This window comes from Panthera onca, chromosome C1 (genome assembly GCF_046562875.1).
Source record: "Panthera onca isolate mPanOnc1 chromosome C1, mPanOnc1 haplotype 2, whole genome shotgun sequence".
Classification (NCBI taxonomy): Eukaryota; Metazoa; Chordata; class Mammalia; order Carnivora; family Felidae; genus Panthera; species Panthera onca.
Genome location: NC_138346.1, coordinates 101,621,424 through 101,765,602, shown reverse-complemented (window position 1 = coordinate 101,765,602; position 144,179 = coordinate 101,621,424). Strand labels below are relative to the sequence as shown.

General features: G+C 42.9%; 1 protein-coding gene across 3 annotated transcripts; it reads right to left on the bottom strand.

Annotated features, from left to right (window-relative positions):
* Positions 1 to 71,741: 71,741 nt before the first annotated feature.
* INSIG2 (insulin induced gene 2) lies at positions 71,742 to 128,078 on the bottom strand. 3 transcript variants are annotated; one of them, XM_060625752.3, is made up of 6 exons: positions 127,974 to 128,078; positions 121,436 to 121,824; positions 114,454 to 114,578; positions 110,811 to 110,977; positions 110,546 to 110,645; positions 71,742 to 74,285 (listed from the first exon to the last, which is right to left on the bottom strand). In XM_060625752.3, exons 2-6 carry the CDS (start codon positions 121,677 to 121,679, stop codon positions 74,259 to 74,261), a joined length of 663 nt encoding a protein of 220 aa, XP_060481735.1. In that variant the 5' UTR covers positions 121,680 to 121,824; positions 127,974 to 128,078; the 3' UTR covers positions 71,742 to 74,258. The 3 variants fall into 3 exon arrangements, with proteins under 3 accessions (XP_060481735.1, XP_060481734.1, XP_060481733.1); XM_060625751.3 differs by lacking the exon at positions 71,742 to 74,285 and adding an exon at positions 89,738 to 107,156; XM_060625750.3 differs by lacking the exon at positions 71,742 to 74,285 and adding an exon at positions 108,948 to 109,567.
* Between the last annotated feature and the right edge of the window lie 16,101 nt (positions 128,079 to 144,179).

Sequence of the window (144,179 nt, the reverse complement as noted above, 5' to 3'; positions counted from 1 at the left end):
GTGAATGAATGAAGACCCAGATACTTTACCATCAAGAAAGCTAAGGCTGAAGAAGTGAAGTGACTCAGCCAAGGACACTCAGCTAGTCATGGACCAGCCAAGGGAGAGCATCCCAGGAATCCTGACTCCTTGTCCAGTGCTCTCCTCTCTCTTTGCTGTATCTCTCAGCACCAAGAGCAGGACTGTGCAGAAATCTACTCTTTTGGTTCACAGGAAGTGGCTGCTTTCTCTTGTTCTCCCTTGCTCCATTTAGGCCTAGAACCCCTTCTCCAGGTTCTATAAACCCAGGGCCTCTTGTGGGCCTCGCTGAAGACAGGTCCCCTAGGAGCAGGTCCCATCACAGCCTTCTAACGCATACAATCAAGACGAAGAAGCCCATATCACACACAGGATCAGCCACTGGAATCATTCTGCAAAGCAAATATCCTGTTAAAATTCAGTGCCAGGCGGCATGGCCCTGACCAAAGCACAAAGGTGCTCCATAAATGTGCCCAAATCCCTGTGCTGGTGATGTTGGCGGTAGGTGGGGAAGCCGTTCTGGCAAGGCGGCCGGTCGACCGAGAATCATCACCCGGAAAGGATGCCTGGCTTGGGGCGGAGGTTGGAAACTGGAAGCTTGCACGCCAGAACATTTTCGAAGAGTCTTTATCACTTAGAGATACCTACTGACGTCTTGCAGATGGAATATGATGTCTGGGATTCGCTTCCAAATAATTCAAGGCGGGATGGGAAGTGGGTGGGGACACACATGACTCAACACAGGCATGTGTGAACTGCAGCCTCCAGGTGATGGGCACATGCAGGTTCATCATACAATTTTCTTTTTGTGTGTATGTGTTTGGAATGTTCCAGAATAAAAGGCTGAACATTTTTTCACTTAATAATTGTACAAGAGTTAACACAACGGGGCCAAAACTGCTATCCTTATAAAGGTCCGCTTGCAAGGTCAGCCCTGGGCTGGCAGCTGGGAACTTGGCTGGTGAGTAGTTCCTTCCGTGGAGAGCAGTCATTCCCTCAGAGCAGCTCACCGTGCCTAGCCTGTGAAGCAAGATCATGTAGGTTGGACACGTGCTTTCCCCCTTGGGAGCTTGCAATTTTAGTATGTGTTTGGCAGATTGACCCGCACCCGATAAAAAGCAGGGGTACTGAGTCTCTAATCGGCCTCCCCCCAAAGAAGAATCACATTTGCGTCACTGCCCTTTGTTGCTGGGGGAAGACTGGGCTCCAGGTGGCCCCTTGTGGGGGTGGGGACAAAGCAGAAGGAGCCGGGGCCTGGATTCCCTTGGGCTATGCTCTTCCTTTCATGATGCATCTGTATCCCCTGTGAGTCCTTCTAACGGATCTCCAAAAGTGGGGGTGGATGTGGGGACCGCCAGCACAGTGACTATCACTTCGAAAATAAGGAGACTTTACATAAAAATCTAGATTCTCAATCTCTCTTAAAAAATACAAAATCTGACAACCCTAGATCTTTCCCTGTAGTTGAGCAAGGCCCCTCCAGTTCAGCAGATGCACCCAGAATGCTTCAGTTGTTTCTATGTTCTGTGTGGCCTCTGCAAGCTTTTGAGTTTTATACTCTTGAGCAAGGGGAGGGGGGTTGACAGGTGCCTCAGAAACGCGAGTTCCCGAGTATTCATTAGGAGGAATTGACTCATTGTCCAGCACAGGTCCTTTGGGGCCCTTCAAGTCTAACAGATTCAGCAAACATTTACAAAGAAAGACTTCAGAGTTCACTAGGCTTGTGCCAATAATATTAACCATAATAATAATTACCATTTACTTGCTCTGTTCCAGGCTTTACCTACATCATTCTTACTGGTGACGACACCTGCGAGGTAGATCTTAAGATTGCCATTTCTTTTGTTTTTAAGTTTATTTATTTATTTTGAGAGAGAGAGAGAGAGAGGCAGAGAGTACAAGTGGGGAGGGGCAGAGAGAGGGAGAGAGAGAGAATCCCAAGCAGGCTCTACACTGTCAGCGTGATGCCTGACACGGGGCTTGAACTCACAAACCCCAAGATTATGACCTGAGCTGAAATCAAGATTCAGATGCTTAACCAACTGAGCCACCCAGGTGCCCCAACATTGCCACTTTTACAGTCATTTGTTCTGTGACCATTGTCTATACCACGTGCAGGCAAAGTCCTAGGCAACAGTTACAGCAGGGGTGAATAAGATAAAGCCTGCTTCCATGGACTTACATTTTTATCAACAAAGACAGACATATTAATCAACAAATTAATAAATATTTTACGTGTCAGGCAATAATAAGTACTGTGAAGTAAGATTAAGCCAGTGGAAGGGCAAAAGGGAAATGGACTTGAGAACAAATGGCCAGGAAGGAACTCTCTGATGACATAACATCTGACCAAAGACCTGAATGAAATAAGAGAGGGAGGCTTGCAAAGGCAGGATTGGAAAGAGCGTGTGCAAAGGTCCTGAGGCAGAAGTGAGTGGCTTGTCTGAGCTGTTACAGCTGGGTGAGCAAGAGATCAAAGGGGTTGGCAAAAGCCAGATTATGAGAGCCCTGTAGTCCATAATGAAGCTTCTGGATATTATTTGGAGTGAGATAGGAAAATATCAGTGTTTTGACCAGGATGTGAACATAGGTGGAAACTGAGGGTCAGGGACAGTAAATAATGTTGCTGGAAAGTAGCAGAGTTGGAATTAAATCTCACATCTATCTGACTCCAAATAGAGTCCAGAGCTCACACCATTGCAAGGGCCTAACATGGAAAGGTTTCTTTCTCAGAAAGTTCTCTGAGACCTAAAAATTCAACAAAACTCTTGGTTTCCCTTTGCTCTGGGACCCACACTCATAATACCATCATACCTGGGAACTTCCCAGGCTGAGAAAGGGACATCTATTACATTCAGCTTTTTGGCCAAGATCAAGTGTAGGTGGTTATTTCTTCATTATTAAAAATTAGTAACCCAGGAGCCCACTTATGACAAATTGTGGGTAAATGCAATTTTTGTCAATCAGATCACTTGAAAATCACTGATATGCTTGCTATTTAAAAGAATCTGCAAGAATGCCTTAGTTAAAAAAGAGAGAGAGAGAGTCATCTTGTAATACAAATTATGACTTCCTAATGTCTTTCTTCCCCCAGATTTAAAATTTCTGTCCGTGGAGTTTTCTTAAAGCGGTGGATGCCTGAATTATGAGTGTCAACATCACGGTACCATGCCACCATTATTAAAATACGTAACATTAGCTACAGCATAAGGTTTACATATGATTAAACTCCCTCTCCTCCTGCCGGAGAAGCATCCACACCAAAGTGGAACCGACCCATCAAATCCAGTGAATTGACAACAATCTCTCTTAATCTGAATCGTCTTCTCAATATCACATTGAAACAGTCCCCCAGGGACACCGGGACACTGGATTCTTTCGGCCTTCCATCCGAATTGTATTTGGCCAAACACAACCAGCCTTTAATTCACCGGAGGACTCCCACCAGAAGTGACTGTAGGTGTGTTTTGTCTCCCTGTGCTGATGATCAAAGAGGAAACCAACTTTTGTGCCAGCAACTCTTGATTATTCAGGGGTGGATGATCCAATTTGTGGATTAGCTGGGCCTCTTGGCCTTTTCTGATTTCACTGATCATTAGCCCATGGCCCCCTCAGGCCAGGAAGATAAAAGGAGTGCCAGGCAAAGCGGTCTGGTGGCTTCTTGGCGATCCTGTAAAAGGGGGCAGGGCAGAAAGGCAGTCATATGCAATCGGGAAAATGAGGTTTAGGGATTATCCGGATTTCAATGAGCTGGTTTCTCCATAGCTCCCTGGCCCCCCACCTGGGTCCCTAACACTGGGTAATGGCCAGTTTGCCTTGGATGGAGTGGGGCATAGAAACAGAGCCCTGCAGATTCTGAATGTGATATTTCAAGTGCCCAGGGGGCTGGAGTATGAAGCTTCCCTTTACGAGGTGGGAGATCCTCAGAGCATCAGGCTCCTCACCATTTCTGGGGTGAGGGTGTCATGAAAGGTATGGGGGGGGGGTGGGAGGGGGGAGTCTTTTATCCAGAATATCTCTACACCAAGACCAGCAATGTTTTTAACCCTAGAGAAGGAAGATTCCATCCTCTTACAGAGCACTTTCTAAGATTCCAAAAGCTTCTAAGGAGAAGAAAGAGTGCGAGAGAGAGAAGGAGAAGGAGGAAGGGAGAAGAGGAGGAGGAGGAGGAAGAAGGAAAGAGGGAAGGAGGGAGGAAGGGAAGGAGGAAGGAAACCGCAGTCCAGCCTGAAAGGGTGTTGGTTCCAAAAGACAGTCCTCGAATAGGGCTTCTCAATGACCGGATCAGACTGATGAACAAGCACTATGGGGATCGTAAATCTAGCCCCTCAGCAAAGTCAGGCCATCAGGAAAGAGGGCCAGAGGGATTTGGCAGACGCGGAGGCAGGTCTCCAAAAGTGGCCGATCTGCCACTTACCGGCCTCGTCTCAGGGTCAGGTACCCTTGAAACCTTTATTTCCTCATGGGAACGGCCTGGGTGATAAGTACAGATTCCCTCACGCCACTGAGAAAAAGAGCAGAGACCCCCTAAGTACAGGTAGGGGGTGCACGGAAAGCCCTGGAAAGATGAACAGAGTTCCAGAAGGGGTGGATGAGCGTCAGCCCCTGCAGAGATGCCCACATCGACATCACCCGCATTCTGTTCCTCGCACCTGAGTGTCTGGCTGGCCCTGCCACCCCTTGGTGTTTCGGCTGTTCGTGGTGGTAAGGCATCCAGGACACCACTGGGCTCATTTATGGACTGTCCTAGACCCACAGTCTAGTGACAAGAAGTCTGGTCGGGGCATTTTGAGAGCCAAGTCCCAGACAACACTGGCTCGTTCTGTAATGTTGGCAAGTTGTACGTCTTCTCTTAATCTGTGCTGCTGCTCTTTAAACGAGAACAAGAATTCCTCCTCTGCCCATGGGGAGGCGGACAGTGTGAGTTGCAGAGTCCAAAGTACCATAAATGAAAGGATGACGCAAGGGGGCTGATCTAAGAAATTAGGTCTTCCTAATTTTCAACGTGTTTCGCAAACATTGGTATTCTGAGGCTCTGTGTCTAGGCCTGAGCCAGACAAAGGAAATCCAGGGAGTCAGGTGCCCGGGGAGAAACCCTAGGACCCCTCCTTGCCCTCAAGGATCAGGAAGTACAGGCAGGCCTCACCGGATACTCACTAACCCAGTGCCAAAAGTGAGCCGGGAAGTCTTCGTGTGGAAGAGTTTTGACTTCCCAGATACTCAAAAGAATTTGGGGGATCTCCTGGTCACCTGGACCACTCTGTAAGGACCACTGCTCTGGAGTGGTGTGGCTCAAACTTCAATGTGCCTACAAACCACCCGGGAGTCATGTTAAAATGCAGGCTCTGATCACAAAATCTGAGGTGGGGACCAAGATTCTGCCAAGTCCCCAGGTGACGCTGATGTGGCTGGCACTTGGACCCCAATCTGAGGAGCAAGGTCATAAAAATCAGAGGAAGAAAAGTTCCCTCTGACTAAAATGACCATAAATGGGGTCTTGGAAATGGGGCAATATAATTCCAAATGGTGGAAATGGGCGGGAAGACCATTCTAAGTGGAAGCGATGACAGAAGCAAAGATATAGGTACAGGGAAATGCAAGTCTGGCCAAAGCAAAGAGTCCATAAAACCCTCAGGCTGCCCACCACGCCAACCCCAAGGTTACAGCATGGTGTGCTGCCTCTGGGTCGGGCAAAGAAGCCACTGGTGTTGAGAGCTCAGCGCGAGGGGTGTTAGACGTATCCCCATCCATCAGCGTCATAACAAGTATCTATGGAGCACCAGGGAAAGACAAAGAACACCAGTAGAAGTTGCCAGTGTTGCTTTTCCAGCATCGCCCCCAAATGAATGTTCCCTTGAGAACCATCATTTTCGCACTCTCGCTCTAAGTAGTTTAGATGGGGCTGACCCAGGAGGAGCACGAGATCCTGGTCTGGCCGATCAAAGTGCAGCCTCCCTCCGGCCTCCTTGATCGGTTCAAGAGCGGGCACGGGACCCAGGCAGGCCAGTGAGGACTCCCCCTGGTGTTCTGCTAGTTTTACAGAGACGCGAGGTGGGGATACCACCTAGACAGAGATCCCCAAGGAGCCCCAACTCCTTGAGTCTGCCCATGCCCAGGCTTCAGACACACCAGTGAAGAAGTCTCCTAGATGACCCCAGCCCCCGAAACCACCTGACTACAATTGTCTAAGGAACTCCAAGCAGGAACTGCCTGGCTAAGCCCAGTCAACCCTCGTATTCATAAGCAGAATAAATGAGTGTTGCCTTAAGCCACTGATTTGGGTGGTTTATTATGCAGCGATAGATAGCCAGAACTGGGTCTTCTTGGCTTACCAATTAATTCCAGCACTAAAGACACCAGGAAATGAATCAAAACCCAGGACGAGGAAGCCGTTGGCGAAATAACAAATTCTCCAACTGTCTTCACTTTGAATCAACATGTTATTTGCGGGTTTTGTCAACAGGCTCTCACTGTACAGCCGCCTCAGGTAACTGTCATTTTCCTGAGTATCTGCCATGGGGCCAGTCACCCTGTCAGCCATTTCAAATGCCACATCTGAGTCTAAACAGAGACATACCATTACCCTATTTACAGACAAGAACACTGAGGTGTAGAGACATTAAACCCAGCCTAGAAAGGATGGAGCCAAGACCTGAACCCAGGCTTCACATCCCAAGCCCATATTCCCCAAATCTCAGTGCCCACTGACTTCTTCTCTCTCCTGTAGTACTTTAAAAACTCCCTATAGAATTTGTTCTCCGCTGTGAGGCGAGACTATAAAGCCATGAGACCGCTTTTCTGTTCAGCATATCACAGCTGGTCTCATCACATCTCCAGACGCTGAACTTTCCAATTTTCAGAGGTCTGTGTCCCCCACCCTGACCCATGCACAAGGTGTCAAGAACGAGAAGTCGTGGGGCACAGAGAGGAAGGGGAGAACTTTGTGGTGAGGGGCCCCGCTTAAAATTCTGGTTCTGCCGCTTGCTAGCTGTGGGACCCCCATGCAGTGACTGAAACACTCTCTCTCTGGCTCTCTCTGGCTCTCTCTGTCTCTCTCTCGATCAACATCCCCATCCCTAAAAGAGACGTAAAGAGTGTCACTGCACAGGCTTGCCATGAGAATCACACCTAATTACCCAGGCGACACTGGGAGCCGAGTGAGAGTTCTACAAATTTTGGTCATTTCCATTATGATACGGAACACCGCCCACGTACCGACATTTTACTGGCTCTGTTGGTTTTATCATTTCAGATTGTAAAATCCTTACGGAATGAGACATTTCTAATATTTCTTCAGGGTCCCCATGGCCGTGGTAGAGGATTAGACATGTATCGGGTGCTTGATAAACATTTGTCAACAGCTTGCCTGGGTTTAAATCTTGGCCCTTCTATTTTGCACGGCAAGGCCACGCGAGACCACACCGGCCAACAGTGTCCTTTGATGATGTGGATGATAAAAGCATACGAGGAATATTGTGTAGGAGAAGGAGAGAGTCGGCGACCATTGTATAACTTGCCCAAGCCTTAGAAAGCTCAAAGCTGGAGCTGACGGGCCCGGATTCAAATCCTAACTCAGCCATCCATAAGCAGGAGGCTTTCAGTGAGATCCCAACTCCTGTTAGCCTTGGCTTTCTCATCTGTAAAGTGGGGCTAACAATACCTCCGAGGTATTGTGGTGAGTAAATGAGACATTAAACGTAAGGCACAGGTTGGCCCACGTAGGCACTCCGTGACAGGAAATGATCACCATTAGCTGTACATTCGGGGATAAAATCCCTGGCTTGCTCACTTCCCGCGGCAGTTTTGTGGACCGAGGGAGAATGGATGGTATGCCGCTTTCAAAATATTTATAAAGTTCCGTGCAAATGAAGTTATTCAAATCCAGAACAAAGTCTAAACCATCTACCCAGAATATAACCATAAGGAAGAAACGGCTGGGAAAATTCAGAGAAAGAGTAGCCTCAATGACCCACTGGCCTGGAGCTGGAAAGGACCTGTAAGATCATTTGACTCACCTCGTTTTTCTGGCGGGGCAATCAGGCCCAGAGAGTATCGCTGTGCGGATGGGATCACACAGCGTTGCTGGCGTAAGCAGGAAGGGAAGTCTGGACCCGGAGGCCCCATCCAGTGCCTTTTCGCTATTTTCCATCCTTCTGGCCCGCATTGGCTGTCTGATGATTCAGGGATCTGCCCCCTGGAACATTCTCAAGCAAACATTGGATGTAACTGAAAAATAAGTAAATAAATGCCAGACCAATTTTAACACCTGAACATTTCCTCATGCATGGGACTTGGAGAAGAAAATGCCTCTGGGATATCTATCCCTAACTTCCTTTCTCAATAGTGGCATAAAAATTGAAATGAGTGCTAAGGAAGAATAATGTGCCTTAGAGAAAATATGCTTTTTACAGGCTGCTTCTCAGTCCACCCCACAAAGGCGCTGAGCTCTGAGATGCTGGCTTTAAGTCTGGCTGAGGCTCAGCCATGAAGCCAAGTGTCTGGCTTTGACAAAGAAAGCTCTTCAACGCTGGTAAAAGCTTATCAGTGTCAGTATCTAAAGTTCTCTGTTTTCACGGAGCTCTCGATGTTCTCAACACTCTGCATGTAATGCTGGATTTAAATGTTATTTTAATTCCTTGCACATAACGAGGCTGCCTTTTTTCCCTGGTCACCCAGGCTTGAAGACTCAGTCACCTCTGACCTGCCTCTCTGCTCTGAGCCCTATGTCCATTCCAGTTCTTGCACGATCATTTTTTCTTTCCATCCCTACGTCACTGTCTTGCAGCGGCCCTCCCGCAGCCTCCCCACTGGGATCTCAGAATCCATGCCTTCTTCCGAACCCCAAATCCTGCCTGGGCATCTGCCCTGGATTCACCCTCCACAAACGCCCCCTCGCTCCATCACTTGAGGGGTCCCCTTGTCCATAGGCTAAAGTTCAAAAGTCTTAGCCCGGCAGTACTCTGTCTTCTCTCTTCCCTGCCTTATCGCCCCCATCCCCTGAAAAACTAATTTGCTTGTTCCCTTGTGACTGTGAATGCATTTCCTTGCATTTTCAATGTCCCCTCCTACCTCTCCCTATCAGAAGCTCAGACAGCTGCCATATCCTGGAGACTCCAATGCCACCTCTCCCGTGAAGTCTCTGCTGGTCACCCCAGCCAGACCTTCCGGGTTCTCTTGTCAGACCTCCCTCCCGTAACCTCAGACCAAGCCACCACGTTGCTGTATGCCCTTGCTTGTCACAGAGCCCCTCCCGGAAAACATGTTCTCTTAGGACAGGGACCAGCTTTCATTCTCCACCCCTCCATCACATAAAGCATTTTGTCTTCCACGTTCTAGATGCTCACTAATTATCTTCTGATCAAACGCAAGGGGGGACAAGCAATATAAATGCTCACCTCTCTCTCTCTCTCTTTCTGTCTCTCTTTCTCTCTCTCTCTCGTTTTAACAGTGCCTTCCAAGACACCCAGCAGAATCCAGGAGGCTGAGGACTGAATTCGACAATTCTGATTACTCTCTGGATATTAATTTGAAAGTTCACTGGTTGCCTCTGTGCCTCAGTTTCCCCACCTATGACCACAACACCAAAATGCTCCCTAACTTACATCACCAAGTTACTTATTTTCACCTAAAAGGTGGCAACGGCATGCTTGTGTTGTGTTGTGCTGTGTTGTGTTGTGTTTTATTTCCAAGCAGGCTAAGTACACAGACACCTGGAAGATTCTGTTTGGAAGAAAAAGACCCTGGGCCCAACGCTTGGAGCTCACTGCCAGCCCAGGAGAGAGAGACAGGTTCTCTCGCCAACCAGAAAGGAAACAGCTGTGGTGACAGATGTTGGTGGTGCTGATTATTCTAGGGCTGTTTGCATTCAGATTTCCCAGGCAGTCTTGGTTTTTTGAAGTCAGTCTCATTTGATGGGTTTCCCCAGGTCTTGGGGGTGAAAGCAAACCGCCCCCTTATCCCGTGAATTTCATTTGTTTCCTGTCTCTACTGCACAAGCACACACAGGACATCCACTCATCTCACACACACACACACACACACACACACACACACACACACAAAATCCCCATGTCCACGTGACTTCAGGACTTCACTTCGCATTTTGAACATAACTGGCAGGGGTGGGGGGGTGGCGAAACCTTTTCATTCTTCCTTGGGTTGCTTTGTGGGTTTTGTTTTGTTTTGTTTCATTTTTCTGTAGGTATGGGCGTCAGAGAGTTACGGGGTGGGGGGGAGGGGAGGCGGTGTCTGGCTAAGCCACATCCAAGGCCAATTTCTCCAAAAGATGTGCAAACTTCTGATCCCACCAGGGACTTCAACTGAATACCAAAAAGGGGTGTCTTTGTTCCCTCTAAACGGAGTATTTACTTTGAGCTGGTAAAATGAATTAATGAAAGGAAATGACACCTTCAGCTTCTGGGGGAGGGGTAGTAAGTGAAATCAGGAGGGAGAGGAGATTTCCCTCTCTCCCCTCAAATAAAGAGAAGATGGGCAGATAAGGAGGGAGGGTGGGGAGGGAGGGTGGATCCCATAGGGTTTTCTAAAATAGACTCTGCTAGAAAACAGGCTACTCTTTGCTGGGATTAAAAATTGCCTCATAATACTGTAAGGCCCATGTATATGCAAGCAGTTGGGAGTTATTACGGGCCTAAAATAGGAAACCATTCGCTTGATCTTTTGCTTCAATCCTATTAGGGGCCCCCTGGAGCTCGAGAGAGATACCAGCCTGTCATGTCCCTGTTGCTGTGACGACCCTGTCTTTATAGAACAAGAAAGAGAAATGGTAGTGATTGGCAGACCTTGCTTGCCCCCGTATGTAACACAAAGGGCTACAAAACGAAGAGGAAGTGAGGCCCTTCTCCGAGGTCTGACGCTTCTTAACCCTACACCACCTTCCACCTGGCCCTAGTCGCCCCCACCGCGGCCTCCTCCAAAGGGAAGAGAGTACCACTAGCGGTTAAGTACTGATGCCCAAAGATCGCTATTTACATTTTTAACTGTGATTAATGCCATTTAAACAACAACAACAACAACAACAACAACCCTAAGAGCATGTGTAATATCAGCTTCTGGAGAAAGAAATTTGCAGGGGTCTGAAGGCAAGGAAAGGAGCCCATGAGGCGTTCCCAGCCCGCGGGCTGGGCCGGCGACATTGTCAGGCGGGCACTGTTTGCCCGACGTTGGGGGGGCCGGGGAGCTGGGGGCGGCCAGGGACTGATAAATCCCACCATATGGTGCCAGACTTCAACTCGCCGGCCATAAATAACGGCCTCTCCTTTCGGGTTGTCTCTGCCGGGCTCCTCCGACTCCCGCTCAAGTGGCGCAAAAGTGCAAACTGCAGTTTGCGCGCATTTTCTCGGGCCGTCTGCGCGGGAACCGGGAGCCGCGGCCGCGAGGGGGGTGGGGAGGAGGGGGGACGGACGCCGGGCCGGGTGGCCCTGAGACCCGCGCCGACAAAGGCCGCGCTCACGCGGGCCCCGGGGCCGCAGAAGGAAAAGCAAGGGATCCCAGAAGCGGAGGCGGCCAGGCTGTGCCCTGCCCCCGAGTCGAGGCCGTGACCCGGCGGCCCGACGCGGCCACGAGCGCGGCTTCTGGGGCGAGCTGGCGCCTCGCCGAGGGCCGCCCGAGGGTCTGCAGCTCGGCCCGGGGCGGCGGGGACGCTCAGGCCGTTCCCAGCCGGGCCGCAGCCTCTCGAAGAAAGCGAAAGCCGGCGCGGCCGCCGAGGCCCCATTGCCCAGATATGTACACGTTGCCCTGATATTTACACGATCAGGAGTTCGCCGTGGTTTCCGGGGTCAGAGGGACCAGCTCGGTGCCGGGGACTTTTTTTTCCTGACTCTTTGGGCCTGGGGGCTGGAGGGGGGTGGGGGAAAGGAGAGAAAAAGAAGAAAAAAAAAAAAAGGAAAAGAAAGGAAAGAAAAGTTTCTTTCGGAGGAAACAGTGAAATAGGAAATGAAGATCTGCTCTGTAGTTTGGCTGAAAGGAAACGCTGTCTAATCCCGACATGTATCGCATTTAAAATAAAACTCTTTTATCTCCATGCGTGCCGAGCCCCCCAAACACTGTTCGGACTCCTAGAGGGGGAAAGACGTCATAAAATGAGAATTTGTTTCATTGTGGGTCTCTCTGCCAACACGAGGCTTTTCAGGGAACGCCAAACAAAGCGGGTGCCAGGAGGGGGACTTTCCAGGTGAGCCCGGGAAGGGACAGCAACTCCCCTCCTGTCCCTGCAAACGCCCGCCGGAGAGTAAGTTGTTCTGGAAAACCCACCCGTCCTCCTCGAAAACCCCCGCTTTCCCTTCCAAGACCCTGTCCCTCTCCCAAATAAATCACAAGCGACTCTTCCTACGCCAAGAGCCCTTGGCTTCACATTAAGTCCCAAAGATTTTAAGATGTTGAGATCTGGGGACGTGTGACTCGCCAGTCGCCCAGGGTTCAGTGTTGTTGGTCCTTAGCCCGTGATAAAGGAAAATATTTTAACTGCAACCTACAAGCTTGTTTTTTTATTCCTTTTTTTTTCTTTCTACTTTTTTTTTTTTTCTTCTTCTTCTTCCAAGAAACAGATCAAGAAAAACTAATTACAAGGCACGGCACCGAAGTTAAATGAAAACGTAATCCGGCAATGCGGAGAGCAAATTAATTTTTTAAAAGATAGATTTTAGTTAGGAGAAAAAAATACATTGTTCTCTCTGGTAACATTTGTTAAAACTGTGCTCGATTCGGGCTGAAAAATCAGTACTAACCCAGAACTCGGAGGTCACTCTCCCGGTGCGTTGTCTTTAGAAATTCTAATTTGAAAATGTTCAAGCCTTCTTTTGGGTCTTTGTTTTGATTTCTAAATAGAAAGGTTTGGGGGTTTTGTTTTGTTTGTTTTGTTTTGTTTTTATTCAAAAATACCACCTCTCTGTTTAGACTGAGTGGTGGTGGAAACTGGGAGGATTCAGAAAAGGATTTTTTGAAAGTGCCTCAATTGATATTTTATTGCGATAATAAATATTAAAAAAAAAAAAAACTTTCTCCCTTTCAGGTGGATGTCACATTCTAAAAAAGCTCTCGACTATTGGAAAAGTGGGCAGGAAGGCATACCTCTGAGAAGTTGCTCCAAGCTAGGGCTTGTCTCTCGCTTCCCTCACACCAAATAAAGAGGGTTTTGTTATTTTCGCTGTTAATGGTGGCGTTTGTTTCCTTTTTTTGTTTGTCTGTTCTACAAACACTCTTGTTGGGTCTTCTGCATCCTGTATTATCTTCCTAAGGAAGGTTTCCCATTTCAAAAATGCACACGCTGCCACACAAAAGGAAAATCACAATGCTTCATCCTAAAGATAGTTTTTAAATGTCCAAACATTCAAATACAATAATAAATATTTTTCAATGGAATGCAGTGTATGTCTGATTAACTGCTTCTTTGCTGTTCCTTAGTATCCCCAACAAGGCCATTTCCTTAGCGTGGTGTTTGTCTGAAGCCATTACAAACCCCACCTTGTTAATTTTCTTACATTGAGATTTTAAAAATTTTCTTCCTCAAATCTTCATCCCATCCTTGTTTTGTTTTGTTCGTTAGTTTGACCTACTACATCAACTGACTCCGGCAGGAAATAAGTTGACAGATGTTATATGACATGAGGAGAGTTGTGTTGTTGTTTTTTTTTTTTTTTTAAGATGAAATCTTCAGTCTGTTAATTTATTTTTTTTAATGGAAAGGTTTTTGTTTGTTTGCCTTTTTGTTTTTTGGTTTTTGGTTTTTTTCTGTTTTACTGTACTTGAGCAAAACAGGACTCAAGAAAAGAAAGCCACGTCCTCTTTTACTGTATCGGCAGTGAATTTGCACCACCTTCTGGTAGGTTCGAGAATGACGAAAATACCGATGCTTCCATAAAAGAATTCTTTTTTTCACTCTGCTTCTATGAACATTGTCTTATTTGTATCTAAACCCAGAGCACCAGTGAGCTTCTCTGAGAACTCACAGAAGATTTCCTCCAGCCTGATTTGATGAAAATCCTTTGAACCAGGAATCTCCCCCTTTTTTAAAATCACATCGCTGAAAGAGCTTAGAAAGTCCCCAACTGGTTCTTGTGTGTTAATTTACTGAAATGCCTGGCAGGAAAGTAAGAAATGGCTCTAGACTAGTCCTGTTCTATTTTGGCTTTCCTCTGTAGAGTGCTTGAAAACAAATCAGAGGCTCTAACTGTAGCAGCAGAGAAACAAACGCTTCTCTTTCTTGGGTTCATAAGACCCTCATTACCCACAATTAATCATAATGACATGCTGTATTCAGGCTTCTTGCTGGGGTCTGGCGAGGAGCACACAGATGTGGCTTTCTGTAGATTTCACTCCCTTCTGCAATATGGATTTCAGGATACAGAGCTCATTAGTACACATTACCAGTTCCCTGGGTCTGCTGTTTCTCTCAAAAGTGCTGGTCAGCACTAGGGTGCCGAGGGTTTTCGTGGCCTTCAGATACAGAGCATTTTTCACGGCCTTCCTGCCTGGTGATAAAGACCACAGGGTCCAAAGGTTGATCTTTTTTCCTCAAAGCCAAGCTAGAGTTTTACAAATAGAATATCCAATACCAGGCATATGTGTAAATGTGTGGGTTATATCTATCTTCTTATGTGAAGGTCTCTTATTCAAAGGAGAAAACTAACTTGATGATGTGCTTTCAAGAGTATGTGCAAAATTAAGACCATGTTCCGGTAAAGAAGGGGCCAAACATTTTGCCTGCATACCCCAGCTCATAGAGAGAAAGATGTGCAATTGGGTGAAATTATTGGCATCATTTGCTGAGTTATTCATCTTATGTTAACCAACAAGCATTTACCGAGCCCCTGATATGTGCCAGGTCTGTGAAGCTGAAACTGATAGGCTGGCTGGCATGGGCTATTTGGGCAGAAGGTAAGACTGTCTTCACCTGGGTTAGGAGGTCCTCTCCAGGAGAACTGCGTTCAGGGCGTCTACCCAGACAAGGCTGTTGGGTAGTTTTATAATGTTAAGACAACTCCATCAAGGAAGACCAATAAAAATTATATTCTCATCAGCATAATCTAAGCTCTTTATTACAAACTTGAGATTGTGAAGAGAGTATATGGAGAAAGCTATCAACTTCTCTAGGAGTATTCCAAAATAAGATCGCTGTGGGGAAAACATACCAGCAAAAAATAAATCACCTTGACCACAAATGAATTTCATGTTGCTAAAAATTTACATGCAAGGATCAAACTGGGAAAAGAAAATGAGCAAAAGACAAATAGGCATCTTAACAGAGGAAACACGTAAGTTAATAAATAAAAGAACAAACCAGGGATGCGCAAAAGCAAAGACATAATAAGACACCATTTTATCTCTAATGCCCATACTGACATATTTTACGGATACCAGAACATTATTCACTTGGGGGGGGGGGAAGTCTAGCAATACCAAGTGTTGGAGAGGATGTGTCCCACGAGATCTCTTAAACTGTGCATCTGGAAGGAAAAGATAGAAAACAACTTGGCACATATGATATAACTCAGCAATTCTACCTCCAGGTATATACCCGACAGAAACCTTTTCGCCGGTACGCCAGGAAAAAATGTGTAAGTGTGCTCAGAACAGTTGTAGGCATACTAGTGACCTCAATGTTCACAAATGGCAGAGTGTGTGTGTAAAACCCAGTGGTATGTGGACACAAATGAATATATGCATCAAAGTAAAACGAGACACGGGTATGTTGCTTAATCTGAGCATTAAAAAAAAAAAAAAAAAAAAGGATAAACATTTCCGAATGGTTTCTCAAGTAGAGAACAGAAGGAGGAGAGGGTGGAGGCAGAACACATAGATAAGTGTAAATTACTTCGAGATCCTAGTTATTGGGTAGTGGGTTCATGGGTGCTTATTCTATTCTAAAGTCAAAGCAATAAATGCATGTAAGAGGATTGTGCACGCAGCAATGATGACACTGTGTCATGACCTGAGATTCGACAAAAAAATAAATAGCGTGTAAAAAAAAATTAAGGCTTTTGTGCAATTTTCTTATGACAAATATTCTTATGGACGTATCATCGATAGCCAAGACCCTAAGGATATTATTGGTAAATATGACTATCTCAAGCTTTTCAAACTTTTTGTATCGAGAACATGCTTTAAAGAATTAAAAGCCAAACAAGTTAATAAAAACATTTTCACCACAGATAAGTTAATGACCTTACTATATAAAAATCCCTTCAAAGCAACAAAGAGAGAGCCGAAGGATGGGAAGCAACCACATTCCTCCTCCCGGCGTGTATAAATCACTGCATCGTTTCTGAATTCCAATCATAGCGTGATCATAATGGCAGCGACCCAAAATGCTGAGCCTTTAGTATTGTGCCAAGCACTCTTCCAAGGACTTTCCGTGTATTTAATCCTCACAATCGCCCCAGAAGGTAGAGACTATCCACATTATCCACATTTCTCAAATGAAAAACTTTTGAAATGTGTATCAACGCGTGTGTATTATACCACATTAGCAACTGCCTATGCCCAAATTGCTCAGAAGGTGATTGGCATCATTTAAAATTTTTCTTTCTGTTCCGTTCCCATCTTGAATGCACGTAGAACTCCAATGCCTCCAAATATTGAATCTTTCTGTACTTGGGATGCAAAGAGGTCCAGAAAGTGTGAAAGAATACATAGCCCTTGACCAGCAATTTCATTTGCAGGGATATATTATAAGAAATGAGTAAGGATATGTGCCAAATTTTAGCTGCAAGGGCATTTATACCAGTGCTTTCTGAAATAAGAAAATTATAATAACCTCCCTGTAAGACATGAAGAAATTGGCTGAATACATTGCAGTACATTCATAGGATGCCATAGTCTGCAGTCTTTTTTTTTAACATATCAAATTGTGTTTTTAATTAAACTTTTTATTTTGAGAGCATTGTAGATTCACAAGCAGTTGTAAGAAATAATGCAGAGACAGCTCATATACCCTTTACCCAGTTTCCCTCCACGGTAACATCTTGCAAAACTATAGAACAACATGGCAAGATACAGAACGTGTCCAACATTTCCACAAAAACGTTCCATGTTGCCTTTTATGGCCACACCTACCACCCTCCCACTGCCTTCCCCTCCTTAATCTTTGGCAGCCACTGATCTCTTTCTACATTTCTTTAATTATGTCACTTCAAGAATGTTATGTGAATGTGATTATACAGCAGACAATCGTTGGGGATTGGCCTCTTTCACTCAGCTTAATTCTCTGGAGATGCATCTAGATTGTTGCATGAATCGCTAGTTTATTCCTTTTGATTGCTGACTAGTATTCCATGGTACAGATGTATCAGAGTTTGTTTAATCATTCACCCCTAAAGAACAGGTGGCTTATAACCAGTTTGGGGCTACTAAAAATAAAGCTGCTCTAATCATCCCTCTACAGGATTTTGTGTGACTATTATAGGCCTTCGTTTCTCTGGATAAATGCCCAGGAGTGAATTATTGGGTTGTACGGTAGTTTTGTGTTTAGCTTTTCAAGAACTGCCAAACTGTTTTCCAGAGTGGCTGTACCATTTTACATTCTCATCAACAATATATGAAAGATTCATTTTTCTCTGCATCGTCGCCAGAACTTGACGTTGTCATTAATTTTTATTTTAGCCATTCTGATAAAAGTGTAGTGATATGCCATTGTAGTTTTAATTTATATTCCTTAATGGCTAATTTATACATATATATGGGAGAGGAACTGAGAAGAAATTAGAGTTCCCATATATCCCCTACCCCCATACATGCACAGCCTCCCTGGCTATCCACGTCCCACACCAGAGTGTTACATTTGTCACAATCTATGAACCTACATTGTCACATCATCGCCCAAAGCCCATAGTTTAAATTACATAGCTTACACCCAAAATCCAGTTTCCTCTTAGTATTTCACATTCTATGGGTTTTGAAAAATATATATTGACATGTATCCGCCATTGTATTATCATACAGAATAGTTTTAGTGCCCTAAATAGTGCTCTGCTATATCTCTGCCTCTCCCCACTAAGCCCTAATCTTTTTTACTGTCTCCAGAATTTTGCCTTTTCCAGAAAGTCAGATAGTTGGAATCATAAAGTATATAGTCTTTTCAGATTGGCTTTGTTCACCCAGCAACATGTACTTAAGTTTCCTTCATGTCTTTTCGTGACTTAACTTGCTCTTTTTTTTTTTTTTTTAACATGTATTTATTTTTTGAGAGACAGAGAGAGACAGAGCATGAGCGGGGAAGGGGCAGAGAGAGAGAAAGTCACAGATTCCAAAGCAGGCTCCAGGCTCTGCGCTGTCAGCACAAAGCCCAGTGGGGGGGCTCAAACTCATGAACTGCGAGATCATGACCTGAGCCCAAGCCGACGGATGCTTAACCGACTGAGCCACTCAGGCGCCCCTTTACTAGCTCTTTTTCTTAAGTGCTGAATAATATTTTATTGTCTGGATACATGCAGTTTATTTATTCATTCACCTACAGAGAGATATCTTGTTTGCTTCCAAATTGGGGCAATTATAAATAAATCTGCTATACACATGTGGGCAGGGTTTTGTGTGTGTGTGTGTGTGTGTGTGTGTGTGTGTGTGTGTGTGTGTGGAATAAGTTTTCAACTCTTTTGGGTAAATACCAATGAGCTTGATTTCTGGGTCATATGGTAAGAGTTCTTTTTCGTCTTGTAAGAAACTGTCTTACAAAGTGGCCGTACTATTTGGCGTTCCTACCAACAGTGAATGAGACTTCTCCCTCTTCACTAACATTTGATGTTGTTACTGTTCTGGATTTTGGTCCTTCCAGTAAGTGTGTAGAGGTATCTCATTGGTGTCTTAATTTGCATTTCCCAGATGACATAGGATGTTGAGGATCTTTTTTTAATGCTGACATCTGATATTTTCTTTGATGAGATACCTATTCAGGTCCTTTTGTCCTGTTTCTAATTGGATTGCTTAGGTTGTTTTTTGTTTGTTTGTTTGTTTGTTTGTTTTACTGTTGAGTTTTAAGAGTCCTTTATATCCTACATACTCTTTCTTAGATATGTGGTTTGCAAATATTTTCTCTCACTCTCTAGGATGTCTTTTCATCCTCCTAACTGGATATTTCACAGAGGTTTTTAATTTTGATGAAGTACAACTTACCTATTTTCTTCTCTTATGTATCATGCTTTGGAGTCAAGTTTTAGAAAACCTTTACCTAGTCCTAGATCCAGAGATTCTATCGTGCTTTTTAAAATAAAAGTATTACATTTGTATGTTTTACATTTAAATCCATAATCAATTTTCAGTTTATTTTTTGTATGAGGTATGAGACTTAAGTCAAAGATCATTTTGTGTCCACTGTCCCGGCACAATTTGTTGAAATGGCTACTCTTGCTTCATTTAATTGCCTTTGCACCTTTCTCAAGTATCAATTCAGCACATTTGTCTGGGTCTATTTCTGAGTTCTTTATTCTGTTCCATTGATCTGTGCCAATGCCTCTGCCAATACTGCAGTCTTGATTTCTATAGCTCTATAATAAGTCTTGAAATTAGGTAGACTCATTTCTTCCAACTTGGTCTTCCTTTTTAAAATTCTTAGCTATTCTAGTTCCTATGCCTTTCCACTTAAATTTTAGAATAATCTTGACTGTATCTACAAAAAATATTTGCTAAGATTTTATAGAAATTACATCAAACCTGTATATATCAATCTGGGGAGAACTGGCATTTTGACTACGTTGGTTCTTCCAAGCCCTGAACATAGTATGTCTCTCCATTGATTTGGAATGTCTTTAATTTATTTCATTATGATTGTGTAGTTTTGCAGCATACAAGTCATGTTTTGTTAGATTCACACCTAACTATTTTTTGTGTGATTGTAAGTGGTATTTATATTCTCAGATTCAGTTTCCACAAGTTTATTGTTAATATATAGAAGTGTAATTGATTTTTGGTTGTTGATCTTGTGTCCTGTGGCCTTGATGAACTTACTTATTAGTTCTAGGAGTTTTGGGGGTTTTATTTTATATTCTTTGAGATTGTCCATATAGACAATTATGTCATCTGCAAACAAGGACAGTTTTATTTCTTCCTTTCTAATCTATGTGCCTTTATTTCCTTTTCTTCCCTCATTGCCCTGGCTAGAACTTCCAACATTATCTTGAATAAGAGTGGCAAGAGTTGATGTCTTGATCTTACTCATGATCTTAGAGGGCAAGTAGTAGGTCGTTCACAACTAACCATGATGTTAGCTATAGGTTTTGGTTTTGGTTTAGTTTTGTTTAGTTTTGTTTTGTTTTGCTTTAATAAATGCTCCTTATCAAGTTGAGGAGCTTTCTTCTATTTTTATTTTTATAAGAGTTTTGTAATAAACTGGTTGAATTTTGTCTGTTTTGCTGCTCTAATCAATATGATCATGTGATTTTCTCCTTTAGCCTATTAACATGGTGGATTACATTGATTGAATTTTGAAAGTTGAATCAGTCTTGCATCGCTCAAAGACAACTTGACAATGGTGTATAATTTTTTAATGTATTGCTGAATTCTATTTGCCAATATTTTGTCAAGGATTTTGCACCTATATTCATAAGGGATATTGGTCAGTAGTTTTCTTATTTTGTAATGTATATTACTGGTTTTGGTGTTAAGATAATACTAACCCCATAAAATAAATTGGAAGTATGTCTTCTTCTGTTTTCTGGAAGAGAATATGTAAAAATTGGTAGGAATTATTCTTTAAACATTTTGTAAACTCTCTAGTGAAACACTATGGACCTGGAGATTTCTTTTATAAAGTCTTTAAATTATGAATTCAATTTCCATAAATAGTTACAGGGCTATTTAAATTACCTATTTCATATTGGATACATTGTGATAGTTTGTATTTTTTGAGAAAGTCATCTGTTTAACCTAAGTTGTCAAATTTATGCTTTTAGAGTTGTTCATAGTATTCTTCTATTTTCCTTTAGATATCTGCAGGGTCTGCAGTGATATCTCCTGCTTCATTCTTGATATTGATAATTTGTGCCCTCTGTGTTTTTTTTCTTGCTGCATGTTTGTCAATTTTATTGATGTTTTCAGAGAACCAATGTTTTGTTTCGTTTTCTCTAATTTTGTGTTTTCTATTTCCTCGATTTCTGTTATTATCATTTTTATTGCCTTCCTTCTGTTTGTTTTAGATTTCATTTTGCTGGGACTTTTTGGTTTTGTTTTGCTTTTTAGTTGTGCTCTTCTTTAGGTTCTTGAGATGAGACCTTATATATTGATTTGAGGTTTTTCCTCTTTTCTAATGAATGCATTTAGTAGTATACCTCTCAACACTGATTTACCTGCATACTACAAATTTTGATAGACTTTCATTTTAATTCTATTATTTGTAATTTTCATCTCTTTTGAGACTTTTTCCTTGATTTACAGATGATTTGGAATCGTGTTGTTTAGTTTCCAAGTGCCTGGATATTTTTCTGCTATTTTTATGTTATTGATGTCTACTTTAATTCCATTGTGATCAAAGAACACACTTTGTAAGATTTCAACTGTTTTAAGTTTGTGGAGGCTTGTTTTATGGCCCAAAGTATGATTGATTTTGGCACGTGTTCCATGGACAGTTGAAAAGAATGTATACTCTGCTATTGTTGAATGGAGTGCTTTATAAAAAATGCTGATTTGGTCCTGTTGGTTGATGGTGTTGTTGAGTCTTGTATATCCTTGTAATTCTGTGTCTAGTTGTTCTGTCCGTTCTGGAGATAAGGTTGCTGAAGTCTCCACCTCTAAGTGTGGATTTGTCTATTTCTCCTTTCATTTCCACCAGCTTTGGCTTCACATATTTTTCAGCTCTGTTGTTTGTTGTATATTTATTTAGAATGGTTATATCTTCGCGTTAAATTCACCCTTTTATCATCACCTAGCAATTTTTTTTCATTCTGAAGTCCATTTTATCTACTTTGTCTAATATTTATATAACCATTTCTGTTTTCCTTTGATTAATGTTTGCATTATATATCTTCTTCGATCTTTTTACTTTCAACCTGCTTACATCAGTATATATGAAGGGGGATTTGTTTGTTTCTAGACAGAAGATAGGTGGGCCATACTTTCCAATCCACTTTGTCAATTGCTGCCTTTTAATTGGTGTCTTCAGACTATTTACATTAAGTTTATATATTGATATGTTAGTGCTTACATCTACCATTTTATTTTTTTGTTTGTTTTCTGCTTGTACTATTTTTCATTTGTCTGTTTTCTTTTTTCTGCCTTTTTTGTGGATTACGGAAACATTTTCTAGAATCCCATTTTGACTTGCAGTAGGTTTTTAAACGTATTCTTTGTACAGGTTTTGACTGGTTTCTCTAAGTATTACGTTATATATGTAACATATCACAGTCTACTAGTGATGACATTTTACCAACTTAATTGATGTATAGAAACCTCATTTCCATTTAATCTCTCCACCCTCCCCCATTTATAATATAATTGTCTTAAATATTTCTTCTACATATGCTTAGAACCACGTCAGTCATGTTATAAGTTTTGTTTCAACCATCAAACATAATATAGAAAATTCAAGAGACGAAAGTCTAAGGAATTTACTTAGGAATTAGGAATATTAAGGAATATTTTTGTTTACTGTATTCTTTCTTCCTTACTGACACTCCAATGTTCCTTCTTTTATCTTTCCCTTTCTGTGTGGAAACACTTCCTTTAGCCATTTTTTTAGGGTAAGTCAGCTGGCAACAAGTTAACTTAGCCTTTCTTCATCTCACAATGTCTCGACCTTTCCTTCATTCCCGAGAGATATTTTCACTGGGTTCACAGTTCTTTTCCTTCACACCTGAAAAATGTTGTGCCACTTCCTTCTGACCTGTATGGTTTCTGATAAGAAATCAGCTGCCACGATAATTATTTTCCCCTTAGAGGCAAGGTGTCATTTTTTTTCCTGGGTGCTTTCCATACTTTGTCTTTGTTTTTAGTTTTTAACAGTTGATTATAATTTGTCTTGCCATAGATTTTTTTTGCATTTATTCTGTTTGGGATTCGCTAAGATTCTTGAATCTGTTGGTTTGGATTTCTTGCCAAATTTGGGGAGTTTGAGCCGTTGTTTCTTCAAGTACTTTTTCAGCTGCACCCTTTTCCTCCTTTCCTTCCGAGACTTCAATGACATAAATGTTAGGTCTTTTGTTACAGTCTTGGGGTCTCTGAGTCTCTTTTTTTAAGTTTATTTTCTTTCTGTTCTCCAGACTTGGTAATCTCTATTCTTTCTTTAAGCTTACTGATTCTTTCCTCTGTCTGCTCCATTCTGCTTTTGAACTCATTCACTGAGCTTTCTATTTTGGCTACTATACTTTTTATCTCCAAAATGTTCTTTTGGTTCTTATTCATATCTTCTATTTCTTTCTTGACACGTTCCATCTCCTTTCTGAGGTTTTCTATTTTTTTTTCTTTGGTATCCAACATGTTCATAATTGCTCATTGAGGCATTTATATCATGATGGCTTTGAAATATTTGTCAGATAGTTCTAATATCTCTGCCACTTTTGTGCTTATGTCTATTGATGTTATTTTCATTCATTTTGAAATCTTCCTTGTTCTTGGTGTGGCAAGTGACTTTCTGTTGAAAATTGGACATTTTTGTATTATTTCATAAACCTCTAGATCCTATTTAGATCTTCTATTTTATTTAGCTTTCTCTGACATCACTCCAGGAAGAAGAGGAGGGACACTGTCTCATTATTCCCAGTGATGGTAAAAGTTCAGGTTCCCCACCAGGTCTCTGTTTAATACCAATAGGGAGAGAGGACTCTTCCTTACTCCTAGTCAGGGTGAGAGTTCTGGCTCCCCACATAGTCTCCACTAACATTGTGGTCGGGGAAGCCTCATTACCGTTGGGTGATGGGCTAGGTTCTGACCGGCTAAGCCTCCTCTGATATCATACTAGTGGGGAGAGGGAAAAGTGCCTGATTACTGGCAAGTGGGAGCGGAAGTCCAGGCTTCCCATGAGGTCTCCACCAACACTACGGTGTTGGGTTTGGGAAGAACTTGTTACCAACTGGTAGACATGAAAGTCGTGGCTTCCTGCTTAGCCTTCCCTGACACCACTCCGTAGACCTGTTTGGAGTTTTTGTGTGTTGTGGTGCATCATTACAGCCTTGTGAAGGTGTGAATCTAGGCTCCCCACTTGGTGTTTCCAGGAATGAGTGCAGGTGGAACCACAATTTTTTTTTTCTGTAGTGTTTAACTGGAATAGGATGGTTACTGTCTGAAAGTTTTCTATCTTCCTAAACTGCTTCCTGGTCTTTTGGCTAGAGAGTAGTCTTTGGTTGTTGTTGTTGTTGTTGTTGTTGTTGTTGTTGTCTGTCCCCATTGGTGTTTTCAGGTTACTAGCTTCTCCAGCTTCGATTTTCCGATATATGAGGCAGAACAAAAACCCAGGAAGTTCATCACTGAATTCTTCTTTGGGTCCTGATGGTCTTGAATTGATTTCTTTTTCTCTCCATCTCTCAGAATCTTCTTATATATGTTTTATATATAATGTGTAGTGTTTTTAATTGTACTTAAGGATGGAACAAGGAAGAGTTAATCTACTCCACCTTCCCAGAAGTAGAAGCACTCTGCAGTCCTTTTAAATGATGTAAAAATGTAATTACTGGTGGCAATTTCCTCATAATATGTTTTTGAGTCAATTTAAAAGTTGCAAAACACTATAATTATATTTTTACAAGTAGAATATTTGTATAAAAGTCTATAAGAGTTTCTAGAGTGGGTATCAGTGATTAACCTCCACATATAGGAATCATCACCAATTTTTTCTTTTTATTTATCAGTATTTTCTGATTTTTAATGTAAAAATACTTAAATAAAATTTGAAGTATCTCAGAGTATAAATAAGAACTTTAAAAGATTTGACTATATTAGAAATAATAATTATATTAGCTACTATTAATTGTGCAAGAGCTATTATGTGTCAGACGAAACACTGGGTGCTTTACAGGTACCAGTCTGACTTCCATGAGGTAGGCATTACCTGCTCCCATTTAACAGGTGGTAAGACAAGTTCAGAGAAGTCACTTGACTATTCACAAAGCCAGTAAGAGCTAGGATGCTAACTCAGGCTTAACTGGCTTTCTGCTCCCTCCCAACAATCACTGACATATTTGTGATGCTTTACGGTTTACAAAGCACTTTTCCCATGTGTCCACATTTAGTCTTCTCAATAACCCAGAGGCAAAGTTGAAAAGGGCATTGAAACTTTACTTTGAAAGATTTGGTTTTAGTCTGTGCCTTCAACAAGATGTGAGATGTGACAAAATGAGAATTTGAAACAGATGATGTCTCTCCGACTTATTTTGTCCAAGTCTCCTTTGGGGATGTCCTCTGGAATCTTCCCATCCAAAAGTCTACCCACAGGGACTTAGATAACCTGTGGCCACGGAGTTTACTCCAGTGAAACAGTGAGCTCGACAGTTGGATGCTGTAAACATCCTCCAAGGGCCACTGGACAGCATTGCTTCTGGGGCAACGGAGGGGTTTGGGACCCCTCCCTACCTTAGACTTAAAACACATCACTCAAGATTCAGATTTAGGGGCGCCTGGGTGGCGCAGTCGGTTAAGCGTCCGACTTCAGCCAGGTCACGATCTCGGGGTCCGTGAGTTCGAGCCCCGCGTCAGGCTCTGGGCTGATGGCTCGGAGCCTGTTTCCGATTCTATGTCTCCCTCTCTCTCTGCCCCTCCCCCGTTCATGCTCTGTCTCTCTCTGTCCCAAAAATAAATAAAAAATGTTGAAAAAAAAAAAAAAAGATTCAGATTTAGCCATGAGCCCCTTGCCTCTTAATTTTTCCCTACCCCAATTTTCAGGGCGAATAATTCCGCAGCAGCTCTAAAAGGAAAAGATGGAATACGTAGGCACATCTTTGAAAGTAGTCAAGTTGTTCTGAGTTCTCCTACTTCATTTTTTGTTTTTACCCATTAACCTTCATGTCCCTTTCCTCTGTACTGCTTGGACCCAGACAGGCTTTTGACTGTCTAGTGTCCTCCCCCTACTCTCCTCCCCGTCCCAGAGCTCAAGAAAGACTTCTTTCCTTTTTTGAATTTGTCTTCTCATAAGCCATTGGGTCTTCATACTTGTTGTGTTTGGCTTACATGGTGTAGTTAAATAGTTGGATTTTAGTTGGTCAGCTAATTTAATGTAAATTAATTGACCACATCTGAAAATAAAACGATTGCACAGAACCCAGTTTTTTTGACCCTTTTAAGAAGTTGGAAAATAGTACCAACGGCCACATTCTCTCGAGTTTATAACTAGTTTATAACTACTTACAGTTCACCGACCACATTACTTACCAAATGGCATGCTTTTGTGTACTGCCGTAAATTATTCTTCCTCTTTCCCTGCCTCCATATTCCACCATTTCTTTTTCAGATTGATCCCAGGTCTTCAGAGGGAAGCAATCTGATTAAATTCATTGACACTGCAGAAACTTGCTACTGAAGTCTGCATCATAGAACGGCCTCTTGGGCATCACCTGGGCGTTGCTGTAAATGCACGATCTCAGGCTCTATCCCGGACTTACTGAATTCGAATCTGCATTTTTAACAAGATCCCTGGATCATTGGTATGCACGTTAAAGTTTAAGATGTGCCGCTATAGGATAATTGTCCCATGAAGTTCTTTCTCTTCCAACTCTCTCGGGCACATATGCATGTTAAAAGAGAAAGGTTTACAAAAGTAATTAATAACATTTTTAATGTGAATACAAACTGAAGATATTTCACGGGTGTCAAAGAAAATATTTTCAGATACATCACCTCTTACCTCTGGGAGATCCTAAATCCTGAAATTAGACCTGGAAACCCTTGAATAATTTCTAGTCCAGCCTTATTTTGTAGGCAAAAACTTGGAAGCTCAGAGAAAGGAACTATCTTGTCCACAATCAATCAAAAGCCAGTGGAAGAGCTAAGAGGAAAAGAGAGAGGAAGCTTCCTCGCAATGCTGCCAGAAGAAAAGGAATGTCGTAGTCTTAGGATTACCGAGGTCTTATTATTTTGTAGGACTTCCAAGCAACTTCTGGTTTTACTTCTGGTCCTGCTGCATCTAGAGCAGTAGTTCTCAATCTGAATGTGTGGAAGAATCACCTGCAAGGCTTGGTAAACGGATTGCTAGACCTTACGTGCGTGACGTGGACACCTCAGGCCTCACGTCAAGTTCCTTCTGCCCCTCCCATAAACACCTCAGCTAACGCTCAGGCCTAACGGTGTGTATCTGAGTGGCACAGTCTACCTTTGGGAGGATGATCTAGAAAAGAAAATCATGCAGGTCATGAGTGAAGTCTCGGGGCCAGTCAAGAGGGAATCTCAGGGTTCCAGCATCCACAGTACGGCCGAGAAGGTGGAAGGCATGGTCTCCACATGGGCACTACCCTTTGACTCCCCAGGATGCTTTACCTCATGGGGAGCAACACAGCCAGAAGGTCAGAGAAAAGTCTTTAAACTTTGCCACTGAAAATGTAGCCTGACCCAGTAACCTCAGCATCGTTCTGGAACTTACTAGAAATGCAGAATCTCAGTCCTCACCCAAGACCTTCTGAATCAGAATCAGCACTTTAACAAGATTCCCTGGGACTTTTGTGTGCACCTGACGTCTAAGCCCGCACTGGTCTAGACCCAGGACCAGAGTAGAGCCTTTTCCTCTAAGTCTGAGGCAGTATTAGTCCTGGAGGATGAGAATGATGTTTTAACTTGTCTTTGGGTCCTGTGTAGAATCCACCATCCAGTTAGCAAGAGATTAATATTTGCTCAATTTGACTGAGGTAATGGCAAAGCAATACAAGTTATTTCTAATTTTATTTATTTCAATTTAGTCTCCCAAATGATCATTTCACAAGAAACAAAGTCATTCCAGAACTACTTATGAATGTAGCACAACAGAAGGAAATGATTTGGTAATTAACATTCCTGGAAGAAAATGAAGTATTTTTGAAGGGGAGAAGGAGGAAGGGAGGGAGGGAGGGAGGGAGGGAGACTGAGAGAGAGAGAAAGAGTCCAGTTTCACTAGACTATCCCAGGCACAGAATCGATTGTTTTGTTAGAGAGTAACTCTCGTCAGGAAAGTTCTCAAGCGGGTGGCCTGCAGACCTACCGCCAGCCACACAGCCTCACATTAAAATCGGTATTTTCCAGGTTATTTTGAAAACTGGAATGATCTAGAAATACTGAACCCATAGTCACAAATGTCCACATTGGCTGAGGCTGGGTAGCGCTGCCTCTCAGCACGCGCTGTGCCCCACGACACAGCACTTTTCTGCTGCCCTTCACCGCCTCCTCACTGAGGTTCATTTGCCATGCTCCTGCCCTTGTGGATATCTATCTCGCATTCTCTGCTACAGAAACGCCCCCAAGTTTGGCTACCATAAAAGACACAACACAAAAACCTCAGAACAGAAACTTTGCAACCAAAGCATGCACTCAACAAATATTTGTTGAGGGCTCGATAACAGGTCCTCCGATTGGAGAAACAGATGTAACCCAGATGTGGAGCTTCCAAATTAGCAGGAAAGAACAGGTAAGTGCACCATCACCAGAAATGTTCAAAGGGAGCAGGGACGCATGAGATGCGCAGAGAAGTCATCACACCCTGGAGGGCATGAGGGCACGGGTGATTCGTCTTGCTGCATGCGGAGAGGTAGTTCAAACGTTTTCAGTCCTCCTCATCCGTGGGATGCCCAGACACCTGTTCATCTGTCTTGTCAAGTGATGGGTCAGGAATAAGAATCACGAAGGCAAATAAATACAGTTCCCCACATCAGAACGTTGTAATGGACTTCCCTCTTACATCACTCTCCTTGGAAAGTGATAGAAAACCCAATCATTAAGTTCTACTCTACACAGAGGTCGTTAGGGTGAAATTGTGGAATGCATTATCCTAAAAGGGTCATACAGAAAATACACACACATACACACATATACACGTCTACATACACGTGTGTGCATTCATGTAGATTATGTATGTTTGTGTGTGTATGCATAGAGTCCTCTCTCTCTCTCTCTCTCTCTCTCTCTGTCTTTCTTTCTCTCTCTCGCTCCCTGTGTGAAGAGATTGGCTAAGCCATGTTTGTTTCTTAAAGCCATGTTTGTTCTTAAAGGTAGATCAGAATATTTTAGTATGTTCAGAGACACCTGCCCCCTCACAGATATCCGGGGACACAGTGGCCTGGATGTCCCATGGGACTGACCAATCCGTCACATCTTCCCTGATGCTTTTTCCTGAGTTAGCTCTTATATTTCCTTTCGGACATGAGTTCAGTTTAGAAGGAAAAGGTTGAATCTCCTAATCCCTCACCATGCAGAACTGAAGGGATTGTACCCTCTGAACAGAAGGGCTGTAACCTTCTTTGGAATTATTGAACTGCATGATTACCACCAGGAGAAAAAAAAATGTATGGAGTACTTGGGATATGAGTAATTTGAATGGAAAGTAAGACATGAATAATTAATGGGATTAAGAGAGAGTAGTGCCTACATTTATTTTAAGGTGTCCCTGGCAGCTCATGGGGGCTTTAAAAATCCTCGACTTCAAGGATGCACCACTTCTGTGGAAAGTAACACCAGCTTTTCATGTATTAGTTCAACTCCAAAAGTCCCTAAATAACCGACCACGTGTCTGACTTTTATGGTGGAAAATACGAGTGCTGGATCTCAGTCTGGCATTTTAGATTCCACTGCAGAGGATACACTGGAAAAAAATATATCAGAACCACAGGCTACTTCAGAGCAGCAGCTGTTGTGAAAGTGACAAAAAACCCAAAATGCTACCCTGGCCTTGCTCCTAACCAGCAGATGACCATGGGCGAGTGGCTTCCTCTCCACCGTCTTCACTTTCCTGTGTCTACAAGAACAAGATTGGGCCAGAAGAAAATGGGGTTCCTCTTAGCTCCAACCTCCCTCCCACTCTGCCCAATCATCCTAGACTGAAGAATGATCCTCAGAGATATCCTGGTTCTAATTCCAGAACCTGGGAATGTGACCTTATGTGGCAAAAAGACTGAAGATATGATTAAGGATGTGGAGACGGGGAGATTATTCTGGAAAATCTGACTGGTCCCTAGCTGTAATCACAAGGGTCCTCATAAGGGGGAAACTAAGGGTAATTAGACACAGAAGAAGAGAAGGCCGTATGACCACAGAGCCGGAGATCGGAGGGGTGCGGTCACAAGCCAAGGAACACCAGCAGCCACCAGAGGCTGGAAGAGGGAAAGAACAACGCTACCCTGGAGTCTCCAGAGGAAACCAGCCCTGCCAACATCTTGATTTTAGCCCCTGAAGACTCAGTGCAGACATCTGCCTCCAGAACTGTGAGAGAATACATTTCTGTTGTTCCAAGCCATTAAGTTTGTGGTGATTCGTTACAGCAGCAACAGGAAAGCCTTGGAGGGGTTCCAAAGATGAGAAACTCCTCCCACCTGGCCTGCTTTCTGCACTACTGTTACCTGCCTGACCCCTGAGGGCATTTGGGCCGGCATCCTCTGGAACTCACCCCCTCAGCAGGACCCTGGTGCTATAATTACCCATGTATTTATCCACTTACTCATTTATTCAGCCAACATTCATTAAGTACCTGTAGGCCAGGGTCTCTGCAAGCACGGAGGATGTAAGAATGGAAAAAACGCATCCCTCTCTTCCTCAGTGGGGTGACAAACAGGGACAACAGTGCTGGGATAGTGGGAAGAGTGACATGGACGTGGAGGGGTAGAGAGGAAGTGCCTTGTCATTGCTGGTCATCAAAGGGGGCTTCCAGGAGGCAGGAGGGCCCTGAGGGCCAGACAAGGAACAGAATGAGAGGTCAGGGCATTTGGTCAAGGCCATGGAAGGGCAACAAATCTGACTTCAGGTCCAGACCCTTCCTCTACCATTACCTCCCATGCCTATCCAAGGACACGACTCAGGTTAGCCTGCTCGCTGGTGTTTTCTCAGAATCCTGCCTTTTGGTGGTTGCAGTTAGTGCTTTTCAAACTGAGGGCCAGGACCCGTTGGTGGGTTGTGAAATCAATTTAATCGATCACAATCAGAGGTTATAAAAGCACAATGCAATTGAACAGAAAATATGGGAGTGTGTTGTACTTTACCAGTGGAGATGCTGTTTTAGAAAAGTTTAGTTTAAGAATATACATACATATATTCTGCCCACATACATCTACACATACACACACACACACACACACACACACCTACAGGATCACGATGCAAAACGCATTTGTTACGGTGGGTCTTAGAGGAAAAGTCGAGAGCCACTGATTTAACTGCTTCAAAATGAGATAAGCTACCTTAGCCCTTTCTGCATTCTGTCATGCAGATGGCACTACCCCGGCAGTCCCAAAAGACACAATAACAAACAAGGCCCAGAACTGAGCATTTCCAGCTTTCAGAAAAGGTGAGATGTGAGCCTACTGGGCAAAATACAGTACAAATACTGAGCAGGTGCCTCGAAAACTTCTGGGTCCAGAAATTGTAGATATCCCCATAGAGCAGATGGTATTTGAGCTGGCTCTTACACTTGGGCTGGTTTTTAACTAAGTGAGCCACTGGAAGAGTATTCAGGAAGAGAATACAGCATAGGTAAAGGCAAAAAGGCAAGACAGTACAGAGTTGCTCCAAGAGGCAGGAAGTAATCAGAAATGATGGAGTACATTGTGAGTAAACTTAGGTAGGGTTCCTTCAGGAGATAACACTCAGAGATAGATTGGAACCTCCAGCAGGCCACTGACCCTCTTTGACCAGCAGTCTCTTCTGTACCCAATGAAGTTAATGATACTTAACCTACTCACCTCTCTGGTGGCAGAGAATATAAAGAGAAGACATGGGAAGATGCACTGAAGAGTTTGGCCCAATTCATCCACTCACTCAATAGACGTTCCGGAAACCCTGCTGGGTGGCCAGGACCGGTCTGGGATATGCTGGTGGGTCAGCAGTGCCCAGCCCTGTGGTGCATGCAGAAACCCAAAGAACAGATCACCCGCTCTGCCTCAGAAAGTCAGAAAGTGTCACAAGGTAGGGCTGAGTTTGAGGGGATGGGTTGGAATTTACAAAGAGGGAGAAAGGAACTCCAGATGGAAGGAATGGCACCTGTCAGGGTTACAGAAAGGGTCTGATGTGTCCAAAGGTTCCATGAGGCTCAGAGGGTGTAGACCGGGTTGTCCTGTACAAAGATGCCCTGCTGAAAGCAATGAGGGAATCTAAAATTCAGTCAGCTCTAGGCTGACCAAGCCACCGGCCATGGCTTTCCCAATTCACACAGAGGTGCCATCTGCTGGCCAAAGTGTGTGCCTGCAGGGCTGGGTCAGCCCAGATGGAACCTACTTTTCTAACTTGCACCAGGGTTCTGTATGTGCTAGAGATGGCTTCCATAGGCGGGGCTCATGCGGAAGGCAGATGAGGTCTGGAAGGCAAAAGATACTCACTTGGGCAACAAAGTGAATGCAGGCAGCTTTATCATCAATTTACAGCCACCACCCCTCCTGTGTGGAGTTTCGTGCTCGTCTTCTTCCAGACATCAGCCACCCCTGCCAGTTAACTTCCTCACTATCCACAAACAACCTCAGACTTTGGCTGGAGGAGAAGGAGGTTCCGGGAGAAGACAGGATGGGGACCAGCTTGGTCCAGGGTTAAGGAATGAGCCCAGGAGCTGAGCCCAGTGTGACAAAGGTCATTTTGCCAGACAAGGAGCAGAGGTGGTCCTTGCCTGTTTGTGTGGGCCCACAATTTATATGTTAAAACCCTAGTCCCCAGGGTGATGCTGTTTGGAGGTGAGGCCTTTAGGAGATAATTAAGTGATAAGAGTGGAGTCCTCATGAATGGGATTAGTGCCGTTATAAGAAGGGACACAAAAGACATGCTCTCTCTCCATCATGTGAGGACATGGCAAGAAGGCAGCCATCTGCAAGGGCGGTCTCGCCAGGGACCCAATCAACCAGCACCTGGATCTTGGACTTTCCAGCCTCCAGAACTGTGAGAAATGAACATCTGTTGTTGAAACTGTCATTCTGTGGTGATCTATTATAGCAACCCAAGCTGACTAAGACAGTAGAAAGAGCTGGAATGGGGCACCTGAGTGGCTCAGTCGGTTAAGCGTCCAGCTTTGGCTCAGGTCACGATCTCGCGGTTCGTGAGTTCGAGCCCCGCGTGGGGCTCTGTGCCGACAGCTCGGAGCCTGGAGCCTGCTTCCGATTCTGTGTCTCCCTGCTCTCTCTGCCCCTCCCCTGCTCATGCTTTGTGTCTCTCTGTCTCTCTCTCTCCCTCTCATTCACACACACACACACACACACCAACATGGACCACTGGTGGTCAGCACCACACAAAATCTGGGGGAATCCTGGCACTGTTGTGGACACAGGAGCTACAAAAACGTGAACACATCCACAGTTGAGAGCAGAGTAAGTAATCCTGGTTCTGGCCCTAAAGAGCTCATCTGGAAGGTTGCTAGCATTCACGGCCAATCACAGTGCAAAGCAGATTACAAATGATACGATGAAAGCGATACATAATGTAACGTAGGAAGGCGGAGAACAGTTGGATTAATTTGTGCCAGATCATACAGAGGCTTGAATGGCACGGTAAGGACTGGGGTCTGAGCAGGGACAGAATGAGATCAATCTGCATTGATTGATCTACCATTTCAGCTACATGGAAGGGTAGGGATTGGAGCTGGAGGGCCAGTTAGGGAGACATCACTACTGGTTCCGAATCCTGAGGCCGTCTTTGTGCTAGCACTTCTGAGTGCTTTACATATATAGCACAGGAATTTCTTTTCTTTTCTTTTTTTAATTTCCATCCAAATGAGTCAGCATCTAGTGCAGCAATGATCTCAGGAGTAGATTCCTTACGCCCCTTCCCCATTTAGCCCACAACCCCTCCTGTAACCCTCAGTTTGTTCTCCCGATTTGTGAGTCTCTTCTGTTGTGGCCCCCTCCCTCTTTTTATATTATTTTTGTTTTCCTTCCCCTTATGTGCATCTGTTCTGTGTCTTCAGGTCCTCATATGAGTGTAACACAGGAATTTCTCCTGCCACAAACTCTTCAGGTGGCAAATTTAGAAAACGGTACGGGCATGGCATGTGCTGGTGACAACCAGGCTGAAGTGAAAAACCACGCTCATGCCGTCCTCCGCACATGCATGCAATGAGCCAAAAGAGGGAAGGACTTGTCATTGAGCCAAGCATGGAGCTAAATGGTTCATAAATTGGGGCAGGGTTTAGTTGGCCCCCAACATTTGTTCTTCCCCTCCTTCCATAAATAATAAGTGTTCAGGGGCGCCTGGGTGGCTCAGTCAGTTAAGCGCCAGACTCTTGATTTCGGCTCAGGTCATGGTCTCAGGGTTCATGAGTTCAAGCCCTGCATCTGGCTCTGTGCTGACAGCGTGGAGCCTGCTTGGGATTCTCTCTCTCCTTCCTTCTGCTCCTCCCTGACTTGCTCTCTCTCTCTCTCTCTCTCAAAAATAAACATTAAAAAATAGTAATAAATGTTTGGTAGATCACAGGGCCACCTGGATAAAGACTACATTTCCCAGCTCCCTTGCAGCTGGACGTGGCCATGTGACTCAGTTCCAGCCAATGGGATATGAGTGGGAGTGTGTGACAGTGATGGCCAGTTCGGGTCCTTTGTCCATTCTTTTTCAGATCTTTCTCCGTCTTCTGCTGGAACGTGGATATGGGTGCAATCACACTGGACCATGAGGATAAGGACAAACTTTGGGAACAGTGGAGGAATGACCAGAGAAAGGAGATCCCGGAGAATTTTACAGAGAGGAGCTCCAGGCCAGGTCAGGCTGCGTGCCTATAGGCTTTGGTGAGAGGGAACTACAGCTGTCTGTTTAAGCACTGCTATTTGTTACTCATAGCAAACCTAAGATTATCACATATACATTGGCTTACTTATTTTTTCCAACAAAGAAATGACTTATAACACAGTTTATGAATGAGGTAACCAAGGCTACAAGAGTACGAGAGTAACTCACCCAATGCCATGCTGCTCATAACATATGAACTCAAGTCTGTCTGGGTCCAAAGTCTTTGTCTTGTCTCCTATATTAATGCTGCCTCCACGCTTGGGAATCCCTAGGACAGTGTGAGCATTGCAAATGTCTACAGTTGTGTCGCTTTGGGCAATTTCCCAATGTGGTTTACACTCCAGGTCAATAAGGCCTCAGGTTGGTTCCCTACAAAGGTCAGGTGCCTTTGCTTTAATCCAGGGTCAAGGCTGGATGGCTACCAGAAGCCAGGAGCCTCACAGATGTATGCTTGTGGTCACAAAGGGAAACCAGGCTCAGAGAGCATGGGCGGATCTGTAAAAGCCATTTCACCACCAGCGAAGTAGACCCAGGCCTTCCCCCTTCCTCCCGATAGCTTAGAAAGAGTACTGCTCCTGGGCCTGAATGCGCACTGACCAGGAACAGCCAGGCATCGTAACCACCCTACTTTGTAAATGTTGCATTACTCAGGGTATTCTCTTCCCAAGGGGCATGCTGACTCAGCAGTCTCCTGCAGGAGGGATGGAAAGGAGCAGAGGCCCTGGCCAGAGGGCATGGCTGGAATGGAGATGGGGCCATAGGGAGAACAATGCAAGGGGTTTCTATATGCAAATCCTATGAAACTAGGGACTCTTTAAAAATAACATATGCAAGGGGCACCTGGGTGGCTCAGTTGGTTAAGCGCCCAACTTCGGCTCAGGTCATCATCTCATGGTTCGTGGGTTCGAGCCCCATGTCGGGCTCTGTGCTGATAGCTCAGAGCTTGGAGCCTGCTTCAGATTCTGTGTCTCCCTCCCTCTCTGTTCCTCCCCCACTCACATTCTGTCTCTCTCTCTCTCAGAATAAATAAACATTTAAAAAAAATTTTTTTTTAAATAACATATGCAACCCAGTGGTCAAATCTGGTGGGTTCCAGGGAAGAAAACTCTCTGAAGTCTTGCATAAAGGGTATCTTAAACACAGCTAACCCTTTGGAGAGTCCAGGCCTCTTAAGACCCCAGGGATTCTTAAGGGTGAAGAAAGGTTGTTTGCTTATTTGCTTGTTGGAGTGGATGTCTTTTGTGTTTGGGGCTGATTAGTTTGCAGATCTTTTTTCTTAGCTCTAGTACCAAATCTAGTCACTGCATTGACTAGTGATCATGACATTTTAGGGTTGTGAGTCACGAATGTAAACATTCTCAAGGTCCAGACCTTGTTTCTGGGGAAATAGGCACGGACTCTGGAGCAACCACTCTTCTCTTCTTGCACCCTTGACAGGCATTGCTAATCAATCATCGCATGCTTTCCCACAGGCTCCCAGTGGAGTCTCAGATCTCTCAGAGCAGTACTGGCTGCCACTGCCAATCAAGTGGAGTCCCATTCTCGGCGAAATACCTTCTCCACCCCTGCTCTTTGAGGACAGAGATTGGTCCTGCTTCCAACACTTAACACAATATCTTGCATGTAGTAGGACCTGGGGACACAGCTGAGGAGGCAAGGAAGAGAGGGAGGGGACAGGAGGAGCCACTGTAAGAGCCAGATGAGAGGGGATTCAGCCGATTGTGACAGGTTGGATGTCATCCTTGACCAGACTCAGAGCCCAAGCCTCCTTGTATTCACCCTGCTGCACTTGGCCTCATAACATAGCCAACTCCAGGCAGTGGTGAGTTCCTTGTGTGCTGTGGTGTTTTATGCCGACACCCTGTGAGCTCAGGAGCCAGAAGACTGGGTTCCTGTCCCAGGACAACTGCTCCCCTGCTGAGAGGTCATGAGCAAGGACTAGCAGCCTCCACCCTCTGGCCTGCTTCCTTTGTGCAGCGCGAGAGCCTTGGGTCAGAGGGCTACTGATCCTTCTCTCTCCAAATCCATAGGGTTCCACTGCTCTTGCCTCCTTCCGTTGGGACTGTAAGGCCCTTCTCCCCCATCACTCATGTTCCTGTCTCAACAGCATCTCACTTGAGAAGTCTTTCCTCAGTGTCCTAGCCCACGGAGGGCACCTTCTGCAGAACCCCTCAACATTGATGGCCCCACCCCACGGATAGGTCTGAGCCATATTTAGGCATCAATCAGGGCGTCTCTGGCTCAGAACCCAGGTGCTTAAGGACGAATTGCTATTATATGCCAAAGCTTGGCCAGACGCTGAGCATTCTGTCCTTGCTGAACATATCACATCCATGCACGTGGCCATTCAATCGCCTTCAGTTTGTGACACATGTTTACACTTTGGTCTGGTTTGCCCCTATATTCCATAATATTCAGCATATGAATGTCTGAATGAATGGCGGTTTTCTGAAAGAGAGGTCACCCCACCCCCCTACCCAGGTCTTGCCAGCCATGCACCGGTCCAGCCTCGTTCACACACCCATGGCTGCTGCAGCCCACCCCCCAAGCACGTTACACACCCATAAGGCTATTAGAACAAGCTACACAAGACCCCTCGTTTTAAATTATCTACTCAAATGATATTTACCTACCACCCTCTCTGAACACAGCCCTGTGTAAGTAATTCATCTTTCACATTCTCTTTTAGTACGTTTCATGACTTCTTAATAAACTCTGGGCAGCTAACTAATTTACATATCTGATGGCACAAAATGCACATTTGCACAGCAGCTTCTAGAGAGAACTTGCCAAAAAATTCTTCAGTTACTCCCTGCTAAGTCATTCCACTTTTCAGTGGAGCCAGAGACTCAGACAGGATGCAAATTCTTCCCCTTCTATCGCCAATGCCACTGGGTCACACTGGTTCAGTCCTGAATTCTTCAAGAGTCTTCCAATGCAGTGTGAATACCAATCACCCCGGGGAACTCTGTTAAAATGCTGATCCTGACTCAGTTAGTCTAGAGATAAAGAATCTGTTTCTGACAAGCTCCCAGGTAGCGCAGATACTGGGGACACAATCCTCTAACCTTCTCCCTGCTTTGACACAACGCTCCCCCTCTCCAAGTGCGCCCTCCATATTCCCAGTACTCTAACACACAAACCTGGTCACATCGTTCCTCACCTTGCAGCTCTTGGGGTCCTATCCACACTTCTTGGCTTGACTCTCTGGTCATGGTGACGTTCTTGGAGCTCAGCCTGTCTCTCTGCCTCCCCTCCCTTCAGTAGCCCCATCATCCTGCTTACTCTGCCCCAGTTTGTGGGGCCTCTCCCCCTCCTTGGTGAAATTCCTTAGTTGGTTACTTAGGTTGCTCTCCATGAAGCTTCCCCTGATACTTCTTTTCTTCCCCTACCACTCAGGCTTGAGGCCTGATGAAAAGCCCTTCCCTCTGCCTCCAGAACACCCTCTGTCTACTTCTACCAGAGCACAGGGGTATTGATCCAGGTTGGTCTCCCCACCAGGCAGAGACTTCTCTGAGGGCAGGAACCAGCCCTATCTTGCTCCTCTCCATATCCTGTGACTCAGCAAATATTTATGGAATAAACAGACGAGGACCTCTTGGAAGTATTCTTTGACCCAATGAACTGAGACGGTTAATAGAATTTCTAGAAGGAACAACAGCTACTTTGTTTTTGAAAACAGAAATCATCGCTACATATATAAAGTAACTCTTTTAAGGCTAGTTACGTGTGCGCTTATATTAATATATTTGACGATGTTGTTTGCTTTCCAAAGTGCAGGTAAAAATCCTACATTTGAGTGGCATAAAGCAATTTCTCTTAAGAGTGGAGACAGCGAATTAAATGCATTTAGTCCATAACCTGGACAGGCGATAATGCTCCTTGAAGTGACTGCAGCACAATTGTTATTCAGTCTTGGAGCCCTTATTTTGTGAAGAATGAAAGATTATAATGAAAATCGCTAGGAATGTTTGAGATGATAGATAGATGATAGATACGTAGATAAGTAGATAGGTAGACAGGTAGATGATACGTAGATAGATAGATAGATAGCTTTCACACATAAAGAATAAAAATACCGACCGCAAATAATAATAGCTATAGTTTATTAGACACTCTATATAGGCATAGGGCTCACTCTTTACATCTATGATTTCATGTAACCCCCACACTAACCCTGAGAGATACTCTCCATTGTCCCTATTGTACCAATGGGAACCTGAAGCTCAGAGGGACTGAGTGATTCATCAACAGGTATGTACTTAGTGTCAGAATCTTCCTTCACTGCTCATAACCTCTCGGGAAAACTGCCTCTGCCAAATGTTTGCGTTGGCCTTACGTGGCTGAAAGACAAGTGTGTCAAATGGTCATATGGCTTGGGGTATAGAGAAAGTGGGACAGAGTCTCCATTCTCGGTGAGCTGCTAGTTTAAAGCCCGACGCAACACCCAAGACACCCACGCTGGTGGCAGAGATGCAAAGCAGATTCATCCCGGACAGAACCCCATTTGGAGGGAGGAGGAAAACCAACCAAAATGAAAACTGAATGATTCGGCATAGAACCCACAACAGCTGCCTGGAGCTAAGTCACACAAGTTTGCATGGAAGCAGGCTACAGTGGTGAACAAGGTGGCTAGAATCACTGGCAGGAAATGTGGTAAGCATCCAGGGAGAGACCAATATGGGCCAGCTCGTGTCCCATGCCTTCATGCGTCATTTCAGTCATTCTTCAAGGCATCCCTGTGATGCCTCTACAGTTGCTGTCATTTTATAGATGCAAAAACTAAGGCTCAGAGAGATTGAGGAGTTGCTGCCTAAGGGGCAGGACAGCCTTTTGAACTCAGGTCACTCTAGTGTTTTCCATGTAGATTTGTGGAAGATGCTCACCTCCCCCCCACCCCCAGTCCCTACAGTGCTGTCATTCCTAACGAATTTTTTTTTAAGTTATCTAAAAACTCACTTGCCAGTAGACTCAGCCTGAGATTGGGGCAAACACCAACTCTCAGCACAAGAGAGACTTAAAATTTCTGGAAGTCATGGGAAAATTAGTAACTTTGAGACCATTGGGACTTATTGAAAGAGAGGAGATTAAGATAAAAAAAATTTCACTTTATTATTGAAACGTGAAGAGATGAAAAGGTGACCTTTTTCTGCCTCCTCTGCTTCAAAAAAAGTGACAAAAGTGTTTCATATTCCTGCAAGCTGTATTAGCAGAAGTGCCTCCAAATGTGTGTTGCCTCCTGGGAGCTCAAAGTTTTCATCTCTTTTTTTGTTCTTTGGCAAGAAGAAAAGAGATGATTTTCCAGTAGAGGAATGGCCATGTGGTTTTGATATGGGTCAGGCTCTGGCCAAACAAAGCTGTAACCTCGCCAGTTAGTTCCTTGAACCATATCCGCCCTCCAACTCAGACATACTCTTTCCCACCTTACTTCTAGATCCTTCCAAGACACCTGGCAGACACTAAAGAGAACCCTCAGATCAGAGACCCCAGAGCTCGGGTCCCATCCCTAGGGAGAAGAGAGTGCAGAGTACTGGAAAGTGTCTTCTACCAACTCTAACTTCTCCAAGCCTTCATTTCCAGGTCTGTGCAATGAGGAGATTTCTGCCCACTCCACAGAGCTTGGTAGGAAGCAAAAAAACATTGCACTAATTGTAACTAGCAATAACTAGCAGTAACTAGGCTCTTGATAGAAGAAGCTATATGTATGAGTGCCATGCTCTACAGTCATATCAAAGCAGAAAGGTCGTTCAATGAGGGCCAACTTCAGGGTCCTTAAGGGTAGGAGGCACTCCTTCCTTCTGCTGCCATGAACGTGGCAGCCATTGGCAAATGACCGCGTGTCTACGTAGGCTGAGACAGCTCTGTCACACTGGGGAGGAGCTACCCATGCCTCACTGCAGCTCTGTGGGAAAGGGAATATATAACATTGGGGCTGGCTAATGGCAGGGACTTCTTTAACAGGAGAAGCGCCTGGGCCACTTCACCTGGCAAGGTGAATCAGACCAAGTGCCCAAGCAGCCTAGGATACCTCCTTGGCTTCTTTTGCAGCATAGCTCACATGCTGTGCAGTGTGAACTGCACACAGCCAAGGACACAAACAAGGTCTGAAATCTAACCCACAGTCCATTCAGCAGGCCACTCCCCTGGCTGGAAGAAGGAAACACTTCTTTTTTTTTTTTCAATTTTTTTTTTTTTAATGTATTTTTGAGACAGAGAGAGACAGAGCATGAGCAGGGGAGGGGCAGAGACAGAGGGAGACACAGAATCCGAAGCAGGCTCCAGGCTCCGAGCTGTCAGCACAGAGCCTGACACGGGGCTCGAACTCACGGACCATGAGATCATGACCTGAGCTGAAGTCAGCCGCTTAACGGACTGAGCCACCCAGGCGCCCCAGGAAGCACTTCTTTTGAATTTGCACAAAGGTAGGTAGGGGCTAGTGGTAGCCACGTGTACCCTCTGGAGTTCCTACCTTGGATCATAAAAGGAGTCATTTCTTCCTTCCTCCCTCCCTCCCTCCCTTCCTTCCTTTCCTTCACCAACCCTTTTCAAGTCTCCTCTCTGTGACAGCTCACGAAGCCACAGTCCCTGCCTCAAGGGGCTGGGGAGTCAGATGGGGGCACAGGCATGGAGGTGAATGACTACCGAACAAGAGAACACTGCTGGGGAAGGTGCTCCTGGAGACAGAGGAGCACTTGCCCAAAGAGGTAAGGAACTGGCCCCAGACCCCACGACTCATTGTCACCGGGCAGGGCCCAAAGGAGAAAACTCCGTGAAAAGGATAAGGCCAAGCAGCCAAATGAAGGGAGGACGTTAGACAGGGGGAGGAAGGGGGGGGGGGTGGAAATACAGGAGGGAGGGAAGAGCCTAAAGGAATAGCAGAAAAGGGTGAGATGGAAATGAAAGAATGAAGAGCAGCCTGTCTGGGATGAAGCTGGTGACCGTGGCGAGGCTGTGTGTGAATGTGTCTGTGTGTATACCAGATGGGTTGCACTCTGTGCAAGACATTGAGAGGTCACTTTACAGACACTATCTCACTAAATCCTCTGGCCGATGTTGTGAGGTGATCCTTACTATTGCATTTTACAGATCGGGAACTGGGAACTCAGGGAGGATGAAACCCAAGAAGCTCCCGCTGATGTATCATGGAGCCCACGCTATCTGCACTGTTCCATAGAAGGGACAGAGCTGTCCTTTACTGCTGGCGACTCAGCCCCTCCAATGCCCAATGTCTTCACCCTGTGGCAGGCTATTGGCTCAAAGCAGTAGCCTGGGGACCACAAGTGCTGCCTTCAACAACACTGTCAGGGTCTCAATTGCCACAAACCGGTGAGGTTAAGGTCACTGAGATAGAGCCAAAGCCGCCATTAGCAGAGTGTCTAGAAAGCATGGGGGGGAGGGGGGGAGGGACTCAAGACAAGTACAAAGGCGTTTTCAGTAAAGCTTGATGAAGCTATGAGAGCTAAAGGAATCCAGGGAACTGGAATGAGGGGGGTGCACTCGCCCCACTGGGGAGAGAGAAGGAGGGAACAGGAGGAAAGACTCGTGGAAGTGTGTGTGCTGTGAGGGAGAAGCTGCCTCTGGATAAAAGGTCCAAAGCAGGTCTGGTGGGCCACATCCCCTCCGGGAGTCCCGCCACCCTCCAGGAGGAAGGCGGACGCACGGCGAGGGAAGTTAGACGAAGCCTTACAAAGACACCGCAGGTGGCCCGCCAGCGCAGAGAGGCCGGAAGGAAAAGTAGCGGGAAACGCGACTTTGGGTGTAAGACCAGAGACTCAGATGGAGAGCTCGGGAGGGCTCGGCCCCGCCGCGAGGAAGGGCGCGAACTTGAAACTGACCGCAGGGCGGGCGTGACAGACTAGGATGGAGGCGGGGCACCGGGCGGAGCGGCGGGTACGCGCATGCGCGCGCGTGCGTGCGTGCGTGCGGGGGTGCGTGCGCGTGCGGAAGTCAAGCCGCTGCCGACGGGCCTGACAAAGGTGGGGACGCCTAGCGGCCCAGCGGCCACCGAGTTGGTGCGCGAGGCGGTGACGCCCCCGGCAAGGGGGAGGGACGCATGGAGCGCCTCGCGGAGCCGCACACCGCGAAAACAAAGCCATCTCTTTGAAACAAAAGTGAAACAGACGCAGCCGGGAATAGCTAGATATTTGCGAGCTGATGTGAACAAAGGGGAAAAGTCATGCCAGGGAAATTGGACTTTCTGCTCGGAGCCCCCAGCGGCCCCGATCTCTGGATACTTTATGGGAACGTCCTTTGCCCCTGCTCCCCTCCGACCCCAAAGGAAAATAAATCCTCGGCCAGATGAGACTTGACGCCGTGAACGGAAGAACGTCTCCAGACCGTCCCAGCTGGCGCAGGCGGGGCCGGGCCAGAGGTGCCGCGTGGGTAATGCTGCGGCCCGCCGGCAGCTCGGCACTGTCACCCCCGGCACGGCCGCCGCCGGCGGGGGTGCAGACAGCGTCGCCCTCCGCAGAGCTGGGACCGGTGCAGCGCCAAAGAAGCCTTTGTTTTGGTCTCTGGCCCCTCCTGCCAAGCAGGGATATAACTCCTTGCAATTTCTGCCTTACAATATTGTTCCATGTACCCCACCCCTGATTCTCAGCAGTGCAGTCTCTCGGCCCCACCCCCACCGCCCACCGTGAGTCACCTCCCCCTCCCTCCTTTAAACCACAGCATCACACAGCAGGGCCCTATTGCAGTTACCCATAAATGCAAAGGCGAGGAGCCACCAATACCTGTTTGAGGAGATGGCATTTTAATTAGCACACTCCAGCTGCCATAAACCCCGGATCCTGCCCCACCTCTCCTCCCCCTCCCCGTGCCCTCTCCCAACCTCCCTGCTCACCCCCCATCTATGTAAAAAAGCCATAAAGCCTTTCTCCAATCGCCTTCTCAGAGTTTATGCAACCCCCAGAACACAGGTTGATTGGAAAGGTCTCTCTCCTGGATAACAACAATTCAATGTGCCTTGACATTTTAATAGCCTGCCGTCCTGGTGAACACAATCGAGCAAGGCAGTGAAGCAAAAATCATTAGGTAAGCAAGATAATCTAAGCGGAATCTGCTGCCTGCACTCTCACATCTGGGGGCAGGTTGCACAGCTGGGGCGGTCCACAAAGCTGGGGCCATCCTGCCTTGCAGCGTCTTTGTATGTGTGCACCGATACATATACACTTGTTCAGTTAGAGACACACACCCTTGCGACAGCTTTGGGGAGATAAACACACTGAGGCAAGTACAGGCTCGTTGAACCCCCAATATGAAATAACCTGAGAGTATACAGATTTACAGTGAATCAAAATACCTCCCACCCCACCTACCTACTACCAAATCAAACTTACTGCTCTCAGTTCAGGCTTGAATATTGGTTGGGATCCCTAACACCAACCATATAAAGGCTTATGTATTTCCATGAATATATATGTATTCATTTATATAATTTTGAATACAATGCCATGACTAAAAATGTAACTTAAACATAAATGTACAATGTAAAACATTTATGCTGACTGTATGCAAGGTACTACTATAAATGCTTCATATCTACTAACTCCTTTAATTCTCAAAACCTAAGTACATTATTGTCCCCACTTTACAGATGAGGTAACTGAGGCACAAAGAGCTGAACTAACTTGTCCAAAGTAATCCTCCTGTAAGTGGTGGAGCCAGGATTTGAATGCAGGTAGTGTGGCTCTTCTATCCAGGCTGTCACCCACTGAGCCATGCTGTCTCATAAAAAGAAGTCACACAAATAGTATCACATGTCTTTATAAGGTCAGTGCATTCCTTCATGAATGTGTATATTTACACACACACACACACACACAACACATATTTATGTGGATACTCAAAAGGTGCAAAGCAGTGTGACTTCTTTTCAGCACAAGCACCTGCATTTGTGCGTTCAGCCATATTCACGAGTTGAATATCTTGTGAGTCCCGAGATCATGTATTAGTACTGAGGATATAATAATTAATTCGACACAAATGTCTCCCTCCAGTAGCTCATAGCCTATGGAGAAGTCAAGTCAGCAAACAGATGTTGACCTTGGGGGTAATAGGATAGAGACTGACACAGAGAGGCAGAGGTGGAGAGGACCCCTCAACGCCCCCACCTGCCTCACACGTCCCCCTCCCAGAATCTTCTTGAGAAGCCATATACCTATTCCCATGAGGCTGTTATACTCAAAACACGTGGACAGCTCCAAATGGGAATCGCCTTCAAGACCATTTTGTAAGTTGCCCAAGAAAATCAGTCTTGTTACTTGATAATTACACATAACACGCACACACCTCTTTCTTAGAAGGAAGTAGGAGTGACATCACAGAACTTGGAGGGCCAACAGATGACAGAAAATTCTCCTGTTGGATTCCAACCCGCCCCATTCGCCCATGCTCCTCCCTCTCTCCCTGCATGGAAGTCCGGCATAGATCCGTTTCCCCGGGTGCTGACTTGGCAAGCTCTTCGCTTTATGAATATGACCCTCAGAGGGGAGAGCCCCTCTCAGCAGCCCCCGAACTATGTTATCACCGTTATTAAAGGAGCTTAAAGAGGAGCAGGGAGGACGAGACACCACTGGAATTGCAGCCTGATTGTGATTGATGTGTTCCTATTAGCGCCTCAGTGTTATCTCTCTGGATGGCAAGAACAGCCAGTGGCTTGTAACACAACAGATTACCTGAGTTCTCAGCCTTAGAAGGATGTTTAAATAAAATATAGTCCCTCTTAGCAAGAGGCTCATTTTCTCCACGAGGCTCCCAGACTATTTCATGTCAGCTCTGATTCGCTGCGACTCTCCTCAGTAAACATGTCTTATCATTAATAATTCTTTACAGGCACAATCTCCAAGAGTCCTCTCCTCTCTCTCTCTCTCTCTCTCTGTCTCTCTCTCTCTCTAGGTGGCTGGACTCAGACACATCACGCTCCAGTTTGGGTTCCAAGGTGCTTCTCTCTGGCTTTTCACCTGCCTTGCCAAAAATGATTGATTACGCCGGGCCGACTGGGTGTCCGGCAATACCGAACAAATGACTTTGGCCCCTAACAGCAGGCCTTGGCCAGATAGAAATCAATATTTCACCATTAAAATCTATCAAAGAAGAGTTAAGGCACCATCTGTCCCTGCCGCCTCTCTATGGTGTGTGAACATTAAATCCGACACTTGTACTACATGGGTAATCAATATATAGTGGTTCACAGATCATTTGTGGTTCCCTTTTAGCAGTGATGGATGTCTGGAATCGTTGTGATTCATTTTGTCAGACCATTAAACAAGATTCTGTCCAGTTCCTTCCTGATTTCATTTAGAGGATCATTCTTCACAGTTCATAAGAGGGAAACGGTTTTACCAATCTGCTTCTATTTCAATAAGTCACTTTATAGAGATTTTGTGTCCTCCAGACTGTAAAAATTCTGGAGAGATAGTACAAACAGACCTCTAAAACTATTCACTGCATGACATATGCATAAAGTGTGAAGAGAGGAATGTAAATATGTTTACCTCTTTATCTGCAAATGTTGGTTTTAACCCCCTCCTGGCTGGAGCGGTGGCCTGCGGGGCGCTCGGGGAACAGAAGGAGGAGGGTGAGGCTGGTGACTGGGGACCAACTCATAGAGGCAGGGGGAAACCCCGTGAACCCTCAGTGGCACGGCTAAAAGAAAATGGGAATGACTTTTCCAGAGGTTGCATTTCAGGCTTTCGTTTCTACAGTCGAGATGATCTCGCCTCTCACCCAAATGATTGACAAATGCCTCCCTGTACTGTGGCCCAGCACACCAACCCGAGAGAAGAAACAATGACTGTGCCCTTGGGGGCAGGGTATGGGTGAACATAAGGACCTGCGTGACAATAACGGCTGCCATTTGTGGAGTATCAACCTGTCCCAAGCACAAAATATGCCCAAGTCTCCCCCTGAGCAGTTTTACAAGATAGGTACTATTCTCCCCACTTTCTAGTGGGAAAACTGAGGCTCAGAGAAGTTAAATGACGTGCCTAAGATCACCCTACCCAGGGAATGGGAGGGTCAGGACCCAGACCCGGACCTGTCTGACACCAAAGAGCCCACGTGGCTGTGGCCAGCTCTTGGCTGTCGGCCATCACTTTGTGGATGATTTTGTTTCAACCCAAGTGAATTTCCTTCAGTCCTTCTGGACTACATACTTGCTCCAACCAATCAGGGTGGTGTTAGGAAATAAAGCTTTTCCATTATTACTTTAAGTAAATCTGCAGCAGGGTCACTAAGTAAAGCACTCCAAAGCCAAACGATTAATTTTATTTTATTTTATTTTATTATTTTTTTTTTTTTTAATTTTTTTTCAACGTTTTTTATTTATTTTTGGGACAGAGAGAGACAGAGCATGAACGGGGGAGGGGCAGAGAGAGAGGGAGACACAGAATCGGAAACAGGCTCCAGGCTCCGAGCCATCAGCCCAGAGCCCGACGCGGGGCTCGAACTCACGGACCGCGAGATCGTGACCTGGCTGAAGTCGGACGCTTAACCGACTGCGCCACCCAGGCGCCCCCAAACGATTAATTTTAAACCATCTTCCTGTTTTAGATGATTGGATAGCTATATCCCTGTGGCTGATGTAAGTACAGATAAGCAGAAGTTGATTTAAATATTCGCATAAACCTGTATATGTATGTATATATACAGCTATATACACATATCTGCACATATATGTTATATATAACTATTATAAATTATATCATCATAAATATATATAATTTGGAAGACTCTAGAGACAATTTAGTTTTTCCTTCTTTCCTTTCCTTTTAAAATAAAGTAACTAAGCCTCAGAAAGAATAAAAACTGGGCCTGGGATGAGAAACTTACTTCGTGATTTCCAAGTTAAAACCCTGTACTGAAAAATTATAAGCGATAGAGTGTTATTCAGTTACAATTTTTTTTTTGGCGAGCTGTTTGTTGAGGGGACAGTTGGGAGAGTACTTTTGTCGCAGCTGAGTGAAGGAGAGAGCCTCTAAGGCATTCTCACTTCCACACCAATTCACTAACCCCGTACACCCTGCTGCAAGGTAAGCGTTCCCTATCAGACCCAAGGCCATCGGGCCAGAGCCACGCTGGACCACAGCATCTGGGGAAATTCCAGGAAAGGCACTTTTAAGAGGCATAGGGCACGGCGGAGAGAGCTTGGATGCAGGCTTCAGAAAGACTAGGAAAGAACCCATCTGTGCTGCTAATTAACTACGTCACCTCAGTAAAGTACTTAGCCTCTCTGAGCATCAGTTTCCTCATCTAAGAGAGGCTAATCGCACGTAGCTCACAGGGCGACTGCAAGGACTCAATGACACAATGTAAACTTTAGCACAAGGCTTAGCCCTTGTTAGTTGGCAATCCCTAACCCTTTCTTCCCTTCCTTGCTTCCTGACACTACACCACACATATTCCATTGCACTTTCTCCTGCAGGAAAACTTAGAACGGCATCCACCATATAAGAGTTTATCCAGTCCTTCTCAATTCTAGAAACACAAAACCTAGGCATTAAAACAAGCATTAAGAGGTCTTTGATACCCAGTGCTGGAACCACTTTCACCACCTGTCTGACAGTTCATTTTCAAGGACCAGCTGCTCAAGATGTTGCAAGGAAGTCTGCCTTATTGCCGGACGGTCTTTTTTTTTTTTTAATATTTTTTTCATTTTTATTTATTTTAGAGTTAGAGAGAGCGTGTGCATGAGGAAGGGAAGGGGCAGAGAGAGAGAATCTTAAGCAGGCTCCACGCTCAGCGCAGAGCCCGACGTGGGGCTTGATCCCACGACTCTGGGATCACGACCTGAGCCGAATCAAGAGTTGGACCCTCAATCGACTGAGCCACCCAGGTGCCCGTGCACAGTCTTTTTTAACAATAAATTTCCTGCTAAACCTGCTTCAGTGTAAATCCCATCCATTAGTGCCAGTAATAATTCCAACCCGTGACCACCTCACGTTCCATATAATAATTTAGTAGAATGAAAAGAAATGTTCCTTTTAATTTGGGTTAAAACTACCTTCTTGAAGCATTTTGATTACTGGACTAAAATCCAAGAGCTTTGTGACTGCCAAACTGGCTTTATTCATGTCTTTTGATGCTAGCTGTGCGTACACCCCAGCTCATACTGAGTGAAATGAAGAATTCTTTATTTTTTTTTCATGTTCTTTTATGAATCCTCTTTGGTCCTTGTCTCTCACTGGGTTTTCTCTGTCTCTGAAGTTCCATTCTTGAGCATGAAGCCCAGAACTGCACAGAACACTTCCGATTCAATGCTATACTTCAGGTTTTTCCATCCATTTCTTCCTTTCTTCTTCGTTCCTCCTGTCTACCTGTCTTTCCATCCATCCATCCTTCCATCACAAATATCCCAGCCAAACCAGGAACAACGGCCCTTAATAAGGTAATGCAATAACCTGAACCCTGACAGCAATGCCAGCCTCAGACTTCGTGGAAGCACATGTTTCCTTCCTACCACCCCGATCCCAGGCATCAGCCTAGGCCCCAGGGGGGCAGGCTGACATCCATGCCATTGTCTCTCAACTGTTCCTCAGGGCGTGTCGCTGTCTCTCAACTCCAGAATCACAGAATTAAATTCAACCCCTCTATACTGAGCATTCATGAGAAAGCCACACTGAGCTCTCATGGTCTGTCCAGGTCACTCAAACCAGAGTAACCATCACATAGGCCGCCAGCTTTGCTCTGCCCTGTGACTCGGCCGTATGATTCCTCACGTCATACTGAGGTTAATCTGGGGGACCCCACTCAGTTCCCACTCCTTGCCAGTGTTTCAGGTCCCAAATGGCCCTATCTTGGATGCCCACCTTTGCTGCTAGGTTCTTTCCGTGTGTGCAGATCTCTGAATCCAGCATCTCTAGCCGAACTTGAGCATAGTATTTCTAATTCCTTCTTTAGCGTGGCCTTCTTAGGAAGCCGGACCTCTGCACTGGTTCCTATTAAAAGTCAGGTCTGTGGGAAAAATTGCACAAATGCATCCTTGACCAGGGGCTGGGGGAGCCATACTCACAGAGGCAAGACCCACACACACCTGCCTGGCACACACCTGCGCCCATCAGACGTGCAGTGGCAGGTGAGGACACAGCCATCCGCACAGTCTGAGGTCTGAAAACCACTAACTCTCCCTCTGTTGGGTGAAGCCATTGCCGAACAGCTTCTGATGGAAAAGGTCACCTGTTCCTAAGGATTTCCAGAAATTCCATTCTCCTACTCTCTGTCCTGAAATGAAACAATATATACAGTCAGAAATTTTTTTCCAGGGCTAGCTTCACCCCATCTTGCTCTAACCGAAGCCCATTCTTTGGGCTTCAGGTTTTTGCATTTTCATGAGCAATCATAGCACTGTGCCAGGCATTGTATTGGTTGCTTTGGGACGTGGTTTCATTCGTTATCACAGCAACTTTCTGCAAGACAGATTTCTTTTTCCCCCATTTTAGGAAGAAGCTGAGGCTGTAAGGGATTTAGTAATTCACATGATATCAGGCTGCTAATAAATGACAGACTGTGATTCAAACTCACGCTGGACTCCCTAGCCAGGGCCATCAAACACCGGGCCATACTTCTGTTTAGAATATTCACCTTATGGCTCTAACGGGATTTACAGAGACTTCTGAAAGCAAAAGCTAGGCCCAATTACAAACTTTTATAGCTGTTAAAGAATCTGCTTAACTCACTCCCAGAATCGCGTCCTGTTACGGACACGTCAGTTATATTTTTCGAACTTCGCTTTCAACTCTTCATCAAAGGTGCCAGCCAGACTCTAAGACCCGGTGCAGAAGGGACACAAGACTTCAATTGCCCCTTTCAACTCTCAGCCACAAGGGGAGAGAAAAACCCGGAGGTCAGTGCATTCCACCCCTTCCCAACCATAAGGCTGTTTGGCCAGCACGTGCCAGGTGACGATCTGGGAGTCAGGTTGGTATCTGTCACCAGCAGTGGGAGGGAAGGTGGATGGCTAGACCAGTCCTGGAAGTCTGCAGCTGGGCAAGCGACTTCTAGCTCACCACAGGGCCTTGATCATAGCTGATCTCACACCATCAGAGGCTGTTTCCAGGAAGGCTAGCCTGACTCTGGGGCCCCCACACTCTGGGGAAAGGGCCGCAGGGAGCCACGGAGGAATTTTAGAACCTGGGGGTCTCAGCAGGTGTGGGGAGCATAGTATCTCCCCGGGGGCACTCACAAATGTGACAGTGAGCTGTAGCAATGCTGAGGGTACTGTAGACAATTAGCGGATAGGGCGGGTTATGCTAAATGTGCTCTAATGTATGAGACAGTCCCATGCAGTGACAAATTGCCCATTCCAAATGCCAGTGGCACTCCACTGACCGAACCCAATGTTCTCATTTTACAGACAGAAAGGATTTGAATGATTTCCCCCAAAGGGACCTCGGGGGGATATTTTGCTGCCCATTGATGGCATTGTATGTTCAGCTCCCCCAGGAACAATGTCATAAGACTTGTTGCTTCTCCTTAAACACATCAGTAGGGCCACAGTCCCCAGAAATGGAAAGGAGAATGAGATTCATTGAATGTGCCAAATCCTGCATCAAGTGCAATGCTTAACACACATTACCTCAATTTTTTTCTGAAAAAAAAAAAAAAAAGAAAAGAAACAACAAACCCTGGGAATCAGGTGATCTAAGGAGGATAGGAAAGGCTCAGAGCAGCTAAGTAAGTTGGCCAAAGTCCCATAGCTCATCCATGATAGAGGCAAGAGTTCAATGCTGTTCTCCTAGCCAGCAAAGTATCTTCGGCAGAGACACCCAAGAACAACAAATGGGGCACCCCAAAGCAGGGGTGCCTCTCTCTCCAGGCACCTCAAATCACATCTCAGGTCTTCTAGAGACTCTGCCAAACCTGAGCAAAATTGAGAGAGACCAAGTTCATCTAGGAGCCTTCTCTCCCCCTCCAGGGGCTCCCCCCACCAAACACCACTAGAGTTAGCCAGAAGCAGCTGGTTATGGGTAACTGCTAGCCAGGAATTTTTGCTTTTTGTAAGAGTACCTGTGCCACGTGAAACACATGAAAATATAAGGAAGCAAGATCCCATTGTAGAAGGGAAGTGGAGAGGGGGTTATTGCTAAGGAGAAGTAAGACATCTTTCTAGAGCTATTACCGTTCCGCAACTTTGCCTTCCATAAACCAGCCTTTGAAAACTGTTGAAGAAATAAAAGGGCTTTGGCCTGGTGCTTCCGACCATCTCTGAGGGTTTCTGTTTTCTTTCCATTTGGCCTTGCACCACTGCAATACAAGAAGGGAAAAGAACAGTGAAGAGAAACACAGAGAAGGGAGGGGAGATGGTGCTTGCGTGCGGGCTCTAAGGCCATCACAGCAACAGGAAAATGGAAAAGAAATGGCACTGTCAAGATAATGGCCCACCCTGACAATTTTTGAAACCCTGGTGCGTTTAGTCAGAAAGTAGCTAGACCGGAATCCCCATTCTATCACTTCCGGGGCATGTGAAAGCAATGCAATTGCCTTAACATGGCAGAAACTCAGGTTCTTCAATTGTATTAAGAAGGTAGTCATTTCCACCTCCTGGTGTTATCCTTAAGGATATACATGGAAATAGGCACTGCGCTTAGTAGGCACTCAGTAAGTGGAAGCAGCTAGGATCGATTCTCTTGAAAAGGAAGCACACGGAGTGGTTCTGGATAGGTGGCACAAAGGAGTTCACCACCTCCAAAGCTCTGACTCTGCTATCGTCAATCTCTTTTTCTCCTCAAGAGTGGGCGGGGGTGGGGGGAGCAAGTAGGGGAGTTTTCAGGGTAACAAGACTAATCAGGATTTCACCATCAAAGCAAATATATCCAATTAACAGCTATTAAAGGAGCATTTTCTGGCACTGTGCACAATGAGGGCCATTCTGTCTAGTGGAAATTAATCTTAATTATTGGTACCTGCATACATACGTGAAAAGGGAAGCAACTCACATTAATCTACATTAAACTTAATAGCAGTCCGTGTATTATCTATTCTGAGTCAAAATTGACTGCTGGCCCCTGCATAGATACCTGCAGTGCTAACTCAAGTAATTACAGTGCAGTGGGTCTCAAAGACACAATTTGTTCCCTATATAATAAATCAGCTGCTAGAAGCTTTTTATAATTAAAAACCAAAAGGAAAAAAATAGAACTGTATAGGCAAATGTCATTTTCTTCTAAGGAAAACGCGTCTTCCTGTTGTCTCGTCTGAAAGGAAGATGAAAACACCCATGCCTGATGGATTCCCAAACAGAGGGATAAATACAGGGTTACGTTTCCAGAACTATGGAAAAGAATGTTTCCAGAACTTCAAAGTTTAAGGTTTCTAAGAGGCCTTACCTTCATTTCCGAGGAGACTGATAAGGCTATCTGAGAGCAATGCCTTATATTAACTTGAATTTTCAATAGTCTGGGGCAGGGTAAAGTCCAGGTTCATTTTATTAGACTCCACTTAGGCGGGACTCCCTTCTGTTCAGCATGAGAAAAAGGGGAAGGATGACCATGTTCTCTTCCTCTCTACTGCCCACACCCTTCACACATGGGCATCATGCATTTTTTTTCAGCAAATCACACTATAGCGGTTGCCCTACCTTTCCTAGACCTTGTTCACTCTTGTTGTCTCTATCTCCAGAAACCACAGGCCCTCCCTCCCCCTGGACTTCTCCAGTTCATGAGGGTTTGTCCTAGTTGTCTGGAATCATGCACCTACTGGTGCTCTGTGGCCTCTGAGACCGTCTTGTCCAACCTCCACCCCAGCCAGGGTTTCCTAAACTGTGGCACGCCCACTACCACTGGAACAGGAAGGATTAAGTGACATGCAGATAACAGTGACCTCATTCGCCAGGTGCTGACGAGCAGGCACCCCATAGTCGCTTTCCACATCTTCCTGTGTTCATCAGGAAGACAGGCCACAGGGGCGCCAGGGTGGCGCGGTCAGTTGAGTTGACGGACTCTTGAGCTTAGCCCGGGGTCATGATCCCAGGGTCGTAGGTCTGAGCCCGGTGTCAGGCTCTGCACTGAGCATGGAACCTGCTTAAGATTTTCTCTCTCTCTCTCTCCCTCTGCCCCTCTCCCCTACTTGCACTGTATCTCTAAAATATAGATAAATAAATAAATAAATAAATGGAAGACAGCCCACACGACCTCTGCAATTGGGACACAAGCTCGCTCAAGCCAGATGCTCCCAGGCTGGCCACCGGCCCCCTCATTATCTAAGCCCCAGCTCATCCCAGTGCGAGACCCTTCTTAAGTCCCTTCTTTCTCCCTGCCCATTCTCACCTTCATTTCTGGGTCACCCTTAAGCCTTCTCTCGCCCCACCCAGCACCTCTCCTGAGTGCCATCCCCAGCTGCTGAGGTTGTGCAAAGAATAGCAAACTGAAAGGTAACCCCTAGAACTGTGGTACTCGGTGGCTCTCATAACTTCTTGGCACCCTGTGGCCACCATCATGCCTCAATCTGGACTCTGCCTTGTGTCTCCTCCAGCCTCCCATTCCCTTCCCACTACTCTGCTCTCAGCCCCCACACTTCTTCTCCAGCCAAAGCCACTTCCTACCCCACAACCTTTCACTGTAGGACATCGAAGTCACTCTCTGATGGCGTGCTTGAACACTTCTCACCCGGCGCCCGGTGCAACCTTTCCAATCAGGTTGAAGCTCTCTGTTGGATCACAAACATCCTCATAGCCATGGTCCGCCCACCTCTAGTCTCCAAGTGTGTGAGTCGTTTTTGCTGCTTTTTCCTGCCACCTCTTCTACCTTTCTGCTCTATCCTTCCTTATGCAACAGTGCCATTTACCACAGTTTTTGAGTCAAAAGTCAGGTGCATGTCTCCTGGACAAATTTAAGAAAATATAAAGAAAGAAAGGCAGCCTCTTGGTGTTTACTACTCAAGTCTTCTTTCTGTGATATAGAGCCACATTCTAAAGTACAAAAAGGCAACATAACGGACATTGCTTTTTTAAATGATTCCCATTCATTTCTTTTCTTTGAATGTGTAATATGTGCTCTGGTCTGTCAGTGTCCTTCTCCAGAGGCAATCAGCATTACCAGTTTATTTTATGTTTTCTAGTTTATGGGTGGTGTGTGTGTGTGTGTGTGTGTGTGTGTATTTTATATATATATATATAAATATATATATTTTTTTAAATTATTATATATATATAATACATATATATTATATATGTATTATGTATTATATATTATAATATATAATATTATATATTATATATATTATATATAATATATATAATAATTTTTAAAATATATAATTTATATATTTTATAAATATATATAATTTAAAATATATATAAAATAATTTATATATAATGTATATAGTGTATATATGTATATAGTATAAAATATGTACATGTTATATGGTTTATATGTATACTTTACATATGTTATGTATAATATACACACACATTTATATTTACATCTTTTGGACAAGCGATGGGATCCATCACACTCTTTTACATCTTGCCACTTTTGCTTAATAAATGTGGGAGGTAATTTATAATATAAATGTAGATCTGCACTAGCTTCCTTTTAAATATATCTCTTTAATTAAAAGTTACTAAATAACACAGTTGGAGTTGAGATACAGCAAAAATCATGAGAGGTCTTTGACCAGTTGAAGTTCAGAATGCACTGGTCTCCCCTGTGTATAATTTCTGTCACCTCCCCTGACCATCTAACCTTACCCATTAAGTGGACCTGCTTGAATACCTCTACTGATGGGGAACTCACTTCCTCAGGAGGTAACCTGAGGTTGTGAGGCTCTTATCCTGAGCCTTCTCTTCAAACTGAAATCTTTCCCATTTCCCAGGTCTCTTAAATCCAATGATCTCACCTTACAGGAATTCATCAGCATTTAAAATCTATTTCATTCATTTGGACGCTTAATAGCAACTACTCAGCAGTGTTTCTTAACCTTATCACAGGAAGCTGCCTTGCCCTTTTAACTTAATTTTAAGTTTCTGAAAGGTAGAGACTGAGGCTTAGGTTCTCTTGCGTCCCCTTCCAGTGCCTGCCAGAGTGCTTCCCACACTGTGGCTTTCCTAACACTCCGCCCCCAGAATTCTTCCAGCCACTGTACTTGTTTGTTATCTGTATTCCCAGTGGATTATGCAAAGCCTGCCTTTGGTTTTCAAATATATATACTGAGTGAATAAATAAATGGACAAACAAATATGAGAAGAAAGTCAACTGTAGCTTTTCCTTGAAAGACAGTGATGACAGATAGGGTGGTATTACATTTCTCAAGGGGATCTTGCAGAATCCAAATGTTGGAGATGTTCTCCTTTGGGACCCCTGGGACACTGACAGAGTCACCACTTGCCATGTTTAAGAGCCCTAGGGCTCCGTTCACAGAGCCCCTAATCATGACCAAAGCCTCAGAAACACAAAGTTGGAAGCTAACTTTCTAGGCCATACAAATTTCAGGAAACCAGGTCCCTTGGAGGGTTCTCCAAGGGCTTTCATCAAAGTTCTTTAGAGCCAGAGGGAACTAACTTTTATCGTGCTCCCATTCTGTGCTGGAAATGGAGTTTGAAGTGACAGACAAGCTTTCTGGCCTGCAAGGATGAAGGATGGAGCCCTGGCACCAGCCTGAAAGAACACTCCTTTCTCGCCCGCCCCTCTGCCTGGAACGTGCATGCAGTTCTAAGTTGGAATTGTCCGCTAACCAAACAAGCATTTCCTGAGAACATACTAGTTACAAAAATACCAGCTCCCCTCTCTCAACACTCAGGGTAGCAACGTACAATGAATTCCCAGGAACAGCTAAACAGGACTGTGAACGAAACACCCCTGTAAGGCAGTCATGCAAGATTACTATAGTGGGAGGGGCATGGGGCTTGAAGGACAAAGCATGTGAACACTGGCTTTGCCACTCTCAACTGTGTGACATTTGGAAGTCTACTTCACCTCTCTCAACCTTATCTCTACAACGGAAATAATAATGCTGTCTGTCCTACAATTGTCCTGAGGACTCAGGGAAACCTGATAAGATTATAAACCTGAAGGTGGGCAGAAACTGTACGTGGACCTTTAGAAGGTGATGGGCTGGAAGAGGGGCCAGAAGAGAGATGCAAAAAAGGAGGGAAAGCATCTGCTACTGTCAGAGGGAGAGGTCACCCTCATGGTGCAGAGGGGGACCCTTGACATGTCCATGATTGCTCGCTCGCCTTATCATTCTTGTCACTCCACACACGTTCACTAAACACCTACAAATGGGGAACAAGTCAGCCATAAGGCCTGCACTCAAGGAGCTTACAGTTTAACAGGGATATGGACACATAAAGAATCAGCTTGAATCCAGTGGGCTCAGGTCTCCAAGATGGCAGTGAGTGGGGGGAGGCATGGGAATGGCTCCTAGTCCAAGCAAGTGTGTTAGAATCAAGAGGCAGCTTTCAGAGACAAGTAGAGTCATCCATGCTGGGGTGGGGTGGGAAAGAGGAGGTGAGGGTGGAAGTGTCTAGAAACTTCCTGTAGGCTGAAGCCTATACTTTCTCAGAGATTATACGGGAAGAAGTGACTAGAAGACAGAGCCTCATAAATCACGGTAATGAATTTGGACCATAGCATACGAACCAACATAGAATTTTAAGCGGGAAAGTGACACACGTGATCAGATTTGCACTTCAGAAAGCAGCATGGGTTGGAGCAGGGCAAGACAGAGATGGGGAAACAGTCCAGGAAAGAGTTGCAGGAAATTAACTAAGGGAGACATTCTAAGAGACCAGGGGAAGCAGAGAGAGGTTTAGAGCATATGACTCACAGCATTCATGAAAGACCGGAGGACAGGTGACAAAAGAAAGATAACAGCAGTGGTCCCCAGGTGTCTGCCTTAGGCAGTTCGGAAAAAGGTGGTGCCAGTGACTGAGAGGAGGTTTTGAGGGGAGATCCCGAAAGTAATTTGGGGTATGTCAAGATTGAAGTTCTTGGGACATATCCAAGTGCAGTTGTCCAAGAGCAGATGAATACTTGGATCCCAAATAAGGAAGTTCTAGATTGGAGACGCAAGTTTGCGAGTATCTGGATGATAAGTGGCTTCTGGGCTGTTGACAAGACTTCCCAGAGAGTAGGAACAATGAGAGGGGAGGAGAGCTGGCAGAGAGCTCCCTAGGAAGTGGGCAGGAGAAAGGACTCAATGCAGGAGACTGACGGTCAGCTGAAGAGGCGGGAGGCAGCCCCACAGAGAGCACAGTGTGACAGAAGCCAGGAAAAGAGAGGGTGTTGTCATGATGAGATAAGACTTTAGAAGTATTTATTGGAGAGGGCAAGTGGAAGTCTTAGTGACTGGGCAAGTTCCAGAGGAATCCAGATAGCCAGTGTTGAGAGGCAGGTGGGAGGTGGGAGGGGAGGAGACAAGAAGTGCAGGCAAAACTTACCAGGAACTAACTATGACAGTTAACATGAAAGACAGGGAAGTACTTGGACAGGGATGAATATAAGGAGGGTGTTGGAAATGATTTTTTTTTAAGGTGGGAGAAGCTCCAGCATGTCTTAATACTCATGAGAAAAAGCCAATGGGAAGAAAAGGTTAAAAAACATATAGAAGAGAAGAAGGAAATGATGATGGAGGAGAGTCTTAAGTAAATGGATGGAGATAGGATCCAGGAGGTATTTCACTGGAACAAAAATGGGAGAAGACGCTATATCAGTTAGAAATATCTTTCAGGCTCAAGTAAAGGTAAATCCTCTAGGGCTGTGACTTGAACTCAAATTTTACAAGTCAGGAGGGAGCTTTTCACTATCATCAGTGAAGCAGCTCAACAGTGCTGGGGCTCAGAACTAACAACCCCGTGATTCGCTTCACCTTTGCCTCATGGTTGCAAGATGGCTGCAGCAACCCTAAGCATCATATCCCTCACATGACTGATTCATAGTCAGGAGGCACAGGTGGGTGAGGGGCAGAGTTTCTCCTCACAAACTCTCCCCTAAAAAAAAGGAAAATATACTCTAGAATCCCTCCGAAGACTCCTTAATACATCATATTACCTAAAATTAGGAGTTAAGAGTCATCCCCAGACCAGGGCTGGACCCACTTCCCCGAGATGAAGGCATCTGCACCCAGGCAAAATTAAGACTCCAATGGCAAAGAAGAAAGGGGTGGCTTTAGTTTGGAAATAGGGTGTCTGCATCAGAGGTACAGGTAAAGTAGCTCTGTAGGTTTGGGAGCTGAGAGTTGAATGAATTCTCATTAAATGTATTTTCTTTGAAGGTCTGTTGTCTGCTGAGAGTGAGAGGAAAGAGCTGGTGAGATGTGAGGTCTGATGGTAGCGAAGAGATCTAATATCGGCACTATGAAGAAGAGAGAGTGAACAAACCAGGGAAACGTCTAAAAGTCCAAGGAGCCCTCAGCAAGGGGGAGACTTGAGGAAGAAATTACAGATCAAAGTAAAGAGAGGAGGGAGAGAAGATCTGCTAAGTGACAGACCTATGCTACCCTTTTGCTCATTGCACCAGGATTTCCCACCCTTGGCACTATTGGCATTCGGGGCCCACGGATTCTTTGTTGTTGGGGGGTTACCTCATGCACTACAGGATGCAGCACCTCTTGGACTCTATCCACTAGAGGCCAGGCAGGCTCACGCGCAAACACACACGCACACCAACTGTGACAACCAAGAACGTCTCCGAACACTGCCGAGTATCCCCTGACGGGCCAGCATGGTCCCGTTGAAGACCACTGGTGTATGCTATTTTATTTGATCCTATAGAGCAAGGATTATGGTCCTGCTCTCAGGGATGAGATTAAATGCCCGAGGACACACGACAAAGACCAGATGGAGCCCAAATTCAAACCAAGTCTGCTGGAGACACGTTCTTCCCTCTGGCCCTGAGCTCCAAAGCCCACAGTGCCCCACCAGCACCAACACCTAGCAGGAACTGAGTGCCTTTGGCCCCGGCCTCAGGACCTTCGCACTAGGTTTCTACATCCCATAGAGTTGCCTTGGGCAGTGATCTGTTTTCTGGAAAGACTTAGAAAGAACTCATAAAAATTAAATCTTTACAAGAGCTCTCTGTATGTTCTTTTCCAGGAAGTCAGTCACCCGGGTGAAAAACGTGGCAACATTTTCCCAAGGACTTGGAGGAGGAAACCACCATCCAGAAAGGAAAATCTTTCGAGTTGGAATGTGCTGGAGGCTGCCTCTTTAAATGAAAAACGTTATATGCCTGGGAAACATTATATCCGCCAAAGAAATAGGAGGGTCTCGCTGTAATAATGATAGCGTCAACTCCATGCTGCTTTTCACCCCTAAGACTCCAGAAAGGGCCTTAAAAATGAAATTTTATACAACCGCATACAAACACACACGCCGTTGGAAAAATTCACACATGTATCACTCTGTCCAAAGGTGGAATGCAGTGGCAGAAGTTTCCCAGCTGCCTGGCACTCACCCTCTAGCACTTTAGGACAGGAAGCCGAGGACACTCGATCCAAGGAGAATTGCAGGGAGAGTCCAGGGAGGTAAAATCCAATCCTGCACATTGGGACGCAGCCAAATACATGGGGTACCCTCCACATCATTGCCTCATCCCTGACTCCAGGAGACCGAATGAAGAAAAATGACGGGCATCTCTCTGCATCGGAGAGGCCATGCTGTTCCCGTGAAGACAGCTGGAACTAGAAAAGATTCCTAACACTTGGGGCATACGTGCTGCACGGACAGCCTGCAGCCCAGCCCGATGAGGTCAAGGTCATGGGTTTGGTCCCCAGTCCAGTTAAATACCTTAATTCTGTTGAATAGCCATTGGCTCTACCCCTGTTGTAGAGATGGCTGTTAGCCCATTACAGGATAAATCCTTTCACCAAGAATCCCTCACTGATGTATGTTGGTGGTAGGGGAGCACAGGGGTTGGGGACGGCCTCTTGTCTAACTAGGTCAGGTAACGTACACCAAGTGAGGTGAAAGGAACTAATATCTGGGGAGCACCTAGCTCAGGGCAGAGCTTTTCCGAAGCCATCTCATTCACCCTTCCTAGGCCGTATTTCCCTGAACTTCACCAATGAAGAAACTTTAAGCAGTGTGTTGGGGTTATGCCCCCAACAAGGCAGATCCGAGCTCAGGTCCGCCAACCCCAAAATGAATGCATCTGGGCTACCATCGTATCAGGACTTAGAATATCGCTAACACCCCAGAGATCTTTTGTGCCTCTTCCAAGTCATGACCCACCCCCTTCTCCAGGTAACAGTGCTTCTTCCTTCTGTTACATCGATTACATTTTGCCTGGTTTCGAACTACATATCAATGGAATCATGTAGTATGTATTCTTTGATATCTTCTTTTGCCCAATAGTTTGTGAGATTCATCCATGTTTTTGTGACAACAGTAGCTCATTCCTCCCCGTTGCTGTATGAGACTCTACTGTGTGGGTATATTATTATTTATTTACCCATTTTACTGTTCATTGGCATTTGGGTTGTTCCACTTAGGGATATTATGGATATAATATATAATAATATGTATAATAGTTGCTACAAACTTTCTTGATGTCTCTTTTGGTGCGCACATGTTTACACACATATACCTAGGAATAAAATTACTAAATCAAAGGATATATATTTGTTCACTTTGAGTAGATGATGCCAAGTTGTTTTCCAAAGTGTTATAATAATTAACATTCCCACCAACAGTATGTGAAGGTTATCTCTGCTCCACATTCTCCAAAATTGGTATTTTAAGTTTCTTTTAAATTTTAACCATTCTGATGGCTGTATAGTTGTATCACATTGTGATTATAATTCCACTGGTAATCAATGAACTTGAGGGCTTTTCCATACATTTATTGGCCATTTGGACCATTCCTTCTTTTATGAAGTAGCATTCCATTTTTATATGTTGATTTGTCGGAGATCTTTATTCTCTGTACAAAAGTTCTTTGCCAGATATAGGTATTGCAAATATCTTGTCTCATCCTGTGGCTTCTCTGTTCAATCTCTTTGGTGTCTCTTAGTTCTTAAGTTTAATGATTTTAATGAAGTCCAATTTAACAATCTTTTTGTTGTGATGTTGTATCTCATTTAAAAAGTATTTGCCACCTCCATGATGGACATTCAGGATAACCAACCAGATAGCTTCTAATTTCAAAAAACACTATTTTTTTCTGTGCTGTGGTGAACATCTTGGAACATAAAGATATGTCCATTTAGATTATTTCCTGTAGAATAAACTACAAGAAATGCAATTAATGAGTCAGTGATTCCCAGCATTCTTAATGTTCTTCTTTTGAGTAATAAAGACAAATAAGTCTTTTTTTTTTTAATCTTTCTTTTTTTTTTAATTTTTTTTTAACGTTTATCTATTTTTGAGACAGAGAGAGACAGAGTATGAACAGGGAAGGGGCAGAGAGAGAGGGAGACACAGAATCCGAAATGGGCTCCAGGCTCTGAGCTGTCAGCACAGAGCCCAATGCGGGGCTTGAACTCACGGACTGTGAGATCATGACCTGAGCCGAAGTCGGATGCTCAACCGACTGAGCCACCCAGGCGCCCCACAAATAAGTCTTAAAAATTTTAAAAAGTATATATTTGCCATGTAGGTGGATAAAGATATTCTCCTATGCTATTTTCTAGAATATTTATTGTTTGCTTTCCATATTTGGATTTGCAGTACACATGAAAAAATTTTTGTGTACGATGTAAGGTAGGAGTTAAATTTTTTTTTTCTCCAGACGGATATCCAGTTAACCTAGAACCAATTATTGACAAGACTCTCCTCTTACTGCATTGAAGTGGTTCTCTTCTCATGAAAGTCAAGCAACCATGTATGTGTAGGTGTGTTTTTGAATTCTTTATTCTGTTCCTCTGGTCTGTTTGTCTATGTAGCTATTCCACCTAACTTACCTACCATAGCTTTATAATAAGTCTTTACATAGTAATTTCTTTAGCTTTGTTCTTCTTCCAGACTGTCTAGCTAATCTTGCTCCCATAACATGGTATACATTTTAGAATCAGCGTATCAATTTTTTTAGAAAGACTTGGGATTTTTGAATGGAATCCCATTTACTCTATAGATCAGTTTTGGGGAAGTGGCCATTTCTACAAAATTAAGTCTTCTGATCCACAAACATTGTGGACCCTTCTATTTATTAGGTCTTCTTTAATTTTTCTTAAAAAAATGTTTTGTAATTTAAAGTAGGGAAGTCTTGCTGTTTCTGTAGACATAGTCTTGAATATTGGGTGATTTTAATCTATCATAAAGTGTACCATTTTTAAAACTTTATTTTTTGTATCATTTGTGAATAGTATGCAGAAACACAATTTTTATATTGACCTTTTATACAATGTCTTTGCTGAATTGAATTCTGAATTCTAACTGTGTATGTATTCATTTGGATATTTTAAAAACATAATCATGATGTGTCTAAATTGTAACAGTGAGCATACTTGTCTCATTTCTAGTATCAAGAAGAAAGTTTTCAAAATTTCAGCATTAAATAGGTACCTTTGTTTTTTGCTCAGTATTTGTAAGTTGTGCTTTTCAAGGACCTTATTCGTTTAAATTTTCAAATTTACTAGCATAATATCTTCATGGTTCTATATCACTTTCTAATGTCTCTAGGATGTGTTGAGATATCTTCTTCATTTCTTCATATTGATACCATTTTCATAGTGGTACTTTATCAGTTCTTTCAGTCCATTTCAAAAAAACAACTTCTAACATTATTGATTTTTTTCCTATAATATGCTCGTTTTGTTTCATTAATTTCTTATCTTATTATTTTTTAATGTTTTTATTTATTTATTTATTTATTTAATTTTATTTTTTTTTTTTTTTACATTTTATTTATTTATTTTTTTTTTGTTTTTTTTTTTTAACATTTTTATTTATTTTTGAGACAGAGAGAGACAGGGCATGAACGGGGGAGGGTCAGAGAGAGGGAGACACAGAATCTGAAACAGGCTCCAGGCTCTGAGCTGTCAGCACAGAGCCCGACGCGGGGCTCGAACTCACGGACCGCGAGATCATGACCTGAGCCAGAGTCGGCCGCTTAACCGACTGAGCCACCCAGGCGCCCCAACATTTTATTTATTTTTGAGACAGGGAGAGACAGTGCATGAACAGGGGAGGGTCAGAGAGAGGGAGACACAGAATCCGAAACAGGCTCCAGGCTCTGAGCTGTCAGCACAGAGCCCGACGCGGGGTTCGAACTCACGGGCCGCAAGATCATGGCCTGAGCCGAAGTCGGCTGCTTAACCGACTGAGCCACCCAGGCACCTCAATGTTTTTATTTATTTTTGAGATAGAGAGAGACAGAGCATGAACAGGGGAGGGGCAGAGAGAGGGGGAGACACAGAATCCGAAGCGGGCTCCAGGCTCTGAGCTGTCAGCACAGAGCCCGATGTGGGTTTTGAACTCACAGAGTGTGAGATCATGACCTGAGCTGAAGTCAGATGCTCAACCGACTGAGCCACCCAGGCACCCCTCTTATCTTATTTTTAATATTGTCTTATCTCTACTTTTTTGGCTATAATTTGCCATTCCTTTTCTAACTTCTTAAAATGAATGTTGAAATAACGAATTTTAATTCTGTCTTATTCTTTAATACATACGTTTTAAGGATAGACATTTCTCTTGAAGCATAGCATTAGCTGTCTCCCACAAGCTTTGATAGAATTTATCTTTATTATCATTCATTTCAAAATACTTGCTAACTTTTTATTTCTTCTTTGGGTGGTGGACTTAATTTACATATAGTTAAACTTCACTATGGTCAGGGAATCCATTCTGTATGTAGTATCAATCCTTTGAAATGTACTGAAACTTGCTTTATGGCTCAGTTGATAGTATATTCTAGTAATTATTTTATAAAAACATGAAAAGAAAATGTATGCTGCAGTTATAGGGTTCAGTGCTCTATAGATGTCAAGTAGGAGGTTTGGTAGTTGTGTTTTTCAAGTTTTCTGTAATTCTACTAATATGTTACCTATTTATCCATTATTAAGAGCACTCTGTTAAAGTCTCTTATTTTGTTAGCAGAATTTCTATTTTTTCTTTAATTCTGTCTCTCTTTTTTTGCTTTATTTTGAGGCTATTTAAAATTTATAATTCTATATCATCCTCATAGGTTGACCCTTTTAACATTTTGAAATGTCCTTATTAATATCTAGAATTGCTGCTTCTCTTAAAGTCTGCTTTGTTTGATATGAATATAGTTACAACAATTATTTTGGTTAATGTTTCCTTGTATATTTTTTCCTTCATTTTACTTTCAATGTTTCTGTGTATTTAAAATGTGTCTTTTATAAGTAACATTTAGTTGAATTTTGCATTTATTTGACAATCTTCATCTTTCAACTTGAGTATTTAGTGTACTTAAATTTAAAATAATTGCTGATATATTTGGTTTTAAAATCTTCCACCTTATTATTTCTTTTCTAGTTGTCCCTTTTCTTCACTCATCCTTTGTTTTTTCCTTTATTGTCTCCTTTTGGACTAACCAAGTATATCTATTATTCCATTCTCTCCTTGTACTAGTATTAGCTTATTAATGATAAATTCTTCTCTGTTTCTTTCAGTGGTTATTCTAAGGCAGTGGTTCTCAAACCTTCACATGCATCAGAAACATCTGGAAGACTTTCAAAAGTGTAGGTTTCTGGGCTTCACTTCAGATTTTCTGCTTCAGCAGGCCTGGGAGGAGCCAAAAAATTACATTTCTAATAAGTTTGCAGGTGATACTGATGTGACCAGTCCAGGATTCACACTTTGAGAAATGTATATACTTGATTTATTATAGTCTGCTATGGACTGATATTTTTACTGTTTCCCAGAAAATGCAACAACCTTAGAATTCTTTCACTCCACTTACTTTAATTTCTACTTTTATGCTATAATTTTCATGCATTTTAACTCTATGTATTTTCAAAACCCAAAGACATGATTTTGTAGTTATTGTTATCCACAGTAAATATTCATCTAACTTATACATTTACCTTTGTACTGCTCTTCATTTGCTCTTGCATTTCTGCACTCTCCATCTGAGATCATTTATCATTTATCTAAAGAACTCCTTTTAGTATTCTATTACTAAATTGGTTTAGTGTGTCAATTGGTTGCAAATTCTTTCAATTTGGGTTGTATAAAAAGTCTTCATCTTGGGGTGCCTGGGTGGCTCAGTTGGTTAAGCAGCCAACTTTGGCTCAGGTCATGATCTCACGGTCCGTGAGTTCGAGCCCCGTGTCGGGCTCTGTGCTGCCAGCTCAGAGCCTGGAGCCTGTTTCAGATTCTGTGTCTCCCTCTCTCTGACCCTCCCCCGTTCATGTTCTTTCTCTCTCTGTATCAAAAATAAATAAACGTTAAAAAAAAAAAAGAAAGAAAGATAATGTTTAAAAAAAAAGAGTCTTCGTCTTATTTTTATTTTTTTAAAGGATATTTTTGCTGGGTATAGAATTTCAGAATGGGGAATGTTTTCTTTCAGCAAGAAAATATGTCATTCCATTGTTGCGTTGTTGTTATTTTGTTTGTTTTGTTTTGTTTTGTTTTGTTTGCTTTCAGCATTTCGGTTGAAAGGTCAACTCTAAGTCATATTGCTATTCCCTTGAGGTTAAGATGTCTTTTTTAAATGACATCTTTCAAGATTTTCTCTTTGTCTTTGATTTTAAGCAGTTTGACTATGATGTTCCTGGGTATGGATTTATTTGTATTTACTCTTTCGACATTCATGGTGCTTATTGAATTTGTAATTGGATGATTTTCGTTCTGGAAAATTCTCAGACTGTCTCATCTGAGATTGCTTCTGCCCCAATTCTCTCTCTTCTCTTTCTGAATTTATACTTACAGATGATTAGATCTTTTCACCATATCCCAGATCTCTCTTATGCCTTTTTGGGGGCGTTTTTCAACCTTTTTCCTCTTTGTGATTCCTTCTGATATTTTTTAACCTACACTTAAGTTTCCTAATAATTTCTCTTGATAATGTCTATTATTCTGTTAGGTCTATCTATTGAGTTATTTATTTTGGTTATTACAGTTTTCAGTTCAAGAAATTACTTTTTCATTCTTATTGACAGATTCCATCTATTTAGTGAAATTTTCTATCTTTTCATCTACTTTTGGCACATATTAATCACAATTAAACTGTGCCAAATAATTTTAATATGTGTGATTCCTATGGGTCGTTTCTATTACCTGTTTCTTTCTTTAGTTTTTCTTCCTGGAATGCCAAGTGATTTTTAATTGAAAGCTAGAGAGTATGCATAATAAATTATAGAGGATTTATATTACATTCTCTTCCTGTGTAGGGGTTTAATTTTCTTCTGGGTGGCAGTTAAAGTAGAAAAGATCACCTTGTCTGAGTAATAACTGAGATAATTCAAGACTTGATTTTTGGTTTTCATAAGGGCTAATTTATTTTAGGTGCACCTTTAATGTCAGCATATAGCCTTTATAGGTCTTAATTGAAAGCCTCAACATTTATTAGGTGCTTTTCTTTGTTGTGTCCTGAACTCCAACAATTGTCCAGCCAACATTGTGAGACTACAGAAAGTTCTGTGTTGCTTTATAATCTCTCTATGCTGCCCCACACAATTTAGAAATATTGGCAAATGCCTTAAGATGAAAGCAAGACAGAATACTGGACTCAACTCGAGATTCTCTTTTTTCCAGGATCTTGGTCTTCCAAGTCCCAGCTGCCTTACTGGTCCTGAACTCCAATTTTTGTCTTGCTGGCCCCGTAAGACTACCAAAAGCTCTGATTCCCTCCTTTCTGCTCAGTCTCTCAACCCCACTCTGCTTATAAACCAACAAACACGTTAAGAATAAAAGCACCAGAAAATATTTAGCCTGACTTTTTTCTAGTATCCTGGCCTCACAAAGCCTGGTGGCTTTGATTATTCTCCAGTGCCTTCAAGGAGTTAGCAACTTTTTTTTATTTTATAGAGTTGTTACAGTTATCTTTTTTGAGAAATATATTCTCGTGCAAGCTATTCAATCATAGTCTGAAGTGGACGTTGATTTGTTATTGTTTTTAAGTCTTCTAGGTGGCTCTAATATGTGGTCATACTTAGGAACCAGTGCCTTAACTTATTATACTCTCCTGCACATGTAATTTCCTTTACCAGGAACATCATTTCACATTCTCTTCCTGGCTATCCTCTAGCAGAAGCCTTTCCTTACCTAAGGACAGATGGGGTTAGTGGCCATTCTATATGAGCCTATAAAACACTATGTCTACTATATTTTATCACTTACCCCACTATGTTCCAGTCTGTGTGCTTTTGCACTTATCTTCTCCAGCAGACTATGAGTTCCTTGTAGATAGGGTTCATCTTATTTTTTTGTAAGTATTTGAATAAATGATTTTGAATATCATAGTGGTCTTTAGTCCTCATTGTTCCCAAACAAGACTCCTCTCTCTCCCTCTCCAATCCCATGGAATAGCTTTTGGAGTCATCCCAATACATCTGGCCTTTTGATCCTCTGAGGCTACTTTAACTCCTCACTTTCCTCGGCTAATCAGTATGAAGCATTTCTAATCCTGCTACAACATTGAAGAATCTCCATGTTTCCCCTTTCATTTTCACATATGCCTGGCCTTATCTTTCTGCTAAATATATAAGTGCAAACTTTTGGGGGATTTATTAGTTCAATCAGTCAATAACTATGTATCGAGCTACTAATATACACACTGGCTGGGGTGGAAGGTATGGCAGATTTCATTATTTAAAGCTCCGTGCAAAAGTAATTACGTTTGGGAAACTTCTTTCTAGGTATGTTATTTTGTGGGATGGTGGTGCTTCTCTGTGCAGAGTTCATGGTCTTTTTGGAAAAGTGAAATGACCCCATCCTTCCCCTGGGAAAGGGATAGAGAATGTTTCCTGCATTACACCAGCTATTTAGCTAACTGATAAAATAGTGGTATCTCATTGGAATTTTTCTAGATATATACTAGGATAATGGTGGCGGGGGAGGGATCCCACTTGTTGACAACCCAGAGAAAAATGTCTTCCCACTAGAGCAGCTGTTGCTAAGTTAATGTGTGTCCTGTCAGTGAGAAAATAAGAGCCTTCTTTAAAATGTCTTTTGTTTATGTGTTGCACGCCTGTTCCAGCACTGATTAGCTTTTTTACAAGTGCATAGCTTGCAAGGTGTGTGTGTGTGTGTGTGTGTGTGTGTGCGCGCGCGCGCGCATACCTATGGGTGCAGAGGGAACGAGAGAGACAATGTCTTTCTCATACTTGTGACTCCAGCTAGACTCCATCGGTGCCCTTACTACATTTTCTCTAATGCTGTTGGAATAGTGCTGCGGACAGTATTAGAATGGGTTGTAGAGAACATCTAGCTTCTTGCTCTTCCTATCTTTTAAGCATCAAGCATCTTTTTGTGATGCCCTAGGCAAGAAAATGTGCATCCTGAGATCAGTCTACGACAGATCTTCAAAGGTCAAACTTGGATTCAATAAAGAAATCCTGGCAGAGAGAGCTCCATGATTTCAAAATGAAAGATCCAAGCAAATAGTTACATTTCTCTTTCCAGAAAGCAAAGAGCATATTTTATTTTCCTTTGTATTTCCCATGGTACCCACTGCAGTGGTTTCCACTCAAAAAAAAAAAAAAATGGGGGAAACAATCCAGATAATGATAGAGAACCAGATCGACTGTCATCTGTCTAAGGTGGAGGAGGTCTGAGCCCTGGCCAGAAATAGGGAAATATATAGTATGAGCTGTCTGCATTCCTTTAGGCCTGAGAGTGATAAGTGAGCAACCCAAACTCTCTTTCAAACTTCACCTATCTTTCTCCTACTTAATTCTTTGTATTTCCAGGGATTTTTTGTAAGTTAACATCAACATTCATATTCAAGACTAATAGTTGTCAACGACTGCAAGTATAAGACACCTGTTTAATGAAAAAAAATTCCCCTTACTCAAACATGTAAAAAAAATGTAACTTTTAAAATGTGCTGATGGAAAAAGTGCGTAATAAAATCAACTATGAATTCAGTACCTTTTTAAAAGATATTTAAATTAGTATAACATCTGTGCACATTTCAGACTCAGCATAAACATTTGTGTGTGTGACATTATACATTAACTACAGTTAATATTTGATATGTATATGAATTTGCAGACAGTCTGAAATAATTCCCACTCTTTGCTCCCTGACTCTCTCCCTCCAACCCTTCTACTTATGCTTCTTTAAGGATCTCATCTCTCTTGCTTTTGCACTTGACTCTTTTACCTTCCTTTGCCTGGCCTGCCTGGCCTGCTTCTTCCCAGTAGCCCTTGTTGAGCCATCCTTTCCTTTGGATCAACTTATTTCCTATACTCTTGGAGGCCTCTCACACTCCATTGACCTCCTGCAAACTTGCCCCACTCCTGGCCATCACATCCCTCACTCATCCTGAGCCAACTAAGCATAAAAGTTTGTTTGACTGTTTACCCGTTCTGGCTTCAATTGGATTTGTTTTACAAGTACCAATTTTTCAAGAATTCATCAGTGAATAGGTGAGACCTCTAGTTGAAACCGTATCTGTCCTTTGTGAAGAAGTCAGGTCTGGGACTTACAGCTTGGAGGAGTCCATAAATATTTGTTAGGAAGAATGACGTTATGAAGCAGGTGCCCCTTGTATTCACAGGTGTCTCCTATTTACAGATTCTAGTTAATTTATGCAAATTAGATGAGAACATTTCATGACCTGTGAGGGGGCTGCCCTGGCCTCACTCTCTAGGTCATTACCAGGCTAAGCCAGAAGAAAGAACAAGACAGTGATGACGGGCTAAATTTGCCATCCTGAAATCTTCATTCCTATAGTTTTTTTTTAATGTTTTATTTATTTTTGAGACAGAGAGAGACAGAGCATGAGCAGGGCAGGGGCAGAGAGAGAAGGAGACACAGAATCGGAAGCAGGCTCCAGGCTCTGAGCTGTCAGCACAGAGCTCGATGCGGGGCTCGAACTCACGGACCGTGAGATCATGACCTGAGCCAAAGTCGGACGCTTAACCGATTAAGCTACCCAGGCGCCCCCTTTTTTTTAAATTTTTTTTAATGTTTTATTTATTTTTGAGACAGAGAGAGACAGAGCATGAGCAGGGGAGGGCCAGAGAGAGAGGGAGTCCTATAGTTTTTAACTTTGCCTCATGGGTCCCACAGAGCAAGCCTGCCCCCCTTTCAGAAATTAGCCCCCATCAATTAAGTGGCAGTTTTTTGTTCCCCCTTTGTCCTCTCTGTATGGGCTGAACGATCCCAGTTCTTCTGATTGTTCCCCTTGCTGGTCTGACTGCGGACCTGGTCACCCCCTTCTAAGCATACTCTTGTTGATCCTCACCCTTCTCAAAGTGTAGGGCTCCGAATGGAATATGCCACTTAAGATGCAAAGAGGCCATACATCTGATCACTATGGCCTCCATCCGCTCCTCAGTCTGGAGACACACCATTGACAACTGTCCTTTGTAGTCACCTGTTAGCTGTATGTCTTCGAAGAGAACTTCTAGCTTCTTCAAGCCCACAGACGTCCAATCAGAAAAGGTGCCCAACTTCATTCGTCCACTGGAAAATGAAAATTCATATCCGCTGTGCAATACACTAGCCCCACCAGAAAGGTTAAAATGACAGAGGCTACACCAGATAATGGGGAACACGTGGAGAAGCCATAATTTGCATATATTACTGGGAAGCATAATTGGTACAACCGCTTTGGAAAACTGATAGCATCAACTGCAGCCGACCCAGTAACTCCATTCTTAGGGACATACTCAAAAGAAATGAATGCACAGGTCCACCAAAAGACATGTTCAAGAATATTCAGAGAAACGCTATTCATATTATCCCTAAATTGGAAACATCCCAAATGCCCGCTAACAATAGGATGAATACAGTGATATATGCACACTATGGAATACTATAGACATATATTTGGAATGAGTGAACTGGAAATGCAAGCCAGGGTATGAACAGATCTCACAAACAGATGTTGGGCAAAAGAAATCAGACACGAAAGAGCATGTAGTATGTGATTTTATTTGTATACAGTCAAAAACAGATAAAACTGATCTCTGGTATTAGAAGTCAGAATAGTGGCTTTTTCTAGGGTAGGAACAGTGGCTAGAAGGGTGCAGGAAGGGGACTTTCAGGGTACTGAAACTGTTCTGCTCTTAATCTGCCTACTGGTTATGTGAGTGTGCTTAATTAAGTTGTTAAAATTGAGTTGTCTACTTATGATTATGCACATTTCTAGAAGTATGTGATACTTCATGAAAATTAAATAAAATACACCATAATAACAACAATAGCAACAAAACTAGGGCAGCTAAACCTTCTTCAAGATCGTCAGCAGTTGAGGAGGTGAAAAAAAGAACAGCTAGTACAAGTCCACTTGATTTTTTACTATGCGAGCATCAGTCCACTCAGCGCTGGGTCCAAACGAACCGTCTCTTTATTACCATGTTCCACTGCTGGTCTGGCCACTTTTGCACCTGCTCTGTGGGTTCAGGACATCTCAAACTCATGGCTGCTTTGCCTTTGAGAGTGGCACGTTAGAAATGGGAGACAGGAATCACTACGACATGTTAAGTATTTACTGTGTGCCAGACAAGAGATTTAGTTAATGTCATTTTATTGTCTCTCTCCAATAACCCTGTAAGAAAGGTGATTAATTTCTGCTTTACAGATTAAGAAAGTGATACATAGAAAGATTAATCCATTTGCCAAAAGGTATAGGAGGACTGACAGCCATGCTCATAATCAGCAGGCTTTCTGTATCTAAATCAGGTTACAACACAATGTTTGGATTGATGTCATGTCAATCTCACTTACGTAGCTTCGTGGACTTCTGAGCCTCGGCTCGCTTTGGTCCATGTATATGCCTGACCCTCAACATGTGTGCTGCCTATCTGGTTACTGATATCCTACCTGTTCCTGACCTCCAACAACAGCAAAACTCCAGACTCCTGGCTGGACAAGCAGGATCCCTGTGTGCTCCCAGACAACTTATTGGACACTCTGATCCAGACATTCATCTGGTGGCCTTTGTGGATTTGGCATAGATAAGGTCCAAGATGCCAAGAAAGAACCAGATAAACAGAGGTCATACCCTTAACAGTCTATGACCTTACAGGAAGCTCCAAGTTTAAAACTGCAAGTCTCTGTGGGGTTTTCATCCTTTATGGCTGAGTCCAGAGAGAAAGTTGACTGAGAGCTGAAGGACACCCCTTGACAAAATATTTTTAAAAAGAAAGGAAAGAAGGAAGGGGGAAGGAAAGAAGGAAAGAAAGAAATCAAGAAAGGAAAGGAAAGGAGGGAAGAAGGAAAGAAAGAAAAAAGTCAAGGGGTGCCTGGGTGGCTCAGTCGGTTAAGCGGCCGACTTCAGCTCAAGTCATGATCTCATGGCTCATGAGTTCGAGTCCCGCAGTGGGCTCTGTGCTGACAGCTTGGAGCCTGGAGCCTGCCTCGAATTCTGTGTCTCCCTCTCTCTCTGCCCCTCCCCAGCTTGCACTCTGTCTCTGTCTATCCCAAAAATGAATAAACGTTAAAAAAATTTTTTTTAAAAAAAAGAAAAAAGTCAAGTTCCTTAAGTGTTCCTGTTTTTGGCTTTTAGCTGCGTGGTATTTCAGGGATTTCTTGTTCTTAAAATCTGTTAGCAATCCCCAAATCTACAAACAGGCTTTAGAAGACGAGGGTAGGGAGAGTAGTGAGAAAGATTGTTTCAGAAGCAATCCCTCTGTGAGGAAAAGCCGAAACCTAAATTGGATACAGCTGAAAATATCTCAATCCTGCAAGATTAGTCTTGACACCAGCCCTGCAGCAGAAGCAGTCTGTGTGTTAAAGGAATTACTCCAAAGGTTTTTCCTCTCTTATTGCCCACTTGTTTTTCTGAAAAGCCGTCTTCTGAAGCCCTGTGTTTTACACTAATGCAAAGCCTTTGGGGTTATTGTCCTAAATGGATTCCAACAAGAGACATTTTGCTGGGGACCACGATCAAACAGGCCCCCTGGAATTTAGGCTGGCTCAAACCAGGGGGAAGCCTCAATACTCCAGGAATAGCCAGCCCCAGCCCAGGACTTCTGGGTGAGCAAGCACACACACACACACACACACACACACACACAAACTAAACAGGCCCAATCAAATCATTTCACCTCTTTGGGCCTTTAATGCTCTAATACCAAATCCCCCACCACTTTCTCTTTGAAGTCACTCCAAATTTCAGGGTTTTACAGGCAGAGATGATGTTTGCTGGGTCCTCATCCAAGCCAATGGAATAATCCACCCATTCTCATTCTCAAGCGTCTCCGTTCTCCCCTATGTGCATGTCTGTTTTTCAAATTTACAACCTGGTGGCAAGCTAAAATGGGCTTGAATGGAAAATGACAGAAGTGGCACTTCAGTGGACCAGGATGTTCGCTCTTACTTCCGAGAAATTCTAGCTCATCCTGGATGCCTTAAAACCAAGGGACCACGGGGCATCAACAAAGGAAGGGACAGTGTCTGGGGACTCAATCAAACTCAAATGCTTCCGCGGGGGTTAGTGCCCCCAAATGTCGGTTGATTTCTTCCATACGGCAAAAAAAAAAAAAAAAAAGGGAATTTAAATTCATAAAATTACCCAGAGCTAATCTGAACTCTCCTATTTGTTCCCGCCACCCGCAATTATCGGACTCCGCCAAGAGGCCTCTTCCTCGGGCCACTCTTCAGGAGAGTCCTATCATCTGTGGGCGTAATGGTCCCTTTTCAAGAGAAGTATTTCGTTTTAATAAAAATGTGTACCACCATATTTAATCAATCAGGCTGATTGACAACGGCAATAGTTGAGCCGTACAGCAGACGCTGCTGCTACCTCATTCTTATTCCAGTTTCATTTCTCAATCAAATCCATGTGTAAAAAACATAATGTGCTGCCAACACAATGTAATAAAACCTCAGCTGAAATGCACACCAGCACGACAGAAACTGATAACTCAAAGTACGGGAAAAGTTAGCTCCAGAAAAATCACTTCTGACACCCGCACATTCAAGTTTCATGGACAAGAGATGCATTGTCTCACTATAGCTAACATGAATGGGCCAGATTCATGGATTTGTCCTGAAACAGAAAATAATAATCTCTAAAGCAACATCTTCAAGAAGCTGGCGGAAGAATTCTTTTTAAACAGCCCAGAAATCATCCTTAAAATTGGCTGAGTTTGTTTGAGATGCGCCATTTGTGTCGTGGAGCAATAAATTAGTACTTGCACAGCATTTTTTTTTTTTATGGTGGTGCGGACTGGTTAAAGATGATGTATCACTGGTTGTCATAGATTGAACCAGCAGTTTGCGAGGTTAATGATTCATAGAGGAATAAAGGTAACCTAATTATAGCAGTACCAGAGACAGAGCCCAATTCCTATACTCAAATTCTGAACTCCAAATTTCAACGGGGGAATTGCATGTACCTCTGCAGCACTTTATTCTTCCAAAAGCCCCAGTTAGGGAGCAGACACTGAGTACCTGGAAAGGGGAATGGGCCCAGAGTCCAGAGACCTGTAAGGGTACTCAGTTGACTAGCGTCCTCCCAAAAATTCATGTCTACCCAGAACCTCAGCATGTGTGTGACCTTATTTGGAAATAGGGTCTTTGCAGATGGAATTAGCTATGACGAGGTCAGACTGGATTAAGGTGGGCTCTACATCCAATGGCTGGTGTCCTTGAAGAAGGCCAGGTAAAGACGAACACGTAGACACCCAAAGGAAAAACAGACGTGTGAAGACGGAGGCAGCAATTACAGTGATTCAGCTGTAAGCCAAGACGTTCCAAGGATTTCCAGCAACCACTAGAGAGTAGGAAGAGGTGAAGAATGCATTCCAGAACACAATAATGCCATTTGAATGATAATGTGGGAGTACTTTCCTCCAAGGAGTTCGCTTATAATTGGTCGCAATATGACCAAATAGTCTAAGTCATACAGGATTTGGCATCACAGAATGGTTATAGTCATAGGTGATATTTAGCAATGAAATGCCCGGAGTAACCAGAAAAAAACACTTTTTTCTCTTTTTTCCTTTTTTGAGTAATGGAGGGAGATTTTCAAGGTGGCGCTCAACGCGGGAGTTGTCCCTGCCCAAAGTTGGGGGAGTCTATAAAATCTTGCTGCAGCACCCCCAGGCACCAGAAGACGGCTCTGGACAGTTGCAGCAGGCAATGGCAGTTACAGAATTCACTCAGCACTGCGCATGACTGATCAGAGCAATCACAGCGAGAATTCTGGATCACGGCTGACTAATGCACTCTTGACCCAGGACTCAAGCGATTGCAGCCAGGTGAGAAGCCTGTACGGCAGCATATCAACCTTTACAGAAGGATGTAACCAGCCCCTCGTGAACTGCCCGCATCCATGTTGAATAAGAAGGAAAATTCAGGACAGGCACACTAGGAGCTACGCAGTGGTCTGTTCACTTCAGGATCCTGCTCTAGTTATAGCTGCATCTAGTTACTGCACACGAGTGCTTGTCTCAGGGTCTTTGTTAGTAAACTGTCCAGGGCTCCTCCACCACATGGGTTTGGTTCCTCTCAACCCCATATTTCCCCTGACTTTACGAAGTCCTAGAAAAGAAGCCTTTTGGATGTAGTGGAAGAAAACCACCTGGCCCACAGTCTTAATGATAACCACAGTCAAGACACCCACAGCTCAGGTAAGGAGAACTTTTATAGAAGAACTCAGCCAAAATGAGACCTCTTGCTGAGTTGGGGAGTAGAAATGTGATCCCCTGGAAGAGAGAACGGATCCATAGTTCATCAGGAAAATCCATAAATCTTCAAGTGATCCATAGTCCCTTTATACACTGACTGATCACCCAGAAAATCATAGATATATTTTGATATTACGTGGACTTATGTTCTCCCACCTCAAAAAGACGTATGCATAACACGCTTTTACTCAGCTGGGCACTGACTAGGGCACTTGGATTTCCTCAGAAATCTGACAGTGTTCATTGTCATCAATCCCTTTCTGGACTAGAACTATGCTCAGTGCGCCAGCTATCAGCTTGCCTCAACTCTTTCCTAGAACCAACAGGAAGCAAATGAGTCAGTGTATGAAGAGCCTTGAGTTCACAAACCAGCAGAATTTTGAAATATATTTTGGTTGCCCAATGCCCAAGGGCTGATACCAGGTGATACCAGGTCTTCCAGCATCCAACTTTTTGGGTCCCACAGACCTGTTATTCAGGGCACAGGCAATCCCTGTGGATATAGGACACATTTTAACACGACTTTGGTTAGCATTCATTTGCCACTCTCAGCCCTCAGGTTCTTGAACCGTGACAACCATCAGCACACACACTTCCCTCACCCACCCACCCATACACACTATGTTTAGAAATGCCTGGAATCATTTTGCTGGCCCCTTTGCCCCCCTAGTGATCAGATTTGCCTTTGCGTATCGTCCTGTGGCCCACATTTCAGGACCTAGACTACTCTAACCATAGCCTTTGATTGTCAAGAGGTAGCTGGTGTGAGAAGACTCTGCCTCCACATCCCACTTGCCTAAACTTTTGGCAACCCTAAAGGGGTGCCCAGATCTCCAGAGGAACAGCCCAAGAAACTCTGTCCCAGCTGAGTTTTAGCAGGAAGAGAGAAGGTCTGATTCAGCAGGCAAATAAAAGCTAGATCCAGAGGCTTAACAAATAGTTCAGGTTAGAACAGGACCAAGGACCATAACCACACTGAAAAGGCCAGAACACCAGGTGACCGGTGACCTCCTGAACAAATACAACCAGGGTGCTTCCTACCTTTCACCTCCCTGCAAGAAGCTGGCGTGTGAGTAGGACACAGGCACGCAGAAGACTCGCTCTGCATCCCCGTTCAGAAGCATGCATGATGGTTGTGCCCTGCCACACAGAGATTGGCTGGGGAGCCCACCATTGGTCTAGCAGAATTTTGTCAAACACAGGTGAAGGGGAGAAGGCTATGGTCACACTGCTGGGCTGGGATGCCGGCACCAAATCAGCTTGTCTATCATCTTGGTCAACAGGCTTGGCTTCCTCATATATGAAAGAGAAGTTGTCCAAGTAAAATTGTGAGGTGGAGGAACTCAGCACGGGTTCTTGACAGACCCAATAATGCACTTCAGCTCTGTCATCTCCTAGCTGAGTGACTTGGAAAAAACAAAATTTCTGAGTTATAGTTTCCTCATCTGTAAAAACGGGGGTCATAACCCAACAGAATGACCCATGCGTGCGAAGTTTCTGGTTTTCATAGTAGGCACTTATTACTGACATCTGTCATTATTATGCACCTCACAGTAATCATTATCCTAAACAGCAGAGAACACAATGCATAGTGGGAGGTTATAAAGCAGTGAGCTTCATTTCATACGCTGGCATGAGCGTCATCCTCTTTATATTGGGCGCCTTGGAAAAGTGTACGCTTGTTCGAAAGCTTCTGCAATTGTTTACAATAAAATAAAGAAAAGAAAAGTAAAGTAAAATAAAATAAAATAAAATAAAATAAAATAAAATAAAATAAAGTAAAATAAACAGGGGCGCCTGGCTGGCTCAGTGGGAAGAGCTTGTGACTCTTGATCGTTGTGAGTTCGAGCCCCACTTTGGTGTAGAGATTACTTAAATAAGTACAACTTAAAAAAAAAGCAAATAAACACAAAGAACCTCCTCTTTGGGAGCTTTTATTCATAATCCATTTATTACCCCATTTGAGATCTGCCTTATCATATGGTTTTGACTACAAAAATAATATATTGTTCATTCTGATCTAAGAAATACATACAAAGTTGTATTGGGCTTTTTTGAAAAAATAAAATACACCTTCAAAGGCCAAAGATTTCCCCCACTGAGGAAACCAAATAAGACTGGAAAGAAGACAGGAAGGAAGGAAGGAAGGAAGGAAGGAAGGAAGGAAGGAAGGAAGGGAGGAAGGGAGGGAGGGAGGGAGGGGAACAGGACCAAAGGGAAGTTCAAACCAGAACCCCCCAAATTTTCATCAGTGAGTATCCTCAGAATAAGTGTATAATTTTCAGGACAACTGTTTTAAACGTCAATACATTTATTTACATTCATTTAAAAAGTCAGTCTGTTTGCATTAATATCTACACCTCTAAAAGAATGTATCAAAACATAGGATGTACAAATGTATAAATCATTCCATTTATTTTTTTACTGAACATACATATTATCCACTTCCTTTTACTGACTTTTAATTAACGGTTAAGTCATTCATTTGTTTGTTCATTCATTCGTTTATTGGTTCAACAGATATTTATTGAAGACCTACTATGTCACCCACAATGCAACACTGCAAAGTAAAAGTTCAGATAAATAACTTCCAGCTGGGAAGATTTCTTCATCAAAAATATCTCCTATTATTTTTTCCATAAAATGACTTTGAAGTTTTAAAGGCATCACAGTCAAAGCCTTTAGGTGACAGACACTCTGTGAGGGCATGCCATGGACTGCCTAATTGATATTTCAGAGGCTTCTACTTTAAGATGGTGAACTGAGGCCAAGAATTTGCCTTCCCTCCTTCCTGAGATCCTTTCGAAATGATAGAAAGGAATTTTTTAATGATAAAATCAATAATAGTGAAGAGAATAGGAGGGGTGCCATCTTTGAAGAAATTTCGACAGATCTCAGGAAGACAGAACGTATTTGGCAGAAGGTCAGTACGTCAACAGATAAACCAAGTGGAGGTGTCTTCAGCCCAGAGTACATGAGGTGAGTGACAATGGGGGAGACAGTGGAGAAAGGACTACATCTTATAGGCAGGACTCCAGGCTTAACCCAAGCCCCCAAAAATCAAGTTTTCCCTCTGAAGAAATTCATTATTTTGTTTAGTGTGAGTATTGACATCCTAAAGTAAGGTTTTCTTGTTCAGGAATACCCTGGAGAGAAGCTTGCCAGTTGATATGACAAGCCCCCCTACGCAGAAACTGACAGCATTTCTTTCTTCATTCTTAAAAATGAGCTGACACCTAAATATGAACAAAAATTTAAAGGAAAAAGATAAACAAACACATCATAAAATGGCATTCCTATTTATTCATTCTTAAAAATTAATGGACAACTAAGGAAGAACAGATACTTGTGTGTGGGGGGGGGGGGGAGAATAGAAAGGCACACCGTAAGAGATAGAATTCAAGAAAACAAAGACTTGAACAGACATTATATCCAGAAGGGAAAACCAGGAAACAAGGATTTTTTTTTCTTTTAATAAAAATGAGAAAACAGTAACTATTTCTGGGAAATTAAATTGCCAAAATAAAAACTAAAATACTTTAATAGAAAGATTAGATGATGTAATTGAGGAAATTTCCCATAACACTGAGCGAAATGACAAGGGAAGGAACTGATAAGAGAATAAGAGGCATGGAAGCTAAATCCAGGAGGTTCAATAGCCCATTAAGAGAAATTCAGAGACAATAAAATAATTCCGAGAGCTAAAGGGAAACACAAATATTGATCAGAATTAATTAGAAGACCAAGCCCTTGGCACACCATGGTGAAATACCAAATCACCGAGGATAGTGTTCCTGAGATTATGGCAGGGGTGGAGGGCAGTGTAAACCAAGAACCATAAGGGAATTTGAATCACAACGGATCAGACTTCTCATTAACATTGAAGATGCTGCAAGACACTCACGTAAAGGCTTCATGGGGCACCTGACTGGCTCAGTTGGTTGAGTGTCCAACTTTGGCTCAGGTCATGATCTCATGATTCATGAGTTAGAGCCCCACGTCAGGCTCACGGCTGTCAGCACAGAGTCGGCTTTGGATCCTCTGTACCCCCTCTCTCTCTGCTCCTCCCCCACTTGTGCTCTCTCTCTATCAAAAATAAATAAAACATTTTTAAAAATTGAAATAAAGGCTTCAGAATATGAAGGTAAAATTATGTTGGACCTAGACTTCCATGCCCAGCTTAAAAATGAGAGAAAGAACATTGTTTTCAGATCTTCACATGTTTGGAAGATTTTGCCTCATGTCTCCATTTTCTAAAGAATTTTACCTATGGATGTGCTCCCAAAAAAGAGAGCAGTGAGGGGTGAGTGGGCAAAACCAAGAAAGGGAGAACTGTGGAAAATGGGAAATTATAGAGCTAACCAGGATTCCAGTGAAAAGAAGCCCCTGTTACAAAGTCAACCACAGGTCTTGAAAGCAACTGGAAAAAGTCACCAAATTTCAAGAATATTGTCTTAAAGAGGAAAACGGAAAAGGATTCTAAGAGTGTAATTAGACAAATTCTAAGAAATAATGAAGAGCTGGATGATATTTGGAATATAGTAAGAATATGTGTCTTCATCTTTATAAGAAAAAAAATCAAAACTTGAAGAAGTAAAATTTGTACAGAATAGGGGTGCCTGGGTGGCTCGGTCTGTGAAGCGTCCAACTCTCAGTTTCGGCTCAGGTCATGATCTCAGAGCTTGTGGTATCGAACCCTACATCAGGCTCTGGGCTGATAGCGCGGAACCTGCTTGGGATTCTCTCTTCCTCTATCTCTATCCCTCCTCCCCTCACTCTCTCTCTCTCTCTCGCAAAATAAATGAACATTTTAAAATATTGTACAAAATAGTTATGGTCTAAATGGAAAACCACCCAAATTAAAGTAAGTTTAAGAGGGGGGGAAAGTACATTTGACCTGATGCTAGGGTGCTTCCCTTTGACTAGCAAGGCACCATGACATTGGACCTAGAAAAGACAAAATACATGCTAATGGGAAAAAGACTGTTTTTTCAACATGTGGTGTCAGGAAAACTGAACAGCTACATGTTAAAGAATAAACTGGACTACTTTCTTACACCAGACACAGAAATAAACTTAAAATGGATTAAAGATCTAAACGTGAGACCTAAAACCATAAAAATCCTAGAAGACAGCATAGGCAGAAATTTCTCTGACATCTGCCATAGCAACATCTTTCTAGATTTGTCTCCTGAGGCAAGGGAAATAAAAGCAAAAATAAACCATTGGGACTACATCAAGATAAAAAGCTTCTGCACAGCAAAGGAAATAATCAACAAAACTAAAAGGCAGCCTACTGAATGGGAGAAGATATTTGCAAATGATATATCTGATAAAGGGCTAGTATCCAAAATTTATAAAGGATATGACTCAACACCCAAAAAACAAATAGTCCAATTAAAAATGGGCAGAAGACATGAACAGACATTTCTCCAAAGAAAACATACAGATGGCCAACAGACACATGAAAAGGTGCTCAACATCACTGATCATCAGAGTAATACAAACCAAAACTCCAGTGAGATATCACCTCACACCAGTCAGGATGGTTAAAATAAAAACATAAGAAATAACAAGGACTGGTGGGGATGTGGAGAAAAAGGAACCCTCTTACACTGTTGGTGGGAATGCAGAACTGGTACAGCCACTGTGAAAATGGTATGGAGAGTCTCAAAAAGTTAGAAACATAACTACCCAATGATCCACCAATTGCACTACTGGGTATTGACCCGCAAAATACAAAAACACTAATTCAAAGGGATACATGTACCCCTATGTTTATTGCAGCACTATTTGTAATAGCCAAATTATGGAAGCAGCCCAAGTGTTCATTGATAGATGAATGGATAAAGGATATATCTATATATAGAGATAGATGATAGATAGATAGATAGATAGATAGATAGATGTCTCTATATAATGGAATATTATTCAGGCATAAAAAAAGAATGAAATCTTGCCAGTTGCAACAACATGGTTTAAGCTAGAGAGTATGATGCTAACTGAAATGAGTCAAACAGAGAAAGACAAATATCATATTTCACTTGTATCTGTAACTTAGGAAACAAAACAAATAAGCAAAGGAAAAAGGTGGGGGAGTGCTAGGGAGAGAAGAACCAAGGTTCAGAGTCTTAACTCTAGAGGACAAACTGATGGTTCCCAGAGGGGAGGTGGATGGGGGATGGGTGAAATAGGTGATGGAGATTAAGGACAGCACTCGTTGTGATGAGCACGGGGTGTCGTATGGAAGTGTTGAATCATTATACTGTACACCTAAAAGTAATATAGCTCTATATGTTAACTATACTGGAAGTAAAAGGAAAAAAACTTAAAAAAAAAAAAAAAAGAGAAAATGCATGCTGCTTAGTTCTGCACTAAACAAAATTGACATAACGTAAATGGTGATTACTGGCTTTCAGTTTTTAGAAACATTGGTAGACAAAGCATAGAAAACTGAGTAGTTGCAAAACAGAATGTAATCATTATCTAGAGTGATGATGTAAAAAATACAGATACAGCTGTACAGAAGCAGGGAGGGGAAAAGAGGGAAGCCTTGAGAAGGAAAGGTCTTCATTTTGCAAAAACGAAAGGTTAAGAGACAAAATTGAAAGCAATGGAACAAGAAACAGAAGCCTAAGTATATGTTATTTAGGGGCGCCTGGACGGCTCAGTCGGTTAAGGGCCGGACTCTTGATTTTGGCTCAGGTCAATGCTCTCATGGTCGTGGCTCTGTGCTGAACACAGAGCCTGCTTGGGATTCTCTCTCTCCCTCTCTCCCTTTCTCCCAAAATAAATATATAAACTTTAAAAGCACAAAACACTTCAAAAGTGATGTTCCCTTTAAAATAAAAATGGACATATAATTTAAACCTATATGGCAACCAGTAGAGGAAGCTAAAAATCTTACTATAACTATCAAAACTTGGAATGATCGAGGGAGGAGAGGAAGGGGCGATGTGAGAGAAATTCTCATCCAGCCCAGCAGGAGGCATAGTGTCTTGAGTCCATAGAGCCCGAAAAGTGGCCCTGGCATGTTATTTTGAGGTATTGGAACAACTCACTTTAAGGTAAAACCAGAAAGGGTTTCGAAGTTCTTGCCTCTATGTATTGGGTGGGGGGCAAGGAGCGTTTGGGGAAAGGATTTTCATTCTCATCATAACTGTTTTCTGACTTGTTCATTAGTACTACATGATAAATATTTTTCAGAATTAAAAACCACAAGCTTCACATCAGGGCTTCAGGCAGCGGCCTGGCAGGAAACAGGTGGCACACTCACCCTGAGCCATTGAGCAGAGCTTCCCAGGACTATTTGTAATTATGTGGGCAGGGAACACACAGAGACCTGTGGCCTGACAGCCGTGGGCTGTCTTTACCAGCCCACAACCCCAAAGGGTTGGGGGCGCCTGCCGAACCTGGTAGATAGTATGGAGAGGGCTGTGAAATCGCGATTTGTAACAAGAAATATATATTTGGACTTTGTCCCCACTTCTGGCACAAAACTCCTAAAACGTTGGGAATTTAAGTGGTAAGAGCAGGGCAGGTGTCCTGATTGTCACAACAAGCCCCTCTCAACCCTTTCAACCACACCTGAGTTATGCTAATGAGGTGACTTGTGGACAGACCTTGAGGATGACGGGCCAGTTACCAGGAGAGCCAGCTGTTTGATTAGAAGGTTGGAACTTTCAGTTCCACCCCACTGACCTGTGTGGGGAGAGGGGCACCCGGAGGTCAATTGCCAATGGCCAATGATTGAACCGATCACATAAGGAAACCTCCATACAACCCCAAAAGGTCAGGTTTGGAGAGCTTCCAGGTGGGTGAACTTGTGGATCACGGAAGCTCCACACCCCTGTCCCTGCACCTCACTCTACGCATCTCTTCAATCTGGCTGTTCCTGAATTATATAATTTATAATAAACTGCAATCTAGTAAGTAAAATGTTTCTCTGAGTTTCTCTGAGTGAGTCGCCCTAGCAAATTAATCAAACCCAATAAGAAGGTTGTTGGAACCTCTGGCCTATAGTGGATGGGTAAGCAGCACAGACAATGGCCTGGACTTCCTGTTAGCGACTGACGTAGAAGGAGGGGACAGGCGGCCTTATAGGACTGAGCCCTTATCCTGTGGGATCTGATGCTATCTCAGGAAATAGTCAGAATTCAGGTGAATTGCTGGATAATTGCTTGGTGTTGGGGGGTGGCGGGAAATGCACGTTGGCATTGGTGTCAGAATCTAGGACCGTGTGGCAAGAGCTGAGGTCTTTGACAGAAGACACAGCCACCCCGTGATGACCACATAAGAGGGGGCCAAGGAAATCAATAACTCTCTTATTCTCCTTTTACCTCCCTCGTCTCCCGTGGGTGCTTCTTATTGGCCAAACCCAGCCAAAATCCAGAACTGTACTGTCCAGGACAGGAGCCAATAGGCATATGTAACTATTTAAACTAATTAAACTTTAAAATCGAGGTCCTTAGCCATATTAGTCACACTTCAGGTGCTCAATAGCCACATATGGCTAGTGGCTCTCATACTGGACAGCTCAGACACAGAGTATTTCCATCATCCCAAAGTTCTACTTGGACAAGCTTGATAAAGGGCAAGGGAGAGCCACTGTGCATGACGGTCAGCCTCTTGGGCACAGAGCAGGTAAGGAAGGCTGCGGACTGGATCTGGAGGGAGACACAGGGGATACAGAGCATGTTCAACATTTACAAAAGCATGTCTCACAAGATACTCTGAAAACTATAATAAAATTGGGGGGGGGCAGTTGATGGTCGTATAAATTTGACAAACTCTATACACTGTTTTGTTCCCTTGAAGACTCAAGATATATATCAGCCTAGTAACAGCTGTGAGAAATCCTGGAAATGTGTTTAACACTGTTTAAAAGCAGGTGTTTTCTGAACTCTTTTGGCTACGAAATCTTTTTTTTTTTTTTTAATGGAATGAGTTACAACACCTTTCACAAAGTTCTTTTTTGTACTGGATATTTATCATTTCGGGGCTTCCAAGATCCTGTCGACCCTCCTTGTTTGGGGTGGAGGATCCCAAAAGAGATAAGAAGGTTGGATCCATCTGCCCAACACAGGAAGCTGACCAGTGGCTGAGAGGCCTTCTACCAAGAGACCCAGGGGAGACCATCAGATACCCCCACCCAAGCAGCAGTTGCAAAGAAGCCCTACTCAGATCTCCAGCTCAGGGAAGCATGATTGATGGACAGTCCCAGATGCTGCCCCTCTGATCTACCCTTTGTTCATGCCATACTTCCCCTGGGCTGCTCCCAGTCAAAGACTAAACATAGCGGGGGCAATCATGGGGGTATCCCACACAGACACGGGAGTCTAAAATCACCTTTGGCTTGAGGATTCCTCATTGGTCTGGTTGGGACTTTCTGAGGGCTGCCCTGCAGCCCGACACTCCTATCTGCTCTCCTTTCCTCCTACCTCATTTCAAAACTGTCAGACCTGTATCTCTGACCGAAGACTCTGGCTTCCTGCTTTTTTTCCTTCACAGGAATTTCCCCCAATAAATCTTTCAGGCATGTGTAATACCATATTGGTGTCTGCTTCTTAGAGGATCTGAACCAACATAATTTAAGATCCGAATCTTGAGTAGTGTCTCAAAGAGGTGGGAACACACAGAAATAATTCAAGGCGGAGCTCAGCGTCACGGACAATCCTTGGACACGTTTTGTTGGCCAGGCTCGAAACGGTTACTGAGTAAACTTCTCAACCTGTTTAAAATCGCCTGATTTTCACATTGGTTAGCCGTGAAAACTGAACTCTTCACACCGGCATCAATTGCTAACGTGCTCTGACCATGTCAGGAAAGAGCCACCGCCTTGTCAGTGGTCCAAAGCCTCGCCACCCGTTATCCTCCTGATTGTCTGGGGTGAGCAGCTCCTGGCCGCAGCCACTGAGACTTGTATTCTGTGGAAGACCAGACTTTGAGGAGAAGAAATGGGTATTTTGAATAAAAGACACTGTCCTTGCCTTGTATCAATACATAACATAGGGTTTGGGGGTATACACTTACCATCAAGGCTCAAAAAGATGGTTGGTAGCCTTTAGAAAGGGCAAAACGGGCACGTGGGTGGCTCAGTCTGTTGAGTGTCTGACTTCGGCTCAGGTCATGATCTTGCAGTTCAAGCCCCGCATCGGGCTCTGCGCTGACATCGCAAGGCATGGAGCCTGTTTCGCGTTCTGTATCTCCCTCTCTCTCTCTGCCCTTCCCTTGCCTGTGCTCTGTCTGTCTGTCTCTCTCTCTCAAAAATAAACATTAAAAAAAAAAAAAAAGAAAAGAAAAAGAAAGGGAAAAACAAGTTTTCTTTTTCTTTTCTTCTTTCTTTTTCTCCCTTTTTGGAAAGCTGGTGGTGAAGTGCGTGCCCTGGCAGCCACCCCTGGCTCCCTACAGTGAAACTACCTCAGACCCTGAGGATGCTTGTTTGGAGATGGGAGCCAGGGTGGGTGCTGGAAGGTGGGAGGTAGGAGCTGTGCCTAGCTTTCCAGCAGAGGTGCTCTCCAGCAGAGGGTTGAGAATCCGGGGGAAGAGGTAGAGAACAATGCCCAGCAACTTCAGCTGTGGGACCAGGTGGGAGACGGGAGCCCTGGCCATCGCCCACCAGGCCACTGCTCCTCTGTCTATGGTCCACATCGCCCGCCACTCCGTGAGCATGTCACTTGCCGAAGGAACCACGTTTTGGCCAGTTTGGGCCTGCACCTTCACCTGCCAGCGCCGTGCTAGGCCAAGGAGGAGACGAAGGTGAGTCACAAGGTGTCCTTGCCTTTAAAATCTCACAGAGGAGTGAAGATGTCAGAAAAAGGGAGAATGAGAGAGAGCAGTGCCACTGGGTGGCACCGACCACGGAGTCTAGGTGGCCTGTAGGAGCCAGTGAGGCTCCCCGAGGGCAGTGACTTGGAAGCTGGGAGGTGAAGCACAAGCAGGACTTTGCCAGGTGAAATCTGGAAAAGAGACTTCAGACCAGGAGAAGATGCCGTACGAATCTCAGCGATTGAAGTCCCCGAATTCCCAAAGCATGCATGCTGACGTCAGGATGACTAGTTTAATTACTCTCTGTACTGTCTGCTTCTCCAGCAAACTGGAGGGATCCAGTGCTCTCTGAACCTCAGCATCTCCACCTGTGAAATGGCGAGAGTCATAGGTACGTGACGGCAGGGGGCTGGGGACTAAATGCGATGCGGTCTGTGCAAACATTTTACGGCACTGTATGCAGTGCTCTCTCTACAAAAGCCCGTTGCTCTCATCATCAACGTGAGTGCTGTTATTATTCATTAATTCAGTGCCAGCGGCTCTGCTGGAGACTGAGGATTCAGAGGTGAATAAAACAAAGCCCTGCCCTCCAAGTGACCACAGTCTAATAACAAGAATTCACGCGTGGGGCTTTTTATGTGCCGCCTCTGTCCCCAGCGCTCCAGCTCTGTGTGTCGTCATTGTTTTACCCTCATGACAACCTGAGAAACAGGTGCTATGACTACTCTCATTTTGCGGGCGTGGAAACTGAAACACGATGGGGGTGTGTGTGTGTGTAAAAACTTGTGCAAGGCCTCACAGCGGACGGGTGGGAGTGCCCAGATGTGAACCCAAGTAAGTTGGCTCCAGACGCTTCTTTACACCGCCGTCCCTAACAGGGAGATGGACAGTTGAGAGGCAACGATACTATGACATCAGTACTGTGAGCATAAGTTGCGTGGAGGGCAGGGGATTTTCAGCAAACGCTCCTTGGAAGAGACGGTCCCTGAGCTGCGTTCTGGTGAGGTGAGGAAAAGCGTGCTGGGAAAGAGAAGCATCAGAAGGAAGCCCTTGCGGGGTGGGTGACAGCCGAGCTCCTGCCCTTCAGGGTGGAAGAGTACAGGTTTGGAGAGGTGGACAAGAGCAGGTCCTGAAGGCCTTGAGCGCCACGCTAAGGAGATGGACGGTCCTCTGAGGGCAGCAGAGACTGTGCTGGAAGGCTCGCTCTGACTGGGAGAGGCGGGGATGATGACAGGTGAAGTGGAGTGACAGTGTGGGGGCTACCACAGAGGTCCAGCTGCCATTCCCGGTGACTGCAAATAGAAATGCGCCAGCAGAGACGGAAGTATGAGGACCTTTAACACACAGAGAATGACGAGAGAGAAAGCGGGAGAGAAATTGAGAGAGACCACAGGGTCCTGGCTTGCATGACAAGGTGGGGCAGGGTGCCAAGCACCAGGACCTAAGGAGGAAGACCGGGGACCTCGCTTGTAGAGTAGGGCACAGGAAGCAGGGCCAGAAGGTGACAGACGGCGAGTGAGCAGAGGGGAGTGAGGAAAAGAAGCAAGTATCTGCCCAAGAATCCCAGCAAGTTGAAGGGCAAGGGGGTTGGGTCAGACATCAAGAATCTACTTCGATGGAGTTCTGGGTACTCAAACCTCGGCTAAGGTATATCTAAAGACTGTGCTTGTCCTTGTCATTCAAAAAGACCTTGTTTTCAGTCCTATTTTTCCCCAGTCTTCACTTACCAAGACTTCATGTTTCACTGCCCCCACTGACGTAGAACTGTTGAATTAACTTCTCAGTATCTTTGTCTGCTCATCACTGTTCTCTGCACACATATGCATAATAGGAAAAGGAGCAGGTTCTGCCGGTGGGTATTTGTAATGTGCCGAGACTGATAAATAAAACAATAAACACGCCATTGCCGTTGCCAGTAATAATAGCAACCGTTCTGAGCTCCTGTTTATTGAGCATCTATTATGCACCAGGTGTTCTGTTGGGAGTTTTACAAACCTGGCCACTATTCAGCATAGAAATGACATTTCTCTCTTACAGGGGGAGAAACTAAGGGTTGAGGTTATGTGAGCAGCTGGGGATGACAAAGTACAGGGTAAGTAGCAGTGGGATGTATGTGTGCCACCTGCCAAGGGCACAGCCTTTAGGCAGCCCTTCAAAATGTGTTTGCATCTAAATGACTTGATATCCTTCCTATGATCCTTGGGGAGAGAAGAGTTGTGTGTACGAAGTAGAAGAAGAGGGGGCAGAGGAAAGGGAACAGAGTTATGTGAACTTAAGTCAGGGGATTACTGTCCCCAAGCTCAGTATTTACAAGCTGTTACTATGCCTTCAAACAGTCAGGCCCGATGGGCTCCTTCAGAAAAGAACAAGCATCTGAATGGGTTTTCGTGTTTGCCACAGATGTTTATCTAAAGAAATGGAACACGTGATGCAAAAATTCCTGGCCAGCTTCTTTTTCTTATGTACGTATGTATGTATTTTAGTGTTTCCTTATTTTTGACAGAGAGAGAGAGAGAGAGAGAGAGAGAGTATGAGCAGGGAAAGGCCAGAGAGAGAGAGAAGGGACAGGGAATCTAAAGCGGGCTCTGTGCTGACAGCAGAGAGCCCGACACGGGGCTCAAACCCCTGAACCGTGAGATCATGACCCTGAACCGAAGTTGGACACTTAACCAACTGAGCCACCCAGGTGCCTTCCTGGCCAGCTTTCTTTCAAGAACATAAATCACAAATCATCCGTTCGCTTACCAAGTATGTATGCAGCACCTACAGAATGGCAAGCATTGGGTTAGACACCAGGGGTACAGTGGCAAATGTAATCAACCACACCAGTATGTGAGACTGAACACAGGGTGCCCATCCCTGAACTGTCTCTGCGGGGGTGACTGGAAGGCTGAGAGTAGTCCCCAGAAGAGATGGAGGAGGGCCTTTTGGGCAGAGGTGTGGCTTGAGCAAAGGCCGCTTGCCCTCACACTGTTTTTGCCACCTCTTGCCACCTATTGTGTCTTGCAAACTCTAACTCGCCCCTTAAACCTTGGGCAGGCTTGCTTGACCTAAACTCCCTGGCTGGGTCGGGGAGCTCTCCTGTGGGTTTCCTCCATACCTGTCGCATATGTCTATAGAAGCAGGTATTTGCAGGGAGCCCAGCCTGGGTGTCCGTCTCCAGTCTGAGCCCTCTGGAGACAGGTGGTGAGACATTTAGTTCCATGTTCCCAGAGCTGGCACAGAGCAGGTCCTTGATACATGCAGTGGAATGACAGTAGCATGCTGGAGGAGGTGTCTGAGAACCCTTTAGGTGGTCCTGGCCAACACTGCCCCTTTAGCCACTTAACTGTTTGTTTTTGAGGAAGACAGATTGGAGGCCTGAGCTCTGCCATGATGACTGGGGCATATCACTTAAGATCTGGTTTTCCTCCCTTACCAAATGACAAAGTTAGATCAGCATTGTGGGCTTCGGACAATATACAACCTACCAAAGTCCGTAAGAAGGGCTGTTTGTGCTGAAGGAAGTCCATGGTTAGCCTACACCCTATAGTCAAGATGAGCAAAGAGAGCTCTTCCGGAAGGGAGGTAACCAGCACATTTGGTCTTTGATTTCGTTTACTCTGACCCACAATTCTGTGACATAGTGTTGCTTTTGTCTGTAATTCACTTGAAGCTTAATCTTTCAACAAGAACACGAAGTTCCTGGCATAGAATGCAATGGTAGCTAAATAATAATAGGTAACATTCATGGAGAACTTTACTTTTTGAGCAAGTAAAAGGATCACATGTCCAAAAATGAAAATGATATAAAAAGAGGTACATGGAGCACCTTGTCCCAACCTATGTTTGTACCTGCCCCATTTTATACCCCTGGTCTCTGCCCCATGAGTCACCAGTTTCAATAATTGCTGATCCGTCCTTCCCAAGTTTTTTTTATTCAAGTTTATATTTTCAAAAACACATCTTCAGTATCTAGGGAAATGATCATTTGACTTTTCTCCTTAGATCTATTTTGAAACACTGTCTTTGCATATTTAGAATAAGCTGCACTTGGTCATGAAGACTTATTCTTTTCCTATGCTGCTGCATTCTGATTGCTAATATTTTATTTAGGATTTATGCATTAGTATTCATGTAGGAGATTCATTTATTGTTTCCTTTTTCTACAGCCTTTGTTATCAATGTTAACATATCGGGGTCAAAAACAAAAATTATTCTTCCTTATCTATGCTCTGGAACAGTTTAAATGGCATTGGAAACATCCACCCTTTAAAGGTTTGGTTAAATTTGCCTGGAAACTTTCAGCCCTGGTGCTTTTTAAATATTAACTCCTTTACAATATTATCTAGCTTTTTTATATGAAAATTGGCTTATTTATATATTCTGCAGTTGGTTTCAGTAAATTACATTCTCCTAGAAAAGTATCCATTTCTTTCAAATTTGCAAATTTAGATAAAGTTGGGTAAAATTGTTTTTAAAATGTCCTTGCTTTCTGCATTTTTCTTTCTTGCCATTTTTTATTTGTTGCCTTTGTTTTTTTCCTCCTTGATTTTGGAGAAGTCTTCTCTGTTCTACCGATTTTGTCCCAGTGATGTGGGTATTCACTTATTCACTTTGTTTTCCCACTTTGTTTTGCTATGTTAACATCCTTTGTATTTTCTTTCTTCTGTTTTCCTCTGGTTTATTTTTTTGTCCTTTTTCCTAACTTTTTCGATGAATTGTTAATTCTTTCTATTCCATTCCTTTTATATTTAAATAAATATTCCTTTTATAGGTTATGATATTCCCCATAAGTGCCGCTTGAGTTCAATTCTTTAGATACGGAATCTAACATGTAGTAATTTTTCATTATCATTGGTTTTTAGAAATTCTGCAATTTGTATTTGTACTTTTCTTTTAACCCAAAAGTTGTTTAAAGGACAACTTTCTTAAAATTCTCTGATCTTTCATTAATTTAAATTTTTACTGCATTGTGAATAGAAAATGTCCACTCTACCTGAGTTTTTGAAACTTACTGTGATTTCATCTGGGGTGACCAATGGAATGGCCAATAATTGTGGCTGTTCCATGGACACACAAAGCAAAAATACGTTCTTTATCTTCAGGGCACAGAGTTTGATATATATTCATCCCATCGACTTTTATGATTCTGTTACTTAGGTCTTTTGTATCCTTATTCATTTTTGGTCTAATTGATCTGAGAGAATGTGTTGCTATTCCTGAGATGTGGAATGTCTGGGGAGGAGCCAGTTCCAGAGGGAAGAGTGGGTATGGAAAAATCATAAAGTCCATTGGATCGTCTCCAACCAAAAATCATTCTTGCCAAACACTAATTTGCAAAGATGTATGCACCCCTATGTTTCCTGCGGTGTTATTTACAAAAGCCAAGATATGGAAGCAAGCCAAACGTCCACTGACAGATGAATGAATAAAGAAGAGTTGAGATATGTATGTATGTGTATATATGTGTGTGTATATATCATAAATATACATAACATATACACATATATAATGGTATATTACTCAGCCATAAAAAAGGATGAGGTCTTGCCATTTGCAACAACATGGATGTACCTAGAGGGTATCATGCTAAGTGAAATAAGTCAGACAGAGGAAGACAAATACCATATGATTTCACTTATAGGTGGAATCTTAACAACAAAACAAATGAACCAGCAAACAAAAGCAGAAACAGACCCACAAGGACAGAGGAGCTGACGGTTGCCAGAGGGACAGGAAAAAAAGTCACTCTTGCCATAAAGAAAAAGGTCTCCCCAAAGTGACCAAGGTCTGTATCTTCCAACTTTTAATGGTACTACTTGACAGAAGAAAGAGTCAATCTTTCATTTAATCAGATAATTTTGTATTGTTTTCTAATTTTTTCATACATGGAATTTTCCCCCCAAAATCAAGTTTAAAAGTTGAGTCCTCTTTTTCATTTCTGTGGAGGATAGGACAAGGTCCTATTCATGGCTTGGAGGGATTTTAGATGGTAATGTTGCTGATAATGACATTTGAGCACTTGCTATGAGCCAAGCCCTCCTTTAGGTACTGTGTATCTCTGACAGTATTAAATGCACAGCATTTAATAAACTCGTAGCATCCCCGTTTTACAGATTCACAACCATAAGGCAAGTGGGGTTAAAAAAACAAAAAACAAAAAACTTCAAGTTCAAACTGTTAGTGAGTGCACAGCCAGGACCCTGACCTTAGTCACTCTCCTCTGTTGCCTCTTTCAGAGACCAGCTCATCCAGTGGCTTCATTTTACAGGTGAGGAAACAGAGTCTCAATGTTGCTGAATCAGCCAGCAAATGACTGGCTGGGCTAACACTATATCCTTGAGGTTTAGACCTTCATGCAGAACCTTCCCACCATACAGCACTGCCTTTCATGTGTACAGAAGCAATATTCTGCAATAGAAAGAGGTTGTAGTTGCTGGATGATATGGGCTAATCATTTGATAGCAATTCCTGCCTGCCTGCCTCACCTCACAGGGCTGCAGAAGTAATACCATAGCAGATGCAAAGATGTTTCCATCGAAGGCTACTTAAATGACGTATACTTTTGATTTCTGAATAACTCAGTGTAAAATAAACTCACTTTTAATAGGACCAGGATATATGAACTAACAAAAAACTAAGGTTCTACAAGGGATAAATGCTCTAGGTGGGACGACTTATGTGGTTTTGGTTCTTTTAAATTTATTTATTTTTGAGAGAGGGGGTGAGAGGGGAGAGAATCCCAAGCAGGCTCTGCACTGTCAACACAGAGCCCCACTTAGGGCTCGGTCTCACAAACCATGAGATCATGACCTAAGCCGAAATCAAGAGTCGCTTTACCGACTGAAACCCCCAGGCACCCCAGGGCTTGTGTTTTTAATAGGCATCTCCTGCACTCTCCAATTCCCTTGCACATGACCTTCATTCTTTGTTTATGGGTTGTAGGCGTCAGGCTCCGAAACAGGCACTTTCCCAGAACAAGAAAGAACCGAAGATAGCCGATGGAAGAGAACACTAATCAATCGTCAGGGGAGACACACACGCGCGCGCACACACACACACACACACACACACACACACACACACACTAAGGGTGAGTTTCTTGTGTTATCTCCAAGTCCAGCTCTCAGAGCCTTTCTGTTGCCAAGAGTGACCTAACATTTCTCTACATGTCTCTAGCTTGGCTTTGGAGGGCAAGATTTGTTTTGTTTTGCTCCATTCCATACTTATTCCAGTAATTATGAAAAGAGGAAGGGGTTTAGGACATATGGGGAGGGAGACTGACTCAGTGTATCAACTTGACTAAGAAAGGACATAATGGTTTGGCAAAATAAGACCATTTCATCTTGAAAGTGTAAGCACATCCTATACTAGTGGAATTATTTGGCTTGCCAAAAACCAAAGGCATTTAGCTGAATATGGCAGGGACCTAAGCCAAATGACTAGAGGTGGCACCCTGTACAACTGCACAGAGGCTTCCAGAACTGGTTAGGGAACCTGATTCTGATGCTGGAACTGGTGGTGTTCCACTTGGACTCATTTGGGATGGGATCCACAACAAGCCCTGGAAACCTGTCCTCTAATGGCACAGAATCTCTGGGAAACTGCTCCTTGTCTTGAATCATGACATCATGAAAAGATTTGTCCAAAGGTAGTCTTACAACCTGCCAGCTTTGGGGCTTGCAGCAGAAACTGAATAAAATGCATTCCTATCATCCTAAAGAGCAAACTGATCTCCTCAGCCTTCTAACCTAGCATTTGGTAGATGCCAAATGACGAGCTAAAAATGTAGGATGGATTCCTCAGAGAGGTTCTAGACCTTCCTTTCTCAGTTTGCTTAGTTTTGTTTTTGTTTTTGTTTTTTAAAGAAAAGACTGAAATGGTTCAGTTGTGGGTGGCCTAGCTCAGATTCTAGGCAATCTCTTCAGTAGGGTCTCCAGCCTTGCTGACCTAAACATTCTTGTTTGCAAAAGAAGATCCTATTTCAAAGGAAATGTGGCCGATTCGTGCTTTACCACGTAGGTTATCAGGAGCCTCCTCTGTTGCACCACGTGAGAAAGTTGAGCTGGGAACTTTCTCACTTGCCTCAAATTTAAGTCATAAATTAAAATGTATCTGGCAAAAATGGGAAAAGGGTTGAAAAAAAGGTGAGTTTTGTATGAAATTGGGTGCAAGTATTGTCTAACCTCAGAACTTCAGGTTTTATGGGGGTCTCCAAGTTCAGTTAGTTCAAGCCCTACATCTGACTGTTTCCAGTGATCTGGATGATCTATTTGGTGGGCAGTGTTCTCTTCCCAGGAAAGACACGAGTTATCTGTAAGGCATCTGTAGCTTTCATATTACCCGGAATCCAGCCTTAATCAGTGAAGGGAACATTAGTAAACTATCTTAGTTTACTAATGGTCACTTAGTTACAAAGAATGGAAAACCACTCAATTTAAATCCTTTCTGGGGCACCTGGGTGGCTCAGTTGGTTAAGCATCTGACTTTGGCTCAGGTCATGATCTCATGGTTCCAGAGTTCGAGCCCTATATTGGGCTCTGGGCTGACAGTTCAGGGCCTGGAGCCTACTTGGGATTCTGTGTCTCCCTCTCTCTCTGTCCCCCCACCCCCCATTCACACCATCTCTCCTTCAAAAATAAACATTAAAAATTGTTTTACTCCTTTGTAAAGAGTTTATTGGAAGGAATGTGTAGGTTTCCTGAGGACGAGAAAGATATCAGATGGTTTTCCTCTCTCTCTTCTCTTTTCTCATTTCCTATTGTCTGTTTGTCTCAGCAACTAGCTTTCTCTTGCATTTCCAGCTTCTGCTTCATTATGACTTTTTGGCTCTGATATAGGACACCTGTTTTTGTTTCTTTTTACATTTACCTTGTTTTTCTTATCATCATGTCCCAATTTTTTCTTCAGAGAATCAGCCATGGGAATTGGTTTGGCAATGGACACCTGACTCGACTCCAGCCAACAAGATATGGTGAGACCCTGGCCGAGGTTTCTAGGAGATGGTGTGTGAATGGAGGAGGACACGAGGTTGGCGTTGCCAACACCATCCTGCCTCTGTGAAGCCCAAGCCCAATGGCAACACAGCAGTAGAGCAAAGGGATAGAAGCTACATCCTGATGGCAATTTTGGAAACCTGAACCCCAGCTATATGTGAAGCCAGTTTCATGGGCCAGTAACTTTCTTTCTTGCTTGCTTGCTTGCTTGCTTGCTTGCTTAAGTCATTTTGGATCAAGCACTCTGTCAAGCATAACCCCCAAGTCCCAACTGATATAGCCATCAGCCCTGGATTTCCACCCAGCCAACTCCACTGCTCGCCATGACCTTGCCGTTCTGGTTTCCTGATTGGCCTGGTTAGGAAGGGCGTGCTCAGGAAGGACTGGTTTAATGTGGTATGTAGGGCTATTCTTCTCAGAGCCAAAGGGAGGGCAGAGGGAGAGGAAACAATTAACTTCTTACATTTAGAGTCATTAGAGTCCTTGATCTGGCAATTAGCCTAATCATATTTTTTTCCTGTCTTCATTAGGGTCATGAACGTCAAAATATAGGGAATAAGATGCAAAAATCAGTTCCAACTTCATAAATAATGCTTGTGATGCGTTTTCGTACACAAATCTAATGGAAATTTAGAAAATGAACGAGTCTGCTTTGTCATTATTCTCTTGTGGGTATGCCAACAGCTTTGAAAAGTTTTTCAGTATGCCAACTTTAATTTTATAACTGAAAACAACAGTAGCTTGGAAGCTCAGGTTTAAGTCATAAACGAAACTGTATCTGGTAAGAAGTGCATTACATTCTATTTCTTTATTATGAGAATATTTAACCCAGTTCTGACTTAGGGGCGCCTGGGTGGCTCAGTCGGTTAGGTGTCTGACTCTTGATTTCGGCTCAGGTCATGATCTCATGGTTCATGAGATAAGAGCCCCGAATCGGGCTGTGTGCTGACAGCACGGAACCTGCCTGGGATCCTCTCCCTCCCTCTGTCTGCCCCTCTCCCGCTTGTGCTTGCATGCACTCTCTCTGTAAAAATAAATAAACTAAAAATATTATAAAAATATCTCCACTATACTACATCATGACGCAGATAGTCTTTTCCCACACCTCTTCCTTCAAGACATCTAACTTACTTCATCAGAAAATAATAAATCTCAGGCTCGGAAGCCACTTCTTTGCCAAGAATTGTACCAGTGAAGCGGTTCATTGTTCCAATTAAAATTTACATTTGTTTAGGAAGGGCAAGGACATGACTGTCACATACATGTGACACATCCAACATTTCACTTCCATTTTACACCTGTGTTGACATCACAAGCAGAGCACAGGTGCAGCCTGAGAAGAATGAGAGCTTGGGCTCCATCCTGAGCCGTGGAGTCTACCTATGTGTGACGTTGGCAGATTATGACCTCTGTAAGCCTCTGTTTCTTCACATATAAAGGACTGATCTTATATCTTTATAGGTAATAATACTGACCTCATAGCTTTAATGGGGTAACTAAATAAGGTAGTATATGTAAGCTTATAATTAATGCTCAGTGTTATTTACCACCTATCACTTAAGGTAACAAATAATAATGCCCTTCACAATCAAAACAATTACAACTCACGAATGTCCATTTCCTACCAGTTGTCAACACTGCCGTAAATCTTCCATAGTTATGAAATAGAATCTACCTTTTCTCATAATTTGAAATGTTACAGCCCTCTTAACACTACTGAAACATCTCGTTCTGCTACTAACAGGCTATATGACCTGGAACAAGCAGGTAAGCAACGTGAGTTTTGCTTCTGTATTTGCAAAATGCCCAGATTGGGCTGTCGTCGATGAATGTTAGGGTCCCCCCTAGCTCTACCATTCTTCTCTGTGCATCTCAGAATTCAGTTCTGTGGCCACGTGATGCATGTGAATCATCATGGGACAATTACATCCTGATTTCAAACGAGCCCATAGTCTGCTCAGGAGAAAAACCGCTGCCATCTAGTCTCCCCAACGAACATCAGCCTCAGGATAAAAGGAAAGAAAGCATAAGAGGATGTAAGAGTATGGCAATTCACAGGCTCAGAGTTTCCATTTTGGAAATCTCTAAAACTTATTTCTCAAAATTTGAGGACGAATATTGTGATGCAGGGGTAGTGAGAGAAAAGTGTGCCACGGGGCATGATGGATGCTTATCCCCTGGGCTTACAGTCTACTGTTCCACAAAGCTCCAAACACAAGTTGCCTTAGTTATTGGAAATGCTAATGATTGGTATACTTCTATTTTTCTGCAACTGCAAAACAGAACTGCCTAATTAACCATTCCTTTGGTATTTACTTTGAAGCCAACTGTGCATTTCTTGGCCTCTTCACATACAATTGATGCCAGCTCCCACGCAATTCCACAGAATTCTTGTACAGTTCTCACTTGTTCTGCCCCATCTTTTTTGCTTAGCCTCCCCTCTACTACCTGGCAAATGGTGCACGTTCCAGAAATTACGATACCATCAGAAGGTCTCTACACACTCGTCTAAAAGACATTCAGGGAAAGATGCAAAAAAATGCCTTCGCACAGAAGTGGGGAGAAGGGCCTAAATTAAATTTCTAATGGACACAGCAACAGAAGAAAGTGCTGTGTGTGAAGAGCCCAGACTCTCCCTGACAGATGGCATGCAGCGAGTGCATGCTGTTAGCTGGGCAGTGCTCAAGGGCTTGCTCCGTTGCAAATACAGAAACAATAAAACTGTTTATTGATTTTGAAGAGATCCATAATTAAGTACGACATTTTCAAAGATAAAGGTTTACCAAGGCAGAACAGCCAGGATTTAAGGGGTCTTAAAATGGAAGACTATTTAATTGATTCAAATGTCGTTCCTAGGATGGCAACACTCCAAGAACTCCAGCTTGTACGCGTGTGCGTCTGCACGTACGTCTGAGTGCAAGGGTGTGCGCACAAATCATTGGAAGTTTTAAAGTGGCGCGTGGCCGTATGAAATTTTCTTGAGGTTAGAAAAGCAAAGGTTGCAACCCTTACATTCGGTTGCCTTGGGCAAGCAAAAAAAAAAAAAAAAAAAAAAAAAAATCTGTCAAGACCCAGGTCTTACTGTTAAGGCTGGAGTTGAGAAATGCCCTCCAAATGCCTTCAAGTCAACATTAGCTATGACAGAAGCAAGACTATTATTTAACAGTAGCAGCAAATGTCAAAAACAAACTGTGCCTGGCATTTTGACAAGACACTACTGAAAGAGAACCACTTTTTCAGCACTTGTGTAACCGTGGGGGAGAACGCGACAATTAATATCCTGAGGTCTGGTAATAGGATTTCCAGGCTGCTTGGTGCTTTCCTTCTGATACACATAAGAGGAGTAGCAAGTGGCGGACAGGGGCAAAAAGAATCCAAAACGATGAGGCCTGGAGGAAAGGACTGATACATCAAGAAATCAGGTACCTGTATGGCTAATTAAAATGTAACTCCTTCTTCAGGAAACTGCAGTCTCACAGCGGTGACACTGTAAAGTATGAGGACAGAGCCATCATCTCTAGGCAAAAATAAGATGCTGACAAAACCTATCTCTTACTTCCCACATCCTTCCTTCCCTCTGGTGTCCTCACGCCATCCTGTGGCACCTCGTCTGAGCTTCCATCCCTGGAAGACATTCCCAGCCTAACCTGGCCAAACCTCCAACCCAACAATCAATTACTCAGTATAGTAACAACTAGCCACTCTTCTGCCCCACTTTCCTGCCTGGGGCCTGTAAGCAACCTGCTGAGTGAAGCTCTGGGCGGTGGATGGTGGGTGGGCATAGTGGATTTGGGCATTACATATCCTTTCATTTTGACAGAAACATTAGGAGAGTATCTAAATGCAAAGGAAGTGCTAATGTGTTGGCTCAGTACCTGTACTTTGAAGTGGGAACCGAGGAAAAAGGAACATTTATGTAACCGAATGCCTGTTTACATATTATTGCATTTGATGTTACCAGGCCCCAAAGGAAAATGGTAGTGTACCTCCATTTCAGAGATGAGAAGATGGAAGTTTAGAAAGCTTGGGGGACTCGCCCAGGGTCCCGGTCAGTAAGGAACTCATGCAGCGTTCAAGCCTGGGTTTGCCGGATTCCCAAGACTGGCTCTTTCCCTGATTCACCCTGCCAAACCTCAGGATCACACCTTGATCAGCCTCAGAACATCCTTTTTCAAAAAAGTCTGACAGTTATGGTGCTTTATAAATAAAGGCGATGCCGTGAACAGTGGGAGACAGTATAGTCTCGATGTGTAAGCCTCAGGATATGATTCCCACAGGCAGCTGTGGACCCTTCCCAAGAAGCTATGCCCTGCTTGCAGGCTTTACAGGGGTCATTTAAACCCCAAAAGAGAAGTGTGTCCCCATGTTTCATGTCCCACCTGCCATCATTTCCTCTGTCATCCTCACTACTTCCAGACTGGACTTTGGATTCTTCAGAGTAGAGTCACCTGTCTGTCCATGTTGTTTTCTTGTCCATCCCATGCCAAGGAGAAATGCCCTCCCCTCCTTGAGCTGAGTTTGACCCTTCCTTCACACCTCACCCCTACACGTGTCCCCACCCTTCAGACCAGTGGGGTTAATATCATGTCCTTTCCTGACCAGTGGGTTAATATCACGTCCTTATTCTCACAGAAGGTATCATCTATACAACCCATCTGCACAGATCCCCCAACACCAGTTCTCCGGTATTATGGGGCGCATCAAAAATGATACCACCAAGCATAATAATTCACACAGACTTCTCCCAGCCTGAACTTTTTAAAAGGTCAGAAGTCAAAACCTGTTTAAAAAAATTTATCTCCTTTCCATTCTGTCAGATTTCCACATGGGATGGTGCCTGTGGAGGCCGCGGTAGAACATCTATTATCAAGAGAGGGTCAAGGCCCATGTCTAAAGCAATCATGGAGGGCAGAAGCCGTGAGGCTCTCTCAGAATGCTTACACTGGCTTTCTAAAATAACCCAGGTTCCAGGGTGGAGTGGCATATTAAACATAAGGTATGTCCATGAAGTGGAGGGTGCATCTGAGTTAGCAACGCCCACTGCGCCAAGCCACTCCCTCTAAGGGATGGCCTTAGAAATCTGTTGGAAATACACATGGAAACCACTTGCAGGGACTGGCAGGGACAGCACAGCGTGGTGATGAGAGGAACCCTTGGTCGCTAGAGCCAAGTCAGACCAGAGTTTGAAACCCTGTTCTGCCTTTCAGAAAAACATGGACAATGAGGTGCCTGGGTGGCTCAGTCGGTTAAGTGTCCCAACTCCTGATTTTGGCTCAGGTCATGGTCTCTCTCACAGGTTTGTGAGTTCGAGGCCCGCATCGGTCTCTGCGCTGTCAGCACAGAGCCTGCTTGGGATTCTCTGTCTCTCTCTCTCTCTGCCTGGTCTCAAAAATAAATTAAAAAAAAAAAAAAAAAAAAAAAAAAGGAAAGAAAAACCTGGACATTGGAAGCTATGAAACAGTCCATATCTGGAGGGGTGTGGTGGGGATGTTCATAGGAGGCACAAAGCAAAAGCCTGATTCATTTCCTCCCCCTCACTTCTTCTCTTAGATGGTAGGAAAAGGCAAAAGTGAGCCCCTTCCTTCTTTCCCACCATTCTAGAACTTGGATACTAAGTTTTTATGCTACGTGTCTTAAAGACTATAATTTTAATTTGACCACCAAAAAGTATTTTATTTTCTCATAGTCGTGTTCACTATGAATCACTTAGGAGGGAAAATATGCTAGCGGGCAGAAAGTGCTACAGAAGGCCTTACGCCAACCGTGGCTGACACTACCACTGATCACCGGTATCTCGTTGTCCTGTCCCCCAGGGAGAGGGATTACACATCCCAGCCCCTTTACAGTTAGTTGGAGCCAGAACCAGAACTAATACTATCGAACATTTAAGGGTCGCTGATTTATTCTTTCTGGAAGAAAAGCTGAACCTGACTCAACCTTATTATGAATTTTACATACATTCTGGAAAGATCTGCTTTGATGTATACTGACCCGCTTTCTCTTAGACAGGCATGACACTGACACACACTAGGTCTGAGGCACAGGAAATTCCACAAAGATTTGTCTTTACAAACATCTTTAAGCTTCATCTTCAAATTGTCAGGCCACGGGCTCCCTGGGCCAATGCGCAGACTACGCGCAGCAGCCGTATCCAGCTGATCCTAAAATGATGGGGTAGCACTTTGTCTTTCTGTAACGTCCTGCTGGAAAATCTCAGGCTTTTGTAAACGCAGAAAGGACTGTTTCAAAACAGAACTGCCACTGTCATACTTTGGTTGGGTAGACATTCCCAGAAGGTCTAGGAGTGACATGTGATGACTATAAAGGGAATAGAAATGAGTTTCATTCAGTGGCAGAAATTCCCAGGGAATGCATTTTAGTAACTTTTCTTCTAAAGCAAACAGATTCAGCACTTGGGTTCTTTCTTTCCTTTGTCTACTCAATTGCTCATCACAATGAATTGGTCCGTGATCATTCTGTACAAGTTTCCTCAAAAAGTGTTTCTAAAAAAGAGATCTTGCAAACGCAACAATCTTACGGAAACAGTAGTGCTGAGTGAATTTGTTTTCTGAACGGTAATAAAAAAGGGCTCTTTTTCAATGGCAGTATATTTCCTACGTGCTCATTCCTACTAACGCCCACCTTTGGGGAAGCTACAGGAAGATTAGCAGTTGCAAATCCTGCCATAAAAAAGCAGAAGACAAGGGGGCAGTCACACTAGAGCACAGTTCTGATGTGGAATCAAAACTGCCCCTTGTTCATGAAATCCTCACACAGACCACAGCCGGGGAAACGGTGAAAGGGAAAAATTGCCCATATATGGCAATCAGTTTTGACACGAGACTCATCAATAGCCCATTCTTTCCCAGGCACATCATTATCTATCTGATCTGCCAAATCTGATACTTAACAACATTGTCTTCGGAACAGTTGACATACCCTGGAAAAGTCTGTCTTGTAAATCACAAAGAAAGATGACAGGTTTCACAGATTTCATCAGTGGTAAAGAGAAGGGAGGCATAAAGGAACAGACACTAGGATACTCATACTCTCTGGCACAATGAACCCTATGAACTGAATGTATTTCGAAAGGGAAAATACTCTCCGTACCTCAATTTTTATTGAGGCCAAACAAGAAACCACCGACTTAACCTATTTATCTCAGCTCCTAACTAAATTGAGTTTTCGGCCTGTAAAGACAAATGAACAGGCAGATGGCATGATCTCACGGTATAAAAAGGAAGTGGAGAAAGCTGAATCAGGGCAGCAGACCCCTGAAGCCATAGCTTCTCCCTCCTACCCCCAATCCATAGAAATAACAACAAAAATTAAAAAGAAAAGGAATCCATTAACTATATTGTCAAGTAAGACCGTATCCTTCGTGGACCAAACACTACAAGGAACTCCTCGAAGTGAGAAAACAATCCAGAGCAGAGAGATGGAGAGAAAACACAGTTCCGAACATGAAAGGAGGGGACTTGCTATAAACATGAAATCAGAGATTCTAAGCTCAGAGGTGGCTGATGCTCTGAGACGGAAACACCAAGAGTAACTGACCTGATGCATTCAAGCAGGCTATTGTGGAAGCAGCCACCTGGCCAACTACATGTCTACTCGCCCACCTTGGACGGGGCAGAGACAACACAGTATCTGCCCCCAGGTGAAAGTGGTAGGAGTGGAGAGGCATGGCAGTCCACCCAAGCCAAACAAGGGAGCACCCACATCCAGAGACAGGCTGGTGATACAGGCTCATCCTGCCTTCCCCTGCAATGGCTCTGTAGAAGAGTTTAGAACTTTAAAAAAAAAAAAATTTTTTTTAATGCTTATTTATTTCTGAGAGACAGAGACAGCACGTGAGTGGGGGAAGGGCAGCGAGAGAGGCAGGTACAGAATCTGAAGCAGGCTCCAGGCTCTGAGCTGTCAGCACTGAGTCTGATGTGGGGCACAAACGCACGAACTGTGAGATCATGACCAGAGCCGAAGTCGGATGCTTAACCAACTGCATCACCCAGGTGCCCTGCGTTTAGAACTTTAAAAGAAGAATAATTACTAGCCTCAAAAAATACAAGAAAAATATAAGAATGGCAACGCATTTCCACATAAATACATACATACATACATACACACATAAATAGCTTTGAAATTAAAACTGTGACCACTGAAAGTAAAAGCCTAGTGATGGCTGAACGCTGAATGATACAGCTGAAGAGCAACTCACTGAGCTAGAAGATCCAGTTAATTCTTCTAGAGTGTAGCACAGCAGAGAAAAGCTAAAGGGTACACAGAAAACAGAAACAAAAGGTCAAAGATCTCTTAAATGGAGGAATTTGAGAAGAATAGAGAACAAAAGAATAATAAGAGCAAAGACAAAAAAAAAAAAAATAGCCCAGAATTAAAGAGGAGATGTCTCTGATTGAACAGGATTAATAGAAAAAGACCTACTCCTCTACATCAGAATATGTAGGATGATGGAAAAAAAAACAAACTAAAAATAAATCAATAAAACAAGGGAGAAAGGACTCTAATTAAAATCCCAATACAATCAAGGCAGCTGGATAAGTATTTCATTCAAATGGTCAGGAGGACTACAGATCAGATCTTTCTTTCCACCTCACCTCTGAGATTTTTCCAGGTAACACCAACACCACTGTTAACAGCTGGTCACCCAGGCCTTGGGTCTCCACTCCGCTGCTGTGCTTCTCCACCCACTTCAGGGAACTATGTAAACGAAGTTGTTTACATCGCACCCTGGACCTCAAGAGTTGGAAACGTTCCGCTAAACTGCTGACTACAAACTCTAAGCCTATGACCCTTCTTAGAAAAAACGTTTTTTACCTCAAGATGTGCAGTCCTTGTAGCTTACCTGATTCTTTCACACTGTCAGGTCAGCACTGCTGGTTCAACTTCCTTCTCCAATTTGCCTGGATCCCAAGCAAGACTCCTGATCTTTTGTCAGGAGCCTCCATTAATTTCTCACATGGCCGTTATGCCACGTCTTCCAACAAATTCCTAACTAGAATCAATCTCTGCCATCACAACTGCCCTAACTGCTGGGCTACTGAGCCCCCAGACATGGCATAACCAAGTTGACTGTTGGCTCCATGTCAAGTGTCTCATCTGGGGCCTCACTTGAGTCCTTGATGGACTCAAAACCGTCTAGAAATTCTTTCTTCATCTCTTGTCAGTCCCTGTGTCCATTCTTCATAGAGGCTGTCCAAACCTCCACCATCTTTCAAAGTCCTCTAGCTCACCTCAGCTCCCCTCGCTCATAATAAATGGCTTAGTATATGATCAGGCGTTTCCCAAATATCTTTTGAGAGCTATTAGTATACAATGAAATATTTTAAATGTGAAGATACAACAGGTTAAAAAAAGCATTTTTCGGGGCGCTGGGGTGGCTCAGTCAGTTTGTGAGTTCGAGCCCTGCGTCAGGCTCTGTGCTGACAGCTCAGAGCCTGGAGCCTGCTTCGGATTCTGTGTCCCCCCTGTCTCTCTGCTCCTCCCCAACTCATGCTCTGTCTCTCTGTGTCTCAGAAATAAATAAACATTAAAAAACACAAAAAGAAAAGCACTTTTCAACATAAACCATACATCTCCTTTATCTCTAAGGTTGGTTATTCCTTCCAACTGCACTTCACACTACCAGCTCTCCTGTCTGGAACTGCCTTCTGCTCTGGCTTGAACCACATCACTCTTCTCTTTCTCCTCCCACTTGTGACAACACCCTCCCCACCTCCTCCAACCCCTCTGCTAACATGCCAGCATGCCTCGGATCTGTCTCCCTTCACGGTAACATGCTCCCTAGGGGATCACACCCATGCCCACAGCTTCAAGGACCATGGACATATGCCAACAATGACCTCCCCCATTTACATCCGATAACCCAGACTCAACTATCTGACTGCTTATGACGCATCTTTACCAGACGTCCCTGACACACCTGGACCTCAACTTATCAAACTAGACTCACTAACTTTACTCACGCATCTGCTTCCCTATATTCCTCTTTGGTTTACAGAAATGCCATCCACCTAGATTTCCAAAGAATAAACATTAAATCACACTTCCTCTTCCTTCACCTCCACGCTCACGTCATCAAGTTCAGATGACCTAGTCCAAAATGTATGCCCATGTTTCCCTTGCTCTTTGTTCCCCAAGTTACAATACCTCTCTGACCTCAAACATGCTCTTCATCTCACACGAATCCACACCAATGAGTGGCAATCTGGGCTGCACATTAAAACCGCCTGCAGAATTTGTGAAGATCCTAAAGTGCGGGGCATACCACAGGCCAAAGATTTTAGAGTTTCCAAAGGTGGAAGCCAGGCATTAGCATTCTTTACAAATTTCCATATAATTCCAATAGGCAGCCAGATTTAAAATGTTTCCGGAACTGAAGATGTTGAGCGCACAGATTCAAAGTGCATATACAATGAGTTAAAAGTCTTCAGCATGATGGGAGCAGCGGGAAACCAGGAACCTAGACTTCTAAGGCCTGATAAGATGTTCTGGGAGAAAAGAGCAGACTCTTCCAGATGCACAAAGCTAGGACTCTGCTACACACAGACCATCACTGGAAGAACTACCTTCTGAAGAATACACAGTTTGATTCTTCAACAACGTGGGTGTGAGCTGCACGGGTCCACCTACACATGCATTGTTTTTTCATAAACAGAGTACAGTACTGTAAATGCATTTCTTCTTCCTTATGATTTTCTTAAGAACATTTTATTTTCTCTATCTTTATTACAAGAATACAGTATATGATACCAACTATTTATGTTATTGGTAAGGCTATGAGTAGTTAAGTTTTGGGGAGTCAAAAATTATACACGGATTTTCGACTGGGTGCGGGTAGCACCCCTACCCCCCACATTGTTTCAAGGGTCAGCTGTACTCCACTGTGAGCCAAGATCAGAGAGGTATTTAATACTGACCAAGTCTGGATTCCACCTAGAAAATACAAGATGTGTGAATGTATGCACCACTGAGAGGTTCCAGTGACCTTAATAAAGGTAAAATCACTCCATGCAAAGAAATACATTTATAACAAAAGTATTAGCAGGATTCTGGCTAGTTAACTGTTTTCTTGTGCTTTTGCAGAATTTAGCCTCAGTTTTCAAGCATTCAATTTCCAGAACTTTAATAAAAGGAAGCAATGACAATGTAGCAATGTTAAAAGATGTTTACCACTTTCTTTCATTGCAAAAAAAAGATGTAATATATTCACATACTTATTAAAATATCAAAACAATTTTATTTTTGCCATCAATATCTTGTTTTCTAGATGATCTAAAAATAATTTAAGAATTCCAAAATGATAATCATTCAGTTCCTATAACACTCGACTTGGTTTCCTTTCATTATTTCTTAGCAAATTCAACCATACATGTTAATTTTATTAAATTAATCATCCGTATTAGATTCTAAGATTTACCACAGGGAAGAAAAAAAGACTCTTAACCAAGATGATAATTATATATTTAATACATCTTGCTTTTAACAGCAATTTTCAAAGTAAACACATCATAGACCTTATAACTTATTAAAGATTTATAGTGCTTACAAAGTTGATTCTAAAAATATACATTATTTGTTCTAAATGAATAACATTATCTGGAAGATAGAATAATAAATTATAGTAGTATGTTTACCACCACTATAGTTAAGATTGTGTACATATATTCAATATGAAATCCTTTTAGGATTTTCTCACTTTCAGCCTTAAAACGTAAAAGCAGATTAAAGTTTGGCATACAAGATCTCAGACTGATAGCAATGGTTTTAAAACCAAAAATTACAAGATATCTAGTTGACGTATTATGAGAGCATGGGCACATGCACATACATTTTTACATGTACATCCTCTCTCTCACTCAACGCAGTGCACGCGCGCGTGCGCACACACACACACACACACACACACACACACACACACAGAGTAAGCAGAAAGCTCCACCCTTTTGTATCAGACAACTGCCATCAATAAAAACCGGGAAAAATTTAACTAAAAATATGTTTAAACCACACTTACATGGTTCCAGGTGTTAGAAGGATATGCACAAAACTGTTATCAAGATCTTTAACATGCACAATATGCCATCTCAGTACATTCTTAAACAGGCTTAAACTACTCACTAATGGGCATATGAATACCTAAAAAGTGATGTGCTCATCCATTCCCCAGATGGCATTCCAATGATAATCAGTCACATGACCCAGCCTGGCTAATGTGGTTTGCTTTACAGAGCCCAACAGATTACAGAACCCAGGAGAATTAGAAACTTCATTTTGATCGGTTTGGGGTTTTTTGTGTGTTCCATGTGCAAAAGGAATGGGATTCTGTATCACAAATGACAATATCATTTAACACTTTGTGGCACTGTAAAAGGTCATTTTTGTATTTCTAAAACACATTCATTCCAGCTAAATTTCCCAATGGTACCTTCTTTTAATTATATATAGTCTCGCAGATTAGACTTAAAACAATTTAATGCTGATAACCTCTCCTGCTCAACACTTTTACCTCCAGTGTAATTCCTTTTTTGGACTCTCTCCAGTAATGCAGGTTTGAAAATGTTCTACAGACGTTCATTTTCATTATAAATTAAAACACCCAAAGCTCTCTGAGACAACATTAAAATAGAAACTAACCACACATTAGGGCACCCATAGCTCATACTGCTGTGATTAGAAAAATAAAAAGGCACAACAGTAAGCAAAAGAGAATATGCCAGCTTTCCATTTTTGTTTTTCTTTTTTTTTTTGGCTTTCCTCCTATTTTATTTCACTAAGTTTATTAACAGTTCAAGCATTCTTATACTCTGCATGACAATAACAGAATATTTTGGCACATCAACATTGTGATACAATATATGGTATGTTTAAAAAATTAATTTAAAAATTTCATCTATTAATGAACATGTTTTTAATGTAGTGCATATATATTTTATAGTTATTTAAGTCAAATACATAAAGGTTTGTAACTGATTTACAGATGAAGCAATCACAGATTGCAGTAATATATGCGTATGTGCATGTATATGCATATGAGCATATGTGTGTATGTATGTGTGTGTAAATATATACATATATATGTATATATACACGTATATACTTGTGTATATATACATATATATGTGTATATACATATGCATATATATACACACACACACATACACACACACACACACATACACACCTATACACCAATCAAGGGGAAAACTGCATCCTAGCAATTTTACAGTCTGACGTTTTGTTGGTATAGCTATCATGCCCTTTTCAGCTTGTTTTTCTGTACAAAAGATATATTTTTGCCTTCTTCATTCCTGATGAGATTTTTCTGCGATAACTTTACATTCATACTGTAAAAATTAAAAGGTTAAAAGGTTAACAGATTAAGGTTTATTTGGGATACCAATTTCCATATAAACTAAAAATTAATACTTTATTAACACATGCCCACTTTATTTGTCAAAGAATCTGAGAGTTATGCGATGATTTGAATTAAATGACAAATGTGATAGGGAAAAAGAAAGTTCACAGTCTAGAAGTGAAAGGAGACATAGAAAACGCAGGCAAAAGACAAGGTTACTGCATTTCAAGCAAATAACAACAGTATGATTCAGATCAATCTTACAACATGAAAGGAAGCAGAATGGGTTTCTTTGAGTGTTCAGTAAGGTGAATCAGCAAAGGAAAGGTCATGAACTTAATGACAGGACTGATACAGTGAATTCAGATAATATTTTCTCAAATAGCTTTACAATTTCAACGAAAAAATCTGTTACATTAGCAAAATCTTCTGGTCAAAACCGTTATTTTAAAAGTACAGCTATAGATGTACACCCACAATTCAAAATAAAGGAAACTAGGAGGCTTAAGATAACTGGGTGGCTAGATTATTAAAACGACAGTAACATAAGCCACTCAATTCGCCTAGCTGGCTACAACGATAAAAGTGACAGCACTTATTCATGAAACTGCTGTGGCCCTTGAATGCTTCTGTCTGACCCTTGCCATCTATGACTGGGGTTATCGACAGTGTCCTTTTTCTTTTTAACTAAAATGATCAAACACCTTGATTTGCCAGAGATGGTCCTAATTGATAACTACTGAAGCAACACAGTCACTAGTCATGTCTCTTTTCACCTTTAAAATTGTCTCTTTGATGGAGTAGAAACCTATAGATTAGTTTTTTAAAATTAGAGGATAAGTCATAGCACCTTATCCGTAACACATTTTAGTTTTTCTGTCCAGTGGTTCCTCTGACTTCTAGTATGCTTGGTTTGGAGAAGACCTGTCTCTCATCTCAATAACAGATGAAATAAGCATCAGCTTACCATTGCCAGTTGTCGACCAATGTTTCCCATTGTTATGCCTCCAGCAAAAAATATACACGGTAACCAAGAGCGAACATAGAGAAAATCTGGAGATGTATATCTAGAATAATAGAAATGTTTTTAACAACCCACCGAGGAAGTACAATGACACTTATTAATGGAAATAAGCTGTTACTCTGTAAAGTGGCTAACCCAATTTTAAAAGCTCAATTCTGAAATCATTTGTCATTTATTTTAGGAAACAAGCACCAAAAAGAATACTTACTGATAAACACCATTATAGACTAGCAGTTGAGTGACCAAGGTTGCCAAGAAAGCGATTCCTACTCCAAGGCCAAAACCACTTCTAGATCTATCAAATGTCCACCACAGTCCAATGGAGAGTGCAGCCAGTGTGAGAGACAACTGTATGTTGTTATCAAAATCCACTTTCTGAGATCTGTGTTAAAGAATCATCTTAAAACTTGTAGCCACATAACACCACCTGTTCGTTTTTCTAAAAGATGTTCCTGTTGGGACGGGAACTGATTGCTTATTCCAGAGCGTGGTCAGTCTTTTCATACAACATATTGACACTGGGTGATACTAACTCTCTCTGATATTTACTAAAGATACACAGAGCACATGATAATTTCATTAATAGATCCCACCTACCTGTAATTCCTAAAAAAAAAAAAAAAAGAAAAAAAGAAAAAAAATAGCACTCTAACAGTCACAATTTATAAGATCAGACCCATTATTTGAGAAATGCTTTCTTGGCTAAAAATGTAACCAGAAGCCTCAGAACACAAGTATTGCTAAAGGAACATACTTTTGCTAAAAAAGAAACCAATATCACTTCTCAAACAGGTTCAGAATTACTTGAGAATCATACAAGAACTTGAAAATAGAAGAGTTGACAGCTATTTAACAGGGTACCACATTCTCTGTATGATTTACTGACAGACACATTTTATAATAATGCAGTTCAGAAACAAGAGTACCAAGGACACAGTATCCCTTTCTATTATGTCAACTGTTCTAGTTTTAATTTGTTGAGGATAAAGCCTTGAAGTGAACATTATCTTGCAACCTGCCAAGCTATTTTGGTGCCTGAGACTTTCTGGTATAGGACAGTTTGCTCAAATGATATTTTATTTCCGTCACCTACTTAAGCATCTATTCACAAATGTACGGCCCTTTTCTACTCCAAAATCTCTGGGCAAAACGAAGCTTTACAAATTCAATTTTCTCATTTCTTTGCTAGAGGATTACACTAAAGGAATTAATTTCAAGTATCATTAAAAGGGCATTATCTATGTCCCAAAGGCCACATCTTGGCACTATATCCAGCTCCCCAGGGGAGACTAGATATTTCGCCAAGCTAACTGGCCATGCTGCAACTAGAGAAGAGAGAAGAAGTTCAAAAAATGCATACAAAACTATTTCTCACTTCCTTTTGACATCCTGTTGTTTACCACCATCCCCCTTCCCCCACCACACCATCTGGTATCTCCAAAACCTGGAATTCAGGTTTGCTTAACTCCTCAGTATCCGAGGGCTATTGTTGGCCACTCCCTCAAGGTCATTTCTTGATTAGGCTTGACTTAACAAAAAACCTATAGTTTATTGTATGCTTTCTGGAAAAGCTTCCTTATTCTTTAGCAGGCATTATACCTAAAACTCCAAAGAAAAGGTTATATGCTCTGATTTTTCTATGCAATAAACATGCTTTTAAAGAGCAGAATTTGATATTAACTGAGTGCTACCTATGATAACTAAATTAACTTCATTAAGGGGCAAAGCAAAATAAGGTAAACAGGTAAAACACATTAATCTGAAAAATAGTACCATGTCATTTCTCAAATCTAAGGGACCTAATATCAAGTCTACGTTATAAATTTATGCTAAAATTTTGCAAACATTTTGGATTTTACTTAAAGGGCAGGCAGAACAGTTAAAAATTGCTATATTCAAGTGTTTCATTGACAGAGAAAGAAGATGACCAAAGCAAAAAATTTAAATTAGACATATAAAGGTTTTTAAATCCCAGAAAAGGCTATTTAAATGTCTCTATTCAAAAACACCTGAAACATCTACAGTAGAGCCATCTAATCTACCAGTTGGAGAGGAATTTACACGCTTATAGGGCTCTGGAATAGAAGAAGCAGCCCTTCATAGACTCAAGTCAGGATCTCCGGGATCCGGTCTCAGCTCTGTCCTAGCCTTGCGGTATGAACGCTTTAGCAAAGTACCCAACCCCTCCAGCTTTCATTTGTCTTACTATCTTTATAAAGAAAATGTAGAACTGGGTGATTTCTAGTTGTCCTCTAGATAGAATATCCCAGGAGTCTATCTTTTTAAACCCTTCTAATCACTAGATTTGTTTGTCATAAAATCCTAAATCTCAAAGATGTCACCAAGCTAAACATGTTAGGAAATTCTTTCATGTAAAAGGAAATGGGAAACCAAAATAATAACCGCCACTGAGGGCCTTCCAAATTCACAGAGCCCTAAGGGCTAACACAATTGGGAAGAGAAAGGCGATGTGTTTGTGGAATCAAGGACCCTATTGCTTGCCTCCATTCCTCCTCCCAAGCCTTTCCAGAATACCTCAGTATTTTCTGTAAAAGACAAGGAATCTACCTGCCACGTGACCGACAAGGAATCTACCTGCCACGTGACCTCGCCTCTCTCCAGCTAACTGCCAGCCCTGAGCCTGGTACAGAGCCACAGGAGGGAACCCTGGGCAGCCTGGCCCGCATTCCACGCTCATCCCCGCACCAGAGCTCCTGCCCCTCCACTCTCTAAGCCACATCTTCTAGAAAAGGGATGACTGAACTAGCATGTCCCAGACTCTCTTTTACAAAGGAAAGTCAGGGGTGGGGGAGAAGAGAAGCAGGGAGGATGACAGGATAAAAACCTTATGAGGCCAAAAACGTTTGTTCTGGGGTTGACATTTTTCTCTGTGCTGTGGGGGAGAAGACAGTGGGGAGAAGGGAAACAGAGGCCACTTCACCCTTCTAGCAAGGACACTATAAAAATACTCATTCAGGGGCGCCTGGGTGGCTCAGTTGGCTAAGCATCCAACTTCGGCTCAGGTCATGATCTCATGGTTGGTGAGTTCAAGCCCTGTGTCAGGCTCTGTGCTGACAGCTCAGAGCCTGGAGACTGCTTCAGATTCTGTGTCTGTCTGTCTCTCTCTCTTTGCCCATCTCTCACTCGAGCTCTGTCTCTCTCTCTCTCTCAAAAATAAACATTAAACAGATTTTTAAATAAAAAAACCCCAAAAAATAAAAATATTCATTCATCACAAAATAAATTGTCAGAATCCTTAAATGATCAAATTTTAAAAATATGTACCTTAGGCAAAAAAGTTCTTTTTGGTCAATGTCCAAGCTGAATATTTTCATTATGCCACCTTTAAGGACATTTATGTGGTTTGCTGGCATTGATTAGAACCAATAGATGAGTCTGACTTTTTCTGAAAAAATTACAGGTTCCTTAAGTTAGAAACAAACTAAAAAAAAAAAAAAAAAAAAGAAGCCAGCATGAAGCCACCACATGTCCTTCTTGGCAAGTCTTAAATGAAAAAAGAGGAAAGAAATCCTTTGAAAATGTACCTGTTTCAATCTCAGAGTTACCGAAACTATACGGAAGTAATGAAGTAAGCTAATTTAAGAAAAACATGCACAGTTTTTAAACAGGAGAAGTTTCTAAATGATACTGAAGATGTAAATGAAAGGCTCTACCCCTCCCTGTAAGCCCACAGCTGCTCCTGTGATGTTTCAACAACACGGCACACATTCTTTTTCTGGCTAAGGAGACACAGCACAGTTTGACAACAGTGAAGTTGCAAGGGACTGTTTAACCTTTGGTTTGTTGGAGCTGCTTTGTGATTATGCATTTTGTTACAGCGGAAAGGATACAGCGCTGGCATGATTTATACCAACAAAGACGGCTACGCACCGCATCACACTGGACCACTCTCTTTTAAATTTATGTGGTTCTCCTAGATGCCTGTCAATGCAGGGGTATAATAACCCAATCACAGCTGTGGAAAAAAGGAGAAAAAAAAAATTAAGTCATCTCCAATGCTATACCGGCAAAACTTAAGCTAAAAGAGCTACAACCCCCATAACCATTTGAAAGACTGTTTAAAAAGCTCTTCAAGTTACTTAACATCAATCACGGATATTTTTAAACTTACGTCCCAAAAGAAAAAAGATACCACCGCTGAAGAAAGCGCTGTAAATGCTTACCACAGTATCCTCAACTGTAACTGGCAGAGCACCATTTCAGTGCATGATTCACAATTTAGCACTTTGCACTAGATGATTCATGCTACTTTTCTACTACTACTATCCCTGAGATTTGAAAAGCATCAAACCAGTTGGCAGTTAAGCAATGTTCTCTCTAAACTACATAACCATGAAACATGCTATATAATGCCACAAACTATCTAAAGCAATCTAGAAGCGTAAACACATATAATAAGCTCATCACACCTCATCACACACACCGTGCTCGTTCGGATGGCGATGGCTGTCCTGCTACACAGATTATCTTAGTTCCTCCAGCTTGTCTCCTGCACCCAGTGCTGGGTCCCAACGTCCCCCTGCACCCTGGCCCTCTAATGAGACTCTAGGTCATATTGTCAAAACGGGGAAACTTACAACAGAAATCTACATTTGAGCCTCCTTCTGCACATAGAAAAAACTTAGGAAATATAATCTATAAGAACTATAAATTTCAGTTAAAATTTAAATTTACTCTTAAAAAATAAGGAGGAATGATTTTAGTACATTTCTTAGTTTTGGAAAAAACATCTTTAATGTTAACTGTGTAGTTATGAATAACTATGCAAAATGTCTATGATTGAGACTCAGAATACTTGCACCCGATTTTTAATTAAAATACTTGTCAAACTTCAACATTTTATTCATTTAATGGGAGAGGATTTTAAAAGCTAAATTGGTCATTAAAAAAAGACCTTAATGAATCAAAACAGTCTTCAGCAAGTTATAAGGAAAATGTACTTTTACAGATTAAATTAAACAGGAAATAGCTAGGCAGCTTTGATTTGCTAAACTTCCTAAAAACAGAATGGATATGTTGCCATTAAGTTAAAGACACAACTGTTACAATAGTTGAAAGCATGTTTAGAAGGTCCAATGCTACCTATGATGTATCTTGAAATTACTGTACCAAGATCTGAGTGCCTGAGGACCAGGAACCCCTGCCTGGCCCGGCAGTGGCTAGCTGTACCTTAACAAATGATGCATCCAATCATTAAGGAAAAATGGAAATCAATTAATATCACAAATCGCAGGCTAGCAGACCAGTGGAGCAGTCTACCATCTGGAGGTGAGCTGCTACAATGATATATCTGTGTCCTAATCTACAAATCTGAAAGCGCTCTCCTCAATTAGGCTTTTGCTGAGCATAGCGGGTTCACAGACCATCAAGAGATTAACAACAAATTTCAGCCATGCAGACCTCCAAAATCTGTTAGTAAATTTAAAACTTTCATATCCTATTCCTATTTAAAAGGCTCGGCTCTAAAATCCTGTGAGGTTAACTGACAGCACTTCCAAATTTCTACAAAATTAAAATGGCACCAAGCATGCCTAACAGTTGAAATATATCTAAATGAATGTTACCTCTTTTTTTTTTTTTTTTTTCTCAAGGGGTCATGAAACTAACAGCTCATATCATTCCTCACTCTCACTCTCCCTCTCCTCCCTCTGCCTGTTGCTGAGTGAAATCAACTAAGATCAGGCATTCCAAGTCAATTTTCCTCAGCAGCTGATGCCATAGGTAAAGAATTATCACATAGAGAATACTGACGTGTGTGCAAAGAAATAAGTAAAATTGACTAGATTTGTATGCATGTGATGTCAGACTCACAAGGGAGAGACAACTGAGGAGAGAAAGCAAAAACACAAAAAGGAATTTAAACTGCCACGCTGCCAACCTTGGGATTTGCCAATAAAAATCAAATCCATTGAGTATGCATGGTTCTCGGATGCTCCCTGAGAAGGAGAATTCGAGGAAGCCTGTCACTTCCCATTAAATGTCTTCTTCCTTCCCTTTAAATAAAGGCATGGCAGAGTCTGATCACAATATCTACAGCTCAGTGAGGCTCCACTGTTTGAGAGCTCAGCAGAAGTATGTCTGGGCCTCTTTTCCTCTTTCTCCACTTTCTTATCCTAACAAGAGAGACCGTTAAAATCGTGCCAGTGTAACATTACATGCAAACATCATCCTGCTTAATCGCAGGGTTCTCTGATGCAAACTAACACTGCTTGGGATAGATTTAAGTTATTTCCCAGGGACCAGTTACAGCCTACCAAGCCAAAACCAGAATAAGTTTGTAAGACATCAATATTAAGTCATCATGTTTTCTGGATGGAAGTGTGTTTAATTCAGTGATACACTACAAGGGACAGTGAAATCAAATGTTTTGCAAGGAAAGGGGGCTGAAAAAACAAAGCCACTGAACGAGATAGACTTTCATGGAAAACAGCTACAGGATAAGCAACGTTCCATTCAATAAATACTTAAGCTCCCATAATGTGTCTCGTTCTTGACGTTTGCTGGGGATTTGAAAAGAAAAAAGAGCAAAACATGATCCCAGCCCCAAAGTGATCACAGCAACAATTCAATACAGTAATACGTTAGGGGTAGCACTGACAGTGCCTGGTGGGGGCCCAGTCCTCTCTTGGCATGTGCTGAGGGAAAGTGGGGTGCTGAGGTTTCAGGAAAGCTTCACAGAAGAGGTGGCCCTGAGGCAGCAGCGCTCAGCAGGTCAGCGTGTGGAAAGGGCTTTCTAATCCAAGGGAAGCATTTGAGGAAAAGCACGGAAATTGCCAAATACCCACTATCACCTGCAAGTTGTAAGCTTCATGCAAAAAGGGAGCTTCAGAAAGCCTCAGAGGAAGATGAAAGTCGGCAAGGGCCATATCAGAGACTTCACCCTGCAGACACTGGGGAATCAGGAAATAATGCCATTGAGTTTGAACCAGATCTGGTTTGAACCAGATAGAGCGTGTAGGAACACGCTCCTACAGTAGCACCAAGTGCACCACACAGGACGGGGTAGCAGGCAGAGTTCAAAATCAGAAGCCAAAAAGGAAAAAATTGAAAATTCCCATCAGACTGGTAAAGGGCCTGCCTGGACCAAGAAAGAGACGGAGGAAACACAGAAGTTGGACACTTGGAGGTAAGAGCGGGAGAAGTCTTGCGGAGCTCCCTAGGAACTGGGTAAATGACTGCCTGGCCAACCTGGAAAGATTTGTTTTTTCTTTTTACATTAGACATTAGCTTCATAGGTTTGAACATAATTTGGTTACTTAGGATTTTTCGAGTCAGTTTCTCCAGTTAATGTTACTCACACAATGATGGTTATCTTTTTCCTCTATTCATTCTTCAGAAAGATTCCTTTGCAGCCCTCGGTAACATTCAAGAGGTTTCTAACTGATTCTAACGCACTGCACACACAGAGAAGTTAATCAGCTTGAAACACCAGCCATTATTAAATTAAAAAATAGAGAACCATAAAAAGGAAAATGAGAGCAAAGGCAATTTACGAGACTTCTCTACTGGGTGTCCCTCTAGAAGCATGGCTAGCCAATTTTCCGGCACTGTGTTATAGGGAAAGGTAGCAAATAACCAGGGGCCCTTTGGTTTGCATGTACAAAGTGGTGATTCTGGAGAACCTCCAGAAGGGAGCTCAATCTATGAATATTGTTGGACAGGAAAATGAAAGTACAATTTTCAGTTTTTCTGACTTAAGATGGTTAAGAACCTAGAGAGTTTTGAAAATGCATTCCAGCACATGTACAGAAAAACATATACATACTTTGAACGCATATCAACTTGTATGCGCTATGTTTCTTATACCACTGACTTTTTATTTCCTTGATACTTTCCCTAAAATTGGGGGCAGGAGGGGCAGAAATCCATTTTCTACCTTTGCCAACTTTCACAAATCTGGTACTTTGCTCTCATTTACTAAATACCATGACCTACCCAACAAAATCAGCAGCAAGGTTAACTGGAATCTAGATTTCCAAATGCCTCTCTACCTTCACTTGCCCAGTTACCTCGTGGAATGCACTGCTTTCAGAAGAAACACTTAAGCAAGAAATGTAAGTGTAAATACCCCAAACGGAGAGCTGTGAAGTTTGCACGTGTGACAAACCTAGTGGCTGGGGAAAGGAAGGAAAGTAGGGACAAAGTGACTGAAATGCAGCATTAACATTTGGAATCTTCTTTCCTAAATACGAGTTTGTGGCAAAAGTGCCCACACCACAGGGGGGGGACACAGCCCCTGGTCCTCTCCTTAATGGAGGTACAATGAAACCTCAGTCAAGTTCACTTGCCCCCCCACCCCCGCGCACCCCCCCATCCACGAACATACATCACACAACACTATGTTCCATCCAAGCCTGGCGCTTCATCTGCAAAAGAGACACCCTGAGGAGAGGGAAGTGTGAGTAGCTTTCTCTTCCCCTTCTCCAGCATGTGACATCTGACCTAGCTGCACCACTCACTGGTCCTCAGACCCTGGGCTCACGGATACCCTCTCTTTATCTCAGGTTCCTCATTCCCCCAAAGGAGGCACAATGCCAAAATATCACTCCCAAAGTTGCCCTACACATCCCTGGGGTTAAGGGATGTGCCTAGCATGTGAGGAGGCATTCAATAAGAATTTCTCTCCCCTGACCTTCCTTTTGTCTATCCTGAAAAGATGTGTTCTTCCAAGTCCCAAAGAGCTTCAATTAGTAGCCAGACAGCAGCTATACCATAAGAGAAAATAAGCAAACCAGGGGTGCCTGGGTGGCTTGGTCAGTTAAGCATCTGACTCCTGGTTTTGGCTCAGGTCATCTCACAGTTCAGGACATGAACACAGCACGTCGGGCTGGGTGCTGACAATGTAGGGCCTGCTTGGGATTCTCTCCCTCCTTCTCTCTGTCCCTCCCTCCCTCTTTTTCTCTCTCTCAAAATAAATAAATAAACTTAAAAAAAAAACTAGAAAAAGATGGTGGGAAAACTTAATTTTTGTCTTTTGAGTTTAGATGAAAGAAAAGAAAATATATGAGGGCTAGTAGATATGACAGAGAATGATAAAATATAATTTTGCTTTCTCCTGTATTTGGACTAGTTTGCCTATTCTCTCAGAAAATGTAATGATCTTGGGGCCACTAAGAATCTCTGCCTTTACAAACCTTAATGTGAATATTGTGATAGCGACATTGATTCATAAACCACACTGGAACCTTACGACAAAAATGCCCTTCAATCCATGCAATTGTCCACTAGATTCCACGAGGTCATTCTAAAACATCTCACACCTAACTCCTCACTCTTCAACCTCCAGCTCTGGGATGGACGTCAAGAAGGATCTACATTATACTGCAAAGTGTCGCTGATATTAAATATGAGACACCAAGTGGACGTTCCAAAAAGCAATTTCTCTCTCGATCAGAATTTTCTTCTACCACACAATGATGGCTCCCTTCTATCACTTTCTTTTTTATTATTAATCTATTGGTCTCCGTCATTGGAAAAAGCTAAAGAGTATCCATTATGGAAGCTCGGTATTACAAAGCCTTTCTGAAATGCTCCACCTTATTCATTACACATTGTCCACCAAAAAAGATCTACAATAACTCCTGAAATAGGATAACAATTTTTAAGCAGAGAATCTACCTTACATATCTCTTTAAGTATTCTCTATTCTTAAGCTACATCTGAAACCAAGATACCAAGAAGAAAGCATGTCCAAAAATCTAAAAAATAATAACATGAAGCTTTAAATTTTTTTTCAGTTGATTTATTTACTTTGAGAGAGAGCTTGTGCACACACACACTCAAGCAGGGGAGGGGTAGAGAGAGAGGAGCAGAGAGAAAGAATTCTGAGCAAGCTCCACACTGTCAGGATGCGGGGCTCAAACTGACAAACCATGAGATCATGACCTGAGCTAAAACCAAGAGTCAAACGCTTAACTGACTGAGCCACCTAGCGCTCCGAATCTGGGTGATTTTGAAAGTAAATTATTGCCCACATGAAGCTTTAAACTTGAATACAACTACTCCATCTTTAAAGTTTTCATCTACTTCAAAAACAAGGCCATAACATACACAGATCCAACCCTTCAAACCAAACAGTGACAATGATCATCAAAATAACTCAGAGTAAGACTTAATATGAGGTGGGTTGAAGAAAGGATAAAATTAAGAAGTTAAAAGCCTCAACCTGAAGGCAAGCAAGATTTGTTTTAGGATTAAATTTTTTTTTATTTTTTTTAATGTTAATTTATTTTTGAGAGAAAGAGAGAGACAGAATGCGAGTGGGGGTGGGGGGGCAGAGAGAGAGGGAGACTCAGAATCCAAAGCAGGTTCCAGGCTGCGAGCTGTCAGCACAGAGCCCGATGCGGGGCTTGAACCCACGGACCACGAGATCATGACCTGAGCCGAAGTCGGACGCTTAACTGACTGAGCCACCCAGGTACCTCTTAGGATTAAGTTTTTAATGTTCACAGGTCAGACAGAAATCAGACACGCTGGTACCTACCCAGTGATTCCACTTACATTACATTACATTGTCCCTACTAATCTAAGGACAGAAAGATCAGTGGAAGCCTGAGGCTGGGGGTGGGGAATGGACTGCAAGGGGGCACAAGAGAGTCCGTGGGTGACGGAAATGTGCCACAGACGGGCTGTGGTGGTGGGTCACACAACTGCACGCATTTGCCTAAACTCATCAAACCACTCATTTAAAACGGGTCTGCCGTACTGCATTTAAATTAAAGCCAGGAAAAATAAGTCCTGCTCAGACAACATCAGAACTCATGTGCCCTGCTTGCTTCCTTTCTAAGCATCACAGAAGCAGCCTACACATACCTGAGGCTGTGCCACAGCAGGGCGGCACCCACCACGCTGAAGAAAAGATGCTCGCGATCACGTCGGGCGGAAAGAGCGTCACATTTCTCTGAATCTGAAGTAAATTTAACACTAATGCAAGAAACACTCCAATAAAAAACAGCACCACTCCACGAATCATCAAGTTCACGCTCCTGCTAGTGATAGATGAAATATAGGGGCCGCGCTTTTTGGGCCCAGGCGACTCTGTCTTTCCTTCTGCCATGGTTTCATAAGTTCAGTAAACCGGCAAGACAAAAAAAAAAAAAAAAAAGCCTTCCCAGCGGAAAAACCAAATGTCTGTGAATCGAAGCAGGCCGGTGATCCTACAGTTACAGCATCTTGTCCTAAAAGAGAACCTACCAGAAATCCTGCAAGAGATAAGAAACAAGAAATCAATGTTTGTCTAATAAGTGATCCTGCAATTTTTCTGATTTCAATACTAATTAATTTCAAAGTACTAATAATGAAATGACAAGCTTATATATTTATGTAAATTAGTTACTTACTGAATAAGAAGTGACTTAAAAAGGATTTTTTAGGCATGATGTAATAAAAAAGTGTTTTTTTTAATTTACCTGTATTTATATATTTACCAGGACAGAACAAGTGACCTGTGAGGCTCACAGGTTAGATGAATAATAAAAACAACTTGCCCCACCTCGGAGAAGAGCAGAGCAGGGTACCTGAGACAGTACCACCAGAGTCTGGAAGATTAAAATCCAGGTTTCTGTTTCTTCTACCTAAATCTCCAACCCTATCAGTTACAACAGATGGGCCTGGAGATTTAGGTAAAAATCTGTATACTTTACAAACGATAAAAGAATTAACATATAACATCAACATATTCTGACTGAAAATTGTGTAATGCCCACAATAACATGTGACTTGCTCATGAGGATGACCTCCCGAGGGGAACAACATGACCTGTTTTACTGTTTAACGCTTATGTATTTGAATTTTCGTGCAAGAGCATCTTACAAAACACAGACCACCACCCACTCACCTACATACACATCAAGCACAGAAACCAGACCTGGCCTGCCCTCAGCAGGCCACAGCTGTGTCCCACCCCTGCCTGGACCCAGTCAGCCCTGATTGCAACCCCAGGAGCTTTTGTGATAAATCTTTAATAGGAAGCAGAAGAAAGGACACGAAGAAGATGAAGGGTAATCCATGGCTGGACTCCAAGGAGTCTGAGCCACACGGCTCTTGACTCCCAAAGCTTAGAACTGTGCCAGTACCATCAGTCTAGGTATCTGTTCCTCTAACCAAAGCGATCTTTCCTTTGTGTGTGGCAAATAACATCTGATGCAAAGTGATCTTTCCTTTGTGCGTGGCAAATAACATTTGATGTATTCTATGAGCAAACAAAACCCATGTGTAAACTGGGTACTGGGGAGGGGGTGCTGACTTTAGAAATAATCAGTGTAGGGGCACGTGGGCGGCTTAGTTGGTCAAGTGTCTGACTCTTGATTTCATCTCAGGTTGGGATCCCTGGGTTGTGGGATTGAGCTCCACATCAGGCACGGTGCTGAGCGTGGAGCCTGCCTGGGACCCCCTCCCTCTCCTTCTGCCCCTCTCCCGCTCACACGCATGGGCATGCATGCTCTCCCCCTCTTTCTCTTAAAAGAAAAAAAAAAATTCAGTATGAAAATGAGAATATCTGTGAGTCCTAGTAACTTTCACAGCCTATCAGTTCCATGTGATTAACACAGACAAAAGACGTTTTTTTTTTTTTTCCCTGAACCTCTGCCACATCCAAAGCTCTGTGCCCAACACTCACAGAGGGAGTTCTGTCCTCAAACTAGTCCTCACAAACCTAACTTGGTCTACAGCATAACTGAGCTCTACAGCTTAGAGGACTACAGAAAGCAGTATGTATTATGGCTGATTCATGGGAAAATATACTCCATACCAACTCAAAAGTCTAGAAAACACCTCCTGATCCGCTTTTGCAGACTCTTCCTTGCTGTCGTATCCTGCATATTAGCATGCCGTATGTTCTCTTTACTTTTGCCAAGGTGTTCAGTAGCCACAGAATTCTTCATCATCATCATGGTCATGACTACTGACATAGCACCCACTGATGGAGGGCCTACTCCATGCCAGACATAGTTAGCTCGAATCTTCAAAATCATCCCAAGGTTAAGTATTACCATCCTCATTTCACAAATGAAATACAAAGTCAAAGAGATTTAGCAAAACTTGCTTATTGTCACATGACATGCAGTATCAGAACTGGAATTTTACCTTAGGTCGGACTCCAAAGCCCATCATCCTCTTCCCTCTAAACCCTGAGTCCCATTCCAGCCCAACTGCTCAGACTTGTTTTTCAGCACATGGATACATGTAAGGGTATTTGGTCAGTTAAAAGATGATAGACATGGAAAAACTAACTCAAGTGTAAGAGATTGTCAACATAAGTGGGCAACTGTATAATAGCACAAAGATCATAAGTGTACCAATGTCTTGAAATGTCCTTTACATCAAAGTGTGAAAAGATGTTTCCAAGAAGAAAAAATCCTATGGCCAGTTTGCATACTGTGTAACACCAACGTTTACTGTGTAAGTTCCTTCACTTCCCAGACTTCCAGCAGACACAGTAACCCGCCCCAGCTCCTGCTGTTAAAACAGCCACTCCAGCACAAAGAGTGTATATACATTTTAAGTGGCCCCAATTCCTCTAGCAAATCATTTGTTTATGTCTGTGCTTTTTCCAAAAGCGAGTTAATGGCAAAGCGTATGTGGCATTGAATTATGTTTCCAAAAGAGCAAAATAACTTCAGCTTTAAAAAGCGTTGTTCAATTGTGCCAGGCTCAGCTCACAATCACCAGTGTTTGTCAGAGGGCACTGGCATTTTGGGCAGGACAATTCCTTGTTGTGTGGAACTGTCCTAAGCATTGCAAAACACTTAATGTCCCTGGCTCATCCCCACTAACTGCCAGCGCATGCCCCCTCCCCCACTTGAGACAACCAAAAATGCCCCTACGTGGATTTCCAAATGCCCCCAGAGGGCAGTGCCCTCCCACTAAGAGCCACCATTGCTACAGACTATTTCCTCAAGCTAGAGACTTTCTAAACTATTTACGTGATTCTACCATAGACGTTTATTCAACCTTCCCTGGCAATGCTTGTTTGTAGTCTCCTACTTCACCCCAAAAGCATTCATTCTTTAAAAGTAACACAGTATTTGTTTGGTGTTTGAGTGTTTTTTAAAAGCTAATATTTTGGGGTGCCTGGGTGGCTCAGTCGGTTGGGCGGCCGACTTCGGCTCAGGTCATGATCTCGAGGTCCATGAGTTCGAGCCCCGCATCGGTCTCTGTGCTGACAGCTCAGAGCCTAGAGCCTGTTTCAGATTCTGTGTCTCCCTCTCTCTGACCCTCCCCCGTTCATGTTCTGTCTCTCTCTGTCTCAAAAATAAATAAACGTTAAAAAAAAATAATTAATTAATTAAAAGCTAATATTTTAAAAATCCAAGAAGCTGACTTTGATGACTATATAATAATATAATAGTATATAATTACTGGAGACAAAAATAAAAGAGTGCTTTAGAATCACAGTATCCTAAAATTTAAGAAACAGAAGGGAACTGAGAGACCATCTCTATTCTAGGGGGTATGTCAGCCTGATGCAAAACAAAACAAAAGAGTTGTGTGTGTGTGTCTGTGTGTGTGTGTGTGTGCGTTTTTCTGCAGAGTTCCACAATTTATACCAAGTACTCAAAAAGTCGATGATCCAAAAGAAAAGTTAAGAACCAGTGATCTAACAGTTTTCTCATTTTACCAGCATAGCAAATGAGACCCAAAGTGGTCAAATGAGGGGACAAGATCAAGACTGTACTACTGGATCTTGCTACCACGGATGTGTAAAGCGTACTCCTGGAAATGACCAGACTCATCAAAGGGATAAGAAATTCCACAAGCTCACTCACTCCCTACTATCCAACAGCTAAGTTCCTAAAAAAAAAAAAAAAAATGCTGTTTATAGTATCAGTCACACAACAGGGAAGTGAGTTATTTCAATTAAAGCTCTTGGAATTAAGTATCCCCCAATTTGTTTACTTTTACGTAAAGTTCAGTTTTCTGATTACATATTGGAATTTTTTTTCAAAACAAAATGTACCTATAACTTTAAATATTACTGTTACATCAACGATAAATTTGATTCTTCACCAATTTTTTTTTTAAGTCTAGATTTGAAAACTTTAGATTACTCAACAAGTAATTTGCTGATCAGGGAAGAAGTCTTTGGTATAAAGATTTAAAGAACAGTCCCTCAACAGATCCTCAACAATAATCCTGGTAAGTAGGCAAGCGTATTTAATCCCCATTTTACAAAACAAAAAATGTTAAGTAACTTTCTGAGATCATAACACTGTATCCTAGGTAGTATCAGGACTAGCGCTCTCCCCCACCTCCCCAACACTCTGGCTTCATGTACAGTTCTTTCTCATTTCACCACACTGCCCCATCTACGAACATCATACAAAAACAATCCGTGTGCCACACAAGTGGCAGCTTTTAAAGTCATACTGATAAATACTGTTAATACCAAAACAATGCGTGGGTTTTTTCCCAAAAATTAACAAAGAAAAATCTCCCACGGTACATAAAAAGCTTTTAATCTTCCTTGAGTCCTGACCTACAGTTTCTATAAAGTACACTACCGAACAAAAAGAAAAATAGTTCAGACAGTTTAGATACATCAATAACAAATCATCAAAACTGGAAAAACATTAGTTCAGGTATATGACTGCCTGTCATATAATAAAATTAAATCACTACTGCACATCTTTTGCATCATGTGCTCTCTTAATTATAATGGCATTCTCAACATAGAATAAGCATAAACATCAAGAAAAACACACTTACATCAATGCAAAAGTTTAACTCTCCTTAAATAAAAGCACACGGATGTGAATCATAGTCCAGGGACACTAAAACTTGAGAAAGACAGACATGTGTGCCTTGAAGACACTGCGATTCATCTTTCCTTTCTACGTCAACATCCAAACACAGAAACCATTAATCAGGCAGCACTCACATCCCATTACTACTTTTAAATGTCAAATCTCAGTCATTAAAAAGGTTACACTATCATTTGGGAATAATTTTCTGATAACGATGAAAACAACTGGTCTCCAAATTTCTGAACTACATTTTATCCTCTCCTTTACTGCCCGATCCACACTTATATAAAAGCAACAGTTGTCAGTTTAAAAAGAATCAACCCCTTTCCCAAATGTACACGATTCACTGTTTGGTCACTTTATGTCAGATGTGTACTGAGATACACATCTCAGTGTGACATTGAGTGTGACATTGAGTGTCACATTGAGTGTGACATTGAGTGTGACATTGAGTGTCACATTGAGTGTGACAAATCACACTCGTCAACGGAATGTCCAGAGAAAGAATCAAAGGGGGAAAACAGGAAGAGTACGTGACTAATATTTTTCTGTGGAGATCCTATAATTCAGGGAGCCTATAATCCCTTCACTCATTTTCACTCACTGGATGGCAATCAGAGCCAAGCGCCAACGTTGGAAAACAATCTAGCCACTGCCTGCTTGGCTGCCTTCATTTTTCCTGTACTTAGGACTGGAGCACGCCTTCCCCTGCAATCTTCAGCTCCATCGCAATACTGATCTGGGCCAGTTTCCGTGGCGCAGCTGTCCAGTCTACCCATTCCTTCTTAAAGCATCTCCTCACCAACCCTACAAAATAGTAAGCTCTTCATGGTATATTTTCCTGGTCTAGGGAGCTACACCTACTTTCATAACTTTTTCCCAACACTAACAGGGCATGGGGTCAGGATCACTTGTTTTATTAGCACACTTCTCCCCACCCCCCTCCTCCTCTCCTATCATCCACACCGCTTTCCTTTTCCAGATTGCCAATCCCCACTGAGCAACCCTAAAATCCCAGTAACTATCACCAACCGACTTCTACGTCCTGACAAGAGTTCTCTCTGCATTTACCCACACACGTACTCCAAAGCTGTCCAATTCCAATCCAAAATGCCAAAGTCCCACTCCTCAACCCAATATCAACACATCTTTCTGCGGATTCTAAACTTACTACAAAACCTACCTTTTGGATCCATCCCCTTCCCAAACCTGAGTCTCTCTGGCTACAAGCTTCCCAAGTCCTGACAGCTCTATGCTTGACAGCTCGCCGACCTCCACCCTCATCAGATCTCCAGGGTCGCCCTTCGCGGCGTCCTCCAGCCTTCTTTCCTCTCGGACACTCTTCCACTGTCCGGGGAGCTTGGGCCTCTCCTATGACCTCCGCCCGACCCCGCTTGTCCCCTTCCGCACCTCCCCGACCCTTCTCCAGGTAAGCGGAGCCCCTTGCCCTTCAGGCCCCATCTGTGGTCCTGGCTACCCGCATCGGCCAGCAAGGTTCCCAGGATGCAAAACCACAAGCAGTTCCTCTCCCCGAAGGCCATCCCCCTCCCCAGGCCGCTTCCCTCAGCACCAAGTCCCCCGCGCTTCGCAAGGGTACCCCAACTCACCCCCGCCTCCGCCATCTTCTGGGACCGGCTCCCGCCCCCCTCCGGCTCTTCCTACTCCCCTCCCACAACTCCGCCCGACCTCCACTGCGCCTGTGCCGTCGACGAGGAGGTGCTCCGACGATCGGGGCAGAAGAACTTCCGGTTCCTACCGGCACCAGTCGGTGGGCCCGCGAGACGGGGCAAAAAGGCTTCCGGTCTTCGCGCAATCCGAGGCCGCTGGTAGGCGTGGACTGTTTAGACGGTGGGAGGTGGCTGGGTCAGCTGTTGTTTGCTGCTCAGGCCACCGTGAGTTGTGACGAGTCTCCAGACCCTGGGGGCGGTGTGAGAGAATCGCGCGCTGACACACGCACACTCTCTGGGAGGCGTGACCCTCAGCGTGTCTCTCTGCTCCAAGGGGAATTGAGGGCTCTGGAGCGTAGGCCGCCGGGTTCTCCCGCCGAGGACGGTGACTCTCAGTATCTTTGTGCTTTTGCTTTTCCTTTCCCCACTAAGTCATAAAAACATAATGGATATTTGACTCATCTCCATGCCACAGCACTTTGTAAGGTTTTTATTGATAATCGTTCCCCAGGTTCGATCAGGTAACACCGTTTGGGGACAGTTGTTTTCGTAGAAAGAGCTTTAGAGGTTTATAGCAAAGTAGAGAAAATACAGAATCTTGTAACCCCCCCCCCCCCTTTGTCAGAAGTTGTGCTATAATGTGGATGTGATGAGGTTACAATGGCCTTGAGGAAAGTTTTAGGTGAAATTTGGGCCTAGCACAATTGCTTAAGAGCTTTGCATAAAAGTGTCAGTGAAATTCCTTTTTTCCTTCCTTTGAGCTGGTGAACAATAAGATGGATTTTTATGTTTCTAAACTTGATAGCAGTACATTTATTTCCGAAAATTAAAGTAGAAATTAAATCTGCAACAAAATGCATCTAGGAAATATGATCTGTCTTGTTTTCTCTAACGTTTCCTCTAGCTCTTGAATTTCTCTCCTATAGGTGTTTACACTCCCGGGAAAATAAGATCTGGGCAGATTATATGAATGGATGAAGAATTTTAAAAGGAAAAGAGAAGGGCACCTAGAAACAACCTGAGGATGTCCTGATACGAAGGCTGTCTGCAAAGCAATATAAGTTCTATTCATCTAGCTGTGCCTCCCCTAACTCATCTTTTTCAAACACTTAGAAATTGCCTTCAAGAAAAGCCTTATGGAAAATTTTAGCCTACGGAGCATTTATTTTAGTTTATTTAAAGCTGGAAAACCTTGGTACATTCAAGGAATTGAAAAGAAGGCAGAACCCCAGAGGACAGTGGGGGGTGGGATAGCAACTGAGATTGAGGTTGTGTATTAATATAATGATTGAGCACATATTATGTGTCCGATACTATGACAAATTTCATTTCATTTCACCTGCTCAAAAACCTCTTTAAAATAAATACTATATAGTAGATGAGAGATTAAGGCCAAGAGCTGTGATACTCGATACTGGCTGCATATTAGGATCACCCGTGGATCTATTAAAGTTTCTTGTGTCTGAGCCTCGTCCTCCATATCTTCTGACTTAATTGGGCTGAAGAGGGGACCTCAGCCACTTTAATAAATTCCCTGTGTAATCCTAATATGCAACAAGAGCTGAGAATCCCTGTCATAGAGTCAATTTGCCCAGGGGCACTTAGCAACTAAGTAAGTAGCAGAGGAGGCAAAAATTCAACCTAGATCTATCTGATTCCAAAACCTGTGCCCTTAGCCACTCACCAGTACCACCAACATTCAACAGCATGTGGCACACGCCACTTGCATGCTAGGGACTTTGTTAAACCCTGGGACACAGAGATGAATGAGACACAGCCTTTGCCTTCAATAAATTCACAGCCTTGTGAGACAGAAGTCCCAGTAAATGAAGCTAGGCCAGCTCACACAAGGTAGAAGCAGTCAAGCGACAGTCAACTGAAAACTCTCTGATTGGCACAGCAGGTGCCTGGTGGCGGGGAATCTAGGTAGGCATTATTGCAGCTGTCAGCTGGTTGCAACATCTGGTTGCAAGCCTAAATGAAGACAACGGCAGGGGTACAAAGAGAATTGGCAAGACTTGCTAACCACTGGTGAGAGGCTCAAGGAAAGAAAGAAGTGGAAGATGACGTCAGAGTTTGGAATTTGAGTGGAAGTAACACCATTGATCTAGAACAAGAACACAAGACTTGAATGTAGAGTTGACTGAGTTTGAAATACTTGTGGACCAGTCAGGTAGAAATATCTAGTAGAGCACCAGAAGTGTATCTGGAATTCAAATAGTCTGAAAATAAAGATCTGGAGTCACTGACTTATAAATGGTACTTGAAACCATGCTTTGTATAATGTGTATGCTATGTATGGAATTTTTTTAAGACAATAGAGATCAGGAGGAAAAAAAACCCACCAATTTTGACATTGCCATATTTGAATAGTTCAATAAAGCTATTTTTATCTGCAGTGATATTAAATACAGTCATCTCATGATCATCCGTGATGAGTTTTTAATACTTTCCAGACTTTCCCTGGTCTCACAGCAAATTCAACAGATGATGCATAGCCCTGGAATGCAAACCAATTTTAAATATTGGCTAAATATTTAAGAACACAATATGATGCATTCAGAAATGTAATAAATATCCTAGAGCAGTGTTTCCACACATAAATAATTTTTATGTATCCCTAGTTTTGACTTCAATTATTTTATCCTAATATTACTTAAATCTATAAATATTACAATGTTCTAAAACATAAATCTGGACCAAAAAATTCTTAGGCTTAAGCTCATATGCCTCTATAAACCAAAACACTTGTAAAATAAATATGAACAAAAGCATAAAATAAGTAAGCTTCAAGTTATAGTAACATGAAAGGTGTTTTCTTGAAATTGAAGATTTTCAGTAAATATCTAAATCATCGCTCCAGAGTGGATTATTTTTAGATAAAACATGCTTTTAATACTGTATGTCACGTGATGGCTCAAGCCTCTCACTACTTCTTTTTATTAAACCTATATTTTTACAATGAACCCCACCATTACTTGGTCTTTATTTGGAGCAAATGGTCATTTATATACATCCTCTTTTTTTTTTTTTTAATCAATGTAAAACAGTTACAAGCCAATCTGAAGAGAAATCATGTAGCAATACTCTGGTATAATGTGTTTATCAACATAATCCAGAACATGCTTATATTAATATTTTGAAGCTTGTCATATAATTAAAATCACATCATTTCAAAATTCTTCAGAGAAGTTATGGATGACTGAGAATATATTCATGCCCCCTAAAGATCTGCAAACACCACTTTGGAGAAAGAAAAAAAAAAAAAAACTATCCTAGATTATCCAGCATTTTTGATTATTTATGCCTTATAAAATTCCTTAGCATACATCTCCAATTCTCAAAATACATTTTGTATTTCACACAATCAGTATTAACAGGTAGTTTGTGGGGGAGAATGGGGTTCTACGTTTGTATTTGGCAAGCATTGGATTAGAAAAAGAAATTAAACATATTTTGAGAGCCTTTAATATGCCAGGACACAGTTTGTCCCGTGGAACACGTGGTTCTTTCCCTCCTTCAGGGCATCTAACAGGGCTAGTATTTGACTATGTTTATATATTGTCAAACATTTCTACCTAGTATACTTAGGGAAAGTTGAAAAAATGATGTCATATTTTACAGTGAAGGCTGTTTATAAAATCCTCTGTCATCTCTATCAATGACATCTACCTAGAAAACAGAGGCATTGGGGCACCTGGGTGGCTCAGTCGGTTAAGCATCAGACTTTGGCTGAGGTCATGATCCTGTGGTTTATGAGTTCAAGCCCTGCATCGGGCTCTCAACAGAGCTGGATTTGGATCCTCTGTCCCCCACACTCCTCTCTGCCCCTCCTTCTCTCTTTGCCCCTCCTTCTCTCTCTGCCCCTCCCTCACTCGTACTCTTTCTCTCTCAAACATTAACGTTTAAAGAATTTTTTTTTTTTAAAACAGAAAGCAATGCTTTGAATTCTGTGGTCTCCCTCTCTCTCTGCCCCTCCCCCATTCATGCTCTGTCTCTCTCTCTCAAAAATAAAAATTAAATTAAATTAAAATTAAAATAAAAAAAGAAAGCAAAAGCATCATTAGGCATATGGCACACTTTTCAGTGCCTACCATGGTGCCTGTTTCATAAAATGAGCTCAATAAATATCTGGGGGTTAATCAGCACTTTGTTGTATTTGTTATTTGTTTTATGTCAATAGCAGTTGCTGCCATTTTGATTTATGAACTGCATATCTTCTGAAGAGAAAACCATGATCACAAAAGCATTTTTATGAAGCCTCTCATATAAACAATATTTATCTTGAAGTATCATAAAGAAATTGGTCTTAGAATCTACACTGTCCAATATGGCAGACACTAGCCATGTGTGCAGCTATCTAAATAAAAATAAAAATTTAAAAAAATTAATAAATTAAAATTTGAGTTCTGCAATCACGTGTATCAAGTATGCAATAGCTCCATGTAAACAGTGCAAATTATAGAACATTTCTATCATCACATGAAATTTTACCGAAAGCCCTGTATTAGATGATTTATATAAATTTAGCTTCCTCGAAATACAAGGTAGGGGGAAAAAATCAAGACATAGAGGTGAAATTAAATTATTACTACAAGCAATTTGTCCACCTGAAATTTATGACATCTTTTGGCACGTTGGAGACAGAATTGTATAATGCAAAGGTACCCAGTTGGTCTAGTTTTACTTTAGGAAAAAAGTTTGAGCCTTCTCAGCTTTCAGACCTGGCATCAACCTCTTCTGGAGGGATGCACCAATTTCAAGACAGTTTGGTTTCTCAACAACAGTCATGAATAGGTGGCCAGCAGAAAGTCTATACCATGCCATGCAGACCAGGTTGTAAAGAAAAACCTCCCACTGAAAACAACAGCGTTTGGGGGTGGGGGTGGGAAGCGGAATATATATATATATATATATATATATATATATATATATATATATATCACACTTAAATAATATATATATAAATATATAATATATTATATATAATATATACATATCTAAATATATATAAATATATAAATATATATTTGTATATATATAAATATATATTTAAGTGTATTTATTTTGAGAGAAAGAGAGAGAGGGGGAGAGAGATTCTCAAGCAGGCTCCACATTGTCAGCGCAGAGCCCGACATGGGGCTCCACCCCATTAACTGTGAGATCAAGAATCTGATGCTTAACCAACCTAGTCATCCAAGCGCCCCTGGAATATGTCTTAAGTATCACCAAAGAGCCAAGAAGATAAAGAGGGATTACCGGGCCAAAATCTAAGGGAAAGTAGACCCTGGAGAAGTAAGCAAAGCAAGAAAGCAGCTTGTCCTGAAATGTTTTCCTGGTTGGAAAAAAAGTGAAATTCTGTTTTGACAGACTTTTCATACAAGACGACAAATGTAAAATCTTGGGGCCTGCTAATATGGGGACTCAGAGACCTCAAGTTTAAAAGGTGGGACAGCTGGGGCACCTGTGTGGCTCAGTCGGTTAGGTGTCCCACTCTTTATTTCGGCTCAGGTCATGATCTCACAGTGAGATTGAGCTTCGTCAGACTGTTCTGACAGCGTGGAGCTTACTTAGAATCCTCTGTCTCCACTCTCTCTGTCCCTCCCCTGCTTGCACATACGCACACACACTCTCTCTCTTTCTCTCTCTCAAAATAAATAAAAAATCAATAAACATTAAAAAAAAACCCATATAGATAAAAGGTGGGACAGCCAAAGGATAGCACCTTGGGCATAAAGGTGATCTGAAGTAACACCCCTCCCACCCACACTGGGAAAGGAGCAAAGCAGAATGAAATAAAAACATAGTAAGTAAGGACCTGTGGAAATGTAGTCACAAGCTGACCCTCAGGCAAATTTGCCTTCCAAATTTATTCCACCTCAGTAAATCCAAAAGCTTCATGTCTTTAATTTTGTTTAAAGTGTTCTTAGACTATGGGGTCCAAAACAGCTATGAATTGAACCCCTTCTACTAAATGTCTTTCCAGCCTTTTACAAATACCTAGACCACACCTAATACCTCTGCAAGTTTCTGTAATAGCACCCACCTTAACAAAGTACCCATAGCTTTTAACTTATTTGTCCTAGAAACAAAATCTGCCCTTTTTACATTTCCATTTCAGCAAGTTACAAATTTTTTGTATTACATTATGCAGTCACAATGACACAACTGGGCAATGATCTCAGTGGACTCTTGATGGACACACAACCTAATTGCCAGAGCTGGAAGTGCAGGAGGCAACCAGCCCCAGGAATGGAACATTCTTTACCAGGGAAAGGAGGCCTGCCTTTTACTTCAGGTGTGGGATCTTCTTATATCCTTTCCCAGTGCTGTGAGGTAGACAGGGGAGGCTCACAGAGAGGAAGGTCTTAACCCAAGGCTTACTAGCAGTGGGGGCAGAATAGAAATTAGATCAGCTGATTCCTAATTTAGTGCTTTAAAAAAAAAAAATAGAGCTCACCTTGATCTCAGAACCGTGCTTGAAATCTTTTAGATCATGTAAAAAAATTTGTTTCTCCTGTATTAGCTTAACAAACCCTGAGATGATAGTTGATAATTCTTGGTATATTTGTAGATAAAGCTCTTCTGTGTTGCCTTGGTAATATGCCCAGAATATTCAATTTAAGTCATTTATCATTTCATAACTTTACACTTTATTATTTCAGAAACTTAATGTTTTAGAAAATACACAGAAGTTACTGACCGTTCAGTAGTAGTTACAAATGTGAGGTGATGTTAGGGCACCTGGCTGGCTCAGTCAGTAGAGCATGCAACTCTTGATCTTAGGGTTGTGAGTTCAAGCTCCATATTGGGCATGGAGCCTACTTAAAAACAAACAAAAATGTGAGGTGATTTTATAATAAGGATGTTTATCTTCTTAAATATAAACTCATTAGCCTGGTTTTATAATTTTTTTGTTTGGTGGAAATACTCTACAGAACATTCAAACAAACTGGGAAGGAAGGAGGAAGTGACAGAGGTGCTTATAAATCAATCTAATCACAGCAGGCAAATTAACCTGAATTCTCATGGTTGCACGCTTCAACCTGTGATTATTAATAAGATCGGTGCTGGCTATAAAGGAAAAAACAACAATCACATGTGACCAAAGAGGGGAGAAGGACAGGGAACAGAAGCAGAGTGAACCCCCAAAACTCTGAAAGAAGAGGTCAGTAAAAAGGGCAATCATCTTTTAGTAGTGGCCTTGGTGTAACCCTTTTGGGGTGCTTTTGGGTCTTTTAGGAAGTAGTGGTGACTAAAGTCAATAAATTGAATGTATATTAAGTCAAGTCAATAAATTGAATGTATATTAAGTCAAATGGTCCCTGTAAGGCTTGGTATGTATCATCAGGCAACAAATAAACTAAACAAAGCCCAAACAAGGTCACCATGGATGAGCAAGCAAATGCAGAATACAGCTCTAAGACAAAATCACTGAGGTATGAAACATCAGAGTGAGAAGACAACCGGAAAGACTATAGACTATAAACTATTTGTCAGAGAGGCAATGATAGAGACCAAGAACAGAGAGGCGACACTAGCTATTAATTATTACAAGGGACCATACAATTTGAGGTCAAAAACATAACAAGGTGTTCTCTAAGAGAGTTCTCTCTTGCTAATTCACCACACTGTTGTTTCAGCTCTGTGACACTCTTGCATTCAAACTGAATTCACACAGGAGGGGCTCATATGGTACTCAGTATCTCCCAAATGCAAAATGCGTATTCCAATCTCTAACTGAACTTAAGCTAGACTTGTAGTTGTCTAAGAGCATATATTGTTTTTATATCAGAGACTGAAAAAAGTAACACAGCATTTCCTCTGACTTGCCAATTATTCATGTATATGCATACATGCTGATTCACAAAAGCAGAGGATTTCATCTGATAACAGATGAAAGACATAAATGATCAAATCGTCGAAAATTTCCCAAAAGAAATATGTATAGGGCTAGGTGATGTAACAGACATAAAGCACACTTACGGAAACTCAGTGGCTTGAATTTAGGTTTCTTCTGGGACTGAGCTTTGCCCAAAACAGAAACTACCGAAAGAATCATCCATAAAAATAAAGACATTGCTTGAAATGATTTTAAATTTAATTCCTTTGGAATTTGAGAAGCATTGCTTTAAAAAAAAAAAAAAAGACTAGGAGTTAATACTTTAATAGTGATTAGAGAGAATTAAAAAGACTTAAACTTTTCAGAAGCAGATTTTAGATTCATAAAATTAATGTTAGTATTGACATATGATAAAACCATCAGCAGAAAAGACATTCCAAACTGGGAAATAATATGTGTAGCTCAATGAAGGCCTGGAAAGTCATGGTGATGTTCCCCATTTTCAGAAGTTTTATTAGACACCTTAGCTCCCGTAGGGTCCCATTGCTCCTCTGCTATTTTAAAAACTGATATTGTAGTTTATATACACAATAGAATACTACGTGGCAATGAGAAAGAATGAAATATGGCCTTTTGTAGCAACGTGGATGGAACTGGAGAGTGTTATGCTCAGTGAAGTAAGTCATAGAGAAAAAGAGAGATACTGTATGTTTTCACTCTTATGTGGATCCTGAGAAACTTAACAGAAGACCATGGGGGAGGGGAAGAAAAAAAAAAAAAGAGGTTAGAGAGGGAGGGAGCCAAAACATAAGAGACTTTTAAAACCTGAGAACAAACTGAGGGTTGATGGGGGGTGGGAGGGAGGGGAGGGTGGGGTGATGGGCATTGAGGAGGGCACCTGTTGGTATGAGTACTGGGTGTTGTATGGAAACTCATTTGACAATAAATTTCATATTAAAAAAAATAAAACATAAAAAAAATAAAAACTGATATGGTGTGGGGTGCCTGGGTGGCTCACTTGGTTAAGCATCCGACTATTGGTTCGGCTTAGGTCATGATCTCACGGGTCATGAGCTCGAGCCCCGCATCAGACTCTGCGTCCTAACAACACCAAGCCTGCTTGGGATTCCCCCTCTCTCTGCCCCTCCCCCGGCTCACTCTCTCTCTTTCAAAATAAATTTTAAAAAACCTAAATTTTTAAAAAATAAAAATAAAAATTGATATGGTGTCCACTCCTAGAGCTCAGTTTTATTTCCAGGAGCCTGGGGAAAATGAAAAGCATGTGCACTGTGTAGAATGAGGTACATCGGGGTATCAGGTCCTGCTCTCTCTTACCTGCTGGTTATTCTGGGCAAGTCACATTCCTTCTCTGGTCCTCCATTTCCTCCTCATTAAAGTTTTCTCATCATAAGGAATAACTGTGACAGAGTAGTCATAAAAGGTCATAGTTGTGTGGGCATCATCACTAATCACTTTGATATTCTCCTTGAACAATGACGTTCTTGTTTCTGTTGAATGCCTCCAGGATTAAACCTTCCTCACCTCTTAAGGAAACTTATTTCATCTTTGCAGAGCTCCAGGTACGAGAGAGTTCTTGGAGTTCAACGACACCCAGGTTTTTTATGGTTTCCCACCCACTGACTCCACTCTGTGTGACAACCTTTACATTGTGAAATTCTCTTCCTGTTCCACGCCCCTGCCCCCCCACAGACCCTTGTCCTGGCTAAATATACTGTTTGTTTAGCCCTTTTCCATATAACAGGTTCTCTGTCCCCTTACCATAATGGTTGCTTTCTTCCGGACATGCTTCAGGCCATCAACATCCCTTCTGTAGAGTTACTTCCAGAACAAACACCAAAGCCGTATCACCACGTCCCTCCTTTTGGACACTTCTTTTAACACAAGACCACATTACAGTAGCATTTTTGGCAGTCACATCCTACTATTAAGTTGTACTGAGTTGTTAAATTTAAACAGTTCTTAAATCCTTGCCATGTATGCAAACCACATTTTCTCTATCCTATTCCTTTATAGAAGTGGGTAGAATTTGGGAGGTGTTTAGATTTTTCCATGTTTTCCATTGAGGGTGACGGGTGGGTGCCTCAACAAAAGGGGTTATGATTTTTCTGTTGAATTCTTCTTCTTAAACCATGTCTTCCCCATACAAATTCCACAGTTCAACATAATGATAAGCCCCCTTAAGCTCTGACGTTACCCTGCAGCCCTGTATCAGCATGCTATGGGAATCTTATTCCAAGTCCTTAATAAACATTTTGTGTAGTATGGCACAAACACAGAGGCCTGTGATGGGCTCTAGAGAGAGCCCTGCCATTTGGTTTGACATAAACCCATTCATCATAAAGAATTCTGGGGGCACCTGCGTGGCTACATCAGTTAGGTCTCTGACTCCTGATTTCAGCTAAGGTCATGATCCCAGTGTCGTGGGATCAGGCCCCACGTTGGTCTCCACACTGAGCATGGAGCCTACTTAAGATTCTCTCTCTCTCTCTCTCTCTCTCTCTCTCTCTCTTTCCCCAATGTGTATGCTCTCACTCTCTCTCTCTCTAAAATTTAAAAAAAAATTGAATTCTGTTTACTATATGCCCAGCTCATGTTCAGCGTGATATCATTACAGATTGGCAAATTCATTTAGAAAGTCAGGCTAACCATTTCATCCTCGCTAACTTACGCTGATTCCTTTGCTGAGAGCTTGCAAATCATCTCTTTGATGCTTCGTTCTAGAAAATTTCCCAGATGTAACGCCCATCTCCCAGAGTTCACAGGATTCACCTCTGTTTTGAGAATGAGACATTTGTCCATTTTCAGCTTCCCCTAATCCTTAAGATTCTTAAAAAAAATTACGGGCAGGAGTTCCTCCATTTTATCCCCAAATTCTTTCAGTGTCCCAGAGAGGTAGGCCTCAGCTGGGTCATGAGACATATATGCATTTTGAACGGCCAGTGCTTTCTTACAGTTTCCTCATCCACCTTATTTTAAAAAGCTAGTATCAGTGCTGCCCTTCCTTATCTGGCAATCCTTCAGCTGGAGGATACATAGGAATTACAACAGTGAAGTGATCCTATTTTCCTCCTCTTCTCTTCTAACATTGCAAGTATCAGGCTCCTTAAACCTCAGGCACATTGCTTCAGGCCACCTATGAAACTACGCCTTGCGTGACTCATCACATCAGGCCTGAACCACTTACAGTTGGATTGTTCACAACTTCAGTCCTAAATTCTGGCATTCCCCAGTCTACCCTGTCCCCAGTTTTGACCCTGTGACTTATTTTTATCTTTCACTTTTGCTTCGGTTAGGTGCCCAAAGACCCGATACTTGACATATTCTGATTTTCTCTTTGCTCTGAGCTCTGGCTACTGCTTTGGTCACCCAGGGGTAAACGCCCCCCTTCGCCCCCCTCAGCAAATGGGTTCTTTCCCTGGGCTGCTGTCCTTAGATCTGACATTCTCACCGGGTGTTCCGGGCGTCCACTGCTGCATATCAAACCAGGGAGCAGCTTCGTCACCTTTAAAGTCACACAGCGTTGCACCTGCCATACTCTGTTGGTCAACCGATCATTAAGGTTGGCCCAGATTCCAAGAGAGGAGACACGGGCTCCCGCTCTCAATGAGAGGAGTGTCAACAAATTTGCACACAAGTCTTTAAAATGCCACCAGGTTAGCAGAGCCCAGCAAACAGAGCCCTGGCCCCGAGAAGCAAAGACATCTGTTACTTGTTCTTCCTTCTCTACATAAGTGCACGAGTCCTCGAAGGCTTAGCATGTTTCACATACTCCCCTCCATTCTGGTCATTAGCGCCTAATATTCTTACCGGCTGCCATTGCTGTTTTATTTTCAAACTCGATTGCCTGTCTACTTTCTGTTTGAATTTGCCAGAGAACACCCTGCGGAGTCATTTCAGTTTATTAGGGGCTCTCCCGTTGCTTCCATGCCACTCCATTGCTAAAAATTAAACTTTGAAAATACTTCATTCCTTTTCTTAGAGTCCCCCATAAATGGAATGCTGGCAATCTTGTTCTCTCCTGTCTGCATAACCCCCATTTAACATCAACACACTAGATATTGGCCCCTTGTTAATGCCCTCATCCCCTTCTTAGGATGGGGAAGGTACAGCTATGTAGTTAAGAGTCAGACAGAGTTCCTCTCTGCTCTCCCTCACTAGCTGTCTTGGTAATCTGGAGAACATTATTTTACCTCTTTAAAGCAGTACATTTTCGGGGTGCCTGGGTGGCTCAGTCAGTTAAACTTTCGACTTCCGCTCAGGTCATGATCTCCCAGTTCGTGAGTTCGAGCCCCATGTTGTGCTCTGTGCTGACAGCTCAGAGCCTGGACCCTGCTTCGGATTCTGTCTCTCCTCCTCTCTCTGCCCTTCCCCCCACTCATACTCTGTCTCTCTCTCAAAAAGAAATAAACTTTAAATAAATAAACAAACATTATGTGATAATGGGGATGACAGTAGGATTCAATGCCAGTGGGATGAAATGAAACATGTAGTGAATTTAGCATAGTAGACACTCACTAAACAGTAACTGTTAATTGCATTCATCTCATACCCTTATTATCTTTTAACTGAAAATGGCAACAATCTCTCCATTCTGGACTCTGTGCATCAGACAGCACCTGTGTATCTGTACCAAACACCCTGGCAAGTGACTCTCTAAGACCTTGTGTTCTTTGTGAGTTGTTGCGTATGTTTTTGTCTGGCTTTGTCAGCAATTTCAGCACCATCTGCTAGAGGCATGGTGACCCGTTCCTTCTCTTCTAGCACCTACCACAGGCCTGAGCTACGAGGTCCAGAGAGGCATCCCAGATTCCATAAACTGTCTCGATGTCAGAGCCAAGACTGTTGCCCCAAGTTTCTCTCTGCAAATAACCACAGAGACCCTAAGGTGGAAAAATGTGGCTTGTCCAGAGTGATTGCAGGGCTTGCGGGTGTGTAATTAGTCACTAGTCAGTGTGTAAATACTCTGTGAATTGCTCTGTGAAAAGCTCTGCAGAAATACAAGGTATTATAAGAACCAGGGCTGAACACAGGAGATAAGGTGCTGTGGAGCGGGAACAAGTAAGGGATCAGTGTGCGTCATACCTCCCTCCGAGGGCAGGAAGCCCGTAGGTTCTCCTCCCTCACTTTCTAAGAACACCGACCTCCCTGGGTGAATAATTTAAAGGACAAATTCCCACTCTTCTGGGTACCAAAGCCAGCCCAGCCGTAAGCTGAAATTAAATTAAATCATAAAGTCCTACAAGAAACTGAGGGAAGAGTCAGAAATATAAAACCAAGGGAATCCAGAGCTAAGCATGATATATTAGAGTCAGTGCAATGTCCTTGCCTTCCTGTGCTGATGAAGGGAAAAACTGAAAACCACCGTGGCACAGACTGAAAGGACCACCATCAAATATCCATTGCTAAGTACTTGGTAGTGGCTATTGTAATGATTTCAATTCCAGTGGGGTGGTGGAGGGAGGTGGGAGAGACACCACTAGATCAACTTGGAGTCCTTGCATTTCGGCTAACTAGCTGGGTGACCTTGAACGAGTCACGATCTAATCTGCCCTCCATTTCTTTCTTCTCTGAGTTGAACAAGATGAAATCAGAGTTTGTGTTTCTAAAGTATTTTTTTCTGTATCAGCTCAAAGATCATAGTGAGCTAATAACAGCGTTTACAGAATTTGCCTATTAAAATATAGAAAGCTCATTTTTCACAGCACCAGTCCTAGCATTGCCATTAAAATGTCCTTATACTCCTTAGTATACTTCTCAGCATAAGGCCAGGAGTCAGAGGGGCAACTTTGGAAACAGAAAACTAGGAAGTTTTGTAATAAAACACTGTGTCCCCGCACTTGTTTCCTCCAGACGGAAATGGGTGTTTACGTGTGGCTTAAGAGGGCCGGTCCTGCCCTGAAAGCAGGAGTGAAGGAGCACTTTCAATACCCTAGACTGGCTTCTGGGAGAGGAACTCAGCATATCTGGACTAAAGTGAAAATCCAACCATCTAGCATTCTACCACCACCGAATGAGGAAGGACTGTGAACGAGTTCCTTTATTTCATCAATGCAAAGCAGGGACTTTGGTAAGCAGCCTGACATTTCTCCTGCTGCCAACGTGGCATATAGCTCGAAAATAAATTAAAGTCTACAAAGCAGATGATGTTTCCCAGGGTGCTATATAGTTGAAAGATCCGGGACATGTCTACGTCCAGCGTATTAAGCTTAACTCTATCAACATCACAGCTAAGTGTGATCAGAACTTACTGCCATCCCAGGAACAGGTAAATAAAATCCTAAGTAAAATAAAATAACATACAGTGGTCCTTGGCTGTGCTAGAAGACTGTACCCAACCTCTTGGCCTACATGAATGTGGGCTGCGGTGAAGGCTGCATATCAGGAATGCTCACCTCACTGGTGACACCCAGATCTTTGGATTTCCCTGGCCAGTAAAACTTCAAAGGGAAAAAGAGAGAACATTATATGGAGGCCAAATTCAAAGTCATTATTTCTCCAAATAAAAATATATACTATCCACAACAACTATCATTTCATAAAGGGAGGTTTTAACATGAAAACAAAGGAAGGACACTGTTTCAAATAAAAGACGGTCCTTAACATTGCTTATATTTAGTTTTCAGACACATTTACTACATTGCTCTTTACTTTACTGAGCAGTCACGGGTCAGTGAAAACTTCATTCTGGCCAGAATGTTCCTTAAACCTGCATTTGGGAAGTCTTGGTCTTTGTTAAGATATTCTCAGAACTAGAAAGCCTCTTTCTCCAACAAGTCCCGTGTTAAATTTCCTCAAAGCCAAATTTTAAGCCCTATTTTTCCGTTGAAGTTTTTCCTACATGCTTTGACTATTAGGATCTTTCTAGTGTCTGAATTCTTACAGCACTTAGAATTTTTTTTTTAATTTTTTTTAACGTTTATTTATCTTTGAGACAGAGAGAGACAGAGCATGAATGGGGGAGGGGCAGAGAGAGATTGGGAGACAGAATCGGAAGCAGGCTCCAGGCTCTGAGCCATCAGTCCAGAGCCTGACGCGGGGCTCGAACTCACGGACCGCGAGATCGTGACCTGAGCTGAAGTCGGACGCTTAACCGACTGAGCCACCCAGGTGCCCCTAGCACTTAGAATTTTAACATACAACCTAGCAGTCTGATTTTGTGGGAAAAGGTTTTGAAATTTAAAACTTTTGGTAGATCACGGTTCTACTTTTAACTAAAGACTTTCAAAGTTTTCTCACAAATAAGAGAACCACAAGTTCGACATCTCTGAACAAGACCCCAGTTTAGGAAAGAAAGAATACAAAGAAAGGTACAACAGAGAGGAAACGTCTGTTATTCAAACGCATTGGAAGTTGGCTAAGGTCTTTTAAGATTGTAAGTATAGAATCCAGGGGCACCTGGGTGGCTCAGTCTGTTGAGCTTCCAACCTCAGCTCAGGTCATGGTCTTGTGGTCTGTGAGTTCGAGCCCCTCATCAGGCTCTGTGCTCAGAGCCTGGAGCCTGCTTAGGATTCTGTGCCTCCCTCTTTCTGCCCCTCCTCTGCTTGTGCTCTCTCTCAAAACTAAATAAACATTAAAAAAAATTTTTTAACAAAAAAAAGAAAGTATAGAATCCAATATAGTTTGCTCAGTAGACTGATGTGTTGAAAATGCTCTGGTAGTATATTAAGAAAGGGTTACTTGACCTGATTTTAATATTGTCCCTTCTCCTTACCTAGCTAAGTAAGCATCAGGACAATTGGTCCCCTACTTGTTGTTCCAAATGGTCCATATTCCCACTTAAACAGACATCTGTGTGATGGAAAATTGTCTTAGAGATCATCTAGTCTACTCTCTTGTTTAATAGATGGGGGATCTAAGGCCCAGGTAAGTGAAGTGACTTGCCCCAAGTCCCAAAAGATCAGTATTAGCATTGGGTTTTCTCTCATGATGTATGATCTTGTAGGTATTTTAAAGACAATAGTCTTATATCCCCATATCTCCAGATGGATAGTATGCTACACATCAGTGCAGTCTCTAGAAGACAAGTTTTTCCCAGCCCCGGTTGGTTCTCTTTTTGCATTCTTTTTACTCTGGACTAATTCATCTTCTTATCTTTCATCCATTACTCCTACCTTCCTCTCTCCACCCTACTCCTTGTCCAAACTCGTTAAAACCTAAGTTCTCAAGAAAGGCTATGATAAATTTATCCAACCAATGTAAATGCCTCATAGCCCCTATGGACTGAAGTTTGAGTGCCACACATCATGTTGGGCATAGCTTAATGTGTTCCTTCTACCAGAAGT

Excerpts from the sequence above, each read along its gene's own strand:
- INSIG2 (XM_060625750.3), bottom strand. The coding sequence starts at position 121,679 with ATGGCAGAAGGAAAGACAGAGTCGCCTGGGCCCAAAAAGCGCGGCCCC. Across the intron at positions 110,646-110,810 it reads GTCTATAATGGTGTTTATCA|ATATACATCTCCAGATTTTC; the intron begins GTAAGTATTCTT and ends CTATTATTCTAG. Across the intron at positions 109,568-110,545 it reads TTGGTCGACAACTGGCAATG|TATGAATGTAAAGTTATCGC; the intron begins GTAAGCTGATGC and ends TAATTTTTACAG.